Here is a 112348-nt window from a genome sequence, read left to right on the forward strand (position 1 = left end):
GTTCCTGAGTTACACCATTTTTCCTGTCTTGCAGAGGTTAATCCTTTTTCCCATGCCATATTAAGCTGCTTGACTCTCTATTTCTCATTCCCCAAACCTGTGTGTAACCAGCAAATGTATCTCACTCCTTTAAAAACATATTGTATATTTTAGCGGACTGTTCCACACTCTCCTGGCACTATCTTCTTAACTCACGAGGAAACTTCGGGCGACTTCAGAAAACGCCTAGTTCGATCAGCGCCGGCATTTGGGGAGATTGGTCGCCGCAAAAACGAGGCGATTAGTCACCAGGCGACCAAATCTCCCCAAAATGCCCTGTGTGGCCTGACCCTAAGATGGGATTGCACTCCAAATAACTCTGGATTCTAACCTGCTGGTGGTCCAGAAAATCTTTGAACCCTGCACATTAGTGGTAAAGGGTATGGTCAAATTCCATTGTGTCACTAATTTGGGCAGATAGCCTAAACAAGGGCATCTGAGAGGAAGGGAGAGGAAGCTGCATGTACTATAACTCCCTTATCAGCTTTTGCACCATGCATCTGAAGATGCCTTGGAAGATGACATCTTCCATTTGGACATACATTAAGCCATCAAATGCTCAGTTAAAACCCTCCCTCCGAGGAACAGTAAATTAAAATAAGCCAAACTGCCTGACCAAATATATGCTTAACTGTACGGCACAGTCCTCTTCAACAGACATTAGCTTTTCAGCCATTATCACTTCCCTCTGGTAGAATGGCATTTACTGTATGTTTACATAGCATGGACAACAGAAGACTTGCTCCAACGATTGATAAGGTGAAAAAATCTAATTTATTGCAAGTTCTTTTCCAGTGGTGAATTAAAACTCCCAGTATCATCATCAGTTATCATCCCAAACAAAATTTTCACCCTCCTCCCCTGATCCTCAGCAAGCAGCTGAAGGCTGAACATTGATATCTACTCCAAAAGTTAAGACACCATGAATTTACATGGGATACAGTAAGTTATTAAGCAAAACTTAAAAAAGTGCAGAATCTTGAGGAAATGCTTGTGCTATAATATGTAGGTACTTACAGTCATATGTAGGTACTTACAGTCCCTCGACTTAAATATCATCAAAAATCTATGGGTTGATTTTAAGCAGGTTGTCCATGCTTGGAAGCCATCAAATTTAAATGAACTGTAGAGGAATGGTTAAAAATATCACCATCCAGAATCCAGACACTCATCAAAGGGTATAGGAGGAGTCTAGAGGCATTTGCAAAAGGAGGCTCAACTAAGTATTGCTGTAATATTTCTGTTGGGGTGCCCAAAATTATGCACCTTTCTAATTTTGTTTTGATGCATACTACATATTTTCTGTTGATCCAATAAACATTATATACTACTGTTTCCATAAGGCATGTTATATATTAAGAGGAAGTTGCTACTTTGAAAGCTCAGCCAATGATAAAAAAAAAATCGAATTATTCATGTGAAGTTTTCTTCTTTAGGATAATTGTTTCTTTACAAAACGGCTGACTTTTATATTAAAGGAACAGTAACACCAAAAGCTGAAAGTGTATCAAAGTAATTAAAATATAATGTACGGTTGCTTTGCACTGGTACCACTGAAGTGTTTGCTTCAGAAAGACTACTATATTTTATATAAACAAGCTGCTGTGTAGCCATGGAGGCATAGGTTAAATAGCAAATAGATAAAAGACCACTGTATTGGACTGAGCTTATCGGTTATGTGCTGTGTAACCTGTGCCTTTTCTCTTTTTCCAGCTTGAATGGCTGCTCCCATGGATACACAGCAGCTTATTTACATAAACTATAGTAGTCTTTCTGAAGCAAGCACACCAGTTTTACCAGTGCAGGTAACAGTAAATTATATTTTAACAACTTTAATACACTATTAGCTTTTGGTGTTACTGTTCCTTTAGTATTAAAGTCAGCCCTTGTTCAAAGAAACAATTATCATACCAATTTCCCACGAATAATAAGATTGGGTCTTTTCTTTTTTGTTGTCTCTCAGAAATGAGCGATCTTTTGCACTTGTTTAATTTTATTTCACTTGTATTGGACTGGACGTATCTGTTCTATGTAACCTGTGCCTTTTCTCTTTTTTCCCAGCAACTTGAATGGCTGCCCCCATGGCTACACAGCAACTTGATTATATGAACTATAGTAGCCTTTCTGAAGCAAACACACCAGTTTTACCAATGCAGAGCAACAGTATATTATATGTTAATTACTTTCATTTTTTGGTGTTACGGTTCCTTTAAAGTAAGACACTGTATAAATAGATCAGTATGGGGTAAAATGGCATGGATGAGAGAATTTCCCATCCTTAAAGGGCATGTTTATATTTTGCAAAAAAACAAACAAAAAAACACACCTTTCCAAATAGTTAACATCTGAGTTAGAGTTAAAGACCATGCTCTGCAGCCATCAAATTTAACTGAACTAGAGAAATTTTGTATGGAGGAATGGTCAAAAATACCGCCATCCAGAATCATTAAAGGCTATAGGAGGCGTTTAAACGCTGTTTCATTTGCAAAAGGAGGCTCAACTAAGTATTGATGTGATATCTCTGTTGGGGTGCCCAAATTTATGCACCTGTCTAATTTTGTTATGATGCATATTTTCTGTTAATCCAGTAAACTTTCTGTAAATGCTGAAATAATACTGTTTCCAGGCATGTTCTATATTAAAAGGAAGTTGCTACTTTAAAAGCTCAGCCAATGATAAACAAAACTCTAAAGAATTAAGAGGGGTTCCCAAACTTTTTCATATGACTGTATGTACAGTGCAATGATATCTGTATAAAGGAAATCAGCTCTTTGACAGTTTCAATAATAAGGGTAACACATGAAAATACTCTATCTGCCAGGCTTACTCTAAGGGGCAGATGTATGAAGGGTCGAATATCGAGGGTTAATTAACCCTCGATATTCGACTAGGAACTAAAATCGTTCGACTTTGAATATCGAAGTCGGACGATTTAGCGCAAATCCTGCGATCGAACGATCGAAGGATTATTCGTTCGATCGAACGATTAAATCCTTCGAATCGAACGATTCGAAGGATTTTAATACAACGATCGAAGGAATATCCTTCAATCAAAAAATCTCAGGCAAGCCTATGGGGACCTTCCCCATAGGCTAACATTGACTTCGGTAGCTTTTAGCTGCCGAAGTAGGGGGTCGAAGTTTTTCTTTAAGAGACAGTACTTCGACTATCGAATGGTCGAATAGTCGAACGATTTTTAGTTCGAATCGTTCGATTCGAAGTCGAAGTAGTAGTCGAAGGTCGAAGTAGCCCATTCGATGGTCGAAGTAGCCCAAAAAACACTTTGAAATTCGAAGTTTTTTTAATTCGAATCCTTCACTCGAGCTTTGTAAATGTGCCCCTAAATGTCCAAGGATGACTTTGTTTCTAGTATAAAAACCCACCTTGGAGATTTAGAGCGAGTTATGTAGCCAGCACCTGTTAAATAGGAGTCTCTGTGAGACTTACAGTAAAACATCTGCAGAAGTCTGCTAGCAAATATGCTGTGACTTTGAGAAAATTCAGGTCCCCTAAGCCCCATATCTTCTGCCTGAGGCACATTTTTACTGGGGGGGAAACAATATGTTTTAGAGGTTTTGTAAATCTGACCTTATAAGGTGTTACACGGAGACTTTCTCCCTAAACTATTTGTTGGAGGTAAACAATAGCTTCTCACAATCTTCTCTGTGCAGGTGTGTGTATTGCCTGGGAATCCATTTATGCGTTGGTTGGTTCTCCACCTCAGGGAAGGTAATTTTCCAGGTTTTTCTGCAGCATCTCCTATACTCGCAGCCATCACACTGAATAACATTATATGCACATGTGTGAGGTGTTAGAACTATCATTTAATCCTTTACATTAAATTGACTCTTTCAGCTTGTATTTATTTGCTACCACAACAGGCAACATATTCATATTTTTCCAGCGTTCACTTTAAAGGAATTGTTCAGTTCAGTGTAAAAATAAAAACTGGGTAAGGGCTTTAGCACACGGGCAGATTTGGGGAGATTTAGTCCCTGGCGACTAATTGCCTCTTCTTCAGGGCGACAATCTCCCCTGAACTGCCTTCCGCCTGCTAAAATAAAAAATCTCATGCGGCAATGCACTCGCGGCGCTTCGATTTCCGAATTCGCCCGAAGTTTCCTCATGAGGCAACTTCAGGCGACTTCAGAAATCTAAGCGCCGTGAGTGCATTGCCTCAGACGATTTTTCATTTTAGCAGGCGGAAGGCAGGGGGAAGGCAGTTCGGGGAGATTGTCGCCCCAAAGAAGATTCGATTAGTCGCTAGGCGACAAAATCTCCCTGACTCTGCCCGTGTGCTACAGGCCTAAATAGATAGGCTGTGCAAAATAAAAAATGTTTTGAATATAATTAGTAAGGCAAAAATGTAATGTGTAAAGGCTGGAGTGACTGTGTGTGTAACATTTCAAAAATAAAAGTTTGAATCCTGGAGCTATGGTGTTCCCAAATTCCAGCAATCACATCGCTCTGAGAGGAAGCCAGTTTGGTGAAACGCGTCAGCGAGGATGCCGTCGCTCTGAATTTGCGGAAGCGTGTCACCGATTTGCGCATTGGACTCTAAGGGACGCTGAGGAACCAAAAACGCAATACGGAATGTACAGGACACTTTTTTTCAATGCGGTTTGACAACGGATGTTTGTGAGTGTGATTTTAATTATTTATTAAACTTGTGAAAAACGCTTCCGCACATGCCCATATATCTCTCCACATTAAGCGGATAAAGAAGAAGCCTCAGAACAGGAAGAAATAGATTTTAACCAACGCCTTCCTTGTCTCACGTCTAGTGAGTATAATATAGCGCTGGGGGCACTAGGACTCTAGGGGTCGGTTGCTATACCACCACCTCCCTAGTTATGCTCTCACACTGTGGGAATCTCTGCATACAGCACCTTATGCTCATAGAGCTAATGTGATTGGTGGGGATTTTATGATTTCACGGTTTTAAAAGTGTGTTATATTCAATCACGGATTGTTTGGTTAAATAACTTTTTACGGAGAAAGTAAAAAGTGGTGCACAAATGCACTGTTGTTATAAAGTTATAAACTAAGGGTGAGATCCGAATTTTATTTTATAAATACTACACTATATAAAACTTTCTGTTATCTCCCCCTCGATAAACTTTGGTTTTTGAGGGATGCAGCAATTCATATCTGAAGTGTGTCTAACATAATAGCCAGTAAACTACTTCCTGCTTTTCAGCTCTCTTGGTTTACACTGACTGGTTACCCCGGTTACCAGGCAGTAACCAATCAGAGACTTGAGGGGGGACCACATGGGTCAAATCTGCTGCTTTTGAATTGAAGCTGAATGCTGAGGATCAATTACAAACTCACTGAACTATTATAGTTCAAGTCGCTGACTAACTCACAGTTATAGAGCTGAAAAGCAGGAAGTAGTGTTCTGGCTATTATGTTACAGACACAGTAACTCCAGCCTTTATACATTGCATTTTTGCCTAACTATATTAGAAACATTTTTTATTTTGCACAGCCTATTTTCTATTTACACAATTTTTTATTTTAAGGCTGAACTGTTCAGCTAACAGGTCTGTACTGGACTACACTTGAAAAATATGTGTACTGCTGGAATAATAGTAAACATAACCCCAGCTATCATTTTATTAAATATCTGAGGGGAAAATAAACAGGAACGTGTCAGTACTACAAAGAAGATTTGTGTAATGTGCGCAATAATGATTGTGGAAGGAGGGAGATTGTAATAGGGAGGAGCACAGGCTGAGGGACACATTGGAGAGCGCACTCACACTTGACCTCCTTCTGTCCATATGAGGACTGGTACTGAGGGTGAGGAGACTGTATCCTTGCGCTCGTGTCACCGCGTCGGCTCAGTGCTGCCCTCTCTGGCTGGAAGGTGCATCGCTTCTCCTTCTTTCTCGGCTGCTCGCTGGCCAGACTGTGACTAGCAGCTCTCCTCCTCAGTGTCTCAGTTATGGCATCATCAGGCAACAGGGAATGGGACAGGGGAGATGACCTGCCAGTCTACCTGGCCCGCCCGGGCTCCGCCAGCCAAGTGCCCCGGGTAAAGTACGGAGGCATGTTCTGCAATGTGGAGGGAGCGTACGAAAGTAAGACGATAGATTTTGACTCCCTGAGCGTGGGGCAGCCCAACAGGAGAGGCACCCCAATGCGCCCCGGCACTGCTAACAACAAAAACGACCAGATCAGCAAAGAAGAACCCCCCAAAGTGGAGATTAGTACCACCCCGGGCAAAGAAGCGCTGCAGAACCTGGACGAGAAAGCGGTAAAGTCTACTACGTGGGAGGGGTGTTTGAATAAGCGTGATCTGGGCAGCTGCCTATTCTCTGTGGCTACTGCTGCTGGGAGTCAGTCTGGAGTTGGCTGGGCAGCAGCCGCTGGCGAGTCCCATTCATATCACAATGCAGCTGAACTACAGTATAACTGTACTTGTTATCGACAAACTAGTATGTTCAGTGGTTTGGTGAATGCAAGTTTTCTATTTCTTTCTTGAAAGTTGTAGCAAAATGAGAGGCACGAGTCACGTGCCCAAATGGGCCAGTGGTCTCATTGTCTGACCCATTGGCTTGTGAGAGGAGCTGCAGACGTGTCTCTGTACATTGTCCTTCATCGTTGCTATTGCACATAGACATGCACTTGTTCCTGTCCCCCAGTGGCATGCCATTTGTAGGCTGTAAAGAAAGTGGTCCATGTAGCTGGGCATACTAGCAGGGATTTCCATCCCCCTGAGCTCCTCTAGCCACAATAGTTTTAGAAAGTGACAGCTACAGAGCCTTGTAAAGAGATTTTGCTTATGAGGGTACCATACTACCATGAGTTGTGCTCACCACAAAACATACTCTGAATGTGATGAAGACATTGATATTTTAAAGGGATAGTTTACCTTTAAAGGGATTCTGTCATGGGGAAAAATTTTTTTTTCAAAATGAATCCGTGAATAGTGCTGCTCCAGCAGAACTCTGCACTGAAATCCATTTCTCGAAAGAGCAATCAGATTTTTTTATATTCAATTTTGAAATCTGACATGGGGCTAGACATATTGTCAATTTCCCAGCTGCCCCAAGTCATGTGACTTGTGCTCTGATAAACTTCAATCACTCTTTACTGCTGTACTGCAAGTTGGGGTGATATCACCCCCTCCCTTTTCCCCCCAAGTAGCCAAACCACACCTTCCAACATTTTGGAAGTAAAAAGAGGGACACAATTTTTTTTCGCATTTAGACCAGTGACATTTTTTGACCACGTCCCTTTCTGTGGCCACACCCCCTAATTGCCATGTTCATTTTAAAAAATTTGGCAGGTTATGAAAATTTGAAAATATTTCTCCTTATCTAAACTGTTTTTTTGTGTCTCAAAATTGTTACAAAGTATCTTATTTGCACCTGTTAGCTGTTCTGTGCTCTCTGCTAAAAGCCAATTGAGTGAGAAACTTTGTTTCTTTTTCTGGCTGTTCAGTGCAGAGAAAATAGGGACTTTCCAGTACAAATGAGGGACTGCGGGTTGAGCAGTCAAAAGAAGGACTGTCCCTCCATAAAAGGGACAGTTGGGAGGTATGGCCAAACAAAAGAACAATGGGAAGGTAACCAGATAGCAGCTCCCTAACACACGATAACAGCTGCCTGGTAGATCTAAGAACAACACTCAATAGTAAAAACCCATGTCTCACTGAGACACATTCAGTTACATTGAGAAGGAAAAACATCAGCCTGCCAGAAAGCATTTCTCTCCTAAGGTGCAGGCACAAGTCACATGACCAGGGGCAGCTGGGAAATTGACAAAATGTCTAGCCCCATGTCAGATTTCAAAATTGAATATAAAAAAATCTGTTTGCTCTTTTGAGAAATGGATTTCAGTGTAGAATTCTGCTGGAGCAGCACTATTAACTGATTCATTTTGAAAATTTTTTTTTTTTCCCATTACAGTATCCCTTTAAATTAACGTTTAGTATCATGTGGATACTGTGTACCCGTGTGCAATATCCTAGGGATGCACCGAATCCAGGATTCGGTTCGGGATTCGGCCAGGATTTGATCTTTTTCAGCAGGATTCGACTGAATCCTTCTGCCCGGCCGAATCCGAATCCTAATCCTAATTTGCATATGCAAATAAGGGGCAGGGAAGGAAATTGCGTGACTTTTTGTCACAAAACAAGGAAGTAAAAACTTTTTCCCCTTCCCACCCCTAATTTGCATATGCAAGTTAGGATTCTGATTCGGTATTCGGCCGAATCTTTCTCGAAGGAAAAAAGGAGGTAAAAAGAGTTGGGGAGCAATTCAAGCATGAAACATGTTCCTGGGTGGTGCAAAATTTGTGCTGTGATTAGCCATTTGGTAGCCCTTATGTGGACTGGCAGCCTTTAGGAGGCTCTGTTTGGCAGTAGACTTGTTTTTTATAATTTTTTGGTGATATCCTCGCACAGTTTTCTTTGTTACAGGGTTCCTCTCAACAGAGTAATGGCACCGTCAAAACCAATTTCAGAAATCCGCATAAATTTCACTCTGGAGAACCACAGTTGAATGTTTTATTTTTTCCTGCACAACATGTTTCATATACAATAATCCTAAATCAGCACCTGATGAAGGATTATTGTATTGAAAACATGTTGTGCAGGAGAAAATAAAACAACGCTGAACTCTAATGTGGTTCTCCAGAGTGAAATGTATGCTGACCCGTGTTTTTTATGTAACCAAAACTTGCCTCTAAACTAGGAATTAAAAAATAAGCACCTGCTTTGAAGCCACTGAGAGCAACAGCCACACCCAACATCCACATTTCTACTGGTGAGCTTTGTCTACTATTAGCCTGTATGCACATTGTAGGTATCCTTTTCATTAATTTCTATAAGTAGCATGGGCAATAATTTGCCAGAAATCACCACCAGGAGGCTGACATCTATATACGTGGGACAAATCACATGAGTACACTGATTCAGGTGCGCAGTTTACATGACCATGTGCTAGTTGGACCATGAGCCCATGGCATTATTAGTAGGAGGAGACAGACAACTGGCAATCTGAAAGTCAGTAACAGGGAAAGGGCTTAACTGTGTTTAGGACTGCTGTAATTCATTGCTCATTAAAGGAGAACTAAACAAACCATACTTTTAAAAAAAAAAAAAAATCCAACCGCATAGGTTATTCTGTCCAAAATCCAGCACTGAATCCATCCTACCCAACAGTGATCTCCCCAACAAGCATCTTTAATAACATACCCTCTGCCCAAGATGTTGACATTTGGGGAACTTCAGTGGTGGATTTTAAAGTCATCAGTACTTTTCCATATACTGTAGTAACCATAGTGGTTGGTCTTGGGCTACCATGCCCTTCAAGTGTGTTTAATTTGGACATTGATATTTACGCTGTCCCCTGCTCATCGTCTCAATGAGCCTTGGAAAGTTCTTAATGACACTGAAGGATCTGTGGTTTTATAGTTGAGTTTAGCTTCTCCATAATGAGATAGATATTGTTATTTTGAGACCACAGTCCCCAGTGTTTGACTTTCTTACCATGTGGAGTCCCAGGGCATAGAAAAATCCTCTGATAGAAGTTTTTGGGACCTCTTCACCTCTACCATTTTCCTTTTCCTACTTCACTTTCAAATGATGGTCTTGGACACATTTTTTTAACCTTTATACTTAATTAATTCACCTTTAATTTATTACACTTGCACTAGCACTTTATGTTAATGAATTCAAGTTTATAATGATAATTTAATATAATTGCTATTTATCTAGCAGGTACACTTAGCAATTTCATTAATTCTATTTAACCTATTATGTTACAATCAAGGGTACAGTCTTTAAATGAATTAATTGATTATTCTTATTAAAAAATAAGTAATTCATTTTACAGTCACGGGTATTGATTGTACTATTCAAGCACTGGCACTTTAACTTTTGACTAATGAACTTCTGTACACCAACTCACTAATTATGAATCAACCCCATACTAATTGTGTTCACAAGTTGTTTATTCATTTTTTATATTGTATTAAAGAGAGTGGGGGGTTTTATTACTTTTTTCTCTTAATAAATTAACTAATAGCAGTAAATTATACCTCCCGATCTCTTAAATGTGAATTTTCTATAAAAATAGGTCTGTCTCTTTTTCTTGTTTCGAAATATATTTTGGAGTGGCTAGGACATAAGTTTGACTCCCTTTAGTGCCAAGTAAAAACAAACAAGGAACACAAGGTGGATCAAGAAAGATAAATAAGTATATCTTTGGAAAAAAAAACTGCTATTAAAAAAAAACAAAATCCTAAAACACGGGGTGGGTTCCAATTTGTTATGCATCCCCAGTGACTAAAATTTTTACCTTTTGACATGGGTCAACTTTTCCCTCTTTAAAAAGGCATGTCCTCCAGAGTGTGCTCCCAGGTATTTTGCAGTTTCTTGGGATCTTACTGTGCACTGTGCCCACCTTACAAGGTGCAGGGTATACCTGGATGCAGGGAGAAAAAGATGCAGCGCCCTGGGGTCAAGTACTTATTTAAAAGAAGTGGCTACCTGGTCAGTGTGAAAAGTTAGCCACCAGCGGTGCCAAACAGCTCAGCATTTTCCAGGGTTTTATGCTTTCGTTCCCCTTTAGAACATTCAAACAGAATTTGAATTATTTTGATTTATTAATATTTTCTGGTAGTGCCATTTTACAATGATCAAAATGTTATTTTATGCAGGCCCTAAGACACCCTAAGGCCCTAAGACACCACTTACACTCACTTGTTTTTTAAAGGAGTTAATTAATGTGTAATAAACTTTCATAATAATTTGCACCATTGTGTTGTCCAACAAAATATTTAACGCTGCATATTTTGTGCATACAAAATGGCTCATTTACTAGCATAGGTGCTAAATTTCAGCAGTATAGTTCCATAACAACCAATCTGTAATTCGTGTTGATCAGTCTATTATTGCTAGTTAGAAAATGAAAGGAAAGATCTGATTCAGAGGTGTGGGACTTGGTATCACCTGTCCCCCCACCCCCACCAAACATGCAGACCCCTCCCCAACACCCAAACCTGCAGGACCAACAACATCCATTCCCATGAGTCCCTCCACATCATCATCCATGGGCAATTGAATTTGAAACCTCACTCTCTCTGCACTCCCAGCTCTGGCGTCTGCTCCCCCTATTGTAACATCACTGATCTGACTAGTTGCAATGGCCAACTGCACTAATCTTTGTAAATCAGCCCCAAGGTCTGAAATAAAAGCAGCGAAAGCTTTTAGTGTTTCAAACATTTAATATTTGTGATTTGTGGTGACAATACAACAATTTTGATTGTTATTCAGTGCAGATGCAATTACTCTGTTAGTGGGTTCCTGGTTTCCATTCACATAAGATTGAACCCTCACTCAACCATGAGAAATTGTCTTTTAAAAACCAAGGTGTAGATCTGTGGACTCAGTTTCAATTCTTCAATCCCAGTCCAGATGAAGTTAATGTTAAAACCATGGCCAATTCTCCCTAATTCCGTTACTTTTTCTCTCACAACTACAGATCTTATAAAAATATCTCACATAGCATTTTTCTGCTTTAATGTCAGACTTCTGCTTATGTTGTGATCTGCATTTTAGGTTCTTGTGGTAACTCCATAGGAATGCTTCATGATGAATTCCTGGAGTGTTGTTCTTGCCTCGAGTCTGTGGAACACTGCGGATTATTTGAGGAACTGAGATTTTGTAACAAAATATTTATTTTTTTTGCATTATGAAAGAAAAATGCCATTCTAAGCAGTTTACCAATATACATTTAAAAACTCCATCTGAGTTTGGATAATTCCCTAGTCGAATTTGACGGTTTTGAGCATAAAAAAAATTCGACCATTAATAGATCTGTCCCATAGAATCAAAACGCATTATTGAAGGATTCTAATTAGAGGTGCACCGAATCCACTATGTTGGATTTGGCTGAATCCCCGAATCCTTCATTGAAGATTCTGCAGAATACCGAACCGATTCCGAATCCTAATTTGCATATGCAAATTAGGGGCGGGAAAGGAAAACATGGAAAGAAATTTGTTTAATTCCTTGTTTTGTGACAAAAAGTCACGTGAAATCCTGCCCTGCCCACAATTTGCATACGCAAATTAGGATTCGGATTTGGTTCAGCCAGGCACAAGGATTCGGCCGAATCTGAATCCTGCTGAAAAAGGCCGAATCCCGAACTGAATACTGAATTCGGTGCATCCCTAATACTAATTCAGCAAATCCCAAATGGAATGGAATGGCATTCTATATTATATTATATTTTTTATATTTTTTGAATAATTTGCCTTCTTCTGCTGACTCTTTCCAGCTTTCAAATGGGGGTCACTGAGCCATATAACAAGAAATGCTCTGTAAGGCTACAAATGTATTGTTATTGCTACTTTTTATTACTCATCTTTCTATTTATATTCCAGTCTCTTATTCAAATCAATTCACGGTTGCTAGGTTAAAAAAAACACAAATAATAAAAAATGAAAACCAATTGCAAATTGTCTTAGAATATCAGTCTCTCCATCAGGGGTCCCCAACCTTTTTTACCCGTGAGCCAAATACAAGTGTAAATGATGTTGGAGAGCAGCATCGGCATGCAAAAAGGGGCTTCCAAATAAGGGCTGTGATTGGGTATTGATAGCTCCTATGTGGCCATGCAGCCAACAGGAGACTCTGTTTGGTATTACACATGGTTGTTATGCAACTAAAGTTTGCCTTTAATTCAGGAATTCAAAAAGAAGTACCTACTTGGAGGCCACTGGGGGGGCAACATCCAAGGGGTCGAAGAGCCACTGGTTGGGGATCACTTACCCGTGAGCCAAATACAAGTGTAAATGATGTTGGAGAGCAGCATCGGCATGCAAAAAGGGGCTTCCAAATAAGGGCTGTGATTGGGTATTGATAGCTCCTATGTGGCCATGCAGCCAACAGGAGACTCTGTTTGGTATTACACATGGTTGTTATGCAACTAAAGTTTGCCTTTAATTCAGGAATTCAAAAAGAAGTACCTACTTGGAGGCCACTGGGGGGCAACATCCAAGGGGTCGAAGAGCCACTGGTTGGGGATCACTGCTCTACATCATACTAAAAGTTAACTCAAAGGTAAATAACCCCCTTAAAACCCCCTTTGCACAGTGTGTTTGCCACATTGCATTATCAATATTTGCTCCCTGTTGCAATTGCTGGTTACTTCTGGATGTATCCTTACTAACAGCCCCCATTTTTAGATTTAGAAAATCATACAGAGAAATTTTGACATTTTAAAAAACAGATCCCGTGATAGATACCATCTAGACGGAATTATGGAGACTTCTTCTCAGTACTGTTACCTACAAATGCAAGAGTTAAAAGGCCTCATTTATAAGGTGGGATTCAGGGTTGGAAAGTGCAAAAAATGGGCAAATATGTTTTGCACATTGCACCCTTCCTCACAATTAACACCCAAAAATACAGGTATTTGAGCAACATAGAAGAACACAACTACTTATTCTTCTCCCATGAGTATGGTGCTTTCTGCTTTCAGCGGCAATGTATTCATATGGGATGAACTGGGGCAGAATGAGAAAGCATCATTTGCGGCCACAGTGCATCACCTTCCCGATTTAGTGCAAATTGTGGGCTGGCCTTACATCTATGGACTCAATTGCTCTTTATTTAGGGGTGAGATTAGCATAGCAGTGGATCAGCAATGTCACTGGGGTGTTGAAAATCTTCTTTTACAAATAAACTCACCCATTGCGTCTTTGTGTAGATGGAAGTAGATATTCCCTGTTCTCCCCAGTAAGCAATGTGATGTCATTCTGTTACAGTTGTGCAGTGACATCATATTTAATAGCAGATAGAAACTTGCTTGCAAGAGTGCTTTGTTGGGACTTCAGGCCATTTTTATATTTAGAATGAAATTAATTCTGTGGCGTGCGTGCACAATGGTGACATTGATTGAGCTAATACTAAGCCTTCTTTGAAACAATATTGCTATCCGATTGATAATATTTTAGCTACAAAGCTTATTTATATATAGTCGAAGTTAAATGGACACTATTATTCAAGAAAGAAAACAAGTCTATCCCCCCAGTTAAACTTTTTTTCTAAATTACAGCAGTCGTACTAATGTACAGTGCTGAAAACACTGATGATGTGTCATGTACTTATTGCAAACTCTGTATGAATGCACTCATTTCTTTGCCAAAGTGATGGCTTCTTCTTCTTTGATCTCTGATATCTCTCTGAGAAGCCTAGACAGCTGATGTGAAGTTGCTGATATCATGAGAGTTGTGCTTTGATTGGTCCCAAATGTCTGGAGCCCGTTGTATGATTATGGACCAACTGCAGCCTGGATTTTGGTGCCCCCATAATGACAGACCTCCTGTACAAGCAGAAAGGTATTAGAGGAACAGAAGAGAAGCCACATCAGTGGGCAAGTTAAATAAGTATCCACAACACATAAAAACTTGTGGTTAACCTGGTGGATGGCAGCATTAATATTGTTTGTCTTATATCCAAATATTAATTATGGTGTGAACTAATTAAAGTGGAATGTTATGGTAAAACCCATGAAAATAGATCGGCACAGCTGAATGAAAAGACAGTTATGTTTGGTTTAGGTTGACTTTCTTAATAACTGTATATTTATGGCAACCTTAAGGTATATTGCTCAATGTACCATCCAGACTTATAGTAACAGTATCTGACTTAGGAGTCCATTAGGACAGTAGGCCTATTGCTCTTCAGTGTTTGTAGGTTGCACCAAGTTGCCGCTGGCTTCTCCCAATGAGTTAAATTTTGGGATGTGATATCTCTCTCTAACCCATTTGGCTATAGAGATGCTTTGAATCCAAGATTGGCTTTAGTATTTTGCAGAAGTCTGAATCAGCTGAATCCTTAGTGCTCAGCCAGACTGAATACAAACCCTTAGAGCAATGGCACATGGCAAGATTTTGTTGGCTGAGGTTAAATCTGTGCTACCGTGGGCCTAAAATGACTTGCCATAGCATAACATTAGGATTGCCATATTACTTGTAGCGATCTGGCTTAATTGCAGGAAAACGTGAAGGGAGGCAATTTCCCGCGATTAATCTTGGTCACCGAGAGTAATATGTTATACTTGCAGCGATCCTAATGCTATGCTATGGAAAGTAATTTTAGGGAAATTTGGGACCTATTGTAGCACAGATTTAACTGCAGCCAACAAATCGTACCATGTGCCATTGCCCTAAGGGTTTGGATTCAGTTTGGCGGAGCACTAAGGATTCAGCTGAATATTATTACTGTTATGCTATGGCAAGTAATATATGGCAAGTTTGGGAGGTTTGTCATCTGCCTCCATGCAACTGAAATTGATTCTCAGATGGATTCAGGATACAACATACATAGGCATTTGTGTCTTATTACCGTTGATCTAAATTAATATCTTTGGTGAAACTAATGGAAACTGCCCATTGGTTGCAAAGAGCATTAGCATATGTGCAATTTACCTGCAAGCCTGCCCTATAAAATTGCAATACAATTATTTATCTCCTATTACTCCTACTCAAGGCACATGCACTGTCAGGTCAGTAGCACACTCAAATTGTTATTTCAAAAATTAATAATTTTTTTTTCAAATTAGTTGCTAGAGGGTCAGACCCTTTCTTTGCCAGCTCATTTCATGGTTTACTGATGAAGGCCTTGTCTGTGAAATGTGGCCACAGGAGAGGATATTTGAATTATTCTTCACAGGAGCCCGCTGCTGACTGGGGCTTTCCCCCGGAGTTTTATATAATTAAAAGGTGAAAAACTGGAGGATTAAACAGAAGGTAGGAACCCCAACTTTTTTTAAAAATTTTTTATTTATTGGTAGGAATCCCAACTTTATGTAGGAACCCCAACCAGTGTTGGACTGGGACACCAGGAGCACACCCAAAAACCTTAGACCAGGGGCCCACTCTCACCTCTAGTATTCTTCATCTCCGAATCAACCTCTATTCTCCTAGTTTGTTTACTTTACATACTATAATCTATCATTCCATCTATTTAGCCTCTTTGTTCTCAAATAATAGGGAATGGCCATGAAAAAGGCAGCATGAGGGCCCACTGACACCTGGGCCCACTGAGAGTTTTCCTGGTATCCCGGTGGGCCAGTCCGACACTGACCCCGACCTTATTTTTAATTGGGTCATCATTGGCAGATCAATAGCAGAAAAAGAAGCTCATAGAAGCTGATGCTACGCTAGTCTTTAATTTAACGTTTAGAGGACAGTATAAAATAAAATGTGCATAGACTGTGTATTGATTATGTGTGAATATACATCATCCACCAACCCGATCCTTGACATCATGATTTAAGTAGCTGTGTATTTCAGTCTATTTCCATAGTGAAAGGAAAAGTTATTTGTAAATGTACCCGAAACTAAATTCAGTGTTTTTTTTTCCTTTCTGTTATTTGGGTCTGAAAAAGGTGTCCTCCAGGCCTGTTAATCTGCTGACTTGCAACATTTTTTCAAGGCTCAGATTCAGGAGAGTAGAGAATGCCAAAAGTTGTACAGATATTGCATTTAACAGCTTTTATTATTTTATTATAATAATTATATTGTTATTTTTATTGTTTCTGACTCCTGAAACATATTTTATTTCTCTGTGCATTAAATTAGTGTGAGAAACTCTATTTACTGCCACATTCAGGGTGGCAGTAGCTCCAGGTTTCCCTAGCGGCAGTAGGTGCACTTACCCAGAATTCAGCACAAGAGACAGGACAGACGCAATGGCATATTGTGCAACCATGTAGAAGTGCAGGAGCGTGCTTGGATGGAATTACCTTTAATTAATTGTTAATTGATTATGCACAAGAACAATCCCAATTTAGTTGGCATCTTAAATGAGCCCTCTGGTATAGCAATACAAGCCCAATTTTTTGTTTCAATTAAGTTCTCCTTCAAAACCATTTGTATAACCAACTTTCACTGCCTTCTATAAATATAAAACAAAACTTGCTTTCCAAGCAGTCTTGGCTGTGCGTATGTCTTTTTTCTTGTGATTTTTTCCAAAAGCTATTGTTTAGCCCATGGCCTCAGCTGTTTCCAGTTACATTTATTACTGAGTTCATTGTATCCATAAGTTTAGAATGTCAACATCTATAGGGTGTGAGTTAGGGATAATTTATGAAGTCCGTTTAAAGGAGAATGGTGTCCAAGTCTGGATACTGTTAAGCTGTAAGACGAGCCGGTTATTAAACTTTTACAGGGGTTCACGGAGCAATTCAAATGCAAATACGAAGCACTGATATGTAAATATATCCTTGCATATTCATTGGATTCATTCCCAAAGGGCTGAGGAACAGTAGTTAAGGAATGGAGTCAGGTCAATGGAAGGTTTAAACTGGTATTAAATTATATTTTTTTCTGCTGAATTCTGAGAAGCAATGAGTCTAGACCAGGAGTGTCCTATTATACAAAACATATTTAAAAGAAAATCTAATTTTATGGAAGCTGTCTAATGACCTGGATTCTGATTTTATGTATTGCATTTATTCTCTCATTGACATCTTGCTACATTATACATAGTGTCATTTTAAAGTATAAGAAGAAGCCAGAATATAGATAACACTGGCCAATGAACAGGCGGATGGGAAAAGAGTTTCAGTGCTCACTAGAAAGCATCACAAAATAAAGGACGGGGGGCATTGGCAATGGCAAAAGATGAAAAATCTGGAATACAACAATAGAATGTAATTGATTCCCTGCTCAATTCAGGCTCAGGGCAGTATATTTGTGGTTGTATAGGTGATGGTATAGGAGCCTGATTTAGCATTTTAGTGGATATTTATAAATCTGGTGTTATCAGTATTTTCATAAACCTGACTATAATTATGTGATAAATTGGATAATTTCCCTACTCTAGGGAAAACTTCAGATAGTAACCTAACATTTTAAATTTTTACCTATAGGTTGTGGCTCACAATATCATCGATATGGCACTTCTGACACACCATCAAAGCTGTTTGTATTGAGTTTACTTGTCAGTGGATGCAACTTGCAGGTGGGACGCTGGGGTAACTTCCATATCAAGGCTATCATTAGTTCCAGGGTTCCATAGCAACCATAAGTGCAAATGAGGGCAAATCATCAGATTAAGCTGAAAAGTTGCATTAGGGCAAGCTTCAGGTTGCTGGGAGCATGTATGGACAAGGATATCTTTGTGAGCTGCTTCAGTGTCCAATACATTGTTTGGTCACTCACTTTGCACTGGGGTTCATAAATGAGCCCCCCGTCATACACTAAAAACGTCCACATTGTTTTCAATTAAAAACAAATACTTTTGATTTTGATGATAGTGTCCCTTTAAAGCTCAAAAACCACAGCTAAAGTGCGGATGTGGATACATTTGAGGTCACCTAGTATAAAAATGGATTCCCAATTGGAACTCACGGTAACCATGGAGAAGGCACATATTTGCTTGTGGCCTCATCACCGACTCAAACCATCTCCCAAAAAGCTCCCATAATGTAAACTCGAGGAACCTAATGTACAGTGATTATACAGAAAGACTATCACTATAAACACAGCAATTACCAGAATTGCCGCTCGTTTCAACAGTCGAATAAGCCTTTAATTTCCTTTGCGGGCCATCTCTCGGGCATGGTTTAAACAAAAATCCGGTACATGACATTCATTACATAGTACAGATTCTGAGAATTATAATTTGCCCAGGAGTATATTCAAGTGCCTTGACAAGGTTCCATTGTTTAAAGTAACCATGCTCTCTAAAACTAAGTAAGCCTATAAATATCTTTTATAGAGTGCTCAACTACTTTAGTCTTTTTTAGTGGATATTATGTGACGATCTGCTGAGATATAGCAAAATATTGCCTCCCTTTTACTGCTCTGTATTTGCAGATACTAAACAAAACCATATGGAGACTGTCTGTACATTTTGGCTCAAACTAGGATTTCAGCCATTTTCATTTGTCAGTGTTCAGTCACCCTTGTTATTAGCTCACTAAGCAACCTATCAAGTGCTGATTATACTAGTAAACTCCACGATAATACAATTATATTTTTTATATACATGTGCTACTTATATAAATGTGTGTATATTTTCTGGTTAGCAATTCTTACTCTACTGTGGTGAATATGGGGAGGACTGTTGGGTGCAAAGGAACAGGTATATGCACTTTGTATGGCTTTCTGACTTGAATGGAAACTATACACAACATGATTAGGCTATAAATACTAGGGATGCACCGAATCCGAGATTCGATTTTTGAATTTTTATGTTTTCACATAAACATGAAGCTAAATCAAAAACACCATTTTAATTACACTTGCAACATGCCTCACTGTGATTGAATATATTTTAGACTTAACCATCCCCTAAGTTTAGTTAGCACTGCACTCTTTATTGCACATCACAACAAAGGAATTATTGACCTTTTGCAGCAGCAACATACACTGTGTAATGAGGGTCTGTGTAAATCCCAGTGGAAACAGCTGGAAGCAGACTTCAGTGGAGCAGGAGAACCCTGGCCACCACAGATCTTCACAGTGCACCCTTTTGAGGACCTGGAATTTTCTGTGGCAGCACCAACAGGGAACCTACTCACTTCAGAAATCAACCAAAGAACAGACTAGGGAAAGGCAACATCGTAGTTGGGCGTAGGCAAGAATCAAGGTAAACAAACAGGCAGAAATTAAAAATGAGAGGATATCTCAAACAGACTTGAGCAGGATCTGAGATAACAGAACCCAGGCTTGAGCAAAGTAAAGAGAATTAAAGGTACACATACCGATAATGTTGAAATGTTGTTCATTATGATTTTTGGTACATTTGGTAGGTATTGTGGCCCACCATCCCAACCAGTATCTATGATATGAACAGGAAGCTGGTTTTAATTATTACTGAACTAATTTAGGAAACAGCAGTGTTAGAAAGGCAGACTGTCCCATCACCAGAAATATTATTCCCTTTATACTCTCATATATCTGACAGTATTAGTAGAGGGGTATCTGACAGCACAGCAGATTCAGAACAAAATGTAGACTCTGAAAGTATAAAAGTAGCTACAGTTCTTCAATAACCACAGTGTTTACATGCTATTAGTGAAGGATTAGGACAGCACTAAGGATTGGACATGTTCCTAAAGCTATGACTAAAGTGTGAGTTGGACCTCAATGAGAAATATGTTGGTGACTGGACCCAGGCCTCTAAATATAGTGCTTTAGTGCCAAGGATTTCGGTTGACACCGCATTTGCTTATATGAAACAGACCATTGCAAGGTCAGATCTGAACAATGTTGTCCTTGATGCCCCCTACTGTATTTTATAGGCTATTAGTAGCCAGAGGGCTTGACCTTTCATCAAAAGCACAAGATCAGGGGTGTTTATTAGTAGGACAAAATATTATTTACAGAGCAAACATAACTGACCCTCCTGCACAACTAGGGCTGTATTTACAAAGCTATTTAAAATATTTGACATCTAAAAGCCAATATAGCTGCCCGTTGCTTGCAGCATTGTCCATATAACATATTTATAAAGGAGTGCTATATATTTTACTCCAGACTAATGCTATACAAACAATAGAAATGACTTTACCACTTCAGGTCTGAAGTAACACTTTGAAATAAGTTGATTTTATTTGAAATCAGTGGGACAAATTTAGATGGCAAAGAATTATGGCATTAAAAATGGTCTACAATGCCATAGCGAGTGGTGGCATTCAGCGCTGGTTATTACACTGCTTTTTGCACAAAACCTCGTTATATGCTGGAATTTTACACCCAGCTATTTATTCCCATAAAACCTTTTACAGCTTTATAACTACACAAGATCTTACACTACATACTGTGGCTAAGTGGCAGTGCTTAAAAAACTGCCCTGATTTTATAAATGCTGTTTACAATGACATGAAGTGAGTATTTTCCCCAGGCAGTAGGTACACACAGGGGAATTTTGTCACAGTGTTTGGCAAGATGCCTTTATCAGCAATAATGAGAGGTTTCCTTTTTGTTCATGAGTGATAGGAACTAGGAAGTGCAGCCAGGGATAGTGACAGATTTTCGGGCGGTACTTCTGGGGTGTGGGCACATTGTCAGGAGAAACAAAAACAAACAATGTTACATTGATATTCGCTGAATCGTTTTATTAAAACCGTAAAACTCAGGATCCACACAAACACAACACAACGGCCGTCCTCTGTAGAATCTACCTCTTTGTTTAAACTGAGTGTCCCAGCATTGAATTCAAATATTATAGAGCCATATCTGTTCTACTGACACTATTAGGGAACCAGGAAATATGTATAAAAATTAGCATTGTTACAGGGGCTGTGAAACGCTATAACTGCATTTTCCAGCTAATTTGCCCAGGAATAGTAACCAATAAGATGTTTGTTTTTAAACAGGTGAACAGAAAATTGGTTGCTATGGGTCACTGCTCCTGGGCAAATGTAGTGCCTTTTATTACATAACATTATTTCAGATGTTATGGTGGAGTTCAATGGAAAATATAGGGTTTAGAGAGGATATAATTGCAAAAAGATTGACACATCAATGACAGACAACAGGGCATGTTATTGATTCAGAAAGATAAGTGAAGGTCAGAACTATTTTGGGCACAGGGCCGCTGTCGAACACATATTTCACAGGCAATGAAAACGTTGCAAGTGAAACAATTGTATTGTTTCTGTGTGAGAAAAATTCAAGGGGAAATGGCTGCAACTGTAAAAGAAAACATGAAACTATAATGGATGTGTAATGTCTTTGTTACAAACAGGGTTTCTTATACTTGTTTATTTAGTTAATGATTTTTATGTGAGTTCCTCAACCAAACTTTTTTCCCAACTGCAGCAGACACCGTGGGGCAGATTTACTAAAGGGTGAATTGTCGCCAACAACCGCTTCACACCCATCGCTACATTTCGCCAGGCGCAAATGACCTCAAACTATGCTAATTCACTAAACTGCGTAGTTTCATTATTGGCACCGAACGCTGGCGACTTTTTGCTAGTATTACTTTGCCAATGCGAGCATTTGACTAGATGCGCTAGTGTTTATTTTTGCCTAGCAAAACTTCGCTAGGGATCTGTCGCTCAGGCCAATTTGCACAGGGCAGGAGATTTAGGGGCAGATGTATGAAGGGTCGAATATCGAGGGTTAATTAACCCTCGATATTCGACTAGGAACTAAAATCCTTCGACTTCGAATATCGAAGTCGAAGGATTTAGCGCAAATCCTACGATCGAACGATCGAAGGATGATTCCTTTGATCGAACGATTAAATCCTTCGAATCGAACGATTCGAGGGATTTTAATCCAACGATCGAAGGAATATCCTTCGATCAAAAAACTTAGGCAAGCCTATGGGGACCTTCCCCATAGGCTAACATTGACTTCGGTAGCTTTTAGCTGCCGAAGTAGGGGGTCAAAGTTTTTTTTAAAGAGGCACTTCGACTATCGAATGGTCGAATAGTCGAACGATTTTTAGTTCGAATCGTTCGATTCGTAGTCGAAGGTCGAAGTAGCCCATTCGATGGTCGAAGTAGCCCAAAAAACACTTCGAAATTCGAAGTTTTTTTAATTCGAATCCTTCACTCGAGCTTCATGAATCGGCCCCTTAAAGTTGTATGGACGACTTTATGTTAAATGTTGGTGCATATACTTACAAATTGTACTTTTTAAAACACATGTCCAGAGAACCTTAATAAAGACAATAGAGTTATTCTAATGCCATACACATGTGGCCACTGTAAAATGAATGTTCCATATGTTTGCAAATGTATGGGGAAAACCAGTTACCCAAAAAAAATTCAAGTTAAGGCATTTGCAGGCAGGGCTGGTCCTATCAAATGTGGGGCCCAATTGGGACCATGTTGGCGGGGCCCCTAGACAAAGTTTTGCTGGCTCCCGACACACCAAGTATTTAGGAAAATAAGGGCATACAGGCACAAAATAGAAAGGAAAGGGGCAGACAAGGTAAGAGAGTGAGAGGAGTTGGGGGCAGGCCAGGCAGCATCATGTGCTGGGGGAAATATTACCTGTGCTGCCCTCTGGTGCGGGGCCCCCAGAGGCGCGGGGCCCAATTGGGCCCAATTGGTCCAATAGGCCTAAGGCCGGCCCTGTTTGCAGGCAATCAGGCTGAAAAAAGGAAAAGACGCCAGCGTTTTTTGGACTTTGATGCATTTTCGGTTCACAGAATATAATGTAAGTGACAGGAGATTGAGGAACATCTAGCTACTTTAATGCACTTCACCTGGTCTGAGGTGGCGAAGGCAACTCTGGCGAAAATCCGCACTTTAGTGAATTTTTGGAGTAACGACCGTTCGGCAGAACGAAAATTCGCCCGGCGATAGAGTGCAAATGACCGCTAGCGCCAGTCTCTTCCACTAGTGAATTGGCTCCTGTGTCCGTTTGTAAATTGGTGATGTCCCTGCGGCCAGTAACGATAGCGAATTGTTGCGAGCGTTAGCCACTTCGTCTTTTTGTAAATCTGCCCCTGTGAGTCAATGACAGATTTCACCTGCTCTAAAGCTGGCCATGTACTGTGAGATCTGATCTTTTGGCCAGGTGTCTGCACTGAGTCATACTGAGCTGACCTAATCATTGGCCTGCGGGGGCTATGGAGATTCAGGGCTGGATTTGTTGGAAGACGACATAGGCTTGTGCCCAGGGCAGCACAGTTTTAGGGGCAGCATGTCACCACTTGACTCAGTAATACGGAGGTGCACCAGGCACTTTCCCTTGAAATCTAGTGGCAGAAATGGGGGAGAAGGTGGTACCTGGAGGGGAAGGAATGGAGGTGACTACATGAAGAGCAGGTGCTGACAATTGCAAGGAGGCTCAGGACCAATTTACATGTATGCACCTTAAGAGGACAATATGATACTGAGCTGGAAGCAATCACTTTTCTATAAACATTCTGTATACAGTACTTTTCACCAATACAGACATTTCACCAATGTTTCAGTCAGCAGCCAACTCAAGATGCCTGTTTGTTAAGATAGCTTGCCTCGGTGGATCTGTAAAATATAATGGCAGATATATGGAGCCAACAACTAAGCTCATTACAGGGTACATGCAATGGGCATCGGTATTACACATTTATTACAATTACAAACTGATCAGAAATGTACTTAGCAGTAAATTTGTAATACCCTATAAATCCCTTCCTTCCCTGACCCTCTTTGTTGGCCATCATTCCCTATAACTACAGATTGGACTCTGCTCTGTCAATTTCCCCAGCCTGTCCACCCCATTACGCTGCCCCATCCATGCATTTTCATGCCCAGCCAGCCCATTTCCCAGTCCTACCCCCAATTGACATTATGGCTTGGCCCAAAGCCTGGTATTATGAGCAATAAAAGCTGGCAAAGCTAGCTCCATACTATAGTGAATGAATATAAAAAGTCTTAATAATACCAAGCTTTACTAAAGCTGGCTATAAATGGGAAGATAGCATCTCTTGGTAAAGTTGCCAAACAAGTGGATCTTTGTCCAGTTTGGTCAGCCAGTTAGAGGGCCAAATCACACTGATTGCTCGGAACACTGGCTGATTATTGGATCACACAGAACTGTTGGTAAAGAACCACATTCATGGCATAATATCTTGTGGGAATTGCCTTTTTTTTGGTACATACAAGGGGTTAATTAGATTCTGCATTTTCCTGCAATCCATACCTCACACTCCTGAAATTTTTAAATATATATTTACTCGCAAGTTCTAGGACAAATGTAACATTTTATATACAGTATATAATACTAATTTTATGAAATTAAGGGTATTCTGCTACATTTATAAAAAAAAATCAGCATACTAAAAGCTAAGCAAACAAATAAAGTGAACGTTATCCCTATTTATTAATGGGGTCCATTTTTCTACACTGTTGATTTCGAATGCAAGTGCTTGCATTCACCTTCACAATGGCTAACAAATCTCTATGGTTAGTGAAAGCAGAAGTCCTACAGTCTCAGGGAGGCGATTTCCCCTAAAAATAGGCACATTAGCATAGAAACACAAAAGTATTTTACGCACAATCACTCTGACACAGACTCACTCATATATCTGAATACAGTTCTATTCCAGCTATTTATAAGTGCGCCGTAATTAATTACAGTCCAGCATTTAGTGTTATCATGTTTGAGGTCTTACCTTATATCAAACTCCAAGTTGTACTGTTAATGCTGATCTTATTTTTCATTGTCAATGTTAACCTTGCATATTTATGAAACTGAAAATTCAGATTGATGACCCTGTGCCCTGTGCTCCTACTCCTATGTCACTTCTCCCCCTAGTGGTTGAAAGGCCACAATACAGGCTGCATTGCAGGGCGATAAAACAACAGACCTGCCAAACTTAATCCGCAGCATCTGCATTTCTGCCAGCCATATGTATGTGTATTTTTATTTACATAGCACTACTTGTGCACATAGTAAATAGCAAGCAATCGTACACCAACTGTTACCTGCAACTTAACAAGTTTAAAACGCCCATGATAATTACAAGAGAAATTAAAAAGAGGTTACGCATTCCCTTTAAAGGGGTTGGTCACCTTTAAATGAACTTTTACTGTGATGTAGACATTGATATTCTAAGACAGTTTTCAATTGCTCTTCATTTTTTATTTGTTATGGTTTTCCAGTTATTTAGTTTTTGGTCTACAGCACTCCTTTAAGGTGAACTGCCCCTTTAAGGACAGTGATTTCATAATGTTATTTAATCCTAAATCATATATCAGATTAGTGATCAGATCAGTGCTGCTAATGAATGTGACAAAGCCACAAGCAAAAGTTGGAGCTATGGTATGGTGGCCACAGATATGTTAGGTGAGTGGCAGTAATGAGGTTGGTAATAGGGTTTAACCCATTTATATCTGCTTTAAGTAAACGTGCTGAATTTTCCCCTCATTAACCCATTTTTTCTAAATTTAAGTTCAGCCACCCTTTTCTCCCAACCCCCAAATTAGTTGTTTAGCAACATACTTTTTATTGTCCCTAGAGAAGATTAGGAAGGATGACAGCTGGACTCACAGCAGGGAGACAATTATACCTTCTTTGTTCCTTTTGTAGTCAGTATATCTTTGGTTTTAGTCGATTTCTGTACTCAATGGGAATATCTACAGCTTTTAATGCATGCTACGTTCAGGATGAGTCTCAGTGGATGAATTTCTCTTGATCCACTTAATATATAAACTGGCTTGTATTCCACTAACAGCATAATCAGGCTATTGCTATCAGTTTGTGATTTATTGCACTTCATAATAATGACCTGGGAAAGTAGCAAAAGACATATAAACACGTGTGCCACTAGTTTCTAAGGAGGCAATGAGTTCCAGTGAAAAGTAATTATCTGCTTAGGCTATTGCTACATCAGTAACTCTACTTTTTTTTTTACATTACCAAGCTATGTAAATGGTTGCTTACATTTTGGGTATTTATGTAAAGGTACCTACGCACATGGAGCTTTTTGGACATATTGTCCAAATTTTAAAAATCAGTTTTGACGTCTACCCATCCAGGGGGTTATACTGGGATTTTCCAAGTGGGATGTCTTAGAATCGATCAGATGTTCATGGGACATATTTTAAGCATTCTGGGTATATGCTGCAAAAATAGGTGTAGCTTCTTACAGACCTGGACATCATACCCCTAATAAGAGCTATACATTCAGTTGGAACCAGCCTACAATATCCTGTAGTAATGAATTGCAGAAGATTTTTGCATTAAATAACTAAACCCTATAAATGAATATGGCCAAAAATGCCATATTTTATATACTGCACGTCTAGCACCAGCCTAAAGTTTCAGTTTCTCAATAGCAGCAATGATCCAGGACTTCAAACTTGCCAGAGGGCGTCACCATCTTGGAAAGGGTCTGCAATATTCATGTGCTCATTGTGCTCTGAGCAGCTGTTGAGAAGCTAAGCTTAGGGGTTGTCGCAAATTATCCATCAGAAAATAAGATTGACCTGTAATAAAAGATGATGATACAAGGCTGATTATTAAATTCTGATGCTAATTGCACTGGTTTATGTGCTGCCATGTAATAATGATCTATATTAATTACTAATCAGCCTTATATTGTGACATTTATATTCTGTATATATACAGTGCATTGTGAGTTGGCCCCAGGGTTGCCACCTTTACTGAAAAAAATAACCGGCCGGTGGGGGGCGGGTACAAGAAGGAGGTGGTCCATGATGCAAAAAGGGGCGGGGCTACGCAGCGTGATGCAAAATGGGGTGAAGCAACATCGCCGCAATGTCAAGAACACTGCAAAAAAAGTAAGTTCTGCGTGAATTGGGGGCAGGCCGAGGGCTTTTTTTTAAAGGGTATTACAAATTACCGGCAACTGCATTGCTGGTAAATTTGTAATACTGGTCCGGGCCTTGGCAGGTGTTTTACCGGCTAGGCTGGTAAAATACCGGCCATATGGCAACCCTATTTGGCCCCTAAGCTCAGTAAGTGACAGCAGCACAGATCATGTGCAGGGAATCAGCAGAAAAGAGCTACTGGGGCATCTTTGGAGACACAGATCTTTACTGCTAAAGGGCTGTGGTTGCCTTGGGCTGGTACAGAAGCCCAAAACATAATGTACAACATTTCTAGCTACTTCTTTAGTTAAGCTTTACTTCTCCTTTAAGGAGAGAAAATATAATAGATAAATCTAATAATTGAGTTCCAGGCTAAGGATACCCAGTTTTGAAGCATTGCAATCCAGCAATTTGATAGGGTTTGCTCATCTACATGGGATAAGTGACTCCATGTATGGCTGTTACAGTCTCCAAACTTGAGTGGGAGCTGGCTTTGGTATCATTTGTCTCCATATAGAGCTTGGAAAATGTTATATTTCTCTTTGTTGCTAGTACTGTGTCTGATTCACTACCAGCACCTCTATCAGCTGATCCTGCTGCCCAGGGCTTTTCAACTGAGTTTTGGGTCTCCACCCTTATCAGTGAGTCTTCAAAGCTTTATGTCAATGCAGGGACGCCATAATAAATCACGGGGCCCTGTACAAATAAAGAAAAAACATTGGTTGCCAGGACACCTCCTACAAAAGGTTAAAAGCATTGGTGGCCAGTGGTTTAAAAAAAAGACCATTGATGTTCAGTAGAACTTGCCTTTAAAGTTTGGTGGGTGGTCTTCTCCTATGTGACAGCAGCTTTATAGTTCATACTTCGACTCCCTTCTGGGCATCACTTTGGTTGCCTTTGGTGGTTTCACTTTGGCTCCACCTTGGCATCTTCAGTTTCTGCTTGGGCTCCATTTGGCAGCTTTGGCTATCTTCAGTGGCTTCAATTCAGCTGCCTTACGCGGCTTCCCAGGCCCCCTTAAAACTATAAATCCACCGGACCCGGAATGACTGTGCCCCCCTGATGGCCGCTCTGTGTTAGTTGAGCACTTTGGTAAATGGGATGAATATGTAAGGAAACAGCTGAACCACACTTATGTAGCTTGAGGCTAAAATATCAGTATACAGAGCATGTGGTACAGCAATTAGATTTACAGAGAAACTCTGTCATCTCCCTTTGAAAACCCAAAAATGATTCAGATGTTGAGGTATCATGACCAAGTGTTTGCATCATATGTGAAACCTGTTTCTGTTTAAACGCTAGGCAATTCTGCCATCTAAGCACTGTATCTGCTGTTTCACATACAAATCTGTACTCAGGCAGACACTTTCTGTAATAAGAAAAACACAGAAATATGACAGGAATGTCCAAGGATCCTCGCTGGTTTGTAAATATGATGGGAAATATATTTTTTATTGTGTTCATGTTCTTTTTTAACCGGTAAGCCCCCAAATAGTTGCAGCTTCTATCCTGGCCCATGTTGCAGAGAGAATAGCACAATATGTGTTTGCCATTTGTTCCTCAGTTGTGCCTATGAACTAAAGGTGTTTGTAAGTCACAGTATGAGAAAAGCAATATTTAGCTTCTAGTCACTAGTCTATACAGACCTGTTTAACGTCTATGAAGATTCTCATTCATCCGGATCATGATATACAGTATCCAGTATAATTAACTCAAATGGCAACTGGACTTTTAGAGTTTTCTTGAAAACGTTTCACCACTCATCCGAGCATCTTCTTCAGTTCTGCAGACCTGTTTAACTCTATTGATTTGTTTGGTGGAACTAGAATAATATAGTCCTACAAAGTGGATACTAGGCCTCATATTTTAAAATTGGACATTGCTTGCAACTGCTGGTTCTGCTGTTTCAGTCACTATGCCCTATGACTGCCTCTTAATAGGAGGGTAATAAAATAAAAGGTGCAAAATTTACATCAGGTCTTGTAACCTATAGCAACCTATCAGATACTTGGTTTCAAACAAGTGACTGGTAGGTGTTGGGTTACATAATAACTTTGCAACTTTTATTACAGTATCCTTTTATCAAAAAATACAGATGAAGTGCAGGTAATGTAATAACAGATGTGAGGTTAGTGTTGGGATACATAGAAACCAACCAGAGGGATCATTCACAATGCCTCAAACAATGTGCAAAGTGCAAAAAAGGCCACATTCAATTATTTTCCCACTGCATGGGACATTGTATAAATAAGTGCATGCCTCTGCCCTCCATTTCAGAGCGACAAGACCATTTACTGTGCCTAGAATTGGGGGCTGCTTGCAATTGCACTCCCAGTGGAGACCAGTAACTGATTTGAAAAAAGTGTCTGCACTCTTTTTGTTTGAGGTGCATGGTCAAAAAATGTAAAGTTTTGCAGGTAGGAGCAGCACATGTATATATATATGTGTGTGTGTTTATTTTATGTTACCTTAGAAAATTTAGTTCCCCTTTAATATTTTAGAGATGTTTTTCCTGTATGCACCACTGTATAGAAAAGATCGTATTTATTTAGTGTGACTCATGGGTAAGGGAGGGAAGTGATATACTGTATTCTTGCTTCTGTTTCAGAGAAAATAAAATCTAATGAGATCTCCAGAAATGTTAGTGCAAGAACCATAGTAACCAAACATCTGGTTACTTCCTGCGTATATCCATAGATGGGAAGACATTCAGGAAGCTGGCCATAATGCTGGCAGGGTAATAGTTTGTAATGATGTAATAAAGCGTGCATGATAAATACTGTTCTTTAAATCTTTTATGGGTCATGTGCAATATATTAACCCTAGCATGCACATTTCCAGGCAGTTGGGCATTGAACAGTGGGTTGTAATTATACTTGGTAATATTTAAAATTATACAACTATAATAAATGGCATCAGATCCCTGGTATTACATGTAGACCCTGTGTATTTATTTATTCCCCACAGTTGTTTTAGCTCAAAACACATTGATGTACACATATTTGTATCCTACAGAGTGACAAGGGGTGGTGCTTAGTTTAATGTACTGCTTGTGATTGGTACAGCATTGATTATAGCACTGTCCTCCAAACCTGCTATCCTTCTGCATGCCATTGCCTTTAAAGAGATGGCCCACCTTTAGGGTCAGGGCACACAGGCAGATTCAGTGAGATTAGTTGCTTGGCAACAAATCCTCTTCTTCGAGGCAACTAATCTCCCCGGCGGGATGGCATTCGGCGCAATTCATTTTCCGTAAGCCACCCGAAGTTGCCTGATGAGGAAACTTTGGGTGACTTCGGAAAAAGAATCGCGCCAAGTGCGTGGCGGGAAGGCAGGGGGGGCAGTTTGGGGAGATTAGTCGCCCCGAAGAAGAGGCGGGAAGGCAGGGGAGGCAGTTCGGGGAGATTAGTCGCCCCGAAGAAGAGTAGAATTGTCGCTGGGCGACCAATCTCTCTGAATATGCCTGTGTGCCCTGACCCTTATAGTTACATAGTTAAATTGGGTTGAAAAAAGACAAAGTCCATCAAGTTCAACCCCTCCAAATGAAAACCCAGCATCCATACACACACCCCTCCCTACTTTTAATTAAAATTCTATATACCCATACCTATACTAACTATAGAGTTTAGTATCACAATAGCCTTTGATATTATGTCTGTCCAAAAAATCATCCAAGCCATTCTTAAAGGCATTAACTGAATCAGCCATCACAACATCACCCGGCAGTGCATTCCACAACCTCACTGTCCTGACTATGAAGAACCCCCTACGTTTCTTCAAATGAAAGTTCTTTTCTTCTAGTCTAAAGGGGTGGCCTCTGGTACGATGATCCACTTTATGGGTAAAAAGGTCCCCTGCTATTTGTCTATAATGTCCTCTAATGTACTTGTAAAGTGTAATCATGTCCCCTCGCAAGCGCCTTTTTTCCAGAGAAAACAACCCCAACCTTGACAGTCTACCCTCATAATTTAAGTCTTCTGTCCCTCTAACCAATTTATTTGCACTTAGTCTCTGCACTCTCTCCAGCTCATTTATATCCCTCTTAAGGACTGGAGTCCAAAACTGAACTGCATACTCCAGATGAGGCCTTACCAGGGACCTATAAAGAGGCTTTTATGTTAAACTTTTAGTATGTTATAGACTGGCTAATCAATAGCATGATTGATGATTTGTTTAGTCACAACAAAGTCCATGTTTGATGGTAAGGCCTGGGGCAAACTGATTATGCATTCCCTTCCCAGAGACTATTATTCCATTGCTGCTATAGGCACCATCTCTCCCTACTATACCTGCTATCCCACAGCCACAGTCCCTTCCCAGAGACTATTATCCCACTGCTCCTATAGGCACCATCTCTCCCTCTTACACCTGCTATCCCACAGTCACAGTCCCTTCCCAGAGACTATTATTCCACTGCTGCTATAGGCACCATCTTTTCCTACTATACCTGCTATCTCACAGCCACAGTCCCTTCCAAGAGACTATTATCCTCACTACAAATACAGTCTCAGTCCGCTGTCTTACAGTCCCAATTCCAACCCAGATGCTTTTGGAAAATGGGTTTAGATATGTACACAATCTAAAAACTTCTGAGCACATTGACAGTGATTTATTGAATGCAGGTCCGGACTGGCAATCTGTGGGTTCTGGCAAATGCCAGAGGGGCAGCTATAAGTTCCCATAGAAAGTCAGTATTTAGTGGGCTGGTGGGGGCTGTTTGGTCCTCAATGTGGGCTGATTGGGCCTCTGTGTACCTGAAATGCCAGGGCCTATTTTAATTCTCAGTCTGGACCTGATTGAATTTTTCCAATAAAATTCAAGAGGCAGATCCAGAGTGCTTCCGAACTAAAACTCCCAGAATTCTCGCATCTACTGCTGCTCTTGAGTTTACTAAATCAAAGAATGCTTTGTAAATATTTTCTTTTCCTTTCTGGTTCAATTTTGTATCAGAATAATATAACGCTTTTATTTCTGTTTGTTTTTAAATGAAAGTGATGCTTGGGCCATTAAGTAAGACTTCTAGCAAATAGCATGGCATGCAGTACTGTATCTGTGCCAGCTCCTTGTCGGCTGTTAGATAAGGGGCACGCTAGATAGATTGCTTTGTAACAGGGAATGTGTTGTCTGACAGTGGAATGCTTTAGAACACTCTGTGCCAAAAGTTTGCACCTTCAGGGCTGAATGCTGTCATAGGATCTGCTCTTTCTAATTGCCTCTGTGTAAGGGCTTTATCCACATGGGTGCACTTAGAAGGGGCCCACTGTCCCATCATCTCCTATTTTACAACTGCAGTAAAATCTATATCTTTTTAAATGATTGGAAAAGTAAACGTAGCTTTTTATGAATAACATAAATCTTTTTGTGGACTGGTATTGTCTGCTGCTTAGTGTTGTGCCAGAATTACAGACTCAGATGGTGGACCTTTTCGTAAGGCTGGAGAGATTCTCATCATGTATATATATCTCTAGATCTAGTTTATATAAGTTGGCCTATCAACACACAATCTACAATAAATCACTCATTCTGCCAATGAAGTCTAAACTGTTAGCAATACAAATCACCAGTGCACTCAGGCATTCCCCATTCAGTGGTTATTTCTGTGAACGAGAGAATTTACCCCATGTGTCATCGGCTTTACAGTTTTTACAACAATTTCAATGCAATATTTTACTACACAAAATTTACACATTGTTTTCAGGCAACGGCAAACAGATTTTGGGAGGGGGGGGTTAGACATTTTTCGCAGCCAGCATGTCACATTTGTTCCTCTTTCAGCACACGGATTGTATCAGTTATGAGGTAACCATTGCAATTATGTAACATAGACACATTACAGCTGTTGCTATGGACGGATAGCACAAAATGAGGCAATTAAAATAAACACATGACAAACTCCCTTCCTGGAGAGAGACAGTATCCAACATTTCCCTGCACAGGGAAAAATACTCTCCCAAGCCTCGCAGGCTTGTTGTTCAGGGACGACTTATATCCCCTCAGCTGGGAATAGGGTTGAGGAGAAAACAAACTATATTCGTAGTTTTCAGCTGGAAGCGGAAATAGCTCTGTGGGGGAAATGCACCACATTGCTGATAGATTTCAGACAACTGATATCCAGTCAGGAAAAAAACAGCCTTGAGCAGATATAGTTGTAAGAACTGACCAAGTCTTAAAGCTTTCACCATTAAGGGGACACTGGGAATTGTAGTCCATCTAAAGTACTGAAGGTTTGACATGTCTAAAATTAACTTTGTGTGTAATTAATAGGGATGCACCGAATCCAGGATTTGGTTTGGGATTCGGCCAGGATTCGGCCTTTTTCAGCAGGAATCCTTCTGCCCTGCCAAACCAAATCCAAATCGGGTGGGGAGAGAAATTGCGTGACTTTTTGTCTCAAAACAAGAAAGTAAAAAATGTTTTCCTCTTCCCACCCCTAATTTGCATATGGGTTCAGATTCTGTTCAGTATTCAGCAGACTCTTTTACAAATGTTCCAAAATAGTGGATTTGGTGCATCCCTAGTAATTAAGCTGGCACTTTGCCATTGAATTCACTTTTAGTACAATTTAATATTTTATTGTGGCTTTTAAAGGGGGTTGTTCACCTGTGAATGAACTTTTATTATGATCTCGGGACTCGTAGGGTTGCCACCTCATGATGCATGATGCATGGCTGCACATCAATCAGTTCAGTCTGCAGCATGCATTTAAATGTACAGTACAGACCCATTGGAAAAAATGTAATGCGTCTATTCCTGCGCTCCCCTGCGGCTGAATGCAGAAAAACGGAACGCAGGGGAGCGCAGGTAAAAACGCTCATCAGTAAGAGCCCTAATATCCAAGAGAAAATTTGCAATTCTGTTTTATTTTTTATTAATTGTGGTTTTTGAGTTATTTAGCTTTTTATTCAGCAGCTCTAGAGTTTTCAATTTCAGCAATCCAGTTGCTAGGGTCCAAATTCCGCTATCAATCATACATTGATTTGAATAAGAGACTGGAATATGAATAGGAGAGGACCTAAAAGGAAAGGTGAGCAATAACAATTAGCAGTAACAATAAATGTGTAGCTTTACAGATGTTTTTTATTTGAAAGTTGGAAAGAGTCGGAAGAAGAAGGCAAACAATTCCAGAATTATAAAAAGTAAAAGACCAATTGAAAAGTTGATTGGAATTGGCCATTCTATAACATACTGACAGTTAGCTTAAGGGCTCTTACTCACTGGCGTTCTGACCTGCGCTCCCCTGCGTTCCGTTTTTTGGCGTTCAGCCGCAGGGGAGCGCAGGAATAGACGCATGTCATTATTTCAAATGGGGCTGTACTCACGCAGGCGCGTGTAGGCGCCGAACGCAGGTTGAGACGCAACATGCTGCATTTTTCCTGCGTTCGGCGCCTACACGCGCCTGAGGGAGTACAGCCCCATTTGAAATAATGACATGCGTCTATTCCTGCGCTCCCCTGCGGCTGAACGCCAAAAAACGGAACGCAGGGGAGCGCAGGTCAGAACGCCAGTGAGTAAGAGCCCTAAAGGTGCTACCCCTTTAAATGATTTAACGTTTTGTTCTGCCATCCTCCAGTTTGCTAGGTCCCGTTTACCCAAGCAACCAGGTAGTGATTTGAATGGCACACTGGAAGATGAATAGTAGAGTATCAATCACAAATTATCTATAACAACAAATCGTTTTTGATTGTCGGTGACCCCTTACAAATGTATTCTTCTTGCAAGCTGGAAAGAGCCAAAATAGTAAGAAAATCATTACAAAAAAAATCTAAAAATGTAATCATTACGATGTACTGATAAGTTGCTTAGAATAGGACATTTTCTACCATTTAAAAACTGACCGTATTTTGTCAGGGTTTTCTTTGAAATGATCATCATTTGGGTGGGATAGTCTGGGATGGAATAAACAGCTCCCAGCATTCTCTCACCACTAGTAAAGCTGGTAGGGTTTGATAGGAGTTGAAGTGTCAGGGAGAATGAGGAGAATGTGTCCATTGCTTACCTTTGGACTTTTTTCTCATTTGTTTATTTCCCAGAAAATGAAAATCAGCATTTGCAGGGGGACGGGAGCCATTATTTGATGCTTTTCTAGTATGCACTTTGCCATTAGCTTCTCATTGCATGCACTGTAGTTACAGAGAGAAACTCCAGTAATAATTCTGTTCATTGACCACTGATATTGATGCAGCCATCCTCTTATAGATCAGTATTTGGAATCCCACTTTCAGTTTTTTTTTTAAATTGCTGCTGATTGCTTGCCTTTAAGAACTTCTGTAGGATCGGGGGTATATGAAATAGTTACCAAATATCTTGAAGAATCGGGGACACATTTAATTATTACTGGGTGTATTTAAATTGTTCGCTGGATTTTTTTAAAAAGTTTCCCTGAATTGTCTTAGGTACTACTAACCTTAGAACATGTCCAGGGCAAAATTTTCTATATAGGCATGCGAAGAGGGGCCTAGGGTTGTAGCTTTAGGGCGCAACTGGCGTGTGCCTTTATAGCCCTTTCCTTCATTATTTAATCCCCAGCCCATGGCCACACACTTGCTGTCAAATAAATGGTGGAACTTGGAGTAAGAGGTGGGTACCCCTCTGCTACTCTATCTGCTACATGTGTATTTACTGTATCATGAATACCCAATTGGCTGGGTGTGGGACAGGTATTAATCTGGCAGTGCATATGAGATCATTTTTCATTTTTGTAGGCTGCCTGTGCAAAAAAAAATAATGTGTGCACTTTTAAAGAACAGCGTGCCCAGCATGGTGGAAGAATACATATAACACACATATTAAATTATATCTGTACTATACCCAAACACACTTAAAGCTTAGGGAACCTGGTTTTGAGGTAAAATAAATCAGAAAAATGGGTCTGTACTGTTAGAACATAGGGAGAGATAGAGAGAATGGCATTTTTAAATTCCATATTTGGCAAAGTCAAATATAATGGAAAACTAATATGCACAAATAAGCAGTCTCTGCCTACAGAACCTTATTACATTTCCAAGAATTCTTGTTCATTTGTTCTTTTTAATATACCTCTGCATGCTGCATACAGTAACCTGTGTCTAAGAATCTTTTATCTGATCAGTAGCAAAGTTGCAGGCTCAATTGTAAGCGGCACAGGCAAATTATGCAAGGGATTATTCAGTTTCAGGCTTTACATCTGTCAGCCCTTCTTATTGTTTTCCCAGGCAAAGCTCTGGAGTGCATTTCAGAGGAAAGTATGTGGAACTTCTAAAGGCAGAGAGAGCAGATTTCTGGCACCTCACCAATATGTTTCTGCTCAACAATGTCCTGCTAGAACCCAAGTATACTTTTATCTGGCACAATTTATACTGAGCACGGGTGACTATGTGATGTCCACTTTAAATTGTACTGTAAAATATGTTTTTCATACTTACATTTAGCTAAAAACCAAAGCCTTCAGTTTATGATTATTAAATGTATAGTATTATAGTTATGGGACCTGTTATCCAGAATGCTCGGAACCTGGGGTTTTCTGAATAAGGGGCCTTTCTGTAAATTGGATTTCCATACCTTAAGTCTGCTCAAGAAATCATTTAAACCCAGTAGGATTGTTTTGTTCCCCCCAATAATGATTAATTATGTCTCCGTTCGGATTAAGTACAAGGTACTGTTTTATTAGAACAGAGAAAAAGGATATCATTTTTAAAAGTTTGAATAATTTTATTACTATGTCTATGGAAGATGGCGTTCCCGTAATTCAGAGATTTTTGGATAATGATTTTTGGGATAACAAATCCCGTATCTGTATATTAGTAATAATTTGGAACTGATATTTAACTGCATGAATATCTATATAAATCTTTCTGTTTCGTGTGTGCCCAGTTTCTCACATGTTTCCAGTAGTTTAGAGACACTTCTGCTCAGCCACAACTAAGCCACATGCTCATATTTGCTGTTCCTTCACAAAAAACATGTTTTTTTCAAACACATCAGTTAATAGTGCTGCTCCAGCAGAATTCTGCACTGAAATCCATTTCTCAAAAGAGCAAACAGATTTTTTTCATATTCAATTTTAAAATCTGACAGGGGGCTAGACATATTGTCAGTTTCCCAGCTGCCCCCAGTCATGTGACTTGTGCTCTGATAAACTTTAGTCACTTTTTACTGCTGTACTGCAAGTTGGAGTGATATCACCCCTCTTCCTCCCCCCAGCCTGCCAGAAAGTAGTTCCATCCTAAAGTGCAGGCACAAGTCACATGACTGGGGCAGCTGGGAAACTGACAATATGTCTAGCCCCATGTCAGATTTCAAAATTGAATATAAAAAAATCTGTTTGCTCTTTTGAAAATTGGATTTCAGCGCAGAAGTCTACTGGAGCAGCACTATTAACCGATGCCTTTTGAAAAAAACATGTTTTCCCATGACAGTATCCCTTTAACTTTCTCTTCCCAATCTTACCTCGGTCAAGCTGAGTTGGAAACCCAATAGAAACTCTTAATGCTATGGCAATGCGTACACAGGGAACACTGATAATTAAAGAGAAAAGTTACTACACAGGGATGCCCAGCTTGTGGCCAACCATAATGAGAGCTGTTTTTATAGAATAGTTAAAGGGCTGCAGTTTATTGTTATAATTACTGTTACATAGCACTGCTTATTGGAAAGCCACAATATGCATCATTGTGCACCAAACACAGGTCTCCCTGTGTGGAGGCTATGTGACTACTAAGCCATTCCTCATGCTTTTTGGTTAACCCTGATACTACGTACTGCTTTTGGTGGTCTCACACACTGACTCATTATAAGAGGATTGATACGCCTTCCCATCATCACCCACATGTCTAAGCTATTTATGATAATGATGATGATCATGTGTATTATATCACATCAAGTTAGTACCACCACGACCAAACTGCTGGCCCAAAGTGATAAACAGTTGCATATTTCACGCAACTTGCAGTTTAGTAACTGCTGCCAGTACAATAATGGAATACTAAAGACTTTTTTTAACTTAAATTTCTATCGTTTATGAAATTTTACTTTAACATTATTTATGATGTATTTTTCTGTCAAATATCAATATTATTGATAAATTTTGAGGAAAGAAATGATTTACTGTAGGGCTCAGTAATATCTAGTTACGCCACTGTTAAGTCCCATTCCTTCTTTCCCAGTCTATATTCTAGAGATGTCAGATGACCCCTGGAGATACTAATCCAAACTTGGTAGTTGTAATATAGCCTAGTTTTTATAATGTGAAGCAGTAAAGCAAATAGCTTGCCATGTCAATAGTGCACACATTAAGGGGGTTATTTATCAGAGGTTGAATTTTAGAGCTTTGTGATGTTTTTTATACCTCGAATGAACTCACAACTTGAGTTTCTTCCGATCTAAAAAAGAACTGAAATGGAAAAAACTCGAATCAGTGAATTCAAGGAGAACAACCTGAAAACTTGAGTCAATTGAGTCTTTCCGCAGGAAAAAATTTGAATCCCTCGAATTAATCGAGTTTTTTTAAGCGAAACCCTCCGAAAAACATCATGAAAGCTATTAACATCTTCAAATGGTTCAAGGGACCTCTGCCATTGACTCCTGCATGACCTCGACAGGTTTTATCTGGAGTATTTTCAGATTTGAGCTATTTCCAGTTTCAAGGTATAATAAATCTCAAAAGAAAATTGTGTTTTTTATCCCCTGAAAAATTAGAGTTTTTGTTTTTAACCCAAAAAATTCAAGTTTTGATGAAAAATACCCTTGAAAACTTGAATTTTTCTGTTTCGACCTTTAAGAAATGTGCCCCTACTTCATCCAATACTTGAGTAATAAAACATAACTAAATGATATATTGTGTCATGTTTCACTCTCTGCACTGCATGAACCACGTCATGTCAAAACAAAGTTAGCGCCATCTGTATTGACAGGAAGTAACAACAGTAATTCCTAATAAAAAGATCATTTGTATTTATCGAGGATGCAGTGTATAGTCTTGCTAAAAAATAAGTTACAAACGCCAGAGGAGCAGTTAAATTGAATATCCAAGTGAAAAGTGTTTTTTTTTTTTTTAAATTTTCTCTTCAATATTTCTAATGGGAAAAGTATAAATTATTTGAAAACTTCAAGGTAAGAGTATTGTTTGGAAGGCCTTTCAGGTTTCCAGACTCTTGCTGTGAGATGGTCAAGGCACATCGTAAATTATTTACTAGCGTTGTTAAACAATGTATTTGTTCATACCAGGAATAATTAAATGTAGGCTCTTGTGTATAGTAAAATGCATGGCTTTATTTTAATCAAGGGATATGATTCCCAAACTAAGGGCCAATTGGCAGTAGCGATGAAACAATAAGCCAAAAAACATATTAAGGAACGTAAATTGTTGCCGACACAAAACCACACTGAAGCACAGATACATTTGGGAACATTTACTAGTATTTCCTTGTTTTATTTCTGTTAAGAATAATAGTAATGGGGTGTACAGTATTATGAATGCAGTGTGCTAAGCAGGCAAGACGTACTGTGGGAAGAGTTTATAACATAGGATAGCAAACGATTCACCAAATGAGAAAGTCTTGTCTTACTTCAGTTACAAATACGTACAAGGTAGTACTGCGTTATAATGGTACAGGTCATGTTATAGTAGAGCAAATGACGCTGTAAAAATTATTTATGACTCCTTTACAAATACTAACAATCAGTAGTGGTTTTATGGAGTGGAGAATGTTGATTATCCACTTGTATTACCAGAAGTCTGTTTACCAGTTCATTAACATTTCAGTGGGAATAATATTCTTCCTCAGACGCACCCAATGAAGAGGATTATTTTCTCAAAACTCTGTGCTGCGATTTTCAAATACAATTTGCATTGGAGTGTACATATAGCAGTGTCCTCCTTGCTCAGTACCAAGGAGACAAAAGTATGTAGGACCCTACCCCGTAGGGCTTACAGTCTAAAAGACTATATGGGATTATAAAAAGTACCCTGTTTTGTGGAGAACCCTGCTGTGAATAAAACACAGGCACGGACCTACTTGAAGTTACACTGGAGGGACGATTTATCAAAATGTGAAAAAAAACTCACCCACATTTTATTTAATCCTATGGGATTTTTAGAACCATATTTATCAAATGGTGAGTTCTAACTTTCACCCATTGATAAACACACTTCTAAAAATCCCACAGGAATAAATAGAACGCAAGTGAGTTTTTATTTCTTAAGCTCTAAACTCACATTTTGACAAATCTTCCCCTGGAAGTCATTGGGGAATACTTATCAAAGAGATCACCACAGTCAGCGCCGGATTTCTTTGCCAGCCGTCCCTAGGCCGCACGGTCCTAGCGCCGCCTGCACTTCCCAGCGCGCAGGCGAAAAAATGCCAGCGCAGCTGGTGTAATTGAATGGGGACGCACACGTCCCCATAATGCGGCTGGGCGGCATGCCGCCGCTATTTTTGCCGCCCTAGGCCCGGGCCTATGTGGCCTTGCCACAAATCCGGGCCTGACCACAGTCCACTAGTGGGAAATTCCGCCACTCTCCATTCATATCCATTTGAGATTTTTAAAAGAGTATTTAACAACTGGTGAAAGTGAACATAATCTTTTAAAAATCTCAGAGAAATGAATGGAGAGCGGCGAAATTTCACACTAGTGGACTGTGGTGATCTCTAACTTCACTCTTTGATAAATATACCCCATTGTCTCTTCCTATGAAAAAGTTATTGACTCATCTACCATCTGAGTGAATCTACACTATATTTATATACAGTTATGAGGGATGCACAGAATCTATAGTTTTTGGAATCTGACGAATACAGTATGGTCCACCATAAATGAAGTTGAAAAGCATAATGAATTTAAACTCTAATTCTAACATAAAAATGTGTCACATAGACATTGACATTGCTGACATTTGGTTAAATCCTAAACTGATCCTGATTCCTGAATTTGTTGCATCCCTTATATAAAGATATAAAATATTTATACTATATTTTGGATTCCATTTCCTGAAATATTTTTTGTACTACCATGGAAAAACCCTCTAAGACAGTGGTCCCCAACCAGTGGCTTTACTACTAAACTGCAGTAAAAATAGACCACTGACTTTAAAGGCATTATAAACACTGTCACATTTAGGGACAGATTTACTAAGGGTCTAAGTGAATTTACGAAGTTAAAAACTTCGAATTTGGAAACATTTTTTGGGTACTACGACCATCGAATAGGCCTAAATTCGACTTTGATTCGAAAAAAAAGTTCGGCTTCGAAAATCGAAGTACTGTCTCTTTAAAAAGTTCGACATCGACACTTCACCACCTTAAACCTGCCGAATTGCTATGTTAGCCTATGGGGACCTCCTAGAACCTATAGCCAACATTTGACTAAGTTTTTAGAAGTCAAATCGTTCGATCGATTAAATCGCTCGAATCGTTCAATTCGAAGGATTTCATCGTATGACCCAACGATTTGATTTCGACCGAATATGGCCAAATTCGATTAAAAAAAAAATTGACTTCGACTTAGAATATCGAAATAATGCAATTAGATGGTCGAATTTCGACGTTTTTTACACTTCGGAATTCGACCCTTGATAAATCTGCCCCTTAATGTTCAGTTGGATTTTGTACCTTATGTACAAAATGTAAGAATGAAATTGTCCATGCTCTTGCTCTCTGTAACATCTGCTTCCTAAATGTACTATACACTTAACGATAGCTCTTAGAGGGAATCCATTAATCATGGATGTTTCTGTTAAATGTCCAGATTCGGCACAGGGTAGATCTAATATACGGTACTATTCAGTGTAATGATGTGTTTTTTTAGCCATACAGCTTAAAGGTTCACTATAAATTTGCTTTAACTTTATTTGTGGATTAGCAGAGGTTGAAGATAGGGCTGATGGGATCCTGGTTAATAAATATAGTGGGGAAAAAGGCTGTTATAAATCTGATTTTAAAAAGTTATAGTATTCTTTGGAGCATTATGCGCTTATGAACATGACATCCCATCAATTTGAGGCTTATCATTGTATGTACACAGGCCGTTTCACAAGCAAAGTTTCTTTTGGACTTCAGTCTAGGGACTTCTTTTTCACATATTAAACAGGTGGAACTTCAACACTAAAATACAATAGATCCAATATCACACACCTGTCTGCTGCAGTTATGCTGAGGGAACTACCTTGTTTATCAAGGCAAACACAAGAGTGAAAAGAGGGCCAACAGCCATTTAGGAGTTTTTTTCCCTCTTCATAAACAGGATGAATAGAGGATACTCTTCCCAAAGTATCATTCAGCCTTATATTTGACCTTATAAGTGGTATTATTATTATTATCTTAGCATAAGCAGTGAGTGGATGAGTGTGATATTGAAGTTCAGTTCCTGGAGCTAAGCTATAAACTAGTGACTAAGGGTCCCATTTATTAAACCTCAAATGTTTCTGGTCGAGTTTTTAAAGGGCAAAAAACTTGAATTTTTAGAGGAAAAAAACTCTTAATTTTTAGAAATTTTTTTATACCCCAAAGCTACTAAAAATCTAATGTGAAAATACTCCATCTCAAACCTGTCAAGGTAGGGTAGAAGTCAACAACAGATGTCCCTGAAGTTGTTTCTTGACATCGTGATCTGTGCTGGATAATCTGATAAATAATGGTTTTCATCCGATAAACCTATAAAGTTGAGTTTTCGCAGTGACAATTCAATAGCGTCAACCCCTCCGTTTTTTCACTCTTCTGTTTCTTTGTAGATAACAAGTTGTCTAATTCTGGGCAGTGTCAATCTGTGGCTACTAAAGCAAATAAAGTTCTGTCTTGCATAAAAAAGGGCATTAACTCAAGGGATGAAAACATAATTATGCCTCTTTATAGGTCCCTGGTAAGGCCTCATCTGGAGTATGCAGTGCAGTTTTGGACTCCAGTCCTTAAGAGGGATATAAATGAGCTGGAGAGAGTGCAGAGACGTGCAACTAAATTGGTTAGAGGGATGGAAGACTTCAATTATGAGGGTAGACTGTCACGGTTGGGGTTGTTTTCTCTGGAAAAAAGGCGTTTGCGAGGGGACATGATTACACTTTACAAGTACATTAGAGGACATTATAGACAAATAGCAGGGGACCTTTTTACCCATAAAGTGGATCACCGTACCAGAGGCCACACCTTTAGACTAGAAGAAAAGAACTTTCATTTGAAGCAACGTAGGGGGTTCTTCACAGTCAGGACAGTGAGGTTGTGGAATGCACTGCCGGGTGATGTTGTGATGGCTGATTCAGTTAATGCCTTTAAGAATGGCTTGGATGATTTTTTGGACAGACATAATATCAAAGGCTATTGTGATACTAAACTCTATAGTTAGTATAGGTATGGGTATATAAAATTTAATTAAAAGTAGGGAGGGGTGTGTGTATGGATGCTGGGTTTTCATTTGGAGGGGTTGAACTTGATGGATTTTGTCTTTTTTCAACCCAATTTAACTATGTAACTATGTAATAAATGTAGTTTGGTATTACAAATTTGACTATATGAACCCTCTCTAGGATGCCAACTACATACTTGGCAGGTGACATTATTTTAGTAAAAACTATAAAAGGCTATATAATGTATCACAGGCTCAAGGCAACTTTGTTTATATTGTGTATATCATGCCTGTTTCCCTACCACCATTTCTTATTTAAGACATGTTTGATAGGAAGGGGTTTAGGGCAGATTGGGGTCCTGAATGGGTATAAGTTGACATGGCATTAATGAAAGAGGGCTGGTGTTTAGAACTGCCATAGCTTTCTTGCAGCAGTATCCAACATTACAATATGCCTGTGTATGTAACTGATTTTCATATAAACTCTTCTTGGAGACACAGCTCTAACCCCCATTTGTAATAAAAGACCTAGGGGCTCATTTATAAACAATTTGCCCATGGGCAGTAACCCATAGCAACCGATTTATAGATTAATTAATGAATTTCCTCTGCCAGCTGCAGGTTAAGCAATGAAAGGAAATATTTGATTGTTTCCATGGGTTACTACCCATGGGGAAATTTGCCCAGTGTTATAAATGAGCCCCACTTTGCCTAGGAGCAGTAATCCATGGCAACCAATAAGATGTTTGCTTTTAAAGAGGTGACCAGTAAATTTTACCTACTGATTGGTTGCTATGGGTTACTGCTCCTGGGCACACTGGGGGCACATTTAGTTAGCTCGAGTGAAGGATTAGAATAAAAAATACTTTGAAGTATTTTTTTGGCTACTTCGACCATCGAATTGGCTACTTCGACCTTCGACTACGACTTTGAATCGAACGATTCGAACTAAAAATCGTTCGACTATTCGACCATTCGATAGTCGAAGTACTGTCTCTTTAAAAAAAACTTCGACCAGCTACTTCGCCGCCTAAAACCTACCGAGTACCAATGTTAGCCTATGGGGAAGGTCCTCATAGGCTTTCTAAGCATTTTTTGATCGAAGGAAAATCGTTCGATCGATGGATTAAAATCCTTCGAATCGTTCGATCGAACGAATTGCGGAAGGTCGAATATCGAAGGTTAATTAACCCTCAATATTCGACCAACAGTAAATGTGTCCCTGGGTGACTTTTATTACATAATCCACAAAGTGTTTTTATATTGTGATTTACCTTGGGTTAAGCCAGGATGATGTACAATCTTGTGCAAAATATACCCGACTGATTGATAATTATGCAACAGTTAGGCAATATGCTATAAAAGCTAATTAGTAATTTATATATCATATGTAATTTATGCATGCCTTGGAATAACAGCCTAAAATTTCTCTCTTCACAATACAGATTGGGTGTGAAAACACAAAACAGATGTCTGCTCTTAAAAAGTCAATGAACCCGTAGAAAAAAAAAATCAATACGGGGATTTTACAAAAATGGAATAAAACGTGTGTTTGGTCTCTTGTTTCAGATGAATCCATTCTAAATATAGGCAAATGGTCTAAATCTTTTCATCATATTGAGTATTAATTCTTATTATTGCATATTTTTGATTGTGAGCTAAGACCATTTACCATATTTGTCCCAATTATCTATCTTAATGAGACCAGTTAATAAACAATGGTTACATTTCAATTTCTTGCACAGTAATTGAAAGTAGGTTAAAATCCTTCATACTATGTGTCATTGTCTAACATTTATGTTCCATATTGGAGGTGTGGTGTTGTGAGCCTGAAAATAATGACTAATATATCCCCGTGGGAATTTTTTTTCCTTAGACATCTTTTTAGAACAACAAGCTGCTGTCCATGGTGCTGGGCCTCATCTCTGCTTCCTTTAGCTTCCCTGCCCCCCACTTTGCTCACAAGCCCCTTTAAGAAGCAGCCAATAATGATGTTATGACTCCTACTGTGGTTATAATTATGAGCTTCCCTTGCTTATATAGGCAGAGGCAATGCATATGGTCCCTGAGAAGCTTTCTGCATCTTCTTTGTTGTAGGGCGAGGGTGCAATGATTAACACAAAGGGGTTTCTCGTCTGCCATGATTTCCATCTTAGTGAGATTTGCCTTTGAGGTAAAGATAGGAGATTGTGAATAAGTATGTGATCAGGATTTATTTTCTGTGCACAGATTACAGGAAAGGACCTTGTTGTATTTAGGTTACAGCTTGGCATGGAAATAACACTTTATTATCATGTTTCTTTGTTGTGAAACTATGTTAGGACCTTTATTATCATCATCATCATCATTTATTTATATAGCGCCAACAATATACGCAGTACAAGATAAGGCTTCTGGTACACAGAGATGTTTCTCCAGGCTGTGTAAAAACACAGGCAGAGAAAAATCCAATGCAAGCTGATCCACTGCTTCTTACAAATGCTCCTACAGACATGGTGTTAGCCTGCAAACGCATACACAAACCAAATATATTCTCATGTCAATGTCCAGACGGTGCGTGCGTTTAAAGATTAACACCGAGTCTGTGAGTTTGAATCGGATGGCAACACACTGTTTTTTCTCTGCCTGTAGAAACAGCCTGTGTGCCTTTGTCCTAAGGCTTGAACACCGTTTGTTTGTTCTTTGTTAGTCCTGTCTGAAGCAGAGATCTTTTCTCTTCCACTCTCATGGCTAAATTAAACAAAGACCAGGCCAAAGTGTAGGAAATATAAAGGAGCCTTTAAAATGAAGTCTAATGGCTGAAAGGGCCCTTTACTGCCCTTTGTGCCCATTGACAGGAGTGTGCTTTACCTGCAATGCACCCACAAATTGGACAGTAGGGGCTGAGTCAGTGTTTTCTCCACTACCATTGGAGGGGTAGATAGATCAGACAGTTGCAGTCGCTTAGGCTGGTGACTCAAGGGGCGATTAGCCAGTGCAAGTTTTAAAACCCCCGACCACCACAACTAATCGCTAATCTTTCCCTCCCATCCAAAGAAATACAAGTCACCACATGTAAAATACACTGTGCTATTCCAGAATCACTGTTGCTCCAAGTAGCCACTGGAACTTTTTTGAGTGAGTAGCAACCTGCTGTAAAATCTATACAATAGCAAAGTACATCTCACTAGAATTAAATAGCAGTGACTGCCAGCAGCCCTGACATCTTAGGTGGCAGTTGTGACTTACAATAATTACTGTCACTAGGCCATTTTACTGGTTGGCCGAATCCCTGTGCCTCTTCCTGAAACTCAGGGCATAATGCTGTTTATTTAATCCTCTCTTAAACACAAACACAAGCTATGTGAAACAATAGGACCCTGCACAGTGCCTCTTTTCTAACCACACTGCCAAAAGAGGGCCCTGGTGCACCAAACGCTGATTGCTGACAAGGAGCATATGCTCTAAAATTTGTCCTGTTTGATTGATGCTGTTGGGGACCTTCAGGGGCCCTATTGTTTAAAAATGATTTTAGTTGTTTAGCTAGTTAAAGGGATTCTGTTATGATTTTTATGATGTGGTTTTTATCTAAATTACACTGTGTACACTGCAAATAATTCACTCTACAATATAAAATTTCATTCCTAACTCAGCAAGTGTATTTTTTTTTAGTTATAATATTGGCGTGTAGGCAGCCATCTCAGGTCATTTTAACTGGTCAGGTGCTTTCAGAAAGAGCCAGCACTTTAGGATGGAACTGCTTTCTGGCAGGCTGTTGTTTCTCTTACTCAATGTAACTGAATGTGTCGCAGTGGGAACTGGATTTTACTATTGAGCGCTGTTCTTATATCTACTAGGCAGCTGTTATCTTGTGTAAGGGAGCTGCTATCTGGTTACCAGTGTCGGACTGGCCCACAGGGATACCAGGAAAACTCCATGTGGGCCCAGGTGTCAGTGGGCCCTCTTGCTTCTAACCATTTAGCCTATTTCATGTCATTACCTATTTCTTTATGGGGAAAATGCTTAATAATGGAAGAATATAGGAAGTAGATATACGAAGAATATAAGTAGATATAAGAAGAATATAGTAAGTAGATAAAAGACTAGGAGAATAAAAAGGTTAAGGAAAGGAGGAATAATAGTTTGGAAAGTGGGCCTATGGACTTCTGTAGTAGTAGTTTTCTGGTAGCCCCCTGGCATCCCAGTCAGACACTGCTGGTTACCTTCCCATTGTTCAGTTGTTAGGCTGCTGGGGGGAGGGAAAAGGAAGGGGGGTGATATCACTCCAATTACAGTACAGCAGGAAAGAGTGACTGAAGTTTATCAGAGCACAAGTCACATGACTCGAGGCACCTGGGAAACTGACAGTATGTCTAGCCCCATGCCAGTTTTCATAATTAAATATAAAAAAAATCTGCCTTTTGAGAAACGTATTTCAGTGCAGAATTCTGCTGGCACAGCACTATTAACTAATGAGTTCTGGAAAAAGCAAGGTTACCCAATTATTGTATCATGCTTTGGGCATAGCAGGCCATTGAAGCAAGGAGCACAAGCACCTGTTTGCTATTTTAAATGCAGCACAGCAAGAAATCAGCATGATGCTTCAGTTAGAAGTGCTTGTATTGTAAATGCCTGATTGGAGTGCAAGAACAATGACATGCATCTATCTGCAACAGTTGCACAGGGTGAAAGATAACATCTTGTATTTTTATTTTCATTGTAGCTATTCAGTGACAAAAGGGTTAGGAGGCTTGGACACAGGATGTGAATGTTGCAATGTAACACTGTATTTCTTATCAATGAGCGCTGGCCAGAAAGCCAAGGATCCTTTCCTTATGAGACGTAATCCAGTGCAACACGTAGCATGGCGCTCAATGCTGGGCTGTCGGCTACACAGCGCCCCCTGGTGAGCGCACACGCGAAGTGCGGACGCAGAGCAGGAAAGTGGGTGAGGCAAGTGGCTGGAGATTGGTGAGGGAGGAGCTCCGATCAGCTCTCACTCTTCTGTTTTCACAGTCCCAGCTGGCACTGCAATAAGGGATTTACTATTGTCTACAGGCAGCTAAAGAACAAAAATAAACTCCCTCTACCTGATCTGCTGTAAATCAGTCGGGGGAAGCAGATCCAGAGGAAGCAAAGGAACATTGGCGAGAGAGAACATGTCTTACCAGGGGAAGAAGAACATTCCGAGGATAACAGTAAGTCCCCATCCTTTCTATGCGGGGAGGCAGCTATTTCACATCGCAATACTAGCGCTGCCCTCTCACAGAATGACACGGGAGATTAGCGGGTTTGTGTAGCAGTGCGATTTGTCGCAGCCTCAAGCTTATTACGCACGATTTTTGTTTTCTTTTTCTGCCCTGTCTCAGAAATTCTGTCTGGCACCTTTACAAGGGCGAGACCGTTGCCTTTTACCGTCTCTTTAGCCCAGATTTATAGGGATTTAAGAGGAGTAGGTGAAATCGGTCTTTTATTTTCTTTAATCGCCGAGTTGCTAAGAATGAGCTGCTGGGGATACTGGGAATTGTGGTCCTGCAGAGAAAGAGAGAGACACACACTCACACATACACACACATACACACACACACACTGGGATTCCAGGACACAGAGCTGAAGGCATCAGCAGGTGCAATGCTTTATTATAAGGCTTGTGGATGGGGTTGGTGGGCTTATTACTGGCTGCTCTCTGTCTAGTGCCCTGTCCTGTGGCTAGTGTCGGGCTGTGCAGGGTATAGGCACTCAGTGTTAGAACTGGGCTTGCCCTGGCTCTACTAAAACATGACAGATCTACAAGGGGGCTGGTCCTCCATGCACCACCCAAGGAAACACAGGGCTGCATTTCATTTCATTTCTGCTAGGGATGAGGCTTTTTCCACTCTCCTCTTCTTCTGCTGATACCCCGGGCGTAGACAGAGATTTATCACAGGGGCAAGACGATGCTCTGCAGGCCTAGAACCTTCATGCCCCCTGGCAGGCCTGCCCTTTATTGTCACATGCAAGATGTGCAGCTGGGCTTTGTCTCTGCTGAATTTAATTAGACCTTTTGTAGGGTGGGGGGATGCACAGGGAGTGGAGCAGGAGGCTACTCCATCTCTGCACATCAGACAAAGGGAACATGGGCTGAGAAGGGGGGGGGGCACTGATTTACTGCCTGGTCCACAATGGGATTATATTTTTCTATTTATCAGGCTCTCCATTTAGCAGATTATCATTGCCTTTTATTCAATTTTTTTTTTCTTTCGGAGGTGGAGGGAACATTCATTAATCTTATATATATATATATATATATATATATATATATATATATATATATATATATATATATATATATATATATATATATATGTGTGTGTGTGTGTGTGTGTGTGTGTGTGTGTGTGTGTGTGTGTGTGTCCCAATAGTATTTCATGAATCCCCATGAAATAAAAATTACTCATAGTGGGATTAATGCAGGCGGGGAAATACATGCACCTCCATCGATCTGCTTCATGCAGAGATATGGAGATACTGCTCATTAAAACTCCAAACATGTACTGAATCCTTGTCTGCAGTACAGCTGCACCCCCAAAGCCCTGCTCCCCAATTCCATCTCTATGCATGCTGTGGCTTAGTGGTACTGTGCAGGAAAGAAACGCACTATGTTGTTACCGGCTTCCATTGGATAAGTAATTAAAGCTGCCTTTTCATTCATGTATTAGAGAGGGCAGGGTATGTACAAGGCACGTTGATTAGATTTCCTCAGAAGCATTTATATTAGGCTGCCAAATACACCCTCCTAATCTTAGAAAGGCAGGTGACGCTGGCATCATGACAGAACAAATCCTAGGCATTTTAGAAAAAAATAAATAAACAAATAATATTTAAGTCAGCAGTTTATGGCAGGAATGCATAATACGGGGCTATAGACTATTAAGCAAACAGCCTTAGCCATAAATAGTCACATAAGGTTGGCATGAGATGTGGCATGCTCTGGCTACTTATATGAAAAATGAGGCTTCCAAGGTGTAGCAACTGCTCATTTCCTATTGTACATATGAATCACAGACCTATAGAAAAAAGCCCTTTTAGTAGCCTCTGCATTTTACTGTACTATAATTAATATATTACATAGGTGGTAACAAAATGAAGAATCCCATTTTTAGGTTTTTATTAAATATATATGTAATATTTATAAAAATAAAAAAATACAGTAGCAATGCCTTTCTTATGTTACAATTTCATTGAATAATAAAAAAAATATTATCTTTTTCTTTATATGTTTTGAGTAGTACCATCCCTTATCCTTTGTGCTTTGTCCCATGGGAGATAGGAATCCATTTGCTGTTAATTTGAAGGCGTTATAGTTGCTGAGAAATCATGTTTCTAAAAGGTGCATCTTACGTGCCACACCCTACCAGGCACATTCAGCTCATGGTAGTTGGAAGCTGTCTAATGCACCCTTTCCTTTTTCATCCAGCTACATAAAACGTTCAGAATATAAATATATATAAATATCTAGCTAAAATGATCATATTAAAAAAACGGCATAATTGTGCACATATATTATTATAGGTCCGTTCACAAGATGCCTGTTGAGAGCATCAGTAAGTGCTAAATACAGAGAAGTTACCATGGCAACTCATCTGGTGAGGAGCAAAGAAGGCTCCTCCCCTCCTCCTGTCTAGGGGGCTCCGTGCTGAAAAGCCGAGCGGCTGCATTGCAAATTCCCCAGTTTCCTGCCGGATAAATTAATTTCAGTTTCTTAAACTGTGTTCCTAGAGCCTGCTAGTGCTTTAACATTTCTTATTTTCCTACCTCCTGACTGCCCTTATTCAGGTTGGACTGTCCCAGTTTGTAGACCAGGAAAGGGGCAGGATTTACCAAATGTGGGCATGGATTAAATATAACAACTGATTTGTAGCAACTTTGCAATTGGTCTTCATTTTCCATTTTTATAGTTTTTTAATTATTTGTCTTCCTCTTCTGACTTTTTTCAGCTTTCAAATAGGGCGGGAGGGGGGGTCAATAACCCCAACAGCCAAAAACCTATTGCTCTGTGAGACTTCAATTTTATTATTATTGTTGCTTTTTATTACTTACTTCATTCCATTCAAACCCTACCCTAGTCATATTCCATTGTCTCATTCAATCCACTTCCGGGTTGCTAGGGTAATCTTGGCCCTAGTAACCAGATAACTGCTAATATTTCAAAACAAGAGAGCTGCTGAACAGCTAAATCATTTAAATACAGCACTCGTTGGCTTAAAAGCTCCCAGCTTTCTCACTAGAGCTCCTGAGCTAAGGGTAAGTGCACAATGGACTTACTGGGGGACTTGATTTTAAATGCACTACAAACTTATAATGCTCATAAATAGTAAAACCTGAAGGCCAATTGCAAGTTGTCTCAGAATAGCACTCTCTTCAGCATACTAAAAGTAATTTTAAGAGTGAACAACCCCTTAAAGTGGACCTGTCACCCAGACACAAAAATCTGTATAATAAAAGTCCTTTTCAAATTAAACATGAAATCCAATTTCGATTTTTTTATTAAAGCATTCATAGCTGTTGTAAGCTCATTTAAAAACCTCAGCTGTCAATCAAATATTGTCTGCCCCTCCTCTATGCCTTAGGCATAGAGTCGGGGCAGGCAATTACTTTCACTTTCTATTCAGCACTTCCTAGATGTCACTGCCCTCCCCACATTCCCCCGTTCTCTTCACCCCCGTTCTCTTCACCCCTTTCTCTTCACCCCTATTCTCTTCACCCCTGTTCTCTACACCATTGTGTAGCCAGGGCATTGGGATGGACATCGGATCCCTCATTCTGGTGCACAAACAAGATTCTGAGATGATGCAAGGCTTGTCTTAATAACAGTGTCTACAAAATGGCTCCTGTCTGCTTGCTATAATTATGAATTCCCAGACTGAAGAAAACAAGATTCAAATAATTTATATAAAGTAATTAAAGTTCATTTTGCTAGACTAACGTGGTAAAATAGGATTTTGAATAATTTATTTGGGTGACCGGTCCCCTTGAAAATCAGATGATCGAGGTTGTAACAGGGCTTGGCCAGGTCTAAATAGTCATACTCTTTTGTCTCAGAAAATTAGAAGGGTAATTAGCCTCTACCCTACAGGTCATGGTGAGGCATATAATCTGATTCACCAGAAATAGGGCCTAGTATAGCACCAGTCTCAATATTCTATGTATAACACCATAACAAAGGAAAGGATTGCGTTTCATAATTGGGACATGGTGTATGTATTTCTATTATACCTGCTTGGATCCTTACAAGAGGAGAACTGGAATTCCTTCAACAAGAATCCTATTATAGTGGATGGATAGTGGATGGATTATTAGTGTGCTTTACATTGTCCCTTCTGCAGACAACCCGACCATTTGTGAGCAGGGCATTGCAAATTGCTGACTCATGTTGGAATCAGCCAATTAGAGCAAGTGAATTAGAAGAGCCAATTAGAGCAGCTGGAAAAAACCTTTGATTAGGAAGCTCAGAAGTAACCCAATTACTATCTAAATAACTGTAAGAAAAAAAAACATGAAAAAGATTTATTAAACATCCACTACAGTTTTGTATATTTGCATATAAATGATAGCTTATAGTGCATTGCCATTTAACATGCAAGCGAGTTGCTGTGCAATCATATATGTTTTCGTTATACATACATATGGTCTGAGGCCTTGCTTGAGGCAAGGTTATCTCCTATACCAGTATTTTAAAAGTACATTTAATAAATAATTACCTATAGTTTTCTGGAATCCCCTAGACCTGCAGCTTAGAAGGTGAGCACCAGTAGACCAGCAGGCATATAGGATAAATAAAAAGAAAACCTAATTAGTCATACAAGCAAAGACAGGCTTCAATTCCCTATCAGGTCAGCCTAGCTGATGAATTCTGGATATTAAACGCAGGTTGTGGTACATGCAATGGGATTTTCATCCAATTGCATAGGAGACTTACAGCATAGGTATAGGGTATACTCCCAAATGCTGTTTCAGTATAGTGAGTTTTTTAACAGTGATCTGTATTTCACCCAGTCTCTTAGTATCCAGTTATATTTGGGAAGATGTAGCAGGGTGGAGCAGCATGATGCTGTACTTTTAAGAGGTAGCAATTAGCGTTATTATGACTCACGTTTAACAAATTGTAAATTTATATGCTTACAGTAAGCTTCAGACTTGATATTAAACTGTCACTTTGGGATATTTATCACTTAATATGATATATAAATTAGCCTGTAATGTGCTTAAGAGAAAACATTAAGTAAATAGTAACTACTTGCTTTCCCTGCTTAGGGTTGTACTCAATCCCTTCCATTGCGCTGTAAGCCTTTGGTGCATAAATATACTTTATGGTAATTTTTCAGGATTCAGCATAAACAGAGAACATTTTTGTCCCCTACAGTACTGTGGAAGTCCCCATGAGTTAGGCATATTCATAGTACAGGTATGGGAGGTATGGGGGTTTCCGGATAACAGATCTTTCCGTAATTTGGATCTTCATACCTTAAGTCTACTAGAAAAACATATAAATATTTAATACACCCAATAGGCTGGTTTTGCTTCCAATAAGGATTCATTATATCTTAGTTTGGATAAGGTACAAGATACTGTTTTATTATTACAGAGAAAAAGGAAATCATTTGTAAAAATCTGGATTATTTGGATAAAATGGAGTCTATGGGCCATTCTGTAATCCAGAGCGTTCTGGATAACAGGTTTCACATACCTGTATCCTCAAATATGCACAATTAGGATGGCAGCAGTGTTCGACCAAATTCCTTTCCACAAATTGACCTAATTATCAATCATTTTTCTTGAAAAAGTCAGAGCGAAAAAACATCTCAACAAAATCAATCGTCAATTTGTATCATACGACTGATGCTCAGAAATCTCTACTTTTTCGGATTATCAGATGAAAACCCTGATTTTATCGGATTATCCAGTACAGATCACAATGTCAAGAAGCAACTTCAGGGACATCTGCCATTGACTTCTACACAAACTCAACAGGTTGGAAATGGCGTGTATTTTTAGCAGCTTTGGGGTGTAATAAATCTCTAAAATTCAAGGGTTTTTTTTTTCACGAAAAATTAGAATTTTCCCCTTTAAAACCTCAACCAGATAAATTAGAGGTTTAATAAATGGGCCCCTAAAAGTTACAGCTGTTATGTATTGCCAACTAAAAATATTCACATGGGAGTGCTGTCTCATTTCAGTTTATTATCCTATAGCATACTGAAACAACAGGGCTTCATCATTTTGTGTATAACTATATGCAAATGCTTCTTTATTTAGAATACCAAAATATGTAAACTGTTAAAGGAATACAGTACCAATTTGCATCACATATAGGAAGGGAGTAACAGTTGCTTTAGTATTTATGATGTCCTGAAAGCCTGCATTGTCCATGAGAAGTAGTTGTGGAACTATTGCATTGGCTTACAGTTTCTACTGTTCCAATTATGGGAACCTATTAATAAATAAACACATTTACAACTTGATTTATGATATATGATGATATAGTATAGCTTCTGACATTACTTAAACACAGCTGGGCCTATTCTAATATTGACTTTCTTATCTTTTTATATTGCTTAGAAGCTACGTCATAACAGGAAGGAACTAAATGTTGGACATAAAAGTCACAGTATGTCTGCATCACATCATGCCCGACTGGCAGACAGAATATAGCTCATTGTTAGCATGGATACTAATGTATATTAACCCAGTAGCGAGACTTTTTAGGCACCAGGTATATTAAAGCGCATACACAGTATAATGTGCTTTACAGAAGGTGAATCTTTGTTTATCACAATTAGGGGAAAGAGGGGAAACACTTAAAGTTATATATACTTTACACATACCTCCCAACTGTCCCATTTTGAACGGGACAGTCCTGCTTTTGACAGCTGAACCCGCAGTCCCGCATTGTTACTGAAAAATCCCAACTTTCTTTCAGATGCACTGAACAGCCAGAAAAAGATACAAAGTTTCTAACTTATTAGGCTTTTGGCAGAGATTCCAGAACAGCCACCAATCCTATTGGGCTTATTTAACGTTTCAACTATTTGGTGATCCAAAACATTCTTTATAATAGACCCTATACCTGTATATATGCTGCATATTGAAATGCTGATCACAGTGCTAGATCATTGCCTCCTAGCTTGATCTAGATTTCTAGACTTTGCAGCTTATATTGCCATTTTCTATGATTTATTGAGGGTGATGTAGCAAAAGGCACTAAGTTTGCCCAGGTTCAGTAACCTATAGCAACCAATCAGCAGGTTGCATTTACAGGTCACCTGTTTAAAAGCAAATACCTTATTGGGCTACTGATCCTGGGGAAACTTAGGGGGTTATTTACTAAAACTTGAATCTATCTCATCTTTTAATTAAGCCATGCTCGACCAAACTCCCATCCATGATTTTTAACTATTTTATTAACAAAATAACCTAAAAAATCCAGTGCTGGAAAAATAAAAATCGAAAAAATCGAGCAAAAACTATAAAGTATGAGTTTTCCGCCCTCTTGATTTTTTCGGGTTATCGCCTGTAAGCCCCAGTGTAGATCGCGATATCTTCAAATTGTGAAAGGGGCATCTGCCATTGACTTTTTCATGACCTTGGCAGGTTTGAGATGGAGGATTTTCAGATTCAGCCTTTTATCAGCTTCAAGTATAATGAATTAGAATTTTTGTTTACTTCTAAAAATTTGAGTTTTTCACCCAAAAAAAACTTGACCAGAAAAAAACCGAGGTTTAGTAAATATCCCCTTAGTGTCTTTTTTTCACATATGAGGGATAGAGTAGCTTCCATGGGAAAATACACCTGTTACAATCAAAGCAAGCTACATGTCCCTACAATATTTTTTAATATATAGAATTTATATAGTTATCTTGTACATGCAATTATGTGATTCCTGTGTCTAGACAAACTTGCAGTTTTATAGCAGTGATAAGCTTAGATGCAATGAAGGATTATAAATATTTATATGACATGGAAATTACAGCCATTTCTCAGCACTGGGTGGAAATGAGTTGGGAAGTTCTATGTAGCGTGTAAGAAATGCTGACATGTTCCTGGTATAGGGATCCCTGGATGCCATGTGAAAGATTTTGCATGACAGTTGTTAAAGATGGCTGTAGTTACTGTATATGGGGTTCCAGGGAATACTTGCTTTGAGCTGGATTCCTTGATGGATAGCAAAGAAGTGAATTTTGCAGTTGGTTGTCTACCAGGGATGATAGCTAGGTAGCTGGACTCAGGAATTTAGGAACTATCCTGGCAATGTTTATGTAGAAGAGCAGTGGCCAGGAATGTGTTGCCAGGTGAGGGAATTTATGGTAACATTTGTTATGTTGATTTACTTATTAAGTATTGCGTTCACAAGATTTTCTGGCTTTCAGCCCATTGGCCATTCAACGTACAAATGAGGTTTGGCTCCTAACACAGTATGTGCATTGTACTCCTCTGCTGTAGTGAGTGAATGTATTAGTGAACTCCGCCATTGCTAATCCATTTACTAAGAAGCACTCATTTTTCCTGGCCTGCATCTGGATCCATGTCGAACATATTTAGGACTGGCTATGGAAATTCCAATCCCAAAATAGATATGAAGTCATGTTTTTTTTTTTAAGATCTGAAATAAGGGTTGTTAAGTCTTCGGTCCAGCCTTTCAGGCAGTAGGACATTTTTATGCAACCCCTTTAGAAATAATGTCAGTGCTTTTATAACATTGATAATTATATATGCCATTTTAGAGACAGTTTAGGCACATTTGGTGATATTACAATTCAATGCAATTTAAATACAATTCCAGGATTAGTCCACTATCTTATTCAGTTCAGTTTAATTTGCAGAGCCGCCATGCATTAACTGGGTAAATACTGGGATATTTTTAGGCCTTAGGACCAAGAGAACATGCAGATATTAAACATTCCAACTGTTACCGTAGTTTAAATGCTATTTATAGAATATATACATATATAAAGAACTGACTAGTCCCTTATTGCGCCCAAAAGGATCTAGGTTGGCAAGGATTATAGGTTCCCCTCGCTGTCATTACGAGGTGATCACAATCTAATGTGACTACATAATGTAGAAACTGCATAGGGATAGAAAATGAGCCATGACAAAAACAATAAGATACCTGCTGTTATCTTTCGACATTGACTGGAATGATGTTGGCATCCCTGCGACTAACCCACTGGCTAAAAATAATAAATTCAGCTGGAAAAGCTGCAAATTTTCTGCCTGCATGAAAATGTTGTCAGTAGATAATTGTAAGCTGTTAAACAAGATTTGTGACTTGATTATGCTGTTTTGCATCTTCCTAATTTGTTTTAATTCAGAACTATAATTTCCTAAATGGTTTCCTCTTACGAGAGTTCCTTCCAAGCATCTGTGTGATCATTTATCGGGAACATTAAGTTTAATGGCACAATCCAGTGACATGAGCATTGTCTGTCTCACCTAGTAGGCAGTCTTCTGCCTCATCCAACCTTCTGCAAGTCCCACTGTAATAAATGGGTTATACTATGTAAATGTATACCTACCATTCACAATTAAATAGCAGTAAACAAAGTTGCGGTTATAAAATAAAATTTTAAATGGCAGTCGCACAGACTTGCTTGCCTTCCCTGTGGTTGACGGACGGTATATAATAAGAGAGAGAAGAGTTCAGTAAAGGGACATAGGCAGAAATTGTATTGAAACTTTGTCTTGAAATTGACATAATTGCAAATTCAGCCTATTTCATAGCTTGATCCAAAGCAAGGGAAAAATACAAAAGCATCCCTATATATGTATGTATATTATGGGGCTGATTTATCAAAAGTCAAATGTTAGAGTTCTTTTTACCTCGAATGAACTCGAATGACCTCGAAACTCGAATTGTATTTTATTTAAGAAAAAACTCAAATGTCTAAAATTCGAATGGCGACCCTATCGTATTTGAGTTACTTCCAGGATAGGGGGATGATAAATCTCGGATTCGAATTTCAAATTCTAATTGGAGTTGGTGGTTTTAAACTCGAAATTGTGAGTTTTGACCAAAAAAAAAAAACTAGAAAATTCGAATTTACCATTCGATCCCTTGGTAAATCTGCCCTTATATTTTATACATGTGTAGAACATATAATATACATACATATATGGGGAAGAGTTCATAAAGGGACATAAGCAGAAATTGCATTGAAACTTTGGGTTGAAAATGACATAAATTCAGCATAGATATATTTCCAGATTCTCAGGTTTTGGTAGGGTAGTATCCTTATACAAAAATTAAAAGTTAAATATGTTTGTTGTGGTAGCGAAATTCCATTCAAAGCTCCACAGGGAAAGGGACTAATGTGAAGGAGTAATCTTTGTTCAAGGCATGGTTTGGCCCTTATGTTATCCCTGTAAACAAAATATTATTGTATTGTATCCACTGGCTTCATATATACATCTGATAATGAATGGAGAAAAAGATTTGCAGATAAACTCGAGACTCAAGAGCCACATGATTCAAAGCAAAAGTGATTGAGTTCTGTGGTGAACCACGCACCACGTGTTTTAAAAATAAAAGCCCTTTTATTTGCTACTACTCATTCTGGCACATATGTCCAACATAAATTCTCTGTCCACTGACAATCATCTAAATCACATGTGGAGTTTGAATTTTTTTTCAGAAAGGACACTTATCTCCTTAGACTGCGCTCAGCCCACTCGCCCTAAGAACGTTGGCCTGCTATCAAGGGTTTTATGTAAAGGAATTCATTAATTGGGTGGTTTGCCAAAACATCAAAGACATAAAAAGCAGCTTTATTATTATTATTATTATTTTGTTTTCCAGAAGTATCATGATTAGTGCTGGACTGCAAACAGGCTGCACAGAATCCAAATCAATTGCTTAAGTAATTTGTGTATTAAGTCTATGGGGGTGAAAGCAACAATTGTTTATAGGGATAAAGAAATAATGAAATAAAACATGTGCAGTTGCATGAGGAAATTTCACCCCTTCCTATTGTAGTTGTGCCTGAAAGCTAAGACACATACATATATAATGAGGTATGGCACAGTAACTTAACTACACACCGTGGGGGCCAGGTTGCAGACAATGCAGCCGAGACCCCCACCCTCCCTTCATAAATGATCTTTGCCGCAGATTTGCATGCAAGCGAACTGCCGGCTAGTTCTCTAACCCAAATCCCACTTCAATAGACATCCATGAGCATCCAAGAACAGTCTCCAAGAGACTATAATAAGATCAAATAAATATTCTCAACAAACCTACCCTACTGGTACTTTAAGCTGCTTTCCTTTCCAGCTACTACTTTGGGTCCCCTAGGGTGCTTGCCCCACAGCTTGATAACTTGTGCATTAGAAACATAGAAAGATAATAGATAGATATAGAATGTGACAGAGTCTGTCTATCACATAAGCAGTATGCTGCCAGCCTGGTAGAGTGCATGCAAATCAAGTATTCAACATTTCACTATGTATTGCGCCTATTAAAGTTTGAAAGGGAATGGCTGCACAAGTGTATCCCAACAGTTAAAAGTTTGGGTTTCAATGTGGTCTTTAATTTGACACAAAGGGCTGCTGGCTGTGAGAATCAGTATAGCACCCCAATTCTGTAACTCTAGCTAAACAATGCTATTTTTATTCTGGGCTGTATTTGCCCTTAATATTCGAAGGTCCAGTCAGTACAGTGTTTGATGTTTTTCCAAGGAATACATTGGCAAAGCTTAAAACATGGTTGAAATGGGAGACCATAAAATATGTTTTGTAACATTCCTGTGAATTCAAACTGTCATTGTGTGCACCTGTAAGCAATGGAAAACGTTTGGCTTGCACAGTTATTCCCAAGGACAGGAAATGTAGCAAATGTTGTGTCTTTTTATGTACAACTATTTTCCACAGCTCTTACTGAGTTCTGCACCTCATATTTTCCATATCAAACTCCTGCTTCGTCTCTCCTATATTATATACCTTTCACCTTCCTTTATTTCTTCCATATTTTTATATCTCCCCCATATCTTCCATATGTTTCTACTTTCCAGATCAATTTCCGTATCCTTTCATTTTTTCACAGCGCTCTTGTTGTGAATTCAAGCTTTATTACACAGCCTTGAACTGGAATATAAAACCTCCTTACCAATAACATAGTTAATAGGGACGATTACTATCCTCAATAATTTAAGAAAACTTGATGCGTAGAAATGGTTCATTACAAAATCATAGATGATTCAGATTCTATAGCAACGAAGAAAACAGGTACCGGCACACAGGTGCAATTCAAGTAGGGGACTTAACCCTTACGTGTTTATTGTGTCGACTTAATAAACACGTAAGGGTTAAGTCCCCTACTTGAATTGCACCTGTGTGCCGGTACCTGTTTTCTTCGTTCCTGTCGTATTGTGGAAGTGCCGACTTCCTAGGGTCCGAGCACCGGGTCTACCACTTCATAGGGCTCGGGTGTGCACGTGATTGTGTTTCTATATCAGATTCTATAGCGCCACCAGAAACAATCTGTCCATATATTACCATTATTAAATGGCTTCCATCACAGTAAGATTACAATATATAAGACTATAAACTTCAGGTACAGGAATATATTGGCCATATGGGCAGATTTAATACTTTATCCCTCAGCCTTGGTCACAGGAAGCCATAGATTTGGCCCAGTTTGTATACATTTGAGCCAAAAGAGGCTTTACATCTGCATTGTTTTGGCCCATTGCAGTGGAAAGTGGTTGAATGCAGATGAACTTGTCAAACAAACCATTAATGGTATATGATTCTACATATTATGACCTTGCCTATATTCATTTTTATATTATAGTAGATTTGTAAGCAGTAGGGATGCACCAAATTCAGGATTTGGTTCTGGATTCAGCCAAGATTCTGCCTTTTCAGGGAATCCAAGTGCCTGGCTGAACCAAATCCAAATCCAAAAAATCATGTGACCTTTCATCACACAAACAAGGAAATTATTTAAAGCTTTTTTACTCTCTACACCCCTCGTTTCCCTTAATTTACATATGTAAAAGTTCAGTATTTGCCCGAATTTTTCACAAAGAATTCAGGATTTGACTGAATCCTAAATAGTGGATTTGGTCATCCCTAGTAAAAAGAAGTGATGTTATTGGGTTTCAACAAAAAGCAGCACTACATGTGACAAAACTATGACTGTCATCTTGCAACTGCAGTAAAATTTTTAAGGGGTTTATGTAAGTTTACCCAGGAGCAGGACCCCATAATAACCAATCAGCAGGTAGCTTTTACTGGTTACCTGCTTAAAAGCAAACATCTTATTGGTTTCTATGGGTTACTGCTACCTTCCCCCATGTGCCTTTTATTACACACAAGACAACGACAGCATCATGTTTATTTAAGGTGTCATTTTGTTTCTTACTCTGCACATGGGATGCAGAGAGAGATGCAGTGCTTAAAAAACTTTTTTTACATTTGTAATTATGTGATCTTCTGGCAATCGTTCAAGTGTTTTCCCAGGGCCCTGAGTCATAATGTAGCTGAAATCTGTGGAAAGAAATTCTCTGTCTGTTGTGTGTGTGTATGTGTGTGTGTGTGTGTGCACAAAAAACAAGTTCAGCTAGCAAACTTAGTAATGCAGGGTTTGCACCAGATGTTCTTTATACAACCCAGATGGTGGGGAGCCTCAGTACTTTGCAAGACAGCAAATTGGGGACTTTTGCTTTTCATAAAATAGTAAAATTGGTGGCGTGTCAGTTTGTTTTGTACTTCACAATATAGTGGGGGCCATTTTGTTTTCTGAAACGGCAGCTGCTATTGTTTATATGTGCACACTTTCTGTATCTCTGTTATCTAAAATTGGACTATAGCAGAAGTCTAGGCATTCTGTCTTGCCTGTTCTAATGCTATTTTGACAGTCCAATTCTCTTGTGCTACATTGGCCGAGACCTTTGAAAGAAATGATAGTCCTTTGTGGCTGAAGAATCAGGGTAATAAAGGGTGCAAAGTTTGTTCAACCCATAGCAACCAGTCAGATGTCAACCATTAAAGGAGAAGGAAAGTCTTATTCCACTTGGTGGCACCCCCAAGTGATTATATTTACTTACCTCAAACCCAGGGCCGGTGCTCCTATCAGCAGAAAATTGCACCGGCCCAGGGTTATTCCAGCGAGCGCAACAGAGTGATCCTCTTCAGGCTTCTTCTTTCTTCAAATTTCCTGGGGCAGACGCACAACTTTTCACTCTACTGTGCAGCCGCAAAAAGAAGAAGCCGGAAGAGGATGGTTTGGTGGTGCTTGCGGGAATAACCCTGGGCTAGTGCAGTTTTCTGCTGATAGGAGCACTGGCCTGGGGTTTCAGGTAAGTAAATATAATGACTTGGGGGTGCCTAACATTTGGCACCCCCATGTGGAAGAAGACTTTCCTTCTCCTTTAAACAGTGCCCAGCAAATACTACCTGCTGAGTTGAATAAAAGGATAAAAATGTTAGTCGGTTGCTGTGGTTGTTTATTGCCTTGAGGGCCATGATTATGATGCCACTTATCTACAGATGTGTGTTACATATTTGATTGATGGGCTTTAAAGCTAAACTATAATTTATCTAAAAAAAGAAGACCCATTTGGTTTTGATTTTCCCACTCCGTAATAAATTGAGGTAACTGAAATTTTACCTAGGGGCATGCTTTTGGTGCTAGGTCATTGAGTGACTAGAAGTAATTGGAAGAAATAAATGAGATGTTGTTAGTGGCATTGATGCATTTTCCTTACATGAAGCTGAAAGCACTGTAAATCTGATCTTGCTGCCCCACCATTTCCTTTGTTTAGTATAGTGTTTTAATTAGCCATTAAGACAGTATGTAGAATGTGATTAGATCATGCACTGTAAGGGGAAAAGGATTGAATTATAGAAAAAATGGCATGTTTCCATGAGTTGAGTTTATAGTGTAGTGCCGCAGGAAATGGAATGGTAGTTAAGCAGAGGGATAATTGAGATAGGGGCTTGAGATTATTAATGTTAAGGATTTACACATAGCCATCTGTCAGCCTTTAACTTGATACCAGACATGGGGGAAATAAATCCACAAAACTTTTTTGGCCTTTTGTGTTTCCTGTTTTCATAAAATGAAGAACTCTTTCTGAGATATTCTCAATGTTATCAGGGATCTAGCCTCAACTTTGATGAGACTGAGGGTCTGAGATGTTTGAGGGTAATTGGAAGCAGTCATATCACAGTTATGGCTGTGAACATTTCCGGGGATATATAGAATAGGTGTGACATATTTACGTTGTCTATGAAATAACCTGAAACCTGGGCAAACCTTTAGTGCAATGTAGGATAGAAGACAATAGACAGGGTTTATTCTGTATAATAATTACCTCTTTCAGTCTCTCCCTAGTAACCAGGCCTTTTTAAACCTTCTCCAACCTGTTATATTCACACCCATTGAGTAACCAAACCTATCCAGTGACTGTGAAAATCTTTTGTTTTACATTTTGTTCCTTAGCTATTATAATGCATTGTCCTTATTACTTCCAGTATGGCAAACAAACTTCTGGCTTAATTTATAAACAAAGCCAACAGTTTGCAGTTTAGGGTTTGGCTGTTTTGGAACTGTTAATCACAAATTGAACGTGGCTTTTTAATCTTTTGTGATCAACATGGTAGGTTTCCTTTGCTTGTGAAATAAACTCCTTCCTTACAATATGGGGCTTGGTAGAACCCATTCTTGATCTTCCATTATCACCATTGGTTTTACTTTGGATTAGCAAATGTGAAATCAATTCAACATACAACTTTTGAAAACAAGAGAGCACTGACTGTGATTAGAGTTCCACCCCCTTCCTTGGTATATACATACACTTGCTTGCAGGAAATTTCATATTTTGATTGAAATGGATATTTCTTATATAAACACACTCACACTGTGTGTATGCATCATTTTCAAGACTAATTTATGTAAGATTGCAAAGTATTTGGAAAATTAAATTAAGTAATGATGTTGTATTTGTTTCTACAGAGCGACCGACTTTTAATCAAAGGAGGCCGGATAGTGAATGATGACCAGTCTTTCTATGCTGATATTTACATGGAAGATGGCCTTATCAAGTGAGTGTTATAAAGGTTCAATACAAATATATTTTCTATAATATTATTCCTGTGTTATTGGATTACATGTTAGATTGCAAAATCTGATGAGTAGAAATTCCAAAAACATTGTTATTTCAAGGTATTTTGCCAATATAGTTTTGACCCCTTGATATACAAAAATCACGGGGTTTGCAGCAAAGACTGTTTTTTTTAATCCTTTTTGGGCTTCATTAGTTGTTGTTGTTATGGGGAACCATAGAAAAGCTCTGTTATGTGGGAAATATTCATAAAAAGGTTATTAAACTGTGGGGGTTTGGGGGAACAAAATGAATGACCAATGGGTGGAACCAAGCCTGAAGGATAGGTATGGTAGGTAGGTGACATTTTGGGATCTTGTTTATTTACTGTTCTAGAAGAACAGCCTGACAGTCAGTTACAGTGTGTTGAACACCTATATTACACCTTAGATATTATATACAATATGTTTCTGTATGTGTAACGTCTTTAATGGGCAAAAACACAGATATATGGACATAGTACTAAACAGCAGTAATGTAAAAGTAGACAAGTATGAGCAAGTGCTTTGAACTTTTTGCCTTATCTGGGTAACTTGACTCATTTGCATTTATACCCTATTTTTGATGCTAATGCTGTTTCATGTTTTAAAATAGTTTTTACTGGAGACATTCAACCCAGGCACATTCAGCCTGTTCAGCCACCATCCCATTGTTAGCTTCCTGTGTACTGAATATATGTATATTCCATATGTCTTATGGCTATAAATAATGTCCTGCTGTCATAGACTCATTAACGGGCTATTGTTGTACAGGTATGGTGTGGAGGAAAAGTTGTGCAGGCCACACTTAACAATTTGATCCATTATCTAGAAACCCATTATCCAGAAAGGTCTGAATTACAGGAAGGCCATCTCCCATAGACTCAATTTTAATCAAATAATTCACATTTTATTGAATTATTTAGTTTTTCTCTGTAATTATAAAACAGTTATTTGTACTTGATCCCAACTAAGACACGATTAACCCTTTTTGAATCCTATTGGGTTTAATTAATGTTTAAATTATTTTTTAGTAGACTTAATGTATGGATATCCAAATTACAGAAAGATCTCTTATCTGGAAAACCCCAGGTCCTGAGCATTCTGGATAACAGGTCCCAGTGCAGAGAGAAACGTAACTAATGAGTGGATGAGTCTTGCACAGAGTCGAACTGGAAGAGGCTCTTGAGGCTTCCTCCACAGGGGCCTCACCCACCCTCCGGGCGCCCTGCCTCTGCCACAGTCTCCAACAGGCCCTCCGCTACAGTTGCAACCCCCCATCCGGGCCCAAGATTATAAAGGGGACATCATACAGTTTGTTTAATAAAACCTAGAGAGTAGTTTACATTTGAACAAAGGGGCCCTTGATCATGTTCTCCCACCATTCCAGTTCTTTCATCTTATACCTTTCTCTTGTCTCTTATCTGAAATTCCTTACACCCAACACATATCAAACACCACCTTTCTTACTTTAAACTCAGGCCAAAAGAACTTCCTTTTTAATAAAGAGCTTCAGTTATCTACTATCTGGGAAACATATGTCATATCTGTTAGTTAACAGCTCTCCATTGACCTATGTCTGCCCTTTCCAGGTTCTGGGCTAAGGCTAATCACACTTGATGCCCTGTGTTCTGTGGCACTGACAGACAAGGCATCTGCCATGTTGACTGGTTGCCGTGGGTACAAACTTTGTGACTTTTACTATGTTACTCCTTATAGCTTACACAATCGAATCAAAATACAGTTATTAACTGGAGAAATAAACGATTGAAAAGAAGAAAACCTTTATGGAAGGTTAAGCTCAGCCAGTTTATTTTGCCCATAATCCAAATGTTGAAAATATTCCTCAACTCAATGCACCATAAACCTGACTATAGGACATGGGTATGATCCATAATACGAACAGCCAAGGACAGCTTAGCAGCTGAACTGAACTGGTGTTTTCCAGTGCTAGACCTGATTGGAACAGAAGTTTTCAACTGAAGCCACATTATTCCAAGGGATGTAAAAAGCCCCTTTCTTTTTTGGACTTCATATTCTGGAAGCTGAAAATAAAAATATATATAGTTGTAAAGGGTCACAAGTGAATTCTCATCTCATCCAACTAACTGTCCTGCATCTAGCTGCTGGCTGAAAATTTCCAAGTGGACCAAAGGATGAAGGCTTCGGTAGAAAACACTGTAAAGTCAAAGTGATATTGAGATGAAAGAGGGAAGAAAAACAGAGTGCAAACACTATGTCCTTTTCCATCAAACTCTGCCAGTTTTGCTGATGAATTTCTTGTCATTTATTGAAATTGGTCTTGGGTACAGTAAAGGGAGTTGTAAAAATATTGTCTAATGAAAGTTGTCATTGTAAAGTTATTTGCAAATGTAATTGCTATTAGCAGTATCTGTCCATTGCTATTCTCTGCCCTGCTGGTTTGGAATACTGAAAAAATGTACAACAGAAGCCAGCTACATTATAGAGCTGCGAAGAAGCATGCAAGGCCTTGAGGGAAATTGGCTGAAAAAGAAGAGTTCTTCTGGATTGTTTCAAGAGAACAGCAGAAACAACAGATTCAGACTGCATCTGTTTCAATAATATTTTCTAATACCTTTTTATAGGATGTAAATGGAAACATTGATCGGTTTTTTAAAATATATCTGCAGTCCTGGGGTTTAGTCTTTACATAGCACATTTTGTAAACGTGTATTGCCCCAAATCTTGCTGTTAAAGGGTAGTTTACCTTATAAAGTTGTCCCTATGCCATCCTTACTGCCGAAGTAACAAATTTGGAAATAGGGACAATTTAACAAAATGGCTTCTAACTAATAAGTTAAAGAAAGTGTTTGCAAGACAAGAGTCCCTGTAGAGCAGAAGGTCACCAACAACTCAAAGTCATGTCCCGTGACTTGGATTTGACAATAAGGTCTTGGTATACATGAATCAATTGTTGCTGATAATTATTTTTTTTTAGCCATCCCACATCGGGCCACACCAAAGCTGATACCCCATTATTCAATGATACCTTTCTTTGGGTCACTGACACCTCTGTTGACATTTCAGGCAGATTGGAGACAACTTAATTGTTCCCGGTGGAGTGAAAACCATTGAGGCCAATGGGAAAATGGTTATACCTGGAGGCATAGATGTGCACACCCACTTACAGATGCCCTACAGAGGAATGACAACTGTGGATGATTTCTTCCAGGGTACAAAGGCAGCTCTTGCTGGGGGAACCACCATGATAGGTAAGTGTACTTGGGAGATTTGCACTGGCAGGACTGCACAAACAATATTTTGTTCTATAATTTTATACCTGATATTTTTATACCTGGTGATTAGGAATCCTGTTGCAAAACAATAATAGGCATCGATTTACATATACTAGTCATGAATAAACATATGTACTTATTATTGGCATCATATTATAATTTGTAATCACACATGACCTTACTCCACAGTGATTTATAATATATAAGAGGGTGTACATACCTTTCAACTGTCCCATTTTTTGTGGAACAGTCCTGATTTTGACATCTCAGCCCACAGTCCTGGATTGTTACTGAAATGTCCCACATTTCTAGAGAAAACATACAGGAGGTTATTTACTAAACCTTGAATTGATCTGGTTGGGCTTTTTTATTACACCCCAATACTGCAAAAAGCCCAAATCCGCAAATCCGCCATCTCAGACCTGTCGAGGTCCTGTATAAGTCAATGGGAGAGGCACCTGTCTCAATTTAAAATTTTCAAGGTCTGCGCTGGGTTTAGCCCGAAAATCTGACTATTTCAGGGTTTTCGGTCAAAAACTCAAAAACATAAAGACATTCAGAAAAAAGGCAGACAAATTTTAGCGATTTGGGTTTTCCCTCGAATTTATTGAGTTTTTCCACTATAACCTGATCAATTCAGGTTATTTTATGAATAAATAAGATTAAATCAAGCATGGGAGTTTGGGTGTGTTTTTTTAAATAAAATATGAGATCAATTCAGATTTTAGAAAATAACCCCCACAATGTTTCTAAAACTTAATCTAATAATAGGCTTTTTGACAGAGAGCCCAAAACACTCAGCACCTGCACTTAGACACATTTGTAAAAATTTAAGAAAAGCAAAGCTTCAATTTTAACTATTTAAGATAAGCAGGTCTCTAGGGCGAACTGAGATTTGCAGCTTAAAGGGCATTTCACCTTCATTAGCAAAACTGTAATAATACATAAAACATGGCCCTAAAACCCCATAGAAATGTGTCCATAACCTGCCAATTTTTGTAAAATGGATGAGGTATTTAGGGGGTGTGGCCACAAAATGGGTATAGCGCAGCAGAAGTTTTTGTCCCTTTTTTAAATTTTCAAATGTTGGGAGGTATGCATTATATCCAATATTTATTGTCCAGCTGATCTAGCCATATATATATATATCTCCCAAAAACTAATTTCTGGTTCTTGCTTCACCTCATGTGATGTTTTCCAGTTGACCATGTGATCCCAGAGCCAGAAGCCAGCCTGACTGAAGCCTTAGAAAAATGGAGAGAATGGGCCGATGGGAAAACATGCTGTGACTACTCGCTTCATGTCGATATCACTCATTGGAGTGACAGTGTAAAGCAAGAAGTGGAGACACTTGTCAAGCAGAAAGGTATGTTTTTAGTGTTCTGTCAAGCTTTAGTGCTAGATTGTATTGTATTTATGTGTATACAGTATGCACTGCATACTTGGGCACTGTTACACTTTAAACCCAATATATGTTTAAATAATAAGTAAATAATGGATTAGTATGCTCCTCTGAGTTTTGAGCAGTGTTCTACCCAAGGCATTTTGGCCGGGGCATCACTGGGCATTTTTTGGAAACCAACTTTTTTGAAACAAACATTTACATTTTTTTTTTTAAAAAATGTATATAAATATACAGGTATGGGTCCATAATGCTTGGGACCTGGGTTTTACGGATTTAAGGGTCTTTCCATAATGTGGGTCTCCATATCTTACGTCTACTAAAAAATAATTTGAACATTAAATAAACCCACTAGGATTGTTTTTCCTTTGATAAAGATCAATTATATTTTAGTTGGGATCAAGTCTGTCTTATTATTACAGATAAAAAGGAAATAATTTTTCAGAGCTTTCTGGATAATGAGTTTACTGATAATAGATCCTTTACTTGTATTAGAAAATTGCATTTACTTTCACGGGCAAAAAAATGGTTTCGACTGGAGTTTCCTTCAGTTTCTTTTGTATTTTTCCTGTTCGACAGGTATATGGATGTTATTCTATTAGTAAAAATTATACCTGGTGCCAGTTGTTATTAGGGATTTAAGAAATTAGAAAGTGTAAAATAATAATAATAATAGAATAATAATGGACAGAAAGTCAAAGTTGTACTGTAGGGCTCATGGGGCAAAAATAAAAAGGTTGTTGTCACTTCATCAATGCTGATGACAGTTCAAGCCATTCCACTACTGTTTTATAGGAACATTTATAACCTACATCCTGTTGGGACCTCCTGCCAAATATCATATTGTATCGAGAGCCTCTCCTAGCAATACTTGTTTTGGAGAGAGTGAACCTGTTTTTCTTTTGCCAATAATCCCAGCCCTTTGCTAGAATATAACTCTTAAGTAGGTGAAAATGAGTTTTATTATTATGTGTTATTTAGTATGTGTTATTTTTAGCCTGGTTAAAGGGGACATTTTGCCTCATTTATAAGAGTCTCACTTGCGAAACCAGGATACCTTTTTTTTTTAACTCAGCTGAGCTTTCGCCAAACACTGTTTCCTACTAAATAAATGCTGGACTGACCTCCCCAAAACTCCCCTATATGTTTAGCTTCAGTAGCCAACTCCTTTCATTCCAACTGTGTGCAGTAATTATCACTTGTCTCTCTTCTAAAGGAAACAGCATTCCTGAATTTCCATTTTTACTCTGTTTTGCAGGTGTTAACTCCTTCATGGTTTATATGGCCTATAAAGATATGTATCAGATGTCAAACACTGAGGTAAAGTCAATTTCTATTTCCTTCCTTTCTGGGCAGAAATCCAAACAGAGTGAACTTTTTCCCCTTCTTTTAGGCATATCTGTAAGAAGTATCTGTAAGCTTTGCGCTGCTTCTTTTATATTGTATAAATCCAGAAGTGTCACTGCGGTCATATTGCAGCCAAACTGAACATCAAGTTTGAGAAGAACAGGATTTAAGAGTGCAATATGTGGCAGCACAATATATTTTACTATAGTAGGGAAAAGGATGATGGTTTTTCTGGAAGGAGTGGTTTCTAACATGGTATCTTGTGTGTTTTTATACTAGTTATATGAAATCTTCACTTTCCTGGGAGGCCTCGGTGCCATTGCTCAGGTCCATGCTGAGAATGGGGATATCATTGCCCAGGTAAGAGGCTGGTGTTATTTAGAAACTTGGACTGAATTTTGTTTTCAATAATCTTAAAGCTGAAATGCAATTTTGCAAACATTAAATTTAAATGGAATGAGTCCATATATTTGTCAGCCTTCGTGGGCCCCGCCAGCCCAGACCAGCTCCCTTCCTGACCTCCCCCCCACCGCATGAAGAAATAACGTGCGTTGAAGAAGGTACACGCTAGTGGGGGAAAAGGGGAACAGAGTGTTCAGGGGGATTTGTGGTGGGGGCCCTAGCGCGCAGGGGATTTGTGTCGGGGGCCCGAGTGCAGAGGGCAATTTGTGGCGGGGCCCATGTGGGTGGCAGAGGGGGAGTCTGGGGGCCGTGTGGGTGATGGAGGGTGGGTTGGGAGCCCGTGTGGGTGGGAGGGGGTTGGAGGTCCGTGTGAGTAGTGTGGTGTGGGGGGGGTCGGGCCACTGATGCGCCAGCCGAGACGCCCCCAGTCTGATGCTGAAGATGACACACTGAAGTAAAGAACTAATGGCATAAAAATGTTGGTCAACAAGTACAATGGAGCCCCAATAAAATAGAAAATGTTTCCCCATGTTCACACCCCTGGTCAGTGGTTATCTGCGACTAATCCCCAGCCACGCTCCATCCCAAATTCTGACCACTCCTCCCCCTCCTGTTTGTGAGGCTGTCTCCAGTGAGACCCCACTTTTTACAGTGCTCCCTGATTCTAGAGCTTTGCTGACAGTCAGTGGGAAGCAGTTGCTTCACTCCAGTTTAACACACCAAACAACCTGAAATATCAACCTGCTCTATGACTAAACATGGTTGAGTACCACAAGGAACTTCTGCCATGCCAACCAATAACCTTCTGTGTTTGGTGCATTATAATGAAGGGGTTGCCTTTTCCTGCAGTTTAGCTGACTGACAGGGGCAACCATGATAATTTATAAATAAATATATAAACACTGATGGTATTTTAATGGGTGTAATGACTTTTCAAGTCAACTAAATATTCATTTCAGTTAATGACTAATTATTGTACAGTACCAGCTGCAGACTCGTTGAAAGTACAGCTATGAGTAGGGATGTAGCGAACGTCGGAAAAAAAGTTCGCGAACATATTCGCGAACTTGCGCAAAAATGCGAGCGGTTCGCGAACGGTTCGCGAACCCCATAGACTTCAATGGGAAGGCGAACTTTAACATCTAGAAAAGACATTTCTGGCCAGAAAAATGATTTTAAAGTTGTTTAAAGGGTGCAACGACCTGGACAGTGGCATGCCAGAGGGGGATCAAGGGCAAAAATGTATCTGAAAAATCTGCCTGTGTGTGCTTGGAAGAGATAGTGTAGGGGGAGAGCTGTTAGTGATTTCAGGGACAGATGATAGTAAGCTTGCTGGCTAGTAATCTGCTTGATACTGCTCTGTATTGGAGGGACAGAAGTCTGCAGGGATTTGAGGGACATTTTAGCTTAGGTAGCTTTGCTGGCTAGTAATCTACTGTTCTCTTTAAACAACTGCCATACGTTGACCTTGTAGGCATTGTTTGCCCAGTTTTTTTGGACGCAGCCACTGAAGCACAGTTGCCAGAAAAAATATGCCATATAAATGCTGAAAATAGTAATTTTTCGCCATACGTTGACCTTGTAGACATTGTTTGCCCAGTTTTTTTGGACGCAGCCACTGAAGCACAGTTGCCAGAAAAATTATGCCATATAAATGCTGAAAATATAAATTTTTTTGGTTGCAGCCACTGAAGCACAGAGGCCAGAAAAATTATGCCATATAAATGCAGAAAATATGCATTTTTTTGGTCGCAGCCACTGAAGCACAGTTGCCAGAATAATTATGCCATATAAATGCTGAAAATATAAATTTTTTTGGTTGCAGCCACTGAAGCACAGAGGCCAGAAAAATTATGCCATATAAATGCAGAAAATATGCATTTTTTTGGTCGCAGCCACTGAAGCACAGTTGCCAGAAAAAATATGCCATATAAATGCTGAAAATAGTCATTTTTTGCCATATACGTTGAGTCAACGTATGGCAAAAAATTACTATTTTCAGCATTTATATGGCATATTTTTTCTGGCCTCTGTGCTTCAGTGGCTGCGGCCAAAAAAACTGGGCAAACAATGCCTACAAGGTCAACGTCGTTGACCTTGTAGGCATTGTTTGCCCAGTTTTTTTGGCCGCAGCCACTGAAGCACAGAGGCCAGAAAAAATATGCCATATAAATGCTGAAAATAGTAATTTTTTTGGTCGCAGCCACTGAAGCACAGTTGCCAGAAAAATTATGCCATATAAATGCTGAAAATATAAATTTTTTTGGTTGCAGCCACTGAAGCACAGAGGCCAGAAAAATTATGCCATATAAATGCTGAAAATATAAATTTTTTTGGTTGCAGCCACTGAAGCACAGAGGCCAGAAAAATTATGCCATATAAATGCAGAAAATATGCATTTTTTTGGTCGCAGCCACTGAAGCACAGTTGCCAGAAAAATTATGCCATATAAATGCAGAAAATATGCATTTTTTTGGACGCAGCCACTGAAGCACAGTTGCCAGAAAAAATATGCCATATAAATGCTGAAAATAGTCATTTTTTGCCATACGTTGACCTTGTAGACATTGTTTGCCCAGTTTTTTTGGTTGCAGCCACTGAAGCACAGAGGCCAGAAAAAATTAAACCAGTAGGGTTTGCACCCTAGTTTGTAACGGTGGCGGAGGGAGGAGGAGGACGCTAAAGGACAGCTGTGTGTGGAGTCATGAGGCTTGAAGAGAAGGACAGCTGCATAGAAGTCAGAACAAGTCTTCCGGCGTGCAGTAACCCTCCGAGATCCACCCCTCATTCATTTTAATAAAGGTCAGGTAATCGACACTTTTGTGACCTAGGCGAGTTCTCTTCTCAGTTACAATCCCTCCTGCTGCACTGAAGGTCCTTTCTGAGAGCACACTTGAGGCTGGGCAAGACAAGAGGTTCATGGCAAATTGTGACAGCTCTGGCCACAGATCAAGCCTGCGCACCCAGTAGTCCAGGGGTTCATCGCTCCTCAGAGTGTCGATATCTGCAGTTAATGCCAGGTAGTCCGCTACCTGCCGGTCGAGGCGTTCTTTGAGGGTGGATCCAGAAGGGTTGTGGCGCTGCCTTGGACAGAAAAACATTTGCATGTCTGACGTTACAGACTGGCCAAAGGGCTTTGTCCTTGCAGGTGTGCTCGTGGCAGGATTACTGGCACCTCTGCCCCTGGAATGTTGATGAGTTCCTGAAGTGACATCACCCTTAAAAGCATTGTACAACATGTTTTGCAGGCTGGTTTGTAAATGCCGCATCTTTTCGGACTTGTGGTATGTTGGTAACATTTCTGACACTTTATGCTTGTACCGAGGGTCTAGTAGCGTTGCGACCCAGTACAGGTCCTTCTCCTTAAGCCTCTTGATACGGGGGTCCTTCAACAGGCATGACAGCATGAAAGACCCCATTCTCACAAGGTTGGATGCAGAGCTATCCATCTCCGCTTCCTCATTATCAAGGACTGCATCATCCACGGTCTCCTCCCCCCAGCCACGTACAAGACCAGGGGTCCCCAAAAGGTCACCACTAGCCCCCTGGGAAGCCTGCTCCTGTTGGTCCTCCTCCTCCTCCTCCACAAAGCCACCTTCCTCCTCTGACTCCACTTCTGGCACCTCTCCCTGCGTTGCAGCAGGTGCCTGGGTTCGTTCTGGTGATTCCGACCAGAAATCGTGCACTTCCAGCTCCTCGTCACGCTGGTCTACAGCCTCATCTGTCACTCGTCGCACGGCACGCTCCAGGAAGAAAGCGAAGGGTATTAGGTCGCTGATGGTGCCTTCGGTGCGACTGACCATATTTGTCACCTCTTCAAAAGGTCGCATGAGCCTGCAGGCATCGCGCATAAGCACCCAGTAACGGGGGAAAAAAATCCCCAGCTGTGCAGATCCAGTCCTACCACCCAGTTCAAAAAGGTACTCGTTGACGGCCCTTTGTTGTTGCAGCAGACGTTCCAACATAAGGAGCGTTGAATTCCAGCGAGTCTGGCTGTCAGAAATCAAACGCCTGACTGGCATGTTGTAGCGCTGCTGAATGTCAGCAAGGCGTGCCATGGCTGTGTAGGAACGTCTGAAATGGGCCGACACCTTTCTGGACTGGGTGAGAACGTCCTGGAATCCTGGGTACTTGGAGACAAAACGTTGGACTATTAAATTTAACACATGTGCCATGCAGGGCACATGTGTTAAATTGCCTAGTCTCAACGCTGCCAACAGATTGCTTCCATTGTCACACACCACTTTTCCGATCTGCAGTTGGTGTGGGGTCAGCCACCGATCGGCCTGTGACTGCAGAGATGACAGGAGTACAGATCCGGTATGGTTTTTGCTTTCCAGGCACGTCATCCCCAAGACAGCGTGACAACGGCGTACCTGGCACGTCGAATAGCCTAGGGGGAGCTGGGGGTGCACAGGTGTGGAGGAGGAGAAGGAGGACCCAGCAGCAGAGTAAGAAGAAGAAGAAGACGAGGTAGAGAGCGATGGAGGAGTAGAGGTGGTGGCAGAACCGCGTGCAATCCGTGGCGGTGACACCAACTCCACTGTTGTTGTTGAGCTACCCATTCCCTGCTTCCCAGCCATTACCAAGTTCACCCAGTGGGCAGTGTAGGTGACATACCTGCCCTGACCATGCTTGGAGGACCATGCGTCAGTAGTCATATGGACCTTTGGCCCAACACTAAGTGACAGAGATGCGGTAACTTGGCTCTGCACATGTTGGTACAGGTGTGGTATTCCCTTTTTAGAAAAAAAATTGCGGCTGGGTACCTTCCACTGCGGTGTCCCAATTGCTACAAATTTGCGGAAGGCCTCAGAGTCCACCAGCTGGTATGGTAAAAGCTGGCGGGCTAAGAGTGCAGACAAGCCAGCTGTCAGACGCCGGGCAAGGGGGTGACAGTCAGACATTGGCTTCTTACGCTCAAACATGGCCTTCACAGAAACTTGGCTGGTGGCAGATGACTGGGAATGGGAACAGGTGGTCAAGGTGGAAGGCGGAGTGGAGGGTGGTTCAGACGGGTCAAGGAGAGCAGAGGTAGAGCAGTAAGATGCTGGACCAGAAGGAGTGTGGCTTTTAGTTTGCCTGTTGCCTTTGAGGTGTTGCTCCCAAAGTGCTTTGTGCTTGCCGCTCATGTGCCTTCGCATAGAAGTTGTACCTATGTGGCTGTTGGGCTTACCAAGGCTCAGTTTCTGACTGCACTCATTGCAAATTACAATGCTTTTGTCAGAGGCACACACATTAAAAAAATCCCACACTGCTGACTTTTTGGAAGTGTGCGATCTGGCGGTAACAGTAGAAGTTGGCGGAGTTGGCGGTATTGGCGGCAATGGCGGGTGCGTTGGCCGGCTGAACACAGGTGCCGATACATGTTGTTGCCCTGCTGATCCCTGCGGGCTGTCCTCCCTGCTTCTTCTAAGTCTTATTCTCCTACTGCCTCTCTGACTCTCCGTCTCTCCATCTGAACTACCCTCCTCTTGCTCTCTTCTACTAGGCACCCACAAAACATCAATCTCCTCATCATCATTCTCCTCAGATGCATCAATTTCTTCTGACACATCACAGAAGGAAGCAGCAGCGGGGACCTCCTCCTCATCACTCATTATGTCCATCTCTATCGTGTTCTCTGCCAGAATTAAATCTGGTGTAAGGTCCTCATCTCCTTCATCTTCTTCTGGCAATAATGGTTGCGCATTACTCAGTTCAAGAAACTCATTGGAAAATAACTCCTCTGACCCCAGTGAAGAAGGGGCACCGGTGGTGGAGGAAGTGTTACGTGGGGTGGCCATAGCAGTGGAGGATGAGGAGGATGTTGTGGTAAAGTTAGAAACGGTAGAGGATGGGGTGTGCTGTGTAAGCCAGTCAACTACCTCTTCAGCATTTTGGGAGTTCAGGGTCATTGGCTTTTTAAAACTGGGAAATTTGCTAGGGCCACAGGATTGCATAGCAGCACGGCCCCTAGCACGGCCTCTGCGTGGCGGCCTGCCTTTGCCTGGCATTATTTTTAAAAAAACAACAACAACAACAAAAACTCAGTTGGTTTTTCTGGAAACGATAATACACACAGCTAGATGGCGGGTTGAAGAAAACACTGTGCAAATAATGCCTACAAAGTCAACGTATACACTACTACAGCGGTGGATACGGATTACGTAAAATATATGAATGCTGCTTGAAAAAAAGTAACTCAAGTGGTTTTTCTAGAGACGATAATATTATCAATATTTAGACAAAATGTGAACAAGGTCACACAGCTCGATGGCGGGTTGAAGAAAACAGTGTGCAAATAATGCCTACAAGGTCAACGTATACACTACTACAGCGGTGGATACGGATTACGTAAAATATATGAATGCTGCTTGAAAAAAAGTAACTCAAGTGGTTTTTCTAGAGACGATAATATTATCAATATTTAGACAAAATGTGAACAAGCTCACACAGCTCGATGGCGGGTTGAAGAAAACAGTGTGTAAATAATGCCTACAAGGTCAACGTATACACTACTACAGCGGTGGATACGGATTACGTAAAATATATGAATGCTGCTTGAAAAAAAGTAACTCAAGTGGTTTTTCTAGAGACGATAATATTATCAATATTTAGACAAAATGTGAACAAGCTCACACAGCTCGATGGCGGGTTGAAGAAAACACTGTGCAAATAATGCCTACAAGGTCAACGTATACACTACTACAGCGGTGGATACGGATTACGTAAAATATATGAATGCTGCTTGAAAAAAAGTAACTCAAGTGGTTTTTCTAGAGACGATAATATTATCAATATTTAGACAAAATGTGAACAAGCTCACACAGCTCGATGGCGGGTTGAAGAAAACAGTGTGCAAATAATGCCTACAAGGTCAACGTATACACTACTACAGCGGTGGATACGGATTACGTAAAATATATGAATGCTGCTTGAAAAAAAGTAACTCAAGTGGTTTTTCTAGAGACGATAATATTATCAATATTTAGACAAAATGTGAACAAGCTCACACAGCTCGATGGCGGGTTGAAGAAAACAGTGTGCAAATAATGCCTACAAGGTCAACGTATACACTACTACAGCGGTGGATACGGATTACGTAAAATATATGAATGCTGCTTGAAAAAAAGTAACTCAAGTGGTTTTTCTAGAGACGATAATATTATCAATATTTAGACAAAATGTGAACAAGCTCACACAGCTCGATGGCGGGTTGAAGAAAACAGTGTGCAAATAATGCCTACAAGGTCAACGTATACACTACTACAGCGGTGGATACGGATTACGTAAAATATATGAATGCTGCTTGAAAAAAAGTAACTCAAGTGGTTTTTCTAGAGACGATAATATTATCAATATTTAGACAAAATGTGAACAAGCTCACACAGCTCGATGGCGGGTTGAAGAAAACACTGTGCAAATAATGCCTACAAGGCCAACGTATACACTACTACAGCGGTGGATACGGATTACGTAAAATATATGAATGCTGCTTGAAAAAAGTGACTCCGGTGTTTTTTCTGGAGACGGTAATATTATGGATATTTAGACAGAATGGGAACAAGGTCACACAGCTCGATGGCGGGTTGAAGAAAACAGTGTGCAAATAATGCCTACAAGGCCAACGTATACACTACTACAGCGGTGGATACGGATTACGTAAAATATATGAATGCTGCTTGAAAAAAGTGACTCCGGTGTTTTTTCTGGAGACGGTAATATTATGGATATTTAGACAGAATGGGAACAAGGTCACACAGCTCGATGGCGGGTTGAAGAAAACAGTGTGCAAATAATGCCTACAAGGCCAACGTATACACTACTACAGCGGTGGATACGGATTACGTAAAATATATGAATGCTGCTTGAAAAAAGTGACTCCGGTGTTTTTTCTGGAGACGGTAATATTATGGATATTTAGACAGAATGGGAACAAGGTCACACAGCTCGATGGCGGGTTGAAGAAAACAGTGTGCAAATAATGCCTACAAGGCCAACGTATACACTACTACAGCGGTGGATACGGATTACGTAAAATATATTATGGCTGCTTGAAAAAAGTGACTCCGGTGTTTTTTCTGGAGACGGTAATATTATGGATATTTAGACAGAATGTGAACAAGGTCACACAGCTCGATGGCGGGTTGAAGAAAACAGTGTGCAAATAATGCCTACAGGGCAAATAATGCCTAAAAGGTCAACTTATACACTACTACAGCGGTAGTAAAATAAAAAAAGTAAAATAAAAAAAAATGAATATTAAAAAAAAAAATTAAAGTTGGTGCTGCTGAACTACTAGGAGCAGCAGATTAGCACACCAGTCCCACTCCCCAACACTGCTAGACTAATAGCACTGGGCTCTTATAGTAGTAGTAGTAGTAGTAGTAGTAAAACAACAAAAAAATAAATAAAAGCAGTCCTTACAAGGACTACTGTTATTGCAGCAGTCAGCAGATGAGATCAGAAGCAGGACAGCTGCCCACTGCAGCTACATACAGAGCACTGCAGTAGAAGGTAGATTACTAGCCAGCAAAGCTACCTAAGCTTAAATGTCCCTCAAACCCCTGCAGACTTCTGTCCCTCCAATAACAGAGCAGTATCAAAACGATTACTAGCCAGCAAACTTTCAACTGTCCCTGAAATCACTAACAGGCAGCAGCTCTCTCCCTACACTATCTCTTCAGCACACACAGGCAGAGTGAAAAAACGCTGCAGGGCTTCGGTTTTTATAGGGAAGGGGAGTGGTCCAGGGGAGAGCTTCCTGATTGGCTGCCATGTACCTGCTGGTCTGGGGTGAGAGGGCAAAAAAAAGCGCCAACAATGGCGAACCCAAAATGGCGAACGTCGCGCGACGTTCGCGAACTTCCGGCGAGCGCGAACACCCGATGTTCGCGCGAACAAGTTCGCCGGCGAACAGTTCGCGACATCTCTAGCTATGAGCTGCTCAAATAATATTTCCATAATGAGCAACAGCACGGATGAAAGGAGTGTCTTTTGGCTGAGTTGCTTTAGTGTCAACAGAAACGTAACCGCAGTCCTGTGCAAACCTCTGAACTGCAGGTCTTGGCTCATATTCCAGAGTCCTTGCTAATTGATACAAAATGTTAGAGAGGTCAAGAATGCGAGTGCAAGCATTATGAAGTCAGTGAGTAAGGCATCCAAAAACTCAAGAGAAAAGAAATCTTCTAGAATGTTCATAATTATTTGTCAAGCATGGTGTGTACAGCAGTTAGTGGGAGAAGAATCACCGACCTCTGGAATATCAGTCCTGGTGTAGACAGTCTGATAATTGTTAGCAGAGGCAGATAAGGAAATAATTAGAGCTATATATTTGAAATTCGAATATTCATGTTGCATTCCATTTTTAATGACATTCTAAGATAGTTTGCTGTTGGTCTTCATTTTTAATTTTTTTGGTGTCTGCACTCCTGGTTGTGACTCCTGAAGCAACGTTGCCATCTGACTGCTGTTACCGATTTAATAGTCAGACCAGAGAATATAATAGGATAAACAAACACTGGGTTTCCATTGTACTTACATATAGAACTTAAAAACCACTGAAACATTTTTAATGAAGGTATGCTATATTGAAAGTTGTTTGGAATTTTAATGATCTTGGGTGGAGAACTCTTGAAAAAATCAGACAAGAACACACATTAGGTACTAGTTTACCAAGGAAACATTTGATTGGTTTGCTAAGGGTTACTACACCTGGTATAAATACAGTGGCTGAAGGCATCTTTTAACAATACCTGTACTGGATTTTTTTTGTTCTAGGAGCAAAACAGAATGTTAGAATTGGGAATTACTGGACCAGAGGGTCATGTTTTGAGTCGACCAGAAGAGGTAAGATTATGTATTGAATCTAACATCTTTATATTATAACCATCTTAACAGAAGAATGGCAAAGGATAAGCATGCACATTTGTATAACCATCAAACCTCACAAGTTGATGAACTCACCAAATAGGATAGGTGGCCCAGGTGCTCTTGCCCCAGGCCCTCAGCTCAAGGGAGTGGATAAACCATAAATAAGGAAACAAAGTGTTGGAGCAAGGCACTCAAATAGGTCCACCATGGATCAGATAAATGTTGAATAAAAAAAACCGTTTGTTTTTTTTGTATGAAACACTCATGCCTGATGCGTTTCGTGTCTAAGACACTTAGTTATAGGCTACAAAAAAAACATTGTATCAAAGCATGTATATACAAATATTACAAAAAGTCTCTTGTAGATACAATCAAAGCAAAAACAAATTTGAGAAAGTTCATACAAAATACAATAGACCATAGCATGACCATAAGTGAATGTTAAAATTAATGTAGCTTCTGTCGAGGATGCCTTAGGCAATGTATCTAATATGTCACCAACAATGGTGTAACTAGTGGTATCAGGGGAAGAAACCTCAATTGGCCTCAGGTGCCAGACAACATGGTGCCCTGGATACTGTCTGCACAACTGAATGCACCAATGAACTCAATGGTTCAGTATTGTTTCTTGGTCCTTGAATTGAAACAACAAATAAGATATAGAAATAATTAAGGTTAGTTATAGCATAGGGTCCCAATGGCATAGCCGAAACAAGCTTTCAGTACTAAATTGAATGAGACTCACCAAACACACACGAAGGATGATAAAATAAAGCAATAAAAAATAACAAAAGTCATCAACTAAAAGTTTAATCTTCATTTTTAGGTGTTATTGGAGTTGCAGGGTTGCAGATGCTAAAAATGTGTTTTCTTTTTTTACACAAAAAACACACTGAAAATTCCCCTAAAGTATTTTATAAAATGCAATCATTGCAGGATGCTGAATTTAATAAGAGCTGCAGCAGACGTGTTAGGTGTAGTGCTTGTGTGCTGTATATAGTGTTGGCCAATGCTATGCTCATTGAACTTTCTGGAAATCTAAATCTATACTTTGCAATGGCTTTAATGCAATCTGATGCCTCAACACAGCTGCAATTTTTTTTCATTTCAATGCTTATTCAGTTGTGAACTACTCATGATATTAGCAATGGCATGGCACCTGGCATTTATGTGTGTACCAGTGTTTGTGGCCTTTCCATTTTCTGCTATATTTGTTTCACCAAGAGTTCTTTCACATTAGACAGGGAAAACCAATCAGTTCTGAGACGGCCTCACTTTTATTATAGGATTCTCACCCACAGACTTCTCAGACTAATATTATCCAGGCAGGGTTCCATCACCAATTCATTGGTGCAAAAACACTTTTTATGGCTATGCACCCAAGCTATTGTCAAGCTGAGGCATTCTATTGGCCATTCAGCTCTGTAGCTCAGAATACACATAGATGTATATTATGCTGGCCCGAGAGTCGGTTCTGAAGCAACCAGTCACAGTAAGCCATCTTGGAAAAGGGAAGAGCTTTACATAGGGCTGAGATACTCTAAAGAATTAAAACATACAAGGGCCAAACAATTTTTTTGTGTGGCATTGGTACTGACATTTATCTAATCATCTGAAAGGTGTTTCACCTTTCTCTAGTGAGATTCTAATATTTATGTGAAAGTTTATATTGTATTTGACTATACACTAGAGACGTGAAGGCTGATGCTGGACCCTGTAGTTCATCTGGAGAGCAACAAGCTGGATGTTAATGTTCTACAGTACACCCTCATACCTCCCAACTGTCCCTTTTTCGGAGGGACAGTCCCTCTTTTGACAGCTCAACCGCAGTCCCTCATTTGTACTGGAAAGTCCCTATTTTCTCTGCACTGAACAGCCAGAAAAAGAAAGTTTCTCACTTAATTGGCTTTTAGCAGAGAGCAGAGAACAGCTAACAGGTGCAAATAAGATACTTTGTAACAATTTTGAGACACAAAAACACAGTTTAGATAAGGAGAAATATTTTCAAACTTTCATAACGTACCAAATTTTGTAAAACAAACATGGTAATTAGGGGGTGTGGCAACAGAAAGGGGTGTTGTCAAAAAATTGCTGCGTTACGTGCGGAAAAATTTTTTTTTTGTCCCTCTTTTTACTTCCAAAATGTTGGGAGGTATGCACCCTGTGTGTCCCATTTAGCATTCCTTCTTTTAGTCTTTTCTACACAATCCTAAAGATTTTTAGGGCACATGTTATTGTTTAAACCTCTTCAAACACTTCCTAGCAGTACATGTGGCTCAGTGGGAGCTGAGGTGGTCACCCCTACCGACAACAGCTCTTTATTTAATCAGCCAAACACCAAACTTAATAATAGTCATTAAAAGGCCATGATTAAGCCACCCCTTCCAGGGGGCTGCGTTGCTATTTGTAATTACTGAAACCGATAGTATAATTGCTCACCTGTAAAACACTCTATTTATACAGTGGGAACACATCATGTGGAATATGTGATTTAATCCATGGTCACATCCTTTCTATACCCACAGATGACTAGCAGTTTCCCCCGATACCATATCGTATTGGACTAATTAGATCTAGTGATGTAATAACATCATGAAATACTGATACAAATTATAAATACTTATAATTATAGTGCAGAAAAGACAATAATACATAAAAGGAAACTCCAGTACTTAGATATTTTTAAGAGCCTTGAATTAATTGGGGGTGCACATTTAAACAAATGGAAGCACAGAGGTTCCAAATATTGTGCTGTTCTTATCTTTATATTAACATGTAGCAAACAAACACCATTAGTGGGATAGTTACTAGGCATTCTGAGAAGTCCTGCTTCTTCCATGTACTGGGCCAATTATCTTTACATGCACATTTTTGCAGCCAGATGCTGCAATGATTTAATTTAGTTCAGGATCAGTCTGGGAGTCATAAAAATCATCTGTAGGGCCACATGCCTGCCCCATGCCTCCTGTTGGATTTTTGTGAAGTAGTTTTTTTTCTTCCTGCAAAAGGTTAAACAGTGCTGTTCACTTTTCTGTCACTCAATAGATTTAGTTAAACATTATTTTTACGGTGTAATGGTTTTTATTTGGCATTTCCTCCTACTGTTAAAACAGACATATAAACACAGCTAGAAGGCTGTTGACATTGCTTTGTAGTGCCAGCAAACTGGGTCTATTAGAACATTCACTGGTGAATTCAGCATGCAGTGGTCCCCAGAATTTGATGATAAGGGAACACTGAGCTCATAGTATGCATTTCCTGCATATTGGCCATAATGGTTGCACGAGTGGTGGGTGGCAAAGTGAACAGTGGTTCATGCTTTGGGCACCCACCTAAGTGTCAGCAGTAATTTTGTGTCTGGACTGTGGACATTCCACGCCTTTTTCAACCCCAACTGCTCAAGCTGTGCTAAATTAGTATATCTAATTTCAGTAAGGCTAGAGCCTTGTCAGATGACTTGGTTCCCCTTGAAGTCTTCACCTAAAGATTATGGACTATGGAATATTTTGACCATCAATCTTTATCAAAATAGAAAACATGGAGACAAAATCTCACAAAGCTCTAGGAATATAGATTTTATTTTATAGTGAAGGGGTAATTTAGAGAGAAGACTGGTAGGCTGATTTTCAAAAATGGGGCAAGATTCATAATGTAAAAAAAAAAAACATGCATACTCTGCACTAGGGATGAGCTAAATATTTTGCCACATTTTGCAGCGAAAAACGCCCATAGACTCTAATGTTTAGTTAAAAATGTTGCACGGTTTGAAAGATGTTGTGTTGTTTTTAAAAATGTTGCCTGAGAAATGCCTAATGACTTCAATGCATTTGGCAACTTTTTTGCAGTATTGCAAATTTTCGGCAAAGTGAAAAGAGTCAGATTCACCCATCATTAATCTGCACCATGCCCCATTCAGTGTTGCTATTGAGACAGCATTACCTTGTTTCACATGTACAGGTGCAAAAATATTGTGTATTGGCCCTAATGGTCTTGGTTAGTATTAAACATGCTACAGTGAAGAAATTGTTCATCAGAGAGCGGTGTAAGTTATGGCTGCCATAAGCCGTTTTCAAAGACATATTTTTTATATGCCTGTTTTCAAATGCTATAAAATATTGAATTAACCCATTATAGTTTAATGGTATTTTTGAGAAAGTTCAATAAGGATAATGTTATGTAGCAAAAGGGTGCTAGGACCAGTTCATTTCGTTAGCAGGAAGTCTTATCTCATATCAAACCATTTACCCTTGTGCGTCTGCCAAGAAGTGAAATGTTCCAAGCCGGAGTTCTGAGCTGATTGTGATGGAATGAAGGAAGGATTGCCACCAATGCAGTTCTGTGTACAAACCATAAAAGCACAGGATGCAGTGAGACCCAAGAAAAGGACCCCGTGTACAACAGAGTGAAAGGAAGCAGATCCATAAATTATAGTATTTATATTTGAGTGGATCTTCTACATACCAGGTGCAGCTAATGTGGAAGAACACATTCACAGACAGCCAAACAAACCAGCTCAGATGATGTACAGGGACCCAGCTGTACTAATTCACTGCCATAATTTGATTCTTAGTGCACTCGTTTTCAATATAAACAGTATAATGGAAAATTGTATCTCATTTATACTGTATATAGAGGCACAATATATATATATATATATATATATATATATATATATATATATATATATATATATATATATAGTAGCTGCTTTAATATTGCTTTATGATTGCTGCTTTAATATTACCAGCATATTTGGGGCATTATTGGGGATGAAGAGGATAATTGACATGTAATAATTAAAATTATTTATATTAAGCCTTTTGTGTAAGGTTAGTGCTACTCTAGGCATTTGGCAGCTTTTCCCTTAATATTAAGTGATGCAGATACACATCTAATTGATGTCTGTTAGTTTTCATTATGGACAGTTTGATTTTCGTAAAGTAAGGAGCACTAGCAAAATGTGCACCAGTACCATATTTGAATCAGTCCCAGTGATCCTCCGTAGACACCAGCTGGCGATATCGACATGTTCCTAATCTCCTGGTGGCACAATTAATGAAGTCTGGTACTATACATTGTTCTTGTTGGATCTTCATGTTCCATAGTTAAAAGTCAAGAGTTTTTGTGTCGTCTCTTGGCCAATGAAAACTCTGCTGACAGGTTTTACATGTCACTTGTGAATTATATCCTAATGGTTGTCCGGTGTTGTATGCTTCAATATCATTGCTTGTTTCTTTGTTCTTCTAGCTGGAAGCAGAAGCTGTTTTCCGTGCCATCACCATTGCAAGCCAAACGAACTGCCCACTGTATATTACCAAAGTGATGAGCAAAAGCTCTGTAGATCTGATCTCCCAAGCCAGAAAAAAAGGTGAATGCTTTATACAGAGCCCATTGTTTTATATACTGTATAACCAGTTGTGTTTCTATAACTGTTTCTCAGCAAGGTGAATATGCATGTATGTATAACTATATCGCTGCTTGTATACACAACACTGTATGTTTTAACTATAAAGTAAAAATGTGGTAAGAGACATAGAAAGAAAGGGTTTCGGGCATCCTCAGCAATTTTTGGATCTGCTTGACCATGGGTCTTCCTGAAGCCTAGGCAACCATCCTAAAAGCCCCTGTTATAATTAACCACTGTCAGTCAGGTTAAAGCCAAAAAAGAAGATGACTAAACCTTTGTCCATCTGACCATGTTAAAGTTTAATGGAAGATTAGCAATAATACTTTTGCTCTGTATTGTATTGTAGTATATAGTATGTTGATCACTCAACATACTGTGAGCAGATGTGGATAGAAATTATGGATTTCATTGGCATAAAATGTTATTTACCTAATGATATTGGGGTATGCTAAGACCTACGGTACACAGAAGGACACGTATGTCCACAAGTGTAGTGAGCAAAGTGCAATCCCATATCTTTTTTCCACCAAAATTTGCAGCATCATTGCAGTCGCAAAGGTGGTGGCAATGTGCTTGGTGCACCATATTTTTTAGGAGCAATTGAACTGCGCTGAATGATACAGGGAGCTAACCCTGGAGCTACCTCCACCTGTAAAACATGAGGTAGCTCCAGGGTTCCCTCAGCACCCTGCATCAATCAGAACCCTGAAGCTACCACCTGGTCCAGAGGTGGTGGTAGCTTCAGGGTTCAGCAGTGCTCAATAGACGCAGCATTGCTCAGTTAAGAATGAAGGGCAACTATACGGAAGTGCACGGAATGCATTTTGACGCAAGTACCTTTAATGAAAAGGGTTTTACACTTAACTAACTGCGGAGAAACCGCATTTGTGGATGTAGATGAGTTCTAAGATGATAACTGCAGTTGTAATCAGAGTTTGGCCAAGTGAATTGATTGGCTTTGAAAACAGAAACAGATAAAAGCTATACACAGATTTATAATCAATCATGTCATCATTTTTAGGCTACGTTGTTTTTGGTGAACCAATCACTGCCAGTCTGGGCACTGATGGAACACACTATTGGAGCAAGAACTGGGCTAAAGCAGCTGCATTTGTGACGTCACCACCTCTGAGCCCAGATCCAACAACTCCTGACTATATCAACTCCCTTCTGGCAAGGTAAAATGAGCTATGGCCATTGCAAAAGTCCTACCATTATATTTTAAGTATTAGTTATATTCTTGGTTAAAAGCTTAGGGAACTTTTAGGTAATATCTTGGTCCACCAACATTGGCAACCTATTAGATGGTTGCGTTTAATAATAATTACTGGCTGTTGGTTCCCGGGCTAAGGCAAAAGGCTGCCTTTCTTACTACATATCCTCTCGTGACAACATGACCATTTGTCTTAATTACCTATGTATATACACAACATGTTTCATGTGCATATGGAATTCATATAAATGTCCAAATGCAATGTTTCTTAGCTTATCTTCATATTCGCTCTGCTTAACACCTGCCTTCCTACTGCACCATTGAGGATGCATTTGCTCAAGCAAGTGCGTACATTTCAAACTCATATAGATGGATGACATGGTATCTCCAGGGCTGTATTTTGGTGCCTCCATAGTCAACAGGCCTCAGCCTGCCCACTCAGCCCTCAATCAGTACAAAAGGACCTGCTGTACTGCTCAAGTGCTGATTGCAGACAGTTAGGTACCCCCACCCAGTCCTACTGCCTGATTTAACAGGCAAGTTTCTGTTGGTGGTGGGGCACATTTTAATTTACTATATAAGTACACAAGGGCTGCCCTGGAGATGGCCTCTCGAGTGCCAATATGGTAAATATGGCTCAGGGTGAGGAGAGCTTCCCGTGCCCTTTTAACTGGGATATTGTTACCCTAGAGAACCATTCATTTACATGAAGGGTAGTCTTGAACATAAGTGCAAATAGAAGGCTATGTATAGAGCTCAGGTCAGTAATGTGCATTTATCTGTGTGTACAGAAAGTTCTATGCATGTAGCAAGCCATCATGTTTATAATTCAACTTTACTATTCATAGTACCAGAGACCCTTTTCCGTTCTTCCTGTATCCCATACATGCATGTTATGCTTTATCTATGCAGAGTGCTGGGGACTACTTTTTTAATCTCTGCTATTGGCAGTTTCTCTCCATCTGGTACAGATTAGCGGACACATTTTTTGTGCCTGGTCTCTATCCATTAGTGGCTGTGATAGACTGCAAGCCTTTATATAAAGCACACAGGGCTAATCACCGAGGATCAAACACGTGCAGACATATTGGGAGGTTGGAAGCAGATCCCATAGGTGCACTCTGCTCAGTACACACAGGCACATTTCTTTTATCAGTTTTAGGTATACATTGCTTAAAAAGGGTTATGTTTCATTGTATTAAAGGGTATATTCACATTCACATTAACTTTAAGTATGATGTAGTCAGTTGTATGCTAAAGCAGGTTAGAGTTGCTCCGTATTTTTTGTTCTTTTTGAATGATGTAGCACTCCAGTCTGGAATTTCTACAGCTAGTTGTTAATATTCCACTTACCCAAGCAACCAGGCCGTGGTGTTAATGACAGACTGATGAATTAACAGGGACTGAGCAGAAAGATAACAGGATCAGTGTACTGTCTGGGTGTTGAGTATTCTTTTGACCAGATAGCATTTTACATTTCAACTTTAAGGGAAAGTAGAAATGGTTTTTAATATTTAATTAATTTAACAGTGCACATTGCTATTAATAGCCAATCAGTAGAGCTTATTTACTAACTTGCTGAATTGCATCAGTATAGTAACGCCCAATCAGCAATTTGCTTCCACCTTGCTAGTGTAAAGATGGCTATACATGGACTGAGAAAAGATGCCAACAGACAAAGTTGCCAGTTTATTGTCCAGTGTATGGGTCCTCCGACAGGCTTCCACGATTGATATCTGGGTGAAAATAATCCAGATGTCAATCGGGCAGGTTTAAAATTCTCATCAAATCGAGGACTGCATTGGTTTGTTGTAATCTGCTTTCATCTCACTAGCGTAAAGCTGGCCATACACAGGCAGATATAAGCTGCTCATTCAGCCTCTTCAGATGGAGTGGTAGCTTATCTGACCACATATTGGCCCTGCCTAGTGATGAGCGAATTTGTCCTGAAAAATTTCACAAATGCTCTTTGTCACGCCACTTGTGCTGTGACTTTTTTGTAGCCAAATGCATTGGAGTCATATCACTAGCCTTGACAGACAGTCTATCCAATAGATATCTAGCCGAAGATTGTCAAGATATCTTTAGGACCAACCCTGTTGGGATGAGGACCACATAAGCTTGTTGATTCAGTCCCTTCCAGATGGCCTGCACTGCTGCCTATTATAATCTAATTGTTTGGCCCTATCTGCCCGATATTGGCCAAAACAAGGTCGCCATATTGGGCAAAGATTCAGATATGTAGATGGTCAGGGTGGTCCAGGGTTGGCCTTGGCCTGAGTAACACCAGGAAAAAACAAGATGGGCCTCGACCCTTGCTGACCCAAGCCTGCTCCCTCTGAAAAAAGTCCCCTCCACCGGGAACTGTGGAAAGGCAGAAGTGTGGTAAGCAGTTTTCAGTGAGGGCAGGGGGATGATTTTTGGAGGAGATAATGCTCCCGACTGGGACTCGGTAGCCCTGGTGAGCCCTGGACAACCCAGTTCAACTTTGGGGTAGACAGACTAAATCACTAGAGCTGAGACCACACTACACTGAACTGTGACCGCACACGGCCACCCCAATGTCAACTTTCATGTCATTGGACAGAACTTGATCATTCCCCTGTAATGTATGTATGAGTTGGAGGAGGCATAGCCTGAAGATTTGAATAGTTGCTAATGGCCAAACTGGAGGTTCTTGTATTAATTTTTGCATAGTGAGCTGTAGAGAATGAAAGATATTTCCTGACTGGTTGCTGTGGGTAACTGCAGTGGTACCATTTATCACCTGTGCTTTTAAATGAGCCCCCGAGGGCTTTGATGTGTAAGGCAGACAGTCCTTGTTATCCAGTGCTGCAGCCCTGCCCTGAATATTAATGCAGAATGTAAAGCATGTTTCCCCTCTTACTATGTTCACAATTCATGTGGTTTCTGGTCAACTGCAATGACTTCGTTCTTTGGCTTTGGAGTAAATGACATCACTGTATAATGTCATTCATAGCAAGAAAAACAGGCAGACGGGTCGGTCCTGTGGGTGCTCTGCGTGATCTATTGTTTGTCAGCTGACATCTGATACGGTTTATCGTTCGCTTGGAGTTCAGCTGCAGGAATTGGACTGGGCTGCACACATAGTTTGTCACGTCGTAGGTTTGTTAGCTTTGCCCCTGTCCCAGCAATCCGAGTGACATTATATCCTCGTGGCTGGATTTTTCATCAAGTGTGTATTGTTCTATGTAAACGTGGTACAGTGCCGTTGTATGGCTAAGCTGAAATACAACTCCATACAGCTGCTGCCTGTCAAGGGCTTCTGGGAATTGTAGTTCAATCACAGCTGGAGAGCTATAGGTTGTAGAATCCCTGCTACATGTCAGGGGAATGGCAGAAGTGTTTACTTCAAGACAAGTCATTAGAGAAATGAACCTTTGGTTGCCAAGAGATACAAAGCTCCAGTTTCAGGGGGTTGGCTAGGAAAGGATCTCATTGTGGCATTTAGGCTAAGAAACATGTGTGCGGTGTGGGACAATTGCACATAAATCATTTGCAGATTAACAGTGATGCTTGTACACACTTTCTTTCCTGTTTTTAAAGTGCACATATACATGTCTATGGAGACTCTCATTCATCTAAATCATGATATACAGTATCTAGTAGAGGTAAGTCTAAAACAACTGGACTTTCTGAGCTTTCTTAAAAAAAACATTTATCCTCTCATCTGAGAGACTTCTTCAGTTCAAACTGAATGGAACTGAAGAAGCCGATCGGAAGAGTGGTGAAATGTTTTAGACTTACCTCTACTAGATACGGCACACGCATACACTTCCGTATGCTGGAAAGCCAGCCAGATATCAACCAGTTGGGTTGTCTCATTCATGCAGTCATCTGTAAATGGATCTGCCCAGAACCCCATCTGATCTGTGGCCTGGATATAGAAATGAATATTGGACGAAGAGTAAATACAGGCTTATAAAACGTTAGCTTTCTTCATCTCATTGCATTCCTCCTTCCTACTGTTCGTTGGATACAGTTGATTAGTAAATCATAAAATACACAGATAATGGTACTGTAACGTTCACAACTAGGAACTGTTGTGACCGAGGATAGCCACTCCAAGGGGAGTGGATATGGTGGACGCCCAGGGGTGTAGCCATAGGTAATAGTAGGCAAAAACATGATGGTGATGAAGTTATAGCAGGTTTATTGCAGACGGAACACAGAAACACAAAAGGCAGGAACAAGCAGAATGGCTGATCGAGGAATCCACATGGTGAGGGAAAAAAGGGGAACACAGGAACAAAAGTACTCACTCAGGAAACAAGGTAACAAGGTTTTCAGGAACAAGACAAACAAGGTTTTCAAGGTTCAGGTTCAGATTCAGGTTCAGGTTCAGATTCAGATTCAGATTCAAAATAGCAGGTCAGGAACAAACAGGATACAATCAATGACTCAGCACTGAGCAAAGCTCAGGGCGGGGTTTATAAAGGTAAGGTGATTAGGAAATGGGAAACACATGAGGGTAAACGAGGTGGGTGGAAAACACTGTGAACAGGCATATAACAGAAAACAATACACTCAATGGCTCAGGACCAGTCCCGAGAGCCCCCAGTGGCTCATGAGGTAAGTGCTACAATGAGCAGAACAGCACCACCAGAGTTCAAGTCCCGGGCTGATCCTGACATTACCCCCCCCTTGAGGATCGACCTCCGGGCGATCCCAGGATCAAATGGTCCCCCATCCATTTTAGTCCAAATCCTGGGGAAATGGGCCGAAGCCTCGCCAGAAACGAGAACAGGAGCTTCTTGAGGATTGGAAAACAAAACAAAGAAATTGCTGGGGTCAGGAGCCAGAACAGGAACATTGGCAGAATTAGGAGCCAAGATATCACAGCCAGAGTCGGAAACCAGGACATGAAGACAGACAAAATCAATACAGGCACCCATTACAGGTGGCGGACCAGGAGCTTGGACACCCATCACGGGTGGCAGACCAGGAGTTTGGACACCCATCACGGGTGGCGGATCAGGAGTTCGGACACCCATCACGGGTGGCGGATCAGGAGTTTGGACACCCATCACGGGTGGCAGACCAGGAATACAGGCACCCATCACGGGTGGCGGATCAGGAGTTTGGACACCCATCACGGGTGGCGGACCAGGAGCACGGGCACCCATCACAGGTGGCGGACCAAGAGCACAGGCACCCATCACAGGTGGCGGACCAGGAGCACGGGCACCCATCACAGGTGGCGGACCAGGAGCACGGGCACCCATCACAGGTGGCGGACCAGGAGCACGGGCACCCATCACAGGTGGCGGACCAGAAGCACAGGCACCCATCACAGGTGGCGGACCAGGAGCACAGGCACCCATCACAGGTGGCGGACCAAGAGCACAGGCACCCATCACAGGTGGCGGACCAAGAGCACAGGCACCCATCACAGGTGGCGGACCAGGAGCACAGGCACCCATCACAGGTGGCGGACCAGGAGCACAGGCACCCATCACAGGTGGCGGACCAGGAGCACAGGCACCCATCACAGGTGGCGGACCAGGAGCACAGGCACCCATCACAGGTGGCGGACCAGGAGCACAGGCACCCATCACAGGTGGCGGACCAGGAGCACAGGCACCCATCACAGGTGGCGGACCAGGAGCACAGGCACCCATCACAGGTGGCGGACCAGGAGCACAGGCACCCGTTAGAAATAGGAAGAGGCAAGCCAGGACAGCAATACCAACACCTACAGCAATAGACCTGATAGAGACAGGATTAACCGCCCTACCAGGTCCAGTAGCAGGGAAAGTGGCACTATCCAGGGCAGGCAGGTCCTCAGGCCCGGAGGCCAGGGCAAACAGGTCCTCAGGCCCGGAGGCCAGGGCAAACAGGTCCTCAGGCCCGGAGGCCAGGGCAAACAGGTCCTCAGGCCCGGAGGCCAGGGCAAACAGGTCCTCAGGCCCGGAGGCCAGGGCAAACAGGTCCTCAGGCCCGGAGGCCAGGGCAAACAGGTCCTCAGGCCCGGAGGCCAGGGCAAACAGGTCCTCAGGCCCGGAGGCCAGGGCAAACAGGTCCTCAGGCCCGGAGGCCAGGGCAAACAGGTCCTCAGGCCCGGAGGCCAGGGCAAACCGTACAGAAACTGGCTCGGGAAGAAGCAGTCTTCTGCGAGCTGACACGGGAACGGAGTCTGGCTGGGCTGCTGGCACGGAGACTGGAACCGTCTGGGCTGCTGGCACGGAGACTGGAACCGTCTGGGCTGCAGGCACGGAGACTGGAACCGTCTGGGCTGCAGGCACGGAGACTGGAACCGTCTGGGCTGCAGGCACGGAGACTGGAACCGTCTGGGCTGCAGGCACGGAGGCTGGAACCGGCTGGGCTGCAGGCACGGAGGCTGGAAACCGGCTGGGCTGCAGGCACGGAGGCTGGAACCGGCTGGGCTGCAGGCACGGAGGCTGGAACCGGCTGGGCTGCAGGCACGGAGGCTGGAACCGGCTGGGCTGCAGGCACGGAGGCTGGAACCGGCTGGGCTGCAGGCACGGAGGCTGGAACCGGCTGGGCTGCAGGCACGGAGGCTGGAACCGGCTGGGCTGCAGGCACGGAGGCTGGAACCGGCTGGGCTGCAGGCACGGAGGCTGGAACCGGCTGGGCTGCAGGCACGGAGACTGGAACCGTCTGGGCTGCAGGCAGCTTTCGGGGAGCAGGCACAGGCAGCTTTCGGGGAGCCGGCACAGGCAGCTTTCGGGGAGCCGGCACAGGCAGCTTTCGGGGAGCCGGCACAGGCAGCTTTCGGGGAGCCGGCACAGGCAGCTTTCGGGGAGCCGGCACAGGAGCAAGGACTGGCTGGGAAGCCGGCACAGGAGCAAGGACTGGCTGGGAAGCCGGCACAGGAGCAAGGACTGGCTGGGAAGCCGGCACAGGAGCAAGGACTGGCTGGGAAGCCGGCACAGGAGCAAGGACTGGCTGGGAAGCCGGCACAGGAGCAAGGACTGGCTGGGAAGCCGGCACAGGAGCAAGGACTGGCTGGGAAGCCGGCACAGGAGCAAGGACTGGCTGGGAAGCCGGCACAGGAGCAAGGACTGGCTGGGAAGCCGGCACAGGAGCAAGGACTGGCTGGGAAGCCGGCACAGGAGCAAGGACTGGCTGGGAAGCCGGCACAGGAGCAAGGACTGGCTGGGAAGCCGGCACAGGAGCAAGGACTGGCTGGGAAGCCGGCACAGGAGCAAGGACTGGCTGGGAAGCCGGCACAGGAGCAAGGACTGGCTGGGAAGCCGGCACAGGAGCAAGGACTGGCTGGGAAGCCGGCACAGGAGAGAGGACTGGCTGGGAAGCCGGCACAGGAGAGAGGACTGGCTGGGAAGCCGGCACAGGAGAGAGGACTGACTGGAGAGCCGGCACAGGAGAGAGGACTGACTGGAGAGCCGGCACAGGAGAGAGGACTGACTGGAGAGCCGGCACCAAAGCTGGAGACTGGAGAGCCGGCACCAAAGCTGGAGACTGGAGAGCCGGCACCAAAGCTGGAGACTGGAGAGCCGGCACCAAAGCTGGAGACTGGAGAGCCGGCACCAAAGCTGGAGACTGGAGAGCCGGCACCAAAGCTGGAGACTGGAGAGCCGGCACAGGAGCAGGTGACTGAAGAGCCGGCACAGGAGCAGGTGACTGAAGAGCCGGCACAGGAGCAGGTGACTGAAGAGCCGGCACAGGAGCAGGTGACTGAAGAGCCGGCACACGAGCAGGTGACTGAAGAGCCGGCACACGAGCAGGTGACTGAAGAGCCGGCACACGAGCAGGTGACTGAAGAGCCGGCACACGAGCAGGTGACTGAAGAGCCAGCACACGAGCAGGTGACTGAAGAGCCAGCACACGAGCAGGTGACTGAAGAGCCGGCACACGAGCAGGTGACTGAAGAGCCGGCACACGAGCTGGAGACTGGAGAGGGTGCTGGGAAACTGTAGAAAAACTAATAAACTGGGGTTCAGGTCTGAGAGAAAAAGAGGGTGACCTGGGTTTGGCAGCTGCCACAGGAGCAGAAGGTTGTGGAGGAGACAAGGGCCCAAAAACTGGAAGTGGCCGATCTGACACAGGCCAGATAGCGGTTTGTAGTTCATCTTCATCCGAGTCTAGATCCTCCCAGTCCTCATCGAAGGCTGAATCCTCCCACTCATCATCGGAGACAAAATCCTGCCAGACATCATCAGTGAAATGGATGGCGTCTTCTGCCTTACCCTCTCCATCCCAAGGGAGTTGCAGTTTAACAACAGAGTCAGAAGGCATGGAGGGCTTTCCCAAAGGCTTCCTGTAGTTGGGCTGAGTCATTCTGTAACGTTCACAACTAGGAACTGTTGTGACCGAGGATAGCCACTCCAAGGGGAGTGGATATGGTGGACGCCCAGGGGTGTAGCCATAGGTAATAGTAGGCAAAAACATGATGGTGATGAAGTTATAGCAGGTTTATTGCAGACGGAACACAGAAACACAAAAGGCAGGAACAAGCAGAATGGCTGATCGAGGAATCCACATGGTGAGGGAAAAAAGGGGAACACAGGAACAAAAGTACTCACTCAGGAAACAAGGTAACAAGGTTTTCAGGAACAAGACAAACAAGGTTTTCAAGGTTCAGGTTCAGATTCAGGTTCAGGTTCAGATTCAGATTCAGATTCAGATTCAGATTCAGATTCAGATTCAGATTCAGATTCAGATTCAGATTCAAAATAGCAGGTCAGGAACAAACAGGATACAATCAATGACTCAGCACTGAGCAAAGCTCAGGGCGGGGTTTATAAAGGGAAGGTGATTAGGAAATGGGAAACACATGAGGGTAAACGAGGTGGGTGGAAAACACTGTGAACAGGCATATAACAGAAAACAATACACTCAATGGCTCAGGACCAGTCCCGAGAGCCCCCAGTGGCTCATGAGGTAAGTGCTACAATGAGCAGAACAGCACCACCAGAGTTCAAGTCCCGGGCTGATCCTGACAGGTACTCCATGACAAGTAGTCAGGAAACTTGCCCGTGGGTTACGAGCATGACCAACTTGTCCTACACATGTCCTTGGCAGATCTGTGGCATAGTACCTGCTTTGCCATTTCCAATTCATATTTTTAAGCTAATAGAGAATTTGGCCAAGTACCTACTTTTTAGGTGCTAACCTGATGGATAGTGGATGGAGCCAGCTGAAGATTTTTGCTTTCCTCTAAAGCTTAGCTGGGAGTTTACTGATAGAGAGTATTTGGTATCTATAATAAACTGTAATAAACTATTATAATAAACTGATGCACTGAGATCATTCTAAAGTAGGCTGAGACAAACAAGATTGTTATTTGTTTTGCAGTGGGGATCTTCAGGTCACTGGAAGCGCACACGCAACATTTAGTACTGCCCAGAAAGCCATTGGAAAGGACAACTTCACTCTTATCCCTGAGGGAACAAACGGAATTGAAGAAAGAATGTCCATAATCTGGGACAAGTCAGTGGTTAGTATTCTTGGCTGCCATTCATTTCTGTAAGCCTTCTGTACAATACACAGTCTCCCTTTCCCACATGGTGCAGCATGGGAGGTTTAAAAGTAGAATCTGAATGTATAGACACATCTATTCAATGGGTACATCCATACTGTGTGTCTGATTGAAGCGCCTGTTATGGGCCCACTGTGCCCGTTCTGCACCATCTATAGGACCAGATGTATCTGTCTCTCCCACCCAGAACAGAAGCCTTCAGCTGTGCAAAAGCTTTGTACACATAGAGGAGACTTAAACTGCTGCTTGCTTACCGATACAAATACCATTTTCTCAAACCAGTACAATATAATGGCTGAAATAATGGTGGACAGGCACTTGCAGTTCATAAAGAGGCTGCTCAGTTTAAAAAACACTTTTAGTATGATGTAGACTGATATCCTAAGACAAATTGCAGTTGGCCCTGGTTTTTGCTCTGTATCACTCCAGCTTTGAATTGAACATGTTATTTGCTGTTAGTGCCCTTACCCCAGCAACCAGTGCTTTAAAATGACACAATAGGAATAAAGTAATTCAAAGTTGCATTGCACAACATTTTAAAGGGGTGGTTCAAGTTAATTCTCAGTTATGGAATGGCCAGTGCTAAATAACTTTTCAATTAGTCTTCATTATTTATTTTATATAGTTTTTTAATTATTTGCCTTCTTCTTCTGACTATTTTAGCTTTCAAGTTGAGGGGGTCACTGACCCCATCTAAAAACAAATGCTCTGTAAGTCTCCAAATGTATTGTTAGTGCTACTTTTTAATACTCATCTTTCTATTCAAACCCTCTTCTATTCATATTCAATGCAATGCATGGTTACTAGGGTTATTTGGACAAATAATAAAAACATCAAAACCAACTGCAAATTGTCTCAGAATATCACTGTCATACTAAAAGTTAGCTCAAAGGTTAACAACCTCTTTAAAGCTTTTGTTTTTTTCAAGCCACATCCCAGCTTTGGTGGACTAGGCTTGGCTCCATCTGTATATATATCTGATGTTTTCTAATAGGGACAGTGTCAACTAAATATAATAAATGAATTGACCTTATTATAACTGAGAGCACTTCTAGTTCCGTGGGGAATTTTACAACCAAAGTGTTGGTAAAAGGAAGCACAAGGTTTAGGGCCCAAGAAAAGTGCAAAGACTTATTTTGACTTACTTATTGGTATTTATTAATATATCCCACAATATTTGTATGCTTCATACACTGCGGGCTAAATGCACAGATACTCCAGTGGCAGTTCATGCTTGCATGCGGATGAAGTAATACGATTATCATTATTCCTACAGGCTACAGGCAAGATGGATGAAAACCAGTTTGTTGCTGTGACCAGCACTAACGCTGCCAAGATATTTAACCTTTACCCTAGGAAAGGAAGAATAGCCGTGGGATCAGACAGTGATCTGGTCATCTGGGACCCTGATGCAGTTAAAATTGTCTCAGCTAAAAGCCACCATTCTGTAAGTATCTGCTGGAAGGCACATTGGTTACTTGGTGTGGTCTACAGAACACTAATGCTATGTGTTTCCCTGGTATCAAGTAATATGTTGTGTATATGTGTTGGTATAAGGCTAAAGAAAAAACTTTTGCACAGGGTTGTAATCGATGCTGTGGGTGCAAAGTTCTACCTGGTGCTTCCTGTTATCCTTATGGAGCCTCTGTGCAGTATAGTCTTTAATGGTGACCTACCATGACATAAACATAGTGTGGGGTTGGACTAAATGAGGAAAACTGGAAAGGTGTGCCAGGATTTGGCAGGTTGGGTTTATTTATAGGACATGACTGGTGCACATATTGTCACGTAAAACTCCTCTATGGACAAACAACATCATTTGGAAGTATATTTGTGTCCAGGTCCCTTTATGTAATTTTATCATTAGCACAATGAAATAAATGTGGCCCTTGTATGTCAGAGTAGAACTTGAACCAGCGAGAGATAAAACTACTGTTCGCATTAATGAAATGTCCAACAGAATGACCACATCTCTTGAACCTCTAGTGTAAGGAGCCAACAATTAATTGGGAGTTACATGTGACAGTGAGACAGGCCTTTGTGCCTAATACAAAATGTTACTTGTTATGTAACAACTCCCAGTATTCTTAAACTGCTGTAAGTTATGGCCCAACAGATGGACATTGCCCAGTTATAGGCCCCTGAGGAAATAATGTACCAAGAAGACTGTATAATATGTAAGAGTCATGAATAACCTGCTATTATATTCTTATATTACACAAAAGCCATGAATAAAATTATATCCTTCTAAACGGTGAGAAGTGATGTCACCAGTTATAAATGGTGAGAAGTGATGTTATTTCTGTCACATGACTCACTAAAACTTTTGTATTTTAATAAATAAAGTACCCCTTGTGGAAAGGGGAAAACATTTTTTAATCTCTTGTTTTGTGACAAAAAGTCACACGATTTTCCTCCTTGCATATGCAAATTAGAATTCGGTTCGGCTGGGCAGAAGGATTCGGAATCGGAATCCTGCTTAAAAAGGCTGAATCCGGGCCGAATCCCGAATTGAATCCTGGATTCGGTGCATCCCTAGTATAAAAGCACTCAGCCTCGGTAATTTATAATATCCTTATATTTTACAATAGGGGGTACTTTATTCACTATATAAGGCGTGTTTAGTGATTTGTTAAAAGCATACTTCGTGATTGTCTATGCACCCCCTACTTATACAAGTCACCTTGAAATTCCATGACCTGTATGAAAGCACGCAGTATGGTGCCAACCTTTATATGGTCATGGATCTCCTTTGTGGCATCCACTATTTTCTATAATCTACACTGTACCTGTATTTATTAAACTTAGTAAGTAGAACATTTCCATTAGAAATTTAAATAAGTTCCCTTACAAAGTTTGAAAATGCAGAAGTAGTACAGCAAGGTTGAAGGCCGCCATGTCTGATCATTTGTCTTCCTGGCAGCTTTTTGGTGCCAACTGGCAACCAGGAGCATGTAAAGTTGAATTTGTTCAGACCTGCACAAGCTCCTGTTTGGTAGTCTCCACTAGACAGTAAGAACTTTCTAGCACTTCCCACCTTGCTTTTTCTGAATGATGGACAACAAGCAAGCAACAAGCAAGGCGCATTCCAAGGGATGTCCATGTGCCAAAAAATAAAAGCTTTCTTCAGTTCCGTTACTGCTCCAAAAATAAAGAATATGATAAATAGGAATCAATTGATAACTTAATAAAATGTAAGGAGTGATATCATTATAGACCCTATTCTATGGGTATAACATACTGAACCACCACGTAATGAAAACCTTACAATAATATGCAGGAAGGCAGTATAATGGGCTGTGTATAGTGCTGCAACAGGTACAAAATGCATTAGATTTCCATGTGTCTAAATAAATAGCCTTTTTTTACTTTTCTATAAACTACTTCCTTCCTGAATATTATTGTAAGCCTTTCACTAATTGGTGTTGCAATATGGCCAAGTACCCCCCCCCCACCTCCTGATCCAAATGATACAGCACTGCTGAAAGCAGACTTTATACAGAGTGTGCCTCAGCCCTTTCCTTTATATAATAGCCCCTATTATGATGACATTAAGATCCATGATCTTAATGATTTTAAGGTTTTTTATTATTAATTTCATTGTGATATCAGCAATGCCATTCTGCATATTTAAACCCCTACCTTGTGTTCTGTCAGGCAGCAGAATACAACATCTTTGAAGGAATGGAGCTTCGTGGGGCCCCTCTTGTGGTGATTTGCCAGGGGAAGATCATGATGGAGGATGGGACTCTTCATGCGACTCAGGGAACAGGACGCTTTATCCCTTGCAGTCCCTTCCCAGACTATGTGTACAAACGCATCAAGGCCAGGACCAAGGTGAGCCGGCACGTGGTCGTGTGCATGTAATGATATTTATTGCTATGATCTTGTGTGTGAGTTCAAACACAATCGGACATTATTTTTATTTTTGCATATTGGAGGCAGTCTGGGGACACGAACAGATGCAGGTTTCTGATTTTACAGTATGTGACAAAATGCACTGTAAACCATTATATGAAGACTGAAAGGGAAAGCCATACTCCGAGCAGTAAATAATAGAAACATCTACCGACTTTTGGCATTGCCATAAACTTAGCCACAGGGAAGAGTAACTGCATAACAATAATGTGAGCACTTATACAGGTTGGGTTCCTACTTAAAGGGATTCTGTCATGATTTTATGATGTATTTTTTATAACTAAATTACTCTAAATTACTTTGCAAATAATTCACTCTACCATGTAAAATATAATTCCTGAACCAGCAAGTGTATTTTTTTCTAGTTGTAATATTGGTGTAGGCAGCCATCTCAGGTCATTTTGCCTGGTCATGTGCTTTCAGAAAGAGCCAGCACTTTAGGATGGAACTGCTTTCTGGCAGGCTGTTGTTTCTCCTACTCAATGTAACTGAATGTGTCTCAGTGGGACCTGGATTTTACTATTGAATGCTGTTCTTAGATCTACCAGGCAGCTGCTGAGCTGCTATCTGGTTACCCATTGTTCTGTTGATAGGCTGCTAAAGGGGGAGAAAGGGAGGGGTGATATAACTCCATCTTGCAGTACAGCAGTAAAGAGTGACTGAAGTTTATCAGAGCACAAGTCACATGACTGGGGGCAGCTGGGAAACTGACAATATGTCTAGCCACATGTCAGATTTTAAAATCAAATCTGTTTGTAAATCTGTTTGCTCTTTTGAGAAATGGATTTCAGTGCAGAATTCTGCTGGAGCAGCACTATACTGATGTAAACTGATGTGTTTTGAATTTTTTTTCCCCATGACAGTATCCCTTTAAGTTCTATCCTCATCTTTATTTTAATAACAGATGGCAGAGTTGCACGCAGTGCCCAGAGGCATGTACGACGGACCTGTGTATGACTTGGCATCCACTCCCAAAGCTGGTACTCCTGCCGGTTCTACAAAAGGTTCTCCAACCAAGCAGACTGCACCAGTCCGGAACCTGCACCACTCTGGCTTTAGTCTAATTGGTAATGTCATCTTGTATAACCCTATTTTCTCAATCCATCAAATTTGTCCTACTGCAACCAAACCTCCTCCTGCCTCACAGGTATCCTCTGAGCCACCATAGCTTACTGATTAGAATCCCAGTGAAATAGCCTATGTGCTATCACATATTACTTGAATCATCTGTACATTTGCTTATTGCTAACAGAGTAAAAATTCTTTTAACAGGAAACCAGGCTGATGAAAGCGGTGTTCGCTCTGCCAGCAGAAGGATTGTAGCTCCCCCTGGGGGACGCTCCAATATAACATCTCTCAGCTAAACACCCAAGTCCAAAATTGTGAACAAACCGGAACAAAAAAAAAAAAAAAGAAAACAAACAAACCAAAATGGTACATTTGGTATTTAAGAAAAGGCTAACAGATTAATTCTTCAGAATGAACTTGATTTGACTTTTATTAACCCTCAGGCCTTATGTTTTACAGATGTTTTTTGCTACCTAGCTTTAAAAGTGTTGCTTCATTTTCGTTCCATAATTGCATAGCCTTCATTTTCAAACTCATGCATGCAGTTGAGTTCCCAGAGGGCATCTGATATGGTTACATTCACCTATTACATTCTTTTTTTTTGTTTACTCTAAAGTGAGGCATTGAACACACATTTCTGGTGGGTGACTTCATTAGTTGTGAAAAATAACGGGTCTTCTGTCAAAAAATAAAAAAAGCTCTTCTGTTTTTATACAAGAATTGCAATAAAATCAAGGTCCCAAAAATTCTTGTGTGCGTGTGTTTTTAATAACAGAACAGCCATAAACACAATGTAGCACACAAAATAGGCTATGTTATTAATATCAGGCTACGTTATTTGTATGGTTTCTAGGGTTGATGTCCCCCCTACTGTACATTATATGAATATGAGACATCACTATTGAGTTCTGTAGCTATTTATAAATACAAAAATTCCTTAATCCACTGCACATAATTCCAAAGGGACTTATGTTATCCTTTCAATGTGCAATAAGGGGTTATTCCTTAAAGGAGAAGGAAAGGTTAAGACTAAGTAAGCCTTATCAGAAATATCTAAATATACCAGTAAACCCTCAAAGTAATGCTCCTCTGAGTCATTTGTCAAAAGAAACACTGCATTTTTGTCCTTCTATTGTGTACATATGGACTTCTGTATCAGACTTTCTTCTTTCAGCTTAAACTTCCTGGGCTAGGGCTTGAGCATGCTCAGTTTGCTCCTCTACCTCCTCCCCTCCCTGCTGTAATCTGAGCCCAGAGCTATGAGTGAGCAGGGAGTACAGTTGCCACCTTTTTTATAAAATGTCCACCGGCCAGTGGTGGGGGCGGGAACAAAAGGGGCAGACTGTAACATAAAAGGGGTTTGCCATGATATAAAAGCGGCAGACCATGATGAAAAGGGGGTGGGGCAACATCACAAGATGACCAGAAGGAGGAGAAAAGGTACGCTTTGAGGTGAGCCAAGGGCTTTTGTTAGGGGTATTACAAATTTACTGGCAGCTACATTGCCGGGAAATTTGTAATACCGGCCCCGGCAGGTGTTTTACCAGCTAGGCTGGTAGAATATCAGCCAGGTGGCAACCCTAGCAAGGAGAGACTCAGGCAGCTGCTATCCTAAACAAACAAAGACAGTGTCTAGAGCTGTTTACTCAGGTATAGTAAATCATTCTACAGAATAAATACAGTGTTATAACTTGCACTATTGTGGCTAATCTATTAGCAATAAACTGTCTCTGTAGCTTTCTTTCTTCTTTAAAGAGGTGATTCACCTCTACAAGCACTTGCCACCAAATGCACTGACAACAATTCAGGAAGGCAACCGAAATACATGCAGACATGGGGTATCAAACATTGTACACCAATGCCCTACTTGATACAGGAGCTGAAACACAGATGACTCCAAGTTGGGGTGGGGGGAAGTCCCATGGACAAAAACCCTGTCCCTTGGATGCCTTATGGACTGGCCTAATGCTTTAGCAAGGTTAAAAAGAAAACATTGCTTTGGAACAGGAGGTCCAAAGGAAAAAAAAAAATGCCGGTAGAGGGTGGATTGGACTTTTAAACATTTGTAAAGCGGGCCATAGATGTTTTTTAAAAGATGATATAGATGGCATAGATGATTTTTAAAAGATCTGATCCTTATCTTGAGACCACGATTTTCTCGATCGTACGAATTGACCATCAACTAAAAAGACCAATTTGCCAGGAAAACAAAGGGGAGCTGCCTGCTTGGCCCTGCAAACATAGATAGATTGCACTGGGCCGACGAAGATTTTTTGACCTGGCCGATCAAATTCCTGACAGATGGCCGAAAAATCATAAGATGTACGATCGTTCGAATCCCACTAACCGCACGATAATTTCGAAGGATTGGTCGGGCTTCCCTAAAATCGGTCATTCGGCAAGAAGAATCGTCACGTCTATGGGGAGCTTAAGGGTACTTCTGATGGGCTTGGCTATGCTGGTAAGTACTGACATGGAATGCATTAAGGGAAAATGAGATTGTATAGTCCATTAGTAGGTAAGAACCTGCAAAACAACAAGGTCGCATAACTACAGGAGTTCAGAAATCATCACAATTTATCATGATTTGCTCACAGTGCAACGTTGTTTACATCATTTTAGCAGTTTTGCATCTGCCTGCAAGAGACGGGGCGCCACACAGTCAGGACATGGGTGTACACTTTTCAATTGCACATTATTAATGCAACACAACATCTAGCACCTAAAGGCACAATGTGCAAAAGTGAGCCCTTCACTTAACATGGCTGTTCGACAAAGGAAGCACAGCCAGCAAATTGGCACTAGGATAGATGAGCATTAGTCACTAGAAGACAGAAGCACATTTTAACAGGGGGAATTCAATAACCACTTTTTAACTTAACAATAGTAAATAGCCCCTTTAAATATCTAATAACTAGTATAACACAGGCATAAAAACAATGGCTCATATTATACATAGTGCAATATGTTCAACAGGAACACTAGGTGGAGCCAAATGCACCATTACATCCTTCCCCATCTGCAATAAAAGGGTGTTATAATCGTTCACTCTGAATGTTTTTGTTTGTGTAGTTGTTCTTTGTTGAGCAAATAAATGTATGGGAGAAGCTGCATTCAAAAGAAAAGTCACTGCACTCTAAGATGAAATCCCCAGAGGTTACTGCATTACTAGAAGCTTTGAGTGACATTTTTCTGGTGGCTCTGATACAAAGCACATACACTAACTCAAATATACAGATAAAAGAGCTCCCCCATGCCAATAAATTCCCTGCTCATTTCTAGAAAACTAAAGTAGATGCATAAAGAGGGCAAATAGTTCCCCTAGCGATTAGCAACTTGAAACCATGAAAATCATTTGCATTGTCAAGCCAGTTTTGCAGTCCAACGACACATGGGATTCAAGTGATTTTTATATGGACAAAATGTAAAAGGAGGATTACTTCTCATACTGCAGATACAAAGTTTAAAAAATATAAAGGTACTGTATAGTAGCCCTTTAATATACATTTCTTTTTTTATTTATTTATTTAATTTTTTTTTTTTATGTTTGTCCTTTAATATAAAACTTGTTTTTGGAGCTGAAACATTAAGGGGGTTATTTATCAAGGTCCGAATTTATCGGAGTATTTCTAAGTTAGAAATCCGAGCAACTCCAATTGCCCGAATGGACCTAATGTATGAAGAAAAAAGCCCGTAAAAATAGGGTCGGACAAACTTCGGAGCTTTCCCCCAAAAACTCGGAATTGTTCGCTGTTTCTGCACAAATCTTTCTGTCCCTCTTTCTATTTCCGAAATGTTGGGAGTTATGGTATAGGTTGCATGCACTGTATGCACAAAAAACACTTAGTACTACTATAGACTATAGACAGGGAAACAGAAGTTGGTTGGATCTAATATTTATTTACTAGTAAAATGGATGCAGGGCAGAGTGATTCTTTCAGTCTAACAATTTGGAGGTGGCGTGATCTCTTGGATCAGTAGAAAGAGAACTAGAAGTAACCCAATGAGATCATTCTCTATTCTGATTTATGGAACAATTGACTTAAGCAATGGAGCCTGTAAAATCAAGTCCTGTTTTTGTGCGACTAACAACATTCCAATTAAGAAGAGGGTAGAAGTGATAGGATTGCTTCGATAAAAGGCAAACACCAAACATGTGAATAAAATGCTAGCCAGTTATTTGTCCATTTTATTTTATTAAAGGAACAGTTCAGTGTAAAAATAAAATCTGGCTAAATAGAAAGCCGTCTGTTTCAAAAAAGCATGACCTAGTGAGAAACCCCTGCAGAACTCATGGTGGTACAGTGTACCTTGTTTCTGAGTGGGTATCCAATGGGTGCTCCTGTCTGTACCCACACTCCATATGATAAGGACCATAACGTGTAAGCTCCACTGGGATAGAAACAGCAAATCTAGAACAAAATATCTATAAAAGGTTGCAGGACTAATGCTAATCACTCCTTGTATCTCACTTGCTGGAGTGATAGCATAGAAACCGCCATACATTCTGAGACAACCTCCTGTAGCTATCTCACAGAGACATGTGCTGAATATTAGTTACAATGCCTCCCTCTGAGTGAGCTGCCAGATAGGCACTTTATTGAATAAAAAACTTAATTTGATAATACCCATGCCCAAATCCTTCTATCTATTGCAGTACTAAGTATCAGCCACTAGGTGGAAACATAGTCCCAGTTAGCTTTCATGTTTATCTGCTGGCTATGGCAAGTGTTCTGTACATAAATTACTAGTTTCCATTAAGATGTTCCCTGTTATTAAACTTTATTTATACATCACCATAATACTCATCAGGGCAACACACCATCTTGTTTATACCTTATTATACCTCCTTACGAAGGGCCACACGTCATAGTTCCTAAACATTTACCTATAATACAGGTGCTAAAAATGGAAAAACCCTTTTGCGCGTAATGGGATTCTCAGATCTAGTACATCATGGAATATTTGGTACTAAGTTTTCTTAGAGATTTAATACCAAACAGATTATTTTAAGCCAGTGCCTTTTATATCCAGAGAAAGATTACTTGCTTTATCCAGTGGCTTCACTTAGCCTACCTGAACCCCTCCCAGCAAAAATGTTTCTAATTGGGGGGCCTTCATTGTGTCCCTCCCCATGCCTTTCTTGTAGCCCATCTAGGGGTCAGACACACAGTGTGGGGGCCACCCCTGAAAACCTTATAGCAATATGTCAATTCCCATCTCTATTTATAAATCCAAAATAAGTAGAAAATAAGTAGAGGAGTGAATAGAAAGTTATATAAATTGTATATGTCTGCTTCAACAATCATGTCTAAAAATGAACACACTTATTTTGTTACTCTTGCTTAGAGCTATAATCTAATATGAGAGTATTTTATACAGCTTGTACCCTGTTTTTGAGAAGACTTTACCTAAAACAAGCAGTCAATGTGATTTTGTAAACCATTATGTGCACAAGTTTATATATCAGCAGGGCCACCATCAGTAATCATAGGGCCCATACTAATTACTAACACCAGGGCCTACTCACCAAATGCAGTCACCAGCACCCCTTTGGCAGAGGGCCCTGCCACCAGTCCATCCAGCTTTAGCATGGAGTCTCTGGCACAGGGGGGAATTGATCTCATAACCTCTGGGATCGTAGGCACACACCTTAACCACTTGGCCATTCTGGAGACTCCCCTTTTTTGAGGTACGTATTGACTCTGTTAGGTGTAAGATGGACTCATGGTACTGCCAGTCAATGAAGAGGCCCAAGAGGACATTCAGTTGTTATGGTCATCTGGAACGACTCCCAGGAGGATCAAGCTCTGTGGTGGCTAATTCACTGGTTGTGCATACTCATTTTGAATATGTTATATTGATTACTTGTTTTTTTTTTGAGAATGCTTGTTTCTAATATTGAATAAATTGCTAACAAAGAGTTGAGCTATTGAGTTGGATGCTATTTAAAACACTTTAGTCAAGCTCTGTACCTTTTAGCCAGATGGTAAGAGTCAGGCATATTGTAAAGTAACCCTGTCTTTGCCTTAAAGAGACAAAGAAATATCAATCATAGATTGTTGTATGATACGAACAAAGATCCTGTGTTGAGACAACGTTGCTGTCTAAAACAGTTTCTGCCACTTTTCCTTGCTGAATTGTACATAATATCAAGTGAGATCAGTGCAGGTTCATACTGACCCACCGAGATACTGGGAAAAATCCCATTGGGCCTTGCTGCCTGTCGCTACTGAAAAGAAACCAGCACCTTTATTTAGAGGCGCTGAACTAAAATAAACAGCTGGCCGTGTGGAACTGCATAATGCTCTGTGCATGTTATTGGCCAAAAGCTTCACTTATTGCATTAGACTTGCTCATCCATGTACATAATGGGTGGAGGGCGGTGGAAGCTAGTGGGTGCACTTATGTGTAGGCAGAGCCGGGCCAGTCCGGCCAGGTGCCCTAAGCAACCTGGCTGGTCCCATGCCAGCTGGATGTGCGAATGCGTGAATTGCCACTCGGCGTGCATGCGCAAATCAACATGTGCAGCAGTGCAGTGCAACTACATCGGGCAGATAGAACAGAGTCGAGGAGAGAGGGGACCGGACATGGGTTAAGCAACAGAGAGGTATGTGCCTGTCGCCCCCCCAGCTTTGCGCCCTAGGTACATGCCTACACTGCCTACCCCTAGTTCTGGCTCTGTGTGTAGGATGTATGGTGGGCCCCTGGTGTGAGGGTTTCTGATGGGCCCCAGGAACCCCAGTCTGACACTGCCAGGGCCTCTCCCAGACACTGGTCCACCAAAATGTTAACACCCTGTTACTTAAACATAATGTCACTCATCAGCCAGGCCACACAGCCTACATCCAAGTCATCTTCACTGCTGTACTTTCCCAAACACTCCCCTCTCCAGGCACAGGACCCTTGGCACTTGCTTTTTCTCTCAAGCTCAGGCACTTTTTGTCTCTTTGTCTGGGGTCTTCGCCCTCTCTCAGGCTTCCTCTCACATTCTAGGAACAACCAGGACCATCTCCTCCAGACACAAAGGAGAGACCTACAGACATCCAGGGAAGAAGAGCACACCCTTTTAACTGCTGTAGCAGCTCTGCCCACAGCTGAGGGAATATTAGCACTATCTGACTAACTATCCTTCTTAAACCCATATCATACAGCTTAGATATACTCAGGGGCTATCCCGGCCTCTCTGCCGCCTGAGGCAGCTTGCAGTTGCTGCTGCTCCCTCTCCCCCATGTGCTTACCTTTTTGCGCTGGAGGGGGTCCACAAGGGCAGCAGAGAGGGCCAGGACGTTAGCACAGAGAGCATAATTGAGCTTTCTGCGCTAGAAGATCTGAATTTCCAGTTTCAAAACCGGAAATTCGGCTCTTAAAGTACCAGGAGCAGCGTTTTTGCCACCCCTGGTACCTAGTGGGGCGCTGCCGCCTGAGGAGAAAGGCTCAAGTCGCCGCATAGGCGAAGCGCCCCTGGATATACTCTTCCCTGTACATTTTTAGACAAGACAGATGTGTATATATATATATATAATACACAAAAGCTATGAATATCTTGTAAATTATATCCTTATAAACGGTGAGTTCTGATGTCATCAGTTATAAACGGTAAGTTCTGATGTCATTTCTGTCACATGACTCACTGAAACTTTTCTATATATAGTGAATAAAGTACCCCCAGTTGTAAAATATGAGGATATTAGAATTTACCTCGGAGTTCCATGACCTGTATAAAAACACTCGGCCTTCGGCCTCGTGTTTTTATATGGTCATGAAACTCCTCGGTAACTTATAATATCTTTATATTTTACAAGAGGGGGTACTTTATTCACTATATATAGAGTTCCGTTGGATAATATCTGGTTTTATTAAGTATGAGATTTTAAACTGAGCATTACATGTTTTTATTGATATAAATAAATAATGATTCAACTGTGATATATGAGGGTGGCCAACAGGGGTCACCACATATTTTTTGTATTCAACACGCATGTATGATTCACTCTGTAAGCCTACGATTAAGTGATCTTGTTCCAGAAACACGTAAGACTATGAATACCTGCAGGATTCCGCAAATAAACCTGCCTTTTTATACCGGAGTGCCATCCTTCTTTGGTCTTGAGAATATATATATATTTACCTCTCGATGGATATTTTTCACTTAGGGTTAGGTTTCTGATTAAGTGATATATCTTATACATGTATAATTCATGCGCAGAGATTGTGTAAGACATCACCTCTCCCATGTGGCACATGTATTTCAGTATTCAAAGGTGTGTGTGGGGTGAAAAGTAAAGTGTTATACTTTGGCCTTCCAGTATATATTATATCCCAAGTAATAGTAATCAATAGACAAACAAATGTTAAATAGGCTTAAAAGATATGTATTAATATTGCATCCCATTATCTTAATGACATGGTATCTTAGCCAACCTAGAAGATAAAAAAAGTCACAACCTTTCAGTCACAAACTCTCAAAGCTTTTTCAAAATCTATTTGCTAAACATTTGCCTTTCTTCTGGTGAATAATCTGAACTCAGAGAGATTCCCAGTTAAAAAAAAAGACAGTGATCTTCTTTTCTTCAGTATAGAATCGAATCCCTTACTTAGACATCTTCTGCAGAACCCAAACTTAAAAGGGCTTAATATGGGCCCCACCCAACACACACTAGTGGCATTTACAGCTGAAAAGATCCCTTATCTAGAAAACCCCAGGTCCCGAACATTTTGAATATGGAGTGAGATAAATTAGAAATAGAAAACTTGCTAGCATTACTGATGCTAATTTTCATTCAACGTCTGAGTGTTGAAAGTATTCAGTGTTGAGACTAATACTCAGCGGAGAACTTGGCACAGTGACTAATTCTCTTAGGGTTACCTTTACTATTTTTGGTGCACTTTATACAGTTTAGTAATTCAGGATAATATATCAGAAGTACAATATAATGATGCAGTTCCTTGATTCTTTTTTTTGCGTAAAAATCTATAGAGAAAGGAAAAATCTATAGAGAAATTCTCAAGGAAGCAGTCACTGCTGTATAATACACTTATATGTCTATGGATTCTTCTGAATAAAGACTGCTGGGAGGAGCAGTTTAGCTAATATACACCTAAAACTGAAAAACTAAATTTCCAATGGAAACTAATCTGCATAATCTCATAATCTATAATAAATACATGGGGAAAAAAACCCCATGCGATTGTTTAATTTTTGGCTTGATGCGCACTCTTCTTCTCCGCATGCTCCAGACAGGTTGGAAGTGCAGGGAACACGTTACTTTGACAGTTGCAGAAGTCATATTTCAAAGTGAATAGGCAAATATGTAAATGAGATGACTCTTTATGCTAATAGAATGAATTATATGCAGAGCGGTCTCATGCTGAACAGAGTCTGCAGGGATGTTTCTGAAAGTACATTGTCTCTTGTCTGTTTTTAACATTGCCAGAACATAGATTTTGAAATGCTGCATGTATAGTGTCATACCCTGCTGTCATAGGAATCACTGCCTCTAATGAATCCCATGGAAAGGCTGCCATATTTAGCAAAACAGTGGGCTGCACATTCAGTAGATGTACTGTATATTCTAAAGAGTAGTTAGAGGAGTAAATGAGTTAAAAGAGTAATGGCATTCAAATAAAATTAATTATGTCTCAAAGCTCTTTATCCAAAGTTTAGTTTGCATGTATTCTGCTGCAGCCTGGAGAAGCCTGTGACTGATTTAACTATGAGTGGAAGGGATAGGAAACCTTGGTTGGGGAAAAGCAAACAAAACCAGTGAACTTTAAACATACAGAAATCATTGCAACCTGAAAACACTTCTTAAAAAAATGGAATGATATACTGTAAGGGGTAATGTTTGAAATGGAGCCGTTGTATTGTATTGTACTTCTGATGTATCATCCTGAATTGCTAAACTGTATAAAGCGCACCAAAAATAGTAAAGGTAACCCTTAGAGAATTAGTCACTCTGCCAAGTTCTCCGCTGAGTATTAGTCTCAACACTGAATACTTTCAACACTCATAAAAAACATAGAATGAAAATTAGCATCAGGGTCATAAGGGTTATTACAATTGAGATGATCTAATGTGAAAATGCACTTTGTGAGATGTATATGTTAACGTTATGTATTAAACTCTCCAAAAACTTCATGTAACCTTGTTATCTGCTGAAGTCTGATAAAACATGGGTCATTTTTCAGCCCAAAGTAATTGAAGAAGAAAAGACATTCTGTTTGGTAGAGGCTGCCAGACAGTAATCATTCAAGCATACTCTCTTTTATATAACCAGTGTTGGAC

At 40.6% G+C, this 112348-nt stretch overlaps 1 protein-coding gene across 2 annotated transcripts; it reads left to right on the top strand.

Moving 5' to 3' along the window:
• Positions 1-5929: 5929 nt before the first annotated feature.
• dpysl3.L (dihydropyrimidinase like 3 L homeolog) lies at positions 5930-102806 on the top strand. 2 transcript variants are annotated; one of them, XM_018251104.2, is made up of 14 exons: positions 5930-6301; positions 64582-64670; positions 67756-67940; positions 69166-69330; positions 70625-70686; positions 70993-71073; positions 80878-80946; positions 86218-86338; positions 87399-87555; positions 96891-97032; positions 98351-98521; positions 100732-100911; positions 101897-102059; positions 102265-102806. In XM_018251104.2, the coding sequence occupies exons 1-14, from the start codon at positions 5990-5992 to the stop codon at positions 102354-102356; spliced, it is 1989 nt and encodes a 662-aa protein (XP_018106593.1). In that variant the 5' UTR covers positions 5930-5989; the 3' UTR covers positions 102357-102806.
• Positions 102807-112348: the final 9542 nt, after the last annotated feature.

Source organism: Xenopus laevis, chromosome 3L (assembly GCF_017654675.1).
Source record: "Xenopus laevis strain J_2021 chromosome 3L, Xenopus_laevis_v10.1, whole genome shotgun sequence".
Lineage (NCBI taxonomy): Eukaryota > Metazoa > Chordata > Amphibia > Anura > Pipidae > Xenopus > Xenopus laevis.

Bases quoted from the DNA above. Each gene is read 5' to 3' on its own strand.
- dpysl3.L (XM_018251104.2), top strand. From the start codon at position 5,990: ATGGCATCATCAGGCAACAGGGAATGGGACAGGGGAGATGACCTGCCA. The intron at 64,671-67,755 runs GTGAGTGTTATA...TTGACATTTCAG, and splicing joins ATGGAAGATGGCCTTATCAA to GCAGATTGGAGACAACTTAA. The intron at 97,033-98,350 runs GTTAGTATTCTT...TTATTCCTACAG, and splicing joins TAATCTGGGACAAGTCAGTG to GCTACAGGCAAGATGGATGA.